General features: G+C 42.4%; 4 protein-coding genes and 1 long non-coding RNA gene across 10 annotated transcripts; 2 read left to right on the top strand and 3 right to left on the bottom strand.

Moving 5' to 3' along the window:
• Nucleotides 1-21,929: 21,929 nt before the first annotated feature.
• On the bottom strand, nucleotides 21,930-34,251 carry SPA17 (sperm autoantigenic protein 17). 2 transcript variants are annotated; one of them, XM_077893978.1, is made up of 5 exons: nucleotides 34,091-34,251; nucleotides 32,710-32,890; nucleotides 26,933-27,003; nucleotides 25,046-25,132; nucleotides 21,930-22,265 (listed from the first exon to the last, which is right to left on the bottom strand). In XM_077893978.1, exons 2-5 carry the CDS (start codon nucleotides 32,861-32,863, stop codon nucleotides 22,122-22,124), a joined length of 456 nt encoding a protein of 151 aa, XP_077750104.1. In that variant the 5' UTR covers nucleotides 32,864-32,890; nucleotides 34,091-34,251; the 3' UTR covers nucleotides 21,930-22,121. The 2 variants fall into 2 exon arrangements, with proteins under 2 accessions (XP_077750104.1, XP_077750105.1); XM_077893979.1 differs by lacking the exon at nucleotides 34,091-34,251 and adding an exon at nucleotides 33,522-33,676.
• On the top strand, nucleotides 22,034-73,533 carry SIAE (sialic acid acetylesterase). Of its 4 annotated transcripts, none has more exons than XM_077893969.1 (10): nucleotides 22,034-22,286; nucleotides 38,790-38,951; nucleotides 46,939-47,114; nucleotides 56,072-56,210; nucleotides 60,340-60,517; nucleotides 61,680-61,789; nucleotides 62,343-62,476; nucleotides 68,817-68,971; nucleotides 70,352-70,541; nucleotides 71,940-73,533. In XM_077893969.1, the coding sequence occupies exons 2-10, from the start codon at nucleotides 38,828-38,830 to the stop codon at nucleotides 72,156-72,158; spliced, it is 1,425 nt and encodes a 474-aa protein (XP_077750095.1). In that variant the 5' UTR covers nucleotides 22,034-22,286; nucleotides 38,790-38,827; the 3' UTR covers nucleotides 72,159-73,533. The 4 variants fall into 4 exon arrangements, with proteins under 4 accessions (XP_077750095.1, XP_077750096.1, XP_077750094.1 ...); XM_077893970.1 differs by lacking the exon at nucleotides 22,034-22,286 and adding an exon at nucleotides 33,653-33,855; XM_077893968.1 differs by lacking the exon at nucleotides 22,034-22,286 and adding an exon at nucleotides 34,339-34,481.
• Nucleotides 73,534-76,167: 2,634 nt separating this feature from the next.
• On the bottom strand, nucleotides 76,168-87,111 carry TBRG1 (transforming growth factor beta regulator 1). Of its 2 annotated transcripts, none has more exons than XM_077893972.1 (9): nucleotides 86,752-87,109; nucleotides 84,827-84,897; nucleotides 83,950-84,182; nucleotides 83,239-83,375; nucleotides 82,794-82,940; nucleotides 78,066-78,163; nucleotides 77,703-77,813; nucleotides 77,150-77,292; nucleotides 76,168-76,489 (listed from the first exon to the last, which is right to left on the bottom strand). In XM_077893972.1, the coding sequence occupies exons 1-9, from the start codon at nucleotides 86,899-86,901 to the stop codon at nucleotides 76,344-76,346; spliced, it is 1,236 nt and encodes a 411-aa protein (XP_077750098.1). In that variant the 5' UTR covers nucleotides 86,902-87,109; the 3' UTR covers nucleotides 76,168-76,343. The 2 variants fall into 2 exon arrangements, with proteins under 2 accessions (XP_077750098.1, XP_077750099.1); XM_077893973.1 differs by having other exon boundaries at nucleotides 76,477-76,615; nucleotides 86,752-87,111.
• On the top strand, nucleotides 86,547-97,665 carry LOC144311460 (uncharacterized). The gene is made up of 4 exons (XR_013377055.1): nucleotides 86,547-91,281; nucleotides 92,749-93,062; nucleotides 93,564-96,252; nucleotides 96,308-97,665. It is a non-coding gene; the product is annotated as an uncharacterized LOC144311460 (long non-coding RNA).
• Nucleotides 89,547-97,099, bottom strand: PANX3 (pannexin 3). The gene is made up of 4 exons (XM_077893980.1): nucleotides 96,802-97,099; nucleotides 95,498-95,640; nucleotides 92,894-93,108; nucleotides 89,547-91,369 (listed from the first exon to the last, which is right to left on the bottom strand). Exons 1-4 carry the CDS (start codon nucleotides 96,980-96,982, stop codon nucleotides 90,730-90,732), a joined length of 1,179 nt encoding a protein of 392 aa, XP_077750106.1. The 5' UTR covers nucleotides 96,983-97,099; the 3' UTR covers nucleotides 89,547-90,729.
• Nucleotides 97,666-127,886: the final 30,221 nt, after the last annotated feature.

Here is a 127,886-nt window from a genome sequence, read left to right as displayed (position 1 = left end):
CTTCTCTCAGGCCTTTCTGATATCTTAGGGCACATCTCACAAATGGATGCACAAAATAAACCAAAATAAAGCACAACTGCTTGCAGATGCAATTCAAAGCTCAGGTGGGCCCTTCTCGCTGTTGGGGGGAGCGGGTGCACACGCTGCCTTTTTGGGACAAACACACACCGAATACTATTTTCTTCTTTCACTTTTGTCACAAAAGTGAAATATCCTCTTTGGATTTCTTTCAGTTAGTGAAAACAGGTACTAGTACTGCACATCTTTTGTAAACGCCAAGTGGCATAAGGCGAACTTTCGGCAAGTGGAGGAAACCCGTGTGAGACGATTCCGCTTCCTAGGTAAGGAGATCAAAATCCGCAAACTGCAGAGGCCCTTAGACACACCTGGCTTGATCCCCTTCTGTTCTGAAGGAAGAAAGTGAGTTCTTTTTTTTTTTTTTAAGATTTTATTTATTTATTCATGAGACACACACACACAGAGACAGAGGCAGAGACAGAGGCAGAGGGAGAAGCAGGCTCCATGCAGGGAGCCCGACGTGGGACTCGATCCCAGGACTCCGAGATCACGCCCTGGGCGGAAGGCAGACTCTTAACCACTGAGCTACCCAGGTGTCCCAAGAAAGTGAGTTCTAGAGATGTGACTTTTCCAAGACAGAGATCTCATTAGTGATGGAAGTGGTTCTAGGAAACAGGTATCCCAGCTGAGACTCTTCCATCTGAAGCCGAAGCTGCCTGCTGCTGGCGTTCAGGGCTTGATAATTAGAAGCCACGATAACCTTACAGGGGACCCCGGGAGGTGGAGGAATCATCTTAGGTACATCAAATAAGTCTAAAGACATTTGAGAGACGAATGGGGGCCACCACCCCTGTGGGGTACCATGGAAAAGTTAGCACCTGAAGGTGAGAGGCACTGGCTGGGGCTTAGAAAGGGAAGGATGTCGCTCAGAGTGCCACACGGCTCACTGTGCTGCAGGCGTTCCTGGGGGCCTCTCCCTGGGAAAGCGGAGGAAGAGCATCCCTCCCGCATCAAGGTTACATGGGGGGAAACGGGAGCAGGTGTGGGTGATTTGCTCAGGGTGACAGGTCCCAGAGCCAGAGATCTTGGAACGGAACTCTGGGATCCTGGCTCCCTGACTCCCAGGGAGGTCCCTGCGGCCTAGACTGGGTGGCTTCCTATTACATAAGCAGCTCTTTCATTACTCAGGCTCTGGCTTCCTCCAGCCTGTCTCCAGCAGCATTTCCCCCAGAAAACACGGTGGAAGAAAAGGGTTCTTAGTTCCAGTTGTGTCTTGGTAACCCGAACACCCAGTCAGTCTCGGAGGATTGCAGGGTGGGTAGCAAGGCATGGGACAGGGACAAGCCACGGCGGGGAAAGTGGCTGGTATACTCACAGCCCGGTTTTGGCGTAGGAATAATCCATACATCTGCACCCTCTACCTCCCTGTGGCCCCGTGGCCTGCCCTGGGCAAAGCCCTGGAAAGGTACCTTCGATCCTCACCTTTCCAAGCTGCCCCACCTTCCTGGGCCAAAGCCCAAAGTCAGTTGGTGAACAGAAGAAGGAATGTGGGCCTTGGTGTCAATAGCCTGGGCTCAAATTCTAGCTTAGTCACCAGCTGTGTGACCTTAAGCAACTTCACTTAGCTTCTGAGAGTTGGATTCTTCATCTGTAAAATGAGAGCAATTGTGTCTGTCTCAGAGAGCCATATCTCATGGATATACGTAAAGTGCTAGCACAGCCAGACACACAGTCGGCACGCAACAGACACTGGTTTCTGCACTTCTTACTTATGGTTGCGGTTGCTCAGGGACCAGGTGGGAGTTTCAACTACTATTGCCAAGGCAAGGAATGCTATTTTCCAGGTAGCCCAAGATGGAGCTCAGAGTGTAATTCTTCTACACACAAAAATTAGCTTGCCTTTATTATCGATTGAATCGGTTTTTACGGATTGATCTGAGATGGGAACTCTATGTCCCCATTGTGTCCCCAGCACCTGGTAGAGTGGGTACTCGACAAACTAGTATTGGGTGAATGAACAAAGGTGGTGTTTATGTTAGGAAAGGCATTTTAAATGAAAGATAATCAGCTTGCAGGAGAATATTTGAAACCTAAGGAATTCATCAGTTTGATCTGCTTACAAAATCTCTTATAGGCCCAGAGAAGACAGGGCAGGGTCCAGGTTGGGCACGTAGTTTATGAAGCCATGACATATAGCTCCAGATAGCTCTGGACAGCTTCCTGGCTCAGCCAAGGCAACAAACTACAGTCACTCATGTAAATGGCTTTTGAGGGGGAGGGTCTTCCTAGTAGATCTCTGAGGGGCTGTTGGGGCCACTAAATGAATAGCCTTGGCCTTGACAACTCCATCCTCTCTGTCCATGCTCCCAGCAGATGAGGGGCATATTCAGCCGGGGTCTGCTCCAAGGAGTGGTTTATCTCTCTCTCTCTCCCTAGCCCCACCTGGCCATCTCATTCTCTCTCTGTCTCTCTCTGCATCTCTCTCTCTCTGGCTTTCTCTGTCTCCTCTCTCTGTCTCTGTCTCTCTCTCTCTCTCTCAAACACACACACATTATGTGTGTGTACATTCTGTGTATTATGTGTATATAATGTGTATATACACATATACAGATGCATCTGAGTTTGGATATTGATTTCACCATTTTAACTCCAAAAACTGTTTTTCAAGTGTGGATAGTTCTGGCTTATTCACTTATTCACTTATTGCTGGAGTTGTCATAAAAAATCAATTTCCCATTGCTGAAATGGTGGTTCCCCATGTTTCTTAGGGACTCAGCAAGGAAGATGGCCTCCCCATTGGACCTCCGGGAAATCACGGAGGCTGTTGGAGCTGTGCACTTAGCATGTGAGGTCCCAAGGGGATTATAATCCGCTCCCCCTGGGAAGAGTGCACCTGCTGAGTTTATTCCCAATCTCCTTGAGTCCCGCACTCCCTGAAGCGTTCGGATCCTCTTCTTTATGCTTCCTGCAAGGAACACACTGTAGACCTGCAAGAAGAATCAGAATTCCAGAACCCCTAAGTGACAGGCAGGGTGTCTGGCCTTAACTGTTTCCTTTCTAAAATAAGGATCTTTGCTCTCCGGAATCAGGCTACCTGGTATCATTATCTGTGAAACTGGTGGCGAGTAAGAAAATCGTATTCCTCTTCATGGGTGGGAAATCAGGTCATCCCTCTCCTAAGGTATAGAATACTCCCCCGGGCTGTGGAGAGCAGATTCTGGTTTTTACCCAGAAAAACTATAGAGGAAAACTGTGGCTGCCTACTACTGAGTATCAGGGGAAAAACGGAGATATTTTTAACATACGGAATATCAGTGAACAGAATGCTAAGGAACCAGAAAACTTATTCCAATAAATATGAAGCATATGCTCTGCCTAAAGCAAACCCAGCCTTTGCTATATACAAATTCCATGAAGAAAAAAAAAATGTCGGAAATTGCAGAAATATCTGGCTACAACCATTTGTTGCAGTAGACCTGGAAGGCGCGCAGGGGGCACGGCCAAGGTGAGTGGGTGGGCCTGGGGTGTTGGGGGGGGGGACTTGGCCATCTTGTGGTGCAGGCCTGGGGGCTTGTCCAGAGCCCCCTGGAGTCCTGGGAGCACAGGCTCCAGATGGACATTCCCACACACACAACCCCAGTTTGTAATGTCAGGGTGTGCGTCACCAACAATCAGAACATCATCTCCAGCTTCACTACCTCGGATCCTCAGACGGCGGCGGCGGGGAGAAACGCCTGTCTCGGGGGCTGAGATTCCTGCAAGGAAAAAACGCACTTAGGGTTTTCTGCGACAGGTTCTTCCTTTTGCAACCCGGAGAGGCAATTTGTATTCGTCTCATTAGCGAAGTTCTAGTAATTGCGGATATTAATTTCATTCCTAAACCTGACAAATATTTTACTCTCTCCTGGAGTGGGTAATTGCATTCCCACAGCCTCTCCTTTTGTGCTGCCAGATGGGAAGGATGTGTATTTGCCATTTTCGTTAATACAATTAGTACCTTAGCCTGGCGCCTGCCCCCCTCCCGGGCTGCAGGCTCCCGGGCCGGGGCCGGGGTGGGAGGGGGGCGCAGGAGGAGGGGGCGGGAGCCCGTCCCGGGGAGCTCTCTCCCCGGCTCCCCCGCCTGCACCCCCAGGTCCCGGCGTCTGCAGGAGGCAGGGCGGGCGGGCGGCCCGGGAGCCCCGGGAGCCCCGGGAGCAGGGCGAGCTCCGCCGGGGGAGGCGAGGCGCTGCCAGCGCTAAACCGCGGCAATGAAAACCCCACCGCCAGCAACCGTGTGCTGGAGGAGGAACGAGTCCCGAGGCTGCGTGGAGCTGCCCCGGCCTCGGCTGGGCCTCGAGCGGCCCCCCGCAGCCCCCGCGCCCCCCTCCGCCCGCCACGCTCCTCCCCTCCCGGCCCCCGGGGTGGGGGGGTTCCCGCCGAGCCTGTTGGGCTTCCCCGGGCGGGAGCGAGCACCCCTGCACGTTACCCTCGGGGCTTGCCGGGTGGAGGGCAGCTCGGGCCCTTTCTTTTTTTTTCTTTTTTCTTTTAAAAAACAGTTTATTTATGAGAGACAGAGAGAGAGAGAAACACAGGTACAGGGAGAAGCAGGCTCCATGCAAGGAGCCCCATGCGGGGCTCGATCCCCGGTCCCCAGGATCACGCCCTGGGTTGAGGCAGGTGCTTAACCGCTGAGCCACCTGGGCTGCCCTGATATTTTATTTATCTATTCACGAGAGACACAGAGAGAGGCAGAGACACAGGCAGAGGGAGAAGCAGGCTCCATGCAGGGAGCCCGACGCGGGACTCGATCTCAGGACCCCGGGATCACGCCCCGAGCCAACCGCAGGCGCTAAACCGCTGAGCCCCCCAGGCATCCCCGCTCGGGCCCTTTCGGCCACTCTCACCCACGAGCCCTTGGGCCGCGGGCTGCTCGCTGGAGCCCTGGGGTCCGCCGGGTTCCACCCTCGCCAGAGCCAGAGGGCACCCCGTCCCACCCTTCCCCCTTTCCTGGGGCCTCCGTGTCGATCTGGGGACCCTTAAGGATGAGTTCCAGAGAGAAACCAGCGCTGAGACAGCCACAGTCGGCTCCCAGGAAGGAGTCTATCCTTCCAGTTTTTGAAACCAAGCTAACTGGAAAGACACGAGCCCTTTGGCTGTTCCCACCCCCCCCCCCCATAGCAGTGGACTCAGGCTTCCTCTCCAACATCGACCCCACATCTCTTCTTCCCCCTCCCCGAGAAACCTTCCTTGACCAGGGCTGTGCAGAGGAATCCTCTGGGACAGTCCTCCACGTGCCCCATGCCCCTGTAGGCAACCTTGCCCTATATAATTGAAAGGGGAAGTACACCTTGCTCAGCAACCTGTTGCAAAGTCATCTCAAAACTGACAGCCTTGTAATGAGTTTCCTGGTGAATGAGTAGGAGAAACACACTCATACGTATTATTCGTTGCCTCTAAAACCCAGAGTCCTGCCAAGAGGACTCGTGCCTCTTTTTATGGGTAGATGTAACCAATCGTCTTTTTCCTTAGAGAGTACATCTGGATATGAACTAGACCATTAAATCCTTGGGAACTTGACTAATGAGGTAAACCCTTGAAATGTCTATCGTGGGAAGAGTGTAAGGGACTAGTATGATGCTCCATAAGACGTCAAGACGACAGGTTTCTCCAGACCATATCATGACAAAGAGCAGGAATGTTAACGCTGTCCCTGCCGCATGAAGTCAAATTGCTTCTGATTATTTTTGGTGGTAGGGATGGAGAGTAGGGGAGAATTTGTTAATTTAGTCTCTGCATACCAGCTTCCAAGGGCTCTGTTGTGTTGCTCCAACAGAGTAGCGGCAAGCAGAGTTGGCTGTAAATGGCACCATTGATTAAGTGTGTGTTAATGTATAGCTATTCTTCAGGACCATCTGGCTTTTCCAAGAGCCAGGAAGGAAGTTAAATGGAGATGTGATTGGAATCACACCTCTGCCTCTTTCAAGTTTTAATGGTGGCACTAACTCTGTAATTCAGAATGCTGGATTTGCTTTTGGATTACAAGTTTGGCAGGGGAGAATTGGTTGGGGTAGGACAGTTCTAGGACCTTCTACTTGGTTCTCCCTTCTGGCCATAATAGACCTCCCCCTATGGGTCAGGGAAGCAAAATGAAGTTTTTTCCAGTTACTAAGTGTATCCTATTCAAAATATACCTTCCAAGACCAAGAACCATGAAATTGATCCACGGTCCCACTGGACTTGAACAAAAACTCCATTTTTTACCTGACTTTCATAAACACACTCTGGTTAGTGATCCAAGAGAATATTTCAGGTTTTGGGATTCATTTAATTCAACTCGTTTCTTAACACCCTGAAGAATAGAGCATCCTCTGGGGCCTCCTGAGGGAATAGGGATAGCGGGTGGTTGAACAGGTGGCATATAACAGATCAATTTTAATGTTCTCATATCCTGTAGCATTTAGAATTCTTCCTCCATCTGTAGTATGCCAGAGAAGTTCTGACATTTTGATCTACTGGCTGTGACTTACTGTTGGGATTGGCCAACACACTTGTCTAGTCATGCCACTTCCCAGGTGCTCGAACCATAACATTAAATCCTAATCCCCAGTTAGTTGTGCATCCGTTTAGCTATCAAGTGTTAAGGTATGTCCTTCTTGGTCTAACAAACTTAGAATCCACTGAAATACATGCTCCCCAGAAACCTGTTGATACAGTTGATCAAGTCCTGCAACTCCTTCCGCAAATAGTCTTCTCTCCTTGACTCCCAGGCTTGGTACTTTATTCAGGCTGAACTATACTGCTCTTTAACTTTCCTTGAGGATCTGAAAGCCATGAGGGTAGTGGAGGGGAGTCCTGAGGGGAATTGAATTTCCTTGGTGCAGTCATTGAAAAGTTGTTATTCAGTGGGAAAAGGATTGCAGGATTTTCAGGGAGGCTTAGTAGGTTTTGAGTATTCACCTTCCCAGTCCCATCATGTCCACATAATTGTGTCCATCCCATTATCTTGGGGCCCCACTTCCTTCCCATCAGTACCCTCAGCTTATTCTAAGAGACTGAAATGGAAGGATTTGAGTATTTACTTGGGTTTGCAACTCTGTAACCATTAAACTTATTTTCTAGATTTGGTCTTCATCCATATCAATTCAGAGACTACAGGACATGGAGTCCTTTCGAGCTACCATAGGCACTTTCAGATCTTCTTGGTTCTGATTTGGGTATTAAGAGGCTCTCAATATGTCCTTTTCACTGTTTACTCTCTGGGGAGCCATCAGAAGCAGTCAGCCAACTCCACAGTCTTTATGCTCACGATTGTCACCATGGAGACTAAGTACCACAGTAACTTTATTTCCATTGTCCTCCACCTGCACTTCATTCCGTGCCACCTTTATAGGATAAGTTGAGTCACTGTGATGCCACTAAATGCCATTATTGGAATGGATTACCAGTATTCCATTTTCTCTGGTAAAGAGAAACCTCAGGTAAAGAGATTAGTTCTGTGCTTTTCAAATACAAGAGCAATAGAATATCAGAATCCTGTTTTGGGGGACTGTTTTCCAGGCCCTTACTGGTATCTATTCTTATATCAGTTAAGAGCCTAGAAGGCAACACGTGGCATACTCAAATAATGTCACTGAGGTGGGTTTAATAAAGTGGCTGTTTATAAAGGTCAGGGCAGGGAGGCTAGATTGAGTAGAGCTCAATTCTTCATCCCTATCTCTGTCTCTAACCTTTCATGTCCTCATTATGGTGGAGTGTACTTCCTTGCCTCAGGTCTTTGGATTTGCTCATGTGACTTTTTGGCCAATGACATGTGAGGGGAAGTGAGAGGATGCCAGCTCCAAGCTTAGGCCTTAAGAAGAATCACGTGAGTGTGTGTATGTGTGTGTGTGTGTGTTTTAAGATTTTATTTATTTATTAGAGGGAGAGGGAATGAGTGGGGGTGGGAGGAGGGATAGAGGGAGAGGGAGAAGCAGACTCCCTGTTGAGTCGGGAGTCTGATGTGGGCTCAATCCCAGGACCAAGAGATCATAACCTGAGTGGAAGGCAGATGCTTAACCGGCTGAGCCCCCCAGGCGCCCCCACAGGTTTTTGTGTGCTCTTATGAACCTCTGTAATCACCATGACAGAACGAAACACACTAGCCCAAGGAGGATGAGAGATGTATGGGACAGAGTTGGTCCAACTGTCCTAGAGACCTACAGTGAGAAGCAGCACAGCTGATCTAGCTGCCAGAGCATGACGTAAAGATGTCCAGCTGAGCCTGGCCTAAATCAGCCAAGTTCTAGCTGACCTGCAGGTTTATGAGGACAAATGGTCATTTTAGGACATTGAGCTTTGGAGAGGTGGGTATGTAGGTTAGTATAGCAATAGCGAGCTGACACACTAAGATAAATAAAAACCAGTACTGGTGGGTCAGAACCTCAGAGATGTTGATAGTAGGCTTGAAGGATGAAGGGGAGGAAGAACTTGCTAGAATCCAGAGAGAGTAGCTACAGGTTGGGATGTTTGACTAGAGCTGTGACCTTTGGTACAGGGACATAGACAATTCACAGAAATCAAAGAAGGAGGCAAAGGGAGTATGTATCATCCCTTTGCTCCTAACCTCTGACCTCCTGCTGGTGTCTCTTATCATCGAACCTAGAAGGCAAAGGAAACCATTGATGCAGGTCATTAAAAAATTCTCCTAATGCAGAAAGCAGGAAAACAGGGTAAGGGAAAATGGAAAATATCCAACACGCTTTGCATGTTTGAAAATGTCTCTGCTTTATCTTTATACTTGTATGATACTTTGGTGGGGTACAGAATAATTTATTTCAGAAATTCAAAAAAATTTCCAGTGCAGTATTAGCTCTTGAGAAACTTCTTTTTCTCTCTAAAGATTAGTAGAGTCTTTTTTTTTTTAAAAAAGATTTTATTTATTCATGAGACACACACAGAGAGAGGCAGAGACACAGGCAGAGGGAGGAGCAGTCTCCCCGTGGGGAGCCGGATGTGGGACTTGATCCTAGGACCCCAGGATCATGACCTGAGCCAAATGCAGAAGCTCAACCACTGAGCCACCCAGGTGCCCCCTCAAAATTAGTAGAGTCTTATTGTCCTTAAATATTCACAAATTTTTCTCCATGTGCTTTGCTGTGGATTTACTTTTATCCATTGTCTAGGTACTTCTAGGATCTTTTCAATCTCAAAACTGTGTCTTTTCTTATGGAAATGTTTCTAGAATTATCACACTAATAATTCTGTTTTCCTGCTCTCTTTTCCCCTAAATTTCTAATTTTCTCCTATTTTCCGTCTTTGTCTTTTTACTCTTATTTTTCTGGGAGATTTCCCCCACACTTTTCCTTCAAACCCCCTGTTGAATTTTTTAAAAGATTTTATTTATTTATTCATGAGAGACACACACACACACAGAGGCAGAGACACAGGCAGAGGGAGAAGAAGGCTCCCTGCAGGGAGCCTGATGGGGGACCAGTCCTGGGATCATGCCCTGAGCCAAAGGCAGACGCTTAACTGCTGAGCTACCCAGGTGTCCCTAAATTTTATTTTAATAGCATTTAAAATTGAGATATGCCTCACATAACATATGATTCACTACTTTAAAATGAATGCTTCAGTGATTTTTTTTAGTATATTCACTGTGTTGTAAAACCATCACCATTATCAAATTCTAGGACATTTCTAACATCCCAAGAAGATCAGGACATTTCTAATATCTCTATACCTCATGGCAGTTAATGCCAGTTCCCTCCTACTCCTAACCCCTGGAAATCATTAACCTATTTTCTGTTTTTTTTTTTTTAAGACTTTATTTATTCATGAGACACACACACACACACAGAGAGAGAGAGAGAGAGAGAGAGCGAGAGGCAGAGACACAGGCAGAGGAAGAAGTAGGCTCCCTGCTAGGAGCTGGATGTAGGACTTGATCTCAGGACTCCGGGATCATGCCCTGGGCCAAAGGCAGGCGCTAAACTGCTGAGCCACCCAGGGATCCCCCTCTTTTCTGTTTTTATGGATTTACCTATTCTGGACATTTCATTTAAATGGAATCATACATATGTGGCCTTTTGCATCTGGCTTCTTTCACTTAACATAGTTTCTTTTTTAAGGCTTATCCATGTTGTATTATGTAACAGAACTTCATTCCTTTTTGTTTTAAAGATTTATTTACTTATTTTCGAGAGGGGCGGGGGGAGAGAGAGAGAGAAAGAGTGAGTGGGAGGAGGAGTAGAGGGAGAAGGAGAGAATCTCAAGCACACCCCCCACCCCATGAAGAGCCTGACACGAGGCTTGATCCCTTGACCCCTGAGATCATGACCTGAGCTGAAATTAAAAGTCAGACACTTAAGTCACTGAGCCACCCAGGTGCTCCAAGACTTCATTCCTTTTTATGGCAGAATACTATTCTGTTGTATGGATATACTGCATCTTGCTTGCCCATCAACTGGTTGATGGACATTTGGGTTGTTTCCAGTATTGAGCTACTATGAATAATGCTGCTATGGACATTTATGTACAAGTTTTGGCATAAAAATATGTTTTCAATGGTTTTGGGCACATACCTAGAGATGGAATTGCTGCGTCATACAGCAATTCTATAACTTTTTGAGGAGCTGCCAAACTCCATTGAGTTTTGAAATTCTGCTATCAAGTTTGATATTTCTAAGAGCTCTTTTTTAACATTTTCTGAATGCTTCTTCTTTTTAAAAATGGAATGTAATATCTTCCTCCTCGAGAGTATCGATATATATGTATTTTTGAAATTTCTTCTCCCTGTATAGGCTGTCTCACAAAGTTAATTAAATTAATTAATTAATTAATTTTTAAAAAAGATTTTATTTGTTTATTCATGATACACACACACACACACACACACACACACACACAGGGGCAGAGACACAGGCAGAGGGAGAAGCAGGCTCCATGCAGGGAGTCCGACGCGGGACCAGATCCCAGGTCTCCAGGATCACGCCCTGGGCTGAAGGTGGGTGCTGAACAGCTGAGCCACCTGAGCTGCCTGGTTAATTTAATTTAATTTAAAAAATCGATTTCTATGTTAGAGGCTTTGCCCACCATCTATGTCTCATAATCCTTGGCTGATCAAGAATGGTTTTATTCAAGAATGAAGAATTGGTTGGATCATGTGCTCTATCTTGTGGGCAGTCTTGTTGGCTTTGAGTGTCAAAGTGATTTGATGGGCTATTTGTTGAGAATCCCTAATGTTAATTATTTCGATCAGATTCTTCAGAGGAGGACCTTCTAATCTCCCATGGAAGGTTAGGATCTTTCTATTTTCTGGGGGGTGACTGGGAAAGTAGGCTATAAGTCTCTGGATATTCACAGTTTAGTATGCACATGGTCACCTTATAGCCTTCTTTGGGCATGATGTGTCTGTTCTCAGACGGGCCTGGCAGCTCCCAGTCTGGAGGCTGTTCTATCCTCTCTGGATTGTAAACCTCCAGGTTTCTGCTAGGATGAGGGTGGGGGAAGGTTCCTAGTGGCATGGAGTGGGAAAATGAAGCTAAGGATCTAACTACTTCTTAAACTTTTTTTTTTTTAAGATTTTATTTGAGAGAGAGAGAAAATATGCATGAACAGGGAAAAGGTGGGGGGAACGTGGAGCGGCAGAGGGAGAAGCAGATTCATTGCTGAGCAGGGGGCCCAACATGGAACTCTGTCTCAGGACTCTGGGATCTAAGCCAAAGGTAGAGGCTTAACTGACTGAGCTACCCAGGCACCCCACTTCTTAACTAGTTTTTGCTCAGTTTTGCTTAGCCTCTTCCCTTTTCCCTCTAGATCCTGTGCTATCTGCTACTACCTGTATCTATGCTTTCTGGGAATTTTGTGCAAATTGTCTTCATTCTCAGCCTTCCTCACTTTGGGTTTGGTTCTTTTGGTTCTGCTGAATCTGGTTTCCAACTTCCAAAACTTGGTGATTTCGTCTCAGTTCTCACTTTGCCAATCACATTTTAGTTACAAAAAACATCATTTGCTGTTGCTTTGATGGAGTTTCAGGAGGATACGGAACGAATACATGTCTTCAGTCTTCTCTCTTAATCCAGAAGTCTCCAATCCACCATTCTAAGTGAAAAAAAAAATCCTGCTATTTCTCTTTCCATCTGAATTAGTCAGGATCTCATCAGGGGGTAAAACCCACTATACTTATTTTAACAGAATTTAATATAAAAAATTGTTAATCAGGTATAAAGAATTGTTGCCTAAAAAAGCCAGAATAGAAAACTCAGCTGTTCTGGAGATAGAAATTGCAGGCAGTAGCTACTGACTGCTCCTAGGTCTGCAGAATAAAGAGAGGTAGTTGGAAGGACTGAAAATTAGAAACTTAGTGAAAGGGCTTCACAGAACTGAAACGTAGGCCTCAGAGGAAGAACACTGCTGGGCTGGAGCTGTCCTCTCTGAGGCCTCTTACCAGGCCCTGAAAGCTAGATTCAGTTGCTTCTGAACTGCTGCGCTGGGGTGAGATGTCACTCAACTCAAAAGGCACAGAAAGCCAAAGAGAAGTTAAACAGAAAGGAGCATGTGCCAGGGTGCCTGGGTGGCTCACTCAGTGAAGCGTCTGCCTTTGGCTCAGGTCATGATCTTGGGGTCCTGGGATAGAGCCCCACAGCAGGTTCCTGCTCAGCAGGGAGCCTGCTTCTTCCTCTCCCTCTGCTGTTCCCCCCACTTGTGTGTGTGTGCGCGCTCTCTCTCAAATAAATAAATAAAATCTTGAAAAAGAAAAAAAAAAAACATAAAGGAGCATGTGCCATCCTCCTCCAGCCTCGAAGTCTCCTGAATGGCCCTTATTGTTAGAGCTTAAAAGAGACCCAGCTGGCAAAGGAGAAATGTGGTGTGCAGAGCCCGGTTCCAGCACCAAAATGCCAAATAGAAGGTGGAATTGAGGCTGAGGGACAATAGCTTTGAAACTGGTATAGTTTGCCCTTTCAGCTACTCGATTGCTATGCACCCTGGTAAGCCTGTTTGAACTTGCATACGACAACAAAATCAACTCTACGTTTCCACCTTCTTACAAAATCATTCTCCCTCTCTCCCCCTAAAGTGAGGAGAGACAAAGTCCAAATAGCAATTGTATCCAGATGTGGGAGACAGGCTTTCTATTTCTGAGCTGTATTAATTGCTGGTTGCAGTTCCAAGTGAATGTTCTGTTTCTAAACATTATCTTTTAATCCCAAATTTTCTCCTTTGTTTCCCTCATTTGGTTCAGCAGTTGGGTGGGGAAGATAGGGGGGATTATATACTGACCTCCTTAAACACTAACGAGTATGCTTATTGTCAACAAGTTTGCTTGCTAATGTGCCAATGTGCATGCATTCCCAAGAGCAGTACGAGTTCCAGTTGTTGTTCATCGTCTGCTTTTAAGTTTTGCCAATCTATGAATGAGAAATCATATCTCACCATTCTTTAATCTACATTTTTCTTATTGGGGAGAATTCACATCTTTTTTCCATATGTTTAGTGGACCTGGATTTCCTTTTGTGCTCACATATTTGCCCCTTTCCCGAATTCTTCTTCTTAATGGTCTGTAGGAATTCATAATTTTTTTTTTTTGGTAAAATGTATTTGAAACATATAGGTAAGAATAGAGGCGAATATATGGGGCACTTGGATGGCTCAGTTGTCAAGCATCTGCTTTCGGCTCAGGGAGTGATCCCAGGGTCCTGGGATCGAGTCCCACATCAGGCTCCCTGTCTGGAGCCTGCTTCTACCTCTGCCTATGTTCCTGCCTCTCTGTGTGTCTCTCATGAATTAAATGAATAAAATCTTTTTTAAAAAAAGAATAGAAGCTAATATAAAAACATGCATGTTCCTACCACCGAGCTTTATTAAAATGTCTTATTTGTATTCATTCAATGTCTTACTCTGGGCTTTTTTTTTTTTTTAAAGAAATAAAACATGTATATACTTGAGATCCTTTAGGCTTCCTTCTTCAATCCTATTCTCTTCCATTCTCCACAATAATCACTATCATGAATTTAGTGTACCATTCCCATGCAAAGTTTTTATACTGAGTGGAAGTTATATTCTGGATACTAACCCTTTGTTAATTTTATGCATTTTGAATTGCAAATATCTCCTCTCATTCTGTGCTGTGTTTTTCACTTTGCTTATGGTGTTTTTTGATATATGAAAGTTTAAATTTTAATGTGATCATATTTATCAGATGTTTCTTTTATGGTGTGTGCTTTTTGTGTTATATTTTAAATATCCTTTTTCAATCTTTCCTGTATTCTTTGTAGGTCTTATCTTTTTGATAAATCCCTATGTTCCCTTGAGGAAAGGATCATGATTTATATACTTTCATCCTCTACAATGTTAATTCTGGTAAATCCCAACCGGTGGGTCAAAAGCCCTAGCTGGTGGACAGCAGCATGTTGTCTCTCTTTGAATATCTAGCTCTAGCTGCTGATCCCTTCAGTCACTATCTTGTGCTCTTCCCTCTTGTTTCCTTTTTCTTGATGTCTGCATTTCTCCTTCTTATTCTTTTATGCAGGAGTGATGTGTTTAGAAGAATATCAGTTACAGCTGAAAACCATTAGAAATAAAGGAGATTACTAAAAAGTTAAAAAAAAAAAAGAGGATTAATAGGATCATACAAGTGGAAAGCCCTTGGACTTTAGAATGTGATTGAGTAGGTCATTGACCAGATACAGTGCCTTCCTTTTTGACTTGCTTTCTCGTGGGTCAGCTTATTTTAAAGCTTGTTTTCCCTTGCAGCTACAGGACATTTTAATACCTAATTCAGTAACATTTGGGCTAGAGAATTATTTGTCGGGGAGGTGTCTATCTTGAGCATTGTAGGCTGTTAAAAAGCATCTCTCGGTTCTACCTGTTAGATACCAGTACCATTCCTTTCCACCCTGGATTGGGACAAGGAAAAATGGCTCCAGACATTGTCAAACATCTGGGGGGTGAAATCACTCTGAGCTGAGAGCTTCTTACCTAATGAGATGGGCCTAAAATACATATCTGGTCTGAAACAATGATAGAAGGTGCTACTTGGCTTAAGCCAGTCTACACTTATCTCTAGAGCTGGTTCAACTTTTGGTCTGTGTTGGTGAAGTGTAGAAGTCAAAGGAAAGCTAGGTGCTGATGGGAAGGTGGAAGTGGTACCTGATAGTCAAGAAATGGCCACCCCCAGAAAAATCCTATATGAGGCTCTAAGTGGCAGTTAAGGGCCCATTGCCATGTTCTCCCATTATAATACCTTATAGTTAATCGATGTCCTCACCATTAGCTCTTCCATTATAATGAAAAGAAGGGGGAAGGGAAGAGAGAGAGAGAGAGAGAGAGAGAGAGAGAGAGAAAGATGTATCTCTGAGGTCTCTTCTTATTGGCCACTAATTTCACCATGAAGACCCTGCACTTGTTATTTTATCTAAACCTAAGTATCTCGCAAAGGCCCCATAACCAAACACGATCAGATTGAGGGTTAAGGCCTCAACATAGGAATTTTGGAGGAAACACAGTTTAGTATTAATGTTAGTATTTGGAATTTTGGTAATTATAATTCATTTAGAGAAGAAATAGACATGCGTATTTTTCTGTTGTAGATTAGCTCCTGATCAGCAGGTCTGCCCATTGTTCAATTCTAATACAGATGACGTTAAAAGAAGCAAAAAGTTTATACAGGCGTAGGTGTGTCAGAGACTTTCAAGTTAACTATCATAGGTCAGGTTCCTTGGAAATGATTTCTGAGACTGATGGTTTTGAGGGTTTGAGCAGAGATGATTTATTGAAGGATAGATGTAAGGATGGTAGGGAAGCAGGATTGGGTGGAGGAGGAAGTTGAACTGGGCTAATGTTGCAACAGTTGTCTCAATCTGAGGCAAGGGGCCATGCTCTTGTGCCGTTGTAGTCATTAGATGCAAGCTGTCTCCAGGGAGGGTGCAACCTAGGGGGAAGCAGCTCCCTCATGCTGAAGGCATTTTCCAGAATGGAAGCAGCATTCGGTCCTGAAAAAATAGAGTGGGCGGGGGGGCAGGTCTGGGCAGCAGACCACAGCCTTCATGACATGATTCGAACAATCTGAAAGCAGGTGACTCTAAAATCATTGTAGGGATAGCACTGCAGTTAGTTGATCTTGTTTCCCTTCTAAATTGCTTACGTCTCCAGGGAAGCATGTTTTCAATTGTCTCAAGGATTTCAAAAACAAGTCTTTCTGGCAGCTTCCAAAATCGGCGTGATGCCTAATTTATCCAACTGAGCTCTGCTTCTTAATAATATAATTTCAGTGGAATAAAATGCCTGAATTTTTGGTCAGAAGCCTCTGAGACAGGTACCTTCAGGGATAGAATGATGGCTGACTTTCATACCTTCCCCATTATATCTGACCCCCTTGGGATAGTATATTCCTTCCAGTGGTGATCTCTTGGTCTTGGAGTGCTGACAGTCCTATGGCAAGGTATTTGGTAATGAATGTGGTTGGTGGCTCTTGAGGTTTTAGTTACAATATCGGCAGATTTTAATATTTTGCCTCTATACAACAGAGATTGCATACTCCTAAGCACATTTTATTCAGAGAAGTGTTTTCATATTTTAAAGTATCACATTTTTCATGTCCACTATCTTTTGAGAGCTTCACAGATATAAGTAATTATCCATCCCAGTAGCTATGGTTATAAAAACCACTTCAGATTAGATATAAGTTTATCACCATCATAAATTCATACAAAATGGGCCATTATATGTATATTATAGATGTATGGCAGAGGGCAAATAGGCCTAAAAACAAAGAGCCAAAGACCTAGATTTATATTTTAACCTACTCTTTGGAAATATCCTCAGGCCAAAAGAACACCATGTAGAAAATTAGTATCTGGCTCTTATATAACCTCCCTTCCTTCACATAAAACAAGAACATGGGGATAATTTCACAGCACAAAACTCAGTTTGGAGAAAATATGATACCTGCTGAAATGTTTCCAAATATTAGAAAATTCAAGTTAGCTTGAGGTATAGAGAAACTACTGAGTTACTTTTATTGAGAAGTTAGGGAAGTCACTGTTGAGTTTGCTTTAAGATCAACCACACACACACACACACACACACACACACACAATTTAAAAAAAAAAGGATCAACCACAAAAGTGGATGATGTCGTGTTAAGAGACAGAATGGCAGCAACAATTCAGGTTCTTATCTTGGGCTCCTCTCTCACTCACAGACACTGAGCTCCATATCACAGTGCAACAGAGAGCCCATCCCTCCAGATTATGTTGGACTTATGTTTATTAGAAAGGACTGACTGATGATCTTGGAAAAAACCCTCCTTTTCTATAGGTACAGTGCTCTTAAGAATGTTTTATGAAAAACTCATGGTCACAAACTCTCATACTTAGCTTCCCACAGAACAAAATTATATTTTAAAAATAGTTTAAGTTCTTCTTTTCTCACAAGATTTTACATGTTTTCCTAGACTTCAAAGCTCTTTTCTTGGGAGATGCCCCTGTCTGCTTTGCACAACTCCAAGGAGTGTTAATAACATTGCAATTTCTGTGGCAGGCTACTCAGATCTCTCCATGTTTGTTAGCCTCATGTCTGTTGTTTTAAATTTTTCCTTTCTTTTTTGATACTTCTCTAGTGTTTGGTTTTGGCAAATAATTTAATAAACAGCACAGTGTAATGTGAAGCCATGTGGTGATTAAAGCATTGTGGTGGCTATTTGTTGGTTGTTTGCCCAGTATCCACTGTCCCTTCTTCCTGACAATATTACTCTGTTTCCTAGAAGGGACTTCAAACTTTCCTGAATTTCAACCAGGTTTTTGGGCGGAATTGACCCTCTGCTCCTAGGAGTGGGTTCTAATGGTGATAGGTATGAGCCAATTGGCATATTCTTTTCCCCTGATCTCAGTGATTTATTCAGGGATGGATGTATAATCCAATCAGCTAATTTGATGGAAGAAGATAAATATCTCTTCCCTCTTCTCCTCCCACTTCTGTATGAACCACTAGAAACATTTCACTCTTTTCTTCTGCATGTAATAGAGGCAACTAAGCAGTGGACAAAATAGCAAATCTCTATCCTTGTGGAACATACATTTTAGTAGGAGGAAGCGGTTAGTAAACAACACCATTCAGGAGATGGTGTTCAGAAACATGGAGAAAAAATGATAAGGGAAGGGAGTTAGGTAACAGGAGGCAAGATCTGCATAGAACAATTGTGGAGACTTTAGCTTTTACTCTGAGTGAAATGAGAAGCCATTGGAAATTTCAAGCAAAGGAGTGACAAGGTATGACTTGAACTATAATAGGACATTCTGACAGCTGTGTTGAAAAGGGAAAAGGGTGGAAATAGGGAGACTAGTTGTGACAGTTATGAGGCTTTAGTATATTGAAATATTGGTTCCAATTCTTCACTCCTTTTAATATAATTAAATCTAGAGAGAGAGGGGGAGGCATATCTTGAAAGAAATGATGGGTGCAGCTTTTGGCTCCTGAAGTTGACTAGAGTCAAACACAGAAAACTCACAAAAAGTTTTTAAGAAAAGTCTATTGGCAAAAGCATTCCTAACAACTAAAAGAGACTAAAGGTGTGCAAGATGTGAACAGAAATTTGGGCTCTCAGTTTTCTACAGGCAGGGATCAGGTTGAGAAATCCACTTATCCACCAAGAAAGACATATTTGCTAATGCCCTTTCCAAGTGACGAAGGGAGATGATGGAAAAAGAATAATTTTCCATACTGAAGAACCAAGAGTTTGGTGAATAGACTGGAAAGTGATTTTTAGAGATCAGAACCTGTGCCTAATCATGAAACATTATTCCCTTTTCTCAAATAGAGGAACTTGACAATCTTCACTTGGTGGGATTTCATAATTTTTATGGGCCAGTGATTCCTCTTTGCTTCCATTATTTTCTTTCTTGAATGAGAGTATTTTTTTTTTTTTTGTGGTTATATTATCCCTGCTCATCATTTGTTGCATGTAGGGTGTATAAGAAGAAGATACTTGCTTTTTAAATTCATAGGCTCAAGAATAGCCATATCTGGACCTGATATAGATCCGGGTTTTCAAGGATTTGATGGATCTTTTAGAGGTCTTGGGATAGGAGTGAATTATTTTGCATGTGAAAGGGATGTGAATAATTACAACCAAAAGAACAGACTGTGGTAGATTGAATTATTGGTTCTTCACAATTCTTCACTACCCCTTGTAGTACTATTATGCACACATGACTTTGCTATAGTTTCATGGTAAGCAGTGTATTTTCTCATTTCTTGACTTTGGGCTTGGTCAAGTGATTTCCTTTGGTCAATGGATGTCAGGAGAAGTCATATGGGCAAAATCTTAAAATATTCTTCTATGTTGGCTTTTCCTGTTTATGCTTATATGACTACCATGAGAAAAGCATGTCTTGGGTAGCATTTTCAGCATTGGCTCTGAATAGACACATGAAGCAGAAGGTACTACAGTGGACCCCTGCTCTCACAGCCTGAAGGAAACCAGTCAACCCACAAACCTTCAGCTTACAGCGATTCTGAACTTAATTTCGAGTCTGGAGTCTAGCCTACCTCAGCTAAAGTACTACTGATCCACAGACTAAATGAGAAAAAAGTAATGGTTTTAAATCTTTGACTTTGGGATGGATTATGTGGCATTAATGTGGTAATGACTGAGTAATAAGGAGAACGTTGCAATGATCCATGAGAGAGAGAATGGGAACTAGGACCAGGGTAGTCACAGTAGAAGTGATCAAATTCTGGGTATATTTTATAGATAGAATCCATAGGTTTAGCTGATGATTATTAATGGAGTATTAAAGAAAGAGAAGGGTTGAGGATGAATTCTAGATTTTTGGCTTGAGCAAACAGGAGAATGGAATGGTCATTTTCTGAGATGGGAAAAACTGCAGAGCAGTTGTCAGGAGCATTAATAGTAGTATTAGATGTGTTAAGTTTGAGTTGCCTATAGACATCCAAATAGGGAGGTTAAGCTGGTCATTGAATATATGTCTGGAGTTGGAGAAAGGCCCAATGTATACAGGTATACATCTGAGAGTAGTCTGTATACAGCTTCTAAAGCCATGACACTTGATAAGATCAACAAGTGTGATCACTTGAAAAATGGTCCAGTGACAAGTTGGGAGTACTTTAGAGTTTCATGGTTGGGGAGCTGAAGTTACCAGCAAAGAGACTGAGAACAATCAGGTAGGGAGATGAGGAAAACCAATTAATTGATAGTAAAATGTTATTAATATGTGTTGTTATGATATCCATTCTTCCTTACTCATTTCTCTTTCTTCACCAAGAATGTCAACTGCTAGATTTGTGTATGTGTGTACTATGTGGAAAGCACAGCATTAATCACTTTATATGCATAACAGAATTATTAAAAAGTTAAAAGGTATCTTTTTTCTTTTTTTCTTGCTATGTACTCACTAGGGGAAAAAATCTCCTTTTCCTTTTCTAGTCTTCTCTCTAGGACAGAGAAGCTAAGTCTTTGTATTAATTCTGGGTCCTCTTCATAATCCCCCAAGCAGGATGGCTTTGTTTGAGGAGCAAATGGATTGGAGGCTGGTGCTTTAAATGGAATAGGGGGATGAGCAGCTGGAGGAGAGTTGATTATTTTTTTTCCTCTCTAAGCCCGGGAGAGGGGGTTAAGGATGGGAAGAGAAAGTCCAGTGGATATTAGAGACTTGTGTTTAGCCAGCATGTAGCTCCCTAGTGGCAGTAAGACCTTGGAAGGGGGGATAGCTGTCTGGAGGTGAGTAGAGATTGGAGAATGAATGCCACAACCTTGAAATTGCTGGCATAAGTCATCTGATTTGAGTGGATAAGATCACTTGGGTGAACTTCTGTTGTAGAGCCTGAAAAAGGCTCAGGGATGGGAATGGGGGGAAATGGGGCACCTGAAATAAAACTGCTTTGCAGAAAGAGAATGTCTGAGCTTAAGACAAGGATCTAAGTGTTTGCGGGAGGACACTTGTTATGCATAACATGTGGCTGGTTTTAGAAGCTCCTTAAGACAGAGCCAGGAATGTTACTGAGCTTTGGGGGAACAATGGTTGTGTGACTGTGAGCTGAGAGATGTGTAATGTTAGAACCAAAGCTTGGACATCCAAGGTGTGCAGACAGGAATCCGAACCAGCCAGGACATTACCACGATGCTGCATCATCATGGTAGAAGGTTAACAGCATTAGTTAAACAAGATTCCACTTCTTCTCTATTTTGTTTTGGGAAAGGAACTGCTTCTTTTGGTCTAAGACATGAACCCCACAGTTTCTTAGATATTCAAGGGTGAGAAGGTCTCAAAAAGGAGAGACCAAACTTTCTAAAAATAAAGCACTCGGGGGGGGGGGGTGGCTTGAATGATTCACTGAAAAAAAAAGATGTAAGGCCTTTTGAGTTTATGATACAGGTATTTACCATTTGTGCATTGAGAAAAACTTGGGAAGTTTTAGTTGAGGAAGAATATTTATGATGTTATGATGATTTTTGTTTTTTTCAAATATGTATTCATCTTATTCTGTGTGGTTTTGGAGAGCATGACAATAAAAAAAACATCAGCTGGGTGTAGGAACAGATATTCACTACTAAATCCCAGCACATGTTTTGGGCTCAATACATTTTTCAATAAATGATTGCATGCCTGCATGACAAATGAAAACATATGGTTGAAACTTACAGGGAAGCAGGTTTTTGATTCAGCTTATCTTTTTAATAATTTGAATTATTCAAAAACTAAATGGACTATGCTTGAGAAGCAGTAAAATTCTCTACCCGGGCGTGAACCAGGAGCTGAAGGACTAGTTTTCAGGCATGTGATAGAGAATTTATTCATTAGATAATGGTTAGACCACATAACCACTGAGAGCCCTGAAAACTCAGACATGCCAGTTTTACAGCTTTAAATCCAGGGGTCTTTATACAGAGACTTGGGAGAAGTATAAATAAGACTCATGATCTCAGAGAAATCTTTAAGAGGCATGTGTTCAATGGCATGTTTATTAAACAAATGCTCATGACAGATTTTCACAACAGCAACAAATGTTATTTCACTACATCACATCTCCCTTACTAAGAAAAAAACAACAATCACAGCGAGGCTGATGGATCTGGATGATTTTTTCATGTTTTTCTGGGGAGCGGGGGAGTAAAACCAGTCTTCTCACTCATTTCCCTCTCTTTTCTCTCCTTCAGCATCACCTGACTTCATTTTCTTCACCTCCTCTCTGGCTAAGTGTCCCCGGAAGGCTGCTTGGATTTTGAGAGCAGCATCCTCCTCTCTTTGTTTTTCTTCTTCAGAAGATTCCTTCATGGAAAGGAGAAAAAAGTAAGACGCTTCTTAAATATCCAGTATTTTGATGCCATGAAAATAAATGCATAAATTTAACCAGTTTAGGGATGTAACAATTGAGATCTCTTGCTTCTTAAGGGAATTTTATACACTGTCACGTTGTATATATACTAAACGATGAGTGCCAAAATAGCAGGCATTTTGTTTTCTCATTCTTTAATATGTCTCTGCAATAAACGATCAGTGCCAACTTCCCCCTCAAAATAGCTCCTATTTAACAGTTTCCTGAGCAATAACATTTTTTTTTGAAACTAAGTAAGAATCCTTGAGGCATGGTAAAAATGTCAAGAATAGTAAATGTGCTGTTTCAAAATAATCATGATTATATGAAATTAATCTCTTAATTTTTCAATGATTAGCTAAGCAAAATCGTATATTTAAAGTGGACTGCCAAAGAGAAATCCTTTTAGTCCAATAAGATCAGGTTTTTTTTTTTAAAAAAAAAATTGATTTGATTAGCTGAGAGACAGAGAGAGAGACAGAGACAGTAGAGCAGGGGGAGGGGCAAAGAGAGAGGGAGAAGCAGACTCCCCACTGGGCAGGGAGCCCAACCACACAGGGATCCATCCGGGCAATTCAGGATCATGACCTGAGCTGAAGCAACTTGAGCTTGAGCTTGAGCAACTGAGCCACCCAGGTGCCCCCAATGGTGTCAGTTTTAACATGGTTGGCTGAACTTCTTTATATAGCTTCTTTTTTTTTTTTAAATTTAGGTGTAGAGGTATCTGGATTGCTCAGTTGGTTGAGAGTCTGCCTCTTGATTTCAGCTCAGGTCGTGGGATCGAGCCCTGTGTCAGGCTCCACACTCAGCATAGAATCTGCCTGTCCCTGTCTCTGCTCCTCCTGCCACTCTCTCTTGTTCTCTCTCAAATAAATAAATAAAATCTTAAAAAAATAAAATTTATATATAATTTACCAAAATATAGACAGTGAAACACACAGGTTCTAAGTGTCTAATTCAATAGATACATAGCTTTTAATATATCATTTTAAATTATAACAGTAGTACATGTACATTTAAAAACATAAATGTTCCTGGTAGTGAGTTTTCTCCCATTTTCCTAATCCTACTCCTAAGATGTAACCATTATTATGGGGTGAGTATATATATATATCCTTCCAAAGTTTCTCTGTATACAAAGTATTCATATGGGTATATACATGCCTTTTTATCTTAAAAATCAGATCATGCTAATTACAATGTTCACAACTATTTTTTCCATATAACTATGTATCTTGGTTCTCTTTTCTATATTACTATTCAGTATGTAATGCTGCCCATTCTTCCACTATTATATTACATTGTACTAATGCAACTTGATTAATTTACTCAGTCTCCTGTTGAAGGACCCTTGGGTTATTTATACACTCACCCCATTAAAAAGAAAAAAACAATGAAGCAAATCTAGCTCTTAAACTTTTAAATACCAACAGGATGGTATTAAATCCTCTGAGATGATGCCTCAGTATGAGCAAATGCATTACAGTGGAGTTGGAAATCAATAAAATCTCAACTCAGATTCATGAATGGGTAAGGGCAACTAGTAAAGATGTAAGGAAATGACACTGGCAAATGGCAATGTTAGGCTGATTGGGTTGTATTGATATAATTCTGGCATCATTTATAAAGGTTATAGGGAAAAGTTATGCCCCTAGCTGGGTAGGAGGTAAGGTATGTCTGCTTTGGGTGTCAGTTAACGGGTGACTAACTGGGACATTAAGGCATGAAAAGGAACTCAGAAATTTGGTCTTCAACATTGTAGAGAGTGAGCTCTTTCCCACTAGGCTTGGTTCTCTGAGTCTGGACTATGCATAATATAGGCAGTGATATGCTAGTAAATATTTATATATGGACTCTCCAAAAAAAAAAAAGTTTGATTTGTAGTATTGGCCATGATCTTCATACTCCTACCATGGCTGATTTTTGGTAAAGTAGACATTACTGATCATGGGTTGTATAGAGATGTGCACAGTTGTCTCTTGAGAGCTGGCTCTAGCACACTACTGAAAATAGGTATCTTTGAAGGTGGACCCTACTCAGGTCAGGTCTTTACTGCTTAGATGTAGGCTATCAGGCAGGAAGTCATTTTTTTAAAAGATTTTATTTATTTATTCATGAGAGACAGACACACAGAGACAGAGACAGAGAGAGAGGCAGAGACACAGGCAGAGGGAGAGGCAGGCTCCTGCGGGGAGCCCGATGTGGGACTTGATCCCGGGACTCCAGGATGACGCCCTGGGCCAAAGGCAGGCGCTAAACCGCTGAGCCACCCAGGGATCCCCAGGAAGTTATTTTGTAGACAGCAGTGCATGGAAGGTGAGTAAGACCTTTACACATTGCGGAAAGCCATTCTGTTTGGTGGTATGTGATTCTCTGCGAGTTTCCTTTTGTCATCTCTGACCCTTGCCACTGTGTGGTGGTGAGAGCATCGATTAGTGAAAAATTCTCAGAGTGGAAAGTGAATCTGAAGGATGAAGACTGAGATTCTCCCACCTATTGCCAATCTTGGAAAATAAGATTTTATTTTTAAGGGCAAGAAGGAGTTTTCCTTTATAATAGGCATAGCTACAAATGATCTACCAGTGAGTTTATCACTGATGCCAGTTATCTAAAGAGCAAAGTGATTATTTTAGCAATATGGATAATAGACTAGATTCATATTTGGAGTATAATTTTAATTTGAGGGATATGATTCTTTTTAGGAATCTAATAATATATGGAAAATATAACTTACAAAGGCTGTGACTGGTGTCTCATCCTCTTTCACAGATGGGTGAGATTTTTCTTTTTCTGACTCACAATTCTCAGGTGATTCTTGCTCCTGGAAGAGGGGTGAGAGGGTCAAACAGGCAACATTCCAAAACAGTAAAGTCTTGCATCAAACTGCTGAAAGTCACTAAATATTTCTGTATGTTATTGAGAAGTAGTAGGAATTAAGTACATGCTGATTAAAAAAAAAAAAAAAGAAAGTAGGTTGGAAAAAAAAGAAATAAATTAAAACTCTCAAGGGAATATGCATAAACAAATATGACCAAACAATTGGTGAAAAATGTTTGACATTTTTACTTTTGGAATGTGTGCAGCATTGTTTTTATATGAAAACAAAGCTATTGTCTTATACTAAAGTTGTTAAGATGCTGTAATGAATCTTGAACAAAGTGTAAAAAAGAAGTGCTGCTAGTTTTTAAAATAAGAACAAAATATGTGCCATTGTCCCCCATGATGTGAGATCAAGTGGACTTTTTAATGAAGTTTGAAGGTTAAAAATCATATCAAAGAAGTAAATTCTGCTATGGGGAGCCATTTAAATAAAAAAAAAAAAGGGGATATCAGCTATGCCTATTTTGACATGGTTATTGAAAACTTTCACCAAAATAGAGGCATTGCTAATTCACAACCTATGAGAAGAGTTTCTTGAATCCATAAAACAGAAATTTGAAGACATATAAGCTAATTAAGTAAAGCCTTTAGAATTCAAAAGAGATGGAAAAAAAACACCCTAAAATTGCTATGTGACACAAAGACTTAAAGCTTTTTGACACTATTCTTTTGATTGAAATAAAACATGAACACAGAGAATTAAGTTAAGTGGAAACAAACTCAACACTCCCATTATCTGGCAGGCACAAATGGATGGAACTTCACTTTTGAACTCATGGAAAAAGTGACAGGTATTTCCCCTGGAAATTCCCCAGTTCTACTGCGGAACACCATCAAAACCTGAACTTGGTTAATTCCTTTTAATTCTAATATCTGGCGGAGATTTGTGGCTAATGTATTATCTCAGTTGTCTAGAAGAGTGCTTCTCAGACACCAATGTACCTACAAATTACTTTGGGGAGCTTGTTAAAGTTCAGTTTCTGACTTGGCAGATCTGGAGTAGAGCCTGAGACAGAATTTCCATCAAGTTCCCAGTTAGTTGATGCCAATCACAAAGGGTCACACATAGCCCTTATCATCCAGTGTTCCTCTTCTGGACCACAGAACACAGAATGTTTTGAGGGACTATTCTATCAAGGATGGTACATAACTAGAATCATCCTGGATACAAAGGAAAGACATTGATTCTTTACATGCAATGAGTGCCTTTGGCTTAGGGCTTAATTATTTTGGGGAACCTTGGTTGAGAAAGGCTGGTTCAGAGAATGTTGCTAAAGAGAAGGCAGGTTCAGTCTTTGAACACATTAGTTTTGTAGAAGAAACTCCACCATGAGGTCAATGATGATGAAACAACTAGATAAATGGTGTTTTATTTTATGAAATGTCATTTGTTAATTCAACAAATATTTATTGAGGATCCGCTATTGCTAACCATCGTGATACCCAATACAATTTGAAGAATAAATTATAGTAGTTATTCTGTAACTTTTCAAGTACATTCTTTCTGTTGATCACCTTTCAATTTCAGCTAAATATCTGTTCACAATTCAGATACTTTATTTTTTTTCACAATTCAGATACTTTAGAAAAAAAATTCTCGTCAGAAAGAACAGCACAACTAAAAAGGTTTAATAAGATATATTTGCCTTTCATGATCGTGATTCTGGGGAGATTCTGCTATTATCTGTTTTGGAGACAAGGAGAAGAAATAACCAAATCCACGAGTTTCATAGGACCATACCTTGAATGCATGGTTGTTATAGAAGCGGTCGTCTACCTTAGCCCCCCATTCTGCTGGATCAAAGTTGGTTTCTAAATAATAAAAATATAATAATTTCAGACTTATTTTGAGTTCATTAAAGTAAATCCAGATTAGTAACACAAGATCTTTTTTTCAAACTACAGGGCTTTTTTTTTTTTTAAAGATTTTATTTTTTTATTTATTCATAGAGACAGAGAGAGGCAGAGACACAGGCAGAGGGAGAAGCAGGCATCATACAGAGAGCCTGATGTGGGACTCGATCCAGGGTCTCCAAGATCACGCCCTGGGCTGCAGGCAGCGCTAAACCGCTGAGCCACCGAGGCTGCCCAAGCTGGAAGTTCTTTATTGCTAGTTGAAAATCTTACTATGGGGACACCTGGGTGGCTCAGTGGTTGAGTGTCTGCCTGTGGCTCAGGGCGTGATCTTGGAGTCCTGGGATCGAGTTCCATATATGGCTCCCTGCAGGGAGCCTGCTTCTCCCTCTGCCTATGTCTCTGTCTCTGTTTCTGTGTCTCTCTTGAATAAATAAAATCTTAAAAAAAGGAAAATCTTATTATGTACATAGCTTAACACTGTAAACATAACCAGTGATAACAATATATGATGCTCCTCCTCCTGCTTGTGCTCTCTCTCTGTCAAATAAATAAAATCTTTAAAAAATAAAAATGAAGCATATTATGTAGTCAGTAAACAAAGACAGGAAGAAATATTTATATTTAAGCAGATTTTTTGAACTTTTCATTATGAACAATTTCTTTTTTTTTTTTTAAAGATTTTATTCATCTGACAGAGCCAGAGAGTACAAATTAGGGGAGTGGCAGAGGGAGAGGGAGAAGCAGGCTTCCAGCTTCCTGCTGAGCAGGGAGCCAATGACATGGAGCCCAATCCCAGGGCCCATTCCTAGGACCCTAGGATCATGACCTGAGCTGAAGGCAGACGCCCAACCGACTGAGCTACCCAGATGTCCCCATTATGAACAATTTCATTTTTTTAAAAATTATTTATGATAGTCACAGAGAGAGAGAGAGAGAGAGAGAGAGAGAGAGAGAGAGGCAGAGACACAGGCAGAGGGAGAAGCAAGCTCCATGCACCGGGAGCCCGACGTGGGATTTGATCCCGGGTCTCCAGGATCGCGCCCTGGGCCAAAGGCAGGCGCCAAACTGCTGCGCCACCCAGGGATCCCCTATGAACAATTTCAAACTTCAAAAGTAGAGAGAATAATATAACGTGTATATTACTCAGATTCAACAATTACAAACTCAGGATTTATCTTATTTTATCTGTAACTTCACTCAATTTCCCACCGTTTCTTGTGATTATTTTCAAGCCAGTTCCGGGCATCCTATTGTTTTATCTATAAATGTTTATTTCAGTGTGCATCTCTAAGATATAAAGCCACAATATCATGATCACATCTAAATACTAACAATAATGCCTTAATATTAGCTATCCAAATTTCTCCATGTTGCCTAGTATATTTTTTGTTGATTTTTTTACTGTTGATTTGTTCAAACAGAACCCAAACAATGGGCCCACACGGCCTTTCATTATGCCTTTTACATCTCTTTTAATTGGAAGAGATTTTCACCAATCTCCCAGCCCACATATTTTTTCCTTGCAATGTTTTTGTTGAGGAAATTGGATCATTTTTCCTTTGGAGTTTTCCACAGTTTAGATATTTCTGATTCCATTCTCATTATGACTTTTAACAAGTTCCTTTGCTTTTGAATTTCCTGTAGCTGATTCAGGATTTATTTATTTATTTAGCAAGAATACTTTAGAGATAATGCAGTGTAATTTTGTCAGGATACACATAATTTCTGGTTGTCTCTATTTTTATAATCTTTAATGGCCCATTGGTGATGATTGCTTAGATCATTTCTTTAGGGATTGCAAAATGGCAATGTTCTTATTTGATCATTATTTATTTCTGGAGTAATCAGTAAAGAAAAACTTTCCCATATCAACAGCTAACTGTTAGCTGACACACAGTTCATCCAGAAAAGGTAGGTTAAAGTTTTGATGCTTCCCCCTTATTGACCAGTTTTCAGAATAATCAGTTGGTTCCTTAGGATCCTCCTCTTAAGGAAGTTTTACTTGTTTTGAATAGTTAAGAAATTGGGTCAACTTCAATCCACTGCATTTATTATTCTTATTGATGCTCTCACTGTCCAAAATTGGCCAGTGGGAACTCATTCAGGTATTCAGGTGTTCCTGAGTCCTTTGGAAACAACTCTAGTAATCATTGATAGTTTCCTTTTTTTCTGGTATGGCAAGATGTTCAGGCTCAACTTGCATATTTGCTGACCAAATCACGGAATTAGCTAGTCTAGAAGCCTTGGTCTGTGGGAAATGGTAGCTAGATGTCACACTCTAGAGGCTGGGTGCTCATTGGTACTGGGTTGGTCATTGTTTTGTAGCCTTTTAAAAAATGTATACAGCTAGAGAACATCTCTTTCATTTTTGAAGAGAAAATATATCATTGAGGTCACACTGATATTTTTCTGTTCAAATTTAGGATTATAGGATTTTACTAACTTATTTTATTTTTATATCTATATGTCATTTTTCTTATACTAAAAATCTTATTCTAATAACAGTAGGATAGTTACTTGTTTGCTATGTCCTACAGTGAATAAAAACTGTAATTATACTATAATATTATTAACAATGATTACTGAAAACACTTTAAGACTTTTTTTTTTACTTCATTTTGTTTTTAGGGTATATCCACCAGAGATGTACACATTACTGTATGTATTATAAAGTCACTTGAAATAATTTTTCTGTGTGGTTATATCTACCCATTTTTAATACTAGTTAGGCTCCTTTGTTTCACTTCACTTCCAAACTTTAGAGATTGCTTAAAATTTTTAAAAATTTCTTTCTACTTTAAACTATGTTGAACATTTGTGATTTTGAATTCAAGATATATTCAGAGAAGTCCAGCTTTCTAGCTTCTATACTGTTCCCTCCACTCTGTTACTTTTCCTCCAGAGGTAAATGTAGACTTTTAAAAGACTTAGTCTTTCATTAAAAATATAAATGAATAGTTATATATTCGTATCAACATCCCTTTGTTAGGTAATTGGTAGTATACTAAACACTTTTTTTCCACCTTACTTTTTTCACTTAACATATCCTCAAGATCACTCTATAGCAACATATAGAGATCTTTCTCATTCTCTTTTTTAAGTAGTTATATATAATTAATTCCATTGTATGGATGTCCTCTAGTTTATTCAACAAATTCCCTATGATGGATGTTTCGATTGTTTCCTCAAAAAATGATGCAATGAAAAGGGAAGAAGTGGAGTTTCTCGGTCAAATTCTCTTCTTTGGGGTTATATCATTTTATATCTCCTCCAGCAATGTGTATGACTGTTTATTTCCCCTCTAGCTTTGTCTAGAATAAATTGGCAAACTTTGGCTGTTTTGCCAGTCTGATGGGGGGAGTTGGTAGTGGTATGTATCCCAGTGTAGTTTTGATCTGGCTTATGTTGTAATGGGTTAGTTTCAGTGTGTTCCCACATGTTAAGGGCAATTCGCATTTTTTGTGTGGTTTGCTCATATCTCTTGACCATCGTTTTATAAAAGGTCATTGCTTTTTCTTCCGTATCTTCACAAAACTTTATTAGGTTTATTAACCTGTTGGGTTATAAATTGCAAATGTTTTTCTTCAGTTTAGCATTTGTAAGTAGTTTCACTTTTCTTATGGTGATTTTGCCATGTAAAACTTTAGTTTTATGTTGCCAATCTTACCAGTCTTTTTTTCCCTAATTGCTTTTGGATTTTTAAGTAATTGTAACAACTTAGCTAGAAAAGCTTTTTCCTCTCTTATATTACAGAGAAATTCATCCATGTTCCTTATCTGTTTATATGATTTCATTTAAAAATTTAAATCTAAAAAAAAATTTAAATCTTTGATCAATTTGGAACTTACCCTGGTGTATGACGTAAGGAATAGATTCAATTTTATCTTTTTTCCATCTTTATCTCAACATTATTTAATAAAAGCCCACCTTTTCCCTAACGATTTGAGATACCACTTATATCAAATGCTAACATGTTTTCTGTCAGAAAAATCAAAGTTAAGACTAATAATTACCTATGAAGACTGCTGGAAGGGAATTCTTGCATTGTGAGAGACACTAGGCTAGAGGATTTTTTTCTTCCCTTTTGGATAGACTACATTCTGATACTTGCATCAGTTGGATAGTTCACCTTTGGTTTACATGAGTGGAATTGAGTATGGTGCTTTAAATTTTTTCAAGTAGTTTTATCTAGTTTTTTAGTTAGAGACTAGTAATCTGAGACTATTACTCTGAATCACCAATTGCTTTAATTATCATGATCCACTAACAATGACTCAAATGTTTTTGTAATGGGACATTTCTGAGATCTAAAATTAAATAAATGACTAAAGACATTTTACTCATGAGTTTGTAAAATTAATGTTATAATAACAAAATTAATGCCCATTATAATTCACCTCTTACTCTGAGTTCTTTTAATCGCTTTTTAGTAGCATGTAAGTTTTAAATTATACAACAGATATTCATACTGACTGGATATGGAAAAGACCAGCAACATTCAGGAAATTGGCAGAGATTCTGAGCTCTGCCGGGGTTGAGAAAAGAAGACAAGATGGTGGAGCAGTGCAGTGTGTATGGGAGTTGTTTCAATTCAAGCCTTGTGGTAGGTTTCCTTCTTCTGGAAAATGATTTGAAATCGAATGCTCACTTACTTGTAGTTATTTCTAGTCACTTTTACCACTCTGTTGGAATACTGCAGTCAAAAGTAATGATGGAAACAGCTCATACAAAATGTTTGTTCTAGTCAAGAATAGGTTTTTTTTTTTTTTTATAGAGATGCATAGCTGTAATAATTCCCATTTTGACTACTGGATCAGATTTTGATAGTTATGAGACTTCAAAGCTACGAATTTGGAAATTTTATTTCTGGAAGTGAAGAAACTTCTTTGGCTTTCAGCCAAAGAGTCACTGTTAGCATGAATCTTAGTCTCTGGGCAGGACAGGACCTTGGAAGAATAGAGAAAGGATATAAATTACTTCCCAAGCTGGGATTTCTTTTCTTTTCTTTTTTTTTTTTTTTTTAAGGAGGCTCCACACCCATGGAGCCCAACATGGGGCTTGAACTCATGACTCCGAAACCAAGACCTGAGCCTAAAATCAAGAGTCAGATACTTAATTGAGTGAGCCACCCAGACACCCCTGGAATTTTAGTTTTAAAAGCAGTATTACTCTGTGCTTTTTTGCAGACAGTTTCACATACCCCAGCAAATACCAATCTATTTAATGTAAGGAGCATAGAATTATTTTTTACAACAGTTATAATACTTTGAAGTAAGAAGAGTCAACATGTAAAGACAACCAAACTCTCTTCCCAGGAGGACTAGGCAGTCAGCTGCTTGGCATGCATTGGAACAGCCTATTGGGAGATGGAGGGATAGGCTGGATGATCTCTTGAGGTTCCCTTCCACCCAGTGTGTCCATGAAAAACACGACAAAGAAGGTCTGAGTAATCAACTGGTAATCTTCAATAATGTGAAATAATGTGATTTAAGAAAACTTATCATAAAGGCACATGTTTTCTATAGCAAGAACTGTTATTTGAAGCTACTTGCCTCATAAAGGCTTTCTGTGGAATGAGAATGGTCTTGACCCAGTTTCACCATAAACAAATGCTTAGTCTCTTACTTAAGAAAAAAAAAAAGCCTATTAAAAAAATCTTACTCTCTCGTTTCTCTAGAAGATTTTCAAAATATGCTGCTGCAAAAGCTGGTATATTTTCTGGTTGCTCCCTCAGAATCTCCCGTGTCAGTCCTTCAAGAAGATTGCCAAATCCTTGTGGAATTCGGTAGTGGGTGTTGGAGAATGGAATCGACATCTCCTTGGAAGGAACTGCCTATTGTACCTAGAGATTCGTTAGAGAGTATTGTCTGTAAGCTTGTCTGATTTTACTTATATAATCACAATTATGACGGCAAATTATTTCTGAGACCCAAATTTCCTGAACTTTCATTCTCCCCCCCCCCCAACACAACCCCAGTCCATCATTTCTCCATCATTTCTTCCAGAGTTTTGGACTCTCTATCATTAATTAGAATATTACAAATACAAACTCATTTACTAGGCCTAATCATTATTTTTTAAATTACAAAAATCGCAGATTTTTTTTCACTAGAACACTAAGGCTTTTTATTTCTGTCCCTTATATATATATTTTAATATACATTAAATATATAATATAATGAATAAATATATATAATATATAATAATATAATATATATTTTAAAACATATTAAAAAGATGAGGGTAATTTTTGTTATCCCACAGGAACTCAGAAGTACTGTTAAAAATTCATCAGAAATTACCAAGAAGACACTCTCAGGGGGTTTAAATTTTCAAAAAAATGAAGTAAGAGCCAATCTTGGTTCTAGAAATTACTCTAATTTGTTGAACGAAGAAGAGTAACACTTAATTAGTCTTGCCCCTTGCTTCCACTTCCGAAGCGTGACCCACAATGCCCGGAAAGGCCTACGTACCCCCCCAGAAAGGGGCAGCAGGGGCTCAGAGGGCGGAGGCAAGATCAAAGATTCTGCAAATCCAGGCTCCGAGATTTGGGGATTCTTGTGTTTTCCGGTTTTGTCCTGACCAGGTCTGATCTTCCGGTCTTGGAATACAGGACTGGACCGAGGACAGCTGCCAAGCAGCGGGTTGGGCGGCTGAGCGTGCAAACGACACCCTGGCCCTTTTCGGTGGAGGTGCCGATGCCGCACAGAGCGCCGGCCGGTGGGGGTCTAGGTGAGGGGCGAGACGGTGTCACGAGGCCCACGGCGTGCAGGATGCTTTTCGGTTTTCGAGGGCACGGGAGATGAGGTACCGAATCACTCCAGGGCAGGGCGAGACCCTGGACGGGTCTGGGGAGGGGAGGGCGCTCCGAGCGGGGACCGCGGCCCTCGAGCGACGTCGAGGATCGGGGATCGCAGGCTGCCTCGGCGCCCCGGGTGCCCTCGCGATCCCGGAATGTGTCGGGGATCCCGAGAGAACGCGAGAGGCCCAGGGGACGGGCGAGGTCTCGGGTCTGGAGAGGAAGTGGGGAAAACCGCCTCACCTCTCCGTTCTCGCAGAGCTGGTTGCCGATGGTTCCGGTTGTTATTTCTCGTTGCTGGGTAACCGTTTTTTTTTTTTTTTTGAACCCAACTACGGCGGCCGGGAAGGGGACAGGCCCGGCCTCGCCCGGCGGCCGCGGACGGCTTCGCGACCGAACGTCCTGGGAGGGGTGGAGCCAGATCTCCCGGCCCCGCCTACGGCCCCGCCCACGGCCCCGCCCACGGCCCCGCCCACGGCCCCGCCCACGGCCCCGCCCACGGCCCGGGCCCCGCCTGCAGAGGGCACCCGGAGTCCAGCACGCGGGCGGCGGATCCTCGCGAACATGGCAGCGCCGAGGGTTGTGTGTGGGCCGGTGCTGCTGCCTCTAGTCCTGCTGGCCGCCACGAGTGCAGGTGAGGCGGCGCACTCGGCCCGGCCCCTGCCGGCCGGCCTGCGCGGGCTCCGAGGTCCCGCGTCCTCCGCAGCTCCTGCCACCCCGGCGCCGCCCTCCGACCCGGGCTGGGCCGCAGGTGCCTGCTGGGCGGGGGTGCCCGCGGGTCCGCGTCCTCCCGCCGTCGTCACGATGCCCCTTGTGGGCCAGAGGGGAGGTTTGGGTGTCTGAGCCCGGAGGCCCGATCGCGCCAGACCGAGGCCCTCGGGGTCCCCGGATAACTGCAGGGGAACCCGCAGGGAAGGGGGCGAAGCGAGTTGGGTAATATTTGGAAACAGGTGACTGAGTCATCACCCACAGCGTTTCCCTGCTGCCCCCTCAGTGGTACCCTTGGGGAGGGTGTGCTTGGAGCTTGGTTCCTTGGGGGAATTACGTCTGACTACTTTAAGTGGTGATTAGGGCTAAGAAATACAACCCCCTCAGTAGCTCAGAGTATTTAAGGCCTAGCTTTGATCTCAGGCGCAGCTGACAGAGGGCGATGGTGAGGTTATATGCGTGATGTGGCGGAGTCCAAGTACTCACTTGGACTACTGTCCAGCTGGGATCCTGCCATTTGAGGGCCCCGGGCTGGACGCTGAGCCACAACCACGGAGAACCAGCAGGTGGGATCTGCCCACTAATTAATGCCTAGGAAAGTGCTCACGCTGCACCTGTTTTCTTCAAGCCATTCAAAGAGTGGATCCCAAAGATCCCTGCTAAGAAAGATAGGTTGAAGTGAGAGTGGGGACAGGGTGCAGAAAACTGGCAGTTACTTTACCTGAGAACCCAAAAGTACCCAGACTGAGACCAACTGTGGCCCATCAGGAGTTTCTCAGGCTTTAACACAAGTGTAAACCAGCAGCACTCTGCATAGCATTTTCTCTCTTTTTAATTTATTTATTCATGAGAGACGCACACAGAGAGGCAGAGACACAGGCAGGAGAAGCAGGCTCCAGTGGGGGAGCCTGATGCTGGACTCTATCCCAGGACCCCGGGATCACCCCCCAGGGCTGAAGGTGACGCTAGACCGCTGAGCGCCCCGGGGATCCCTTGCTGGCTCTCATCCCCACTCAGTGACCTTTGAGCCTAGCATATGGGAGGAGAGCAGGGCCATTCTTTTATTAGATCTTCTCTTAAAGGCTGTCAACTTTAATGCCAGTCCTGTATTCAGTCTTCACCTTTGGGTTTTATGGTTCCATTACCTTCATGACCGATGACTGTATTTTTTTTCATTAATGCTTTAAATTTTCTTTCCTTCTTATTCGGTGGCATATCCTCACATCTTTCCTTCAAATCATTCCCCCCTGTGCCCGTGTTGACTGCATAATAGTTTGAAGTGTACAAAAATATATGAGCAATGCAACAAGAAAATGAACACCCAAGGGTGCTGCACCCAACTTAAGATCTAGAACATTGCCAGTTTTATTGAGACTCCCTGGATGTTCCTCCCCAGTGCATCCCACAAGTTCCTCACCAGAGGTAACCTAACCGCTGTCCTAATTTTGTCAGTCTGCTTCTAATGACTACTTTTAATTTCCCCACAATGTTAATTTGTGTTTTCTACTCCAATGCCCAAACGATGGAAAAAATTAAAGACCTAAAAAAAAAAAAATTCAAATGCTAAGTGTCTTGTCTTTGACAAAAGGAATGACCAGTCCTGCCTCCTTTCTTGTTCTCCTATTTTGTCCATTGCTCAATTCCTTGGTAATGTTCCACTGTCTACTCTTATCTGGTTGGAATGTGAGCTTTATAAGGGCAGAAAGTATGACTTTTTTTTTTTTAATTTACCACCAGTATCTAACTGCAGCAGAGTGGAAATTGCAGTAGCTTTGGAATCAGGTGGCTTGGTTCCAAGTCCTGACATGAACTACCTACGTGATTTAAGGTCCGTCAAAGGGGTTTGCTACATGCAGCGTGCTTGTGCCTGCCAGAAATAAGCTCCCCAGTAGAATGGAACCTCCCTGTTGCTGGAGTTTTGTGTTTTTTTTCCCCTTTGCCTTCCTTTCTTTTTCTTTTTCTTTTTTTTTTTTTAAGATTTTATTTATTTATTCATGAGAGACACAGAGAGGCAGAGACACAGGCAGAGGGAGAAGCAGCCTCCATGCAGGAAGCCCAATGTAGGACTGGATCCCGGGACTCTGGGATCACGCCCTGAGCCAAAGGTAGATGTTCAACCGCTGACCACCCAGGCTCCCCTTTCTTTTTCTATTATATCCCCAGTGCTTAAAATGGTGTCTGGCACACAGTAGATATCAATAAATATTTGTCGAATTAATTAATTAATATACAAGCTATTAACCAAAATTACCCAATCTAGCCGGGGAGGGGAGGGGTCAGTGTTGATCAGTAAATAACAAGATTCTACCTCCGAGTGTGAAAGATCCTTTCTTTCTTTCTTTTTTTTTTTTTTAAGATTTTATTTATTTATTCATAGAGATGCAGAGAGAGTGAGAGGCAGAGACACAGGCAGAGGGAGAAGCAGGCTCCATGCAGAGAGCCTGACATGGGACTCGATCCAGGGTCTCCAGATCACGCCCTGGGCTGCAGGCGGCGCTAAACCACTGCACCACCGGGGCTGCCCCTTTCTTTCTTTGTTTTGAAAGATCCTTTCTATCTTTAAAATTCTTTAACACAGAATAGAGCCAGGCACAGTGAGGTCCAGTAAGTGTGTATTGGTGGAAACAGACGGAACTTAGAAAGATGTGCCCCAGCCTGTAAAACAGTGGCTGCACTCAGCCCTTCATTTGCACAGGCTCATGTGCAAGTGACAGCCAGTTCCGTTTCCCCCTACCCTCATCCTCTCTGCTTAGCTCTTAGCCCTTTGGTTTCCAGTTTTCGTTCCATATGAAGCACCTACCCAAGACTAGGCCCTCCCACACGTGTGCCTCTCCCCTTCCCTCCAGCATGCTGCCAACCTGCTTATGCAATTGTGGGGTGTTGGAGTCTCTTCTTAGAGCATTTTGCTTGTGGTAGCTGTGCATCTTGAGCCCATTATCCAGCCTTCTGGATGATCTTTGGTTGTCATGTCAGATTTATGATGGAACTAACGCTCATGAGAGAGAGCGAGCAGAAGATGTGTAGCAACTGGGCTGTTATTCGAAGCACAGGACAAATAGGCCACCCAGTCTGTGTAGGAGACCCCATTAGCTATGCTGCCCTGTTAAGTGTGGCCTAAGGGGCCATCATCATTTGTAGCTTCCAGGGAGAAAAATGTCAACCTTGTTAGTTCTCATTCTCTGTCCTGCCTATCATTTTTGTTTAAAACCCTTAAAAAAAAATCTTAACTTTGTTAATTATTTTCTTCTAGGGATTTTAGTCTGTTTTGTTCAGACAAAATGGGACATAACTTAAGTTTTTTTCCCCCCTTGTTAAGTTTTGATGAGGAACTCACTGAGATAATTTGGATAGATGCTTGTTATTAATAAAATACTTCAATATAGGCTGCATGTTAAAAATAGGAATGATCTCGTTAAAGTGAGTTCTTATTCAGTCTTGTTAGTGACTCTAGAATAGAATCTACAGTTTCAAGTGCTCTCTCTTGTTCTTTTTATATAATATAGCTTGTGAAATGGGTAAAATTGAGACGAAAGACCTCTGTTCTGACATTTTGACCTTCTGTTTCTCACCGACCTTATTTTTTCATCTTAGTTTATCTGAATTTACCTTGGAAGGAAGCAGACGTTGCAGATGTTCATAAATGCTTATTTAGAATTTTTAATGGATTGTAAAAAAAAAACACAGTAAGGGGAATTATTTGTCAGAAGTTGATACTGGTAGGATGGAAAGGGGGAAATAAAGGGTGGGGGGATAGATTCGGGAAGGCTGTGTTGGAGAGAGGCAGGTTTCTTTATTCTCAGCAACAAGGAGTGGGTGTGGTAATGGAAAGTAGGGAAAGGAAGTAGTTTATTTTTCTCATAAATACCATCTGTGGGGTGTATAAGAGGAGCATCTTAGCAATTTGTAGGTGAATGAAGTGTCAGGGCCAAGCCCAGGGCAAAGGCAGATCAAGAGCTCTGAGGGTGAGGAGGCTTGCGGTACATTGGTTGCCCTAGGTTCTTTGAGTTTTCCTTATTGGTCACCCTGTACTTTGATGCATATTGTTGGCAACTCTTCTTGTTGGGTTGCTTACCTAATTAGGAAGCATAAGATCTAGTTTTAGAAGATTAAAAGGACTGGATATATTCAAATTGGCCTGTATAAAGGCTTTATTATGTTCTTTGCTGTGTAACCAGATTCAGTTGGTGATGTATCTTCCAATGATGCTCTTCTAAGTGTTTGTTTTATATTTTAGATGTTGGTTTTCGCTTTGCCTCCTACATCAATAACTACATGGTGCTGCAGAAGGAGCCCGCAGGGGCAGTGATTTGGGGCTATGGCACATCGGGAGCCACAGTGACGGTGACTCTGTACCGAGATCAGGAAACCATCATGGAGAAAGTGACAAGTGTGAAAGGTAAGGGATCTCGCCCTCTGTTCAGCTTTTGTCTTCTTCCGCCACCTGGTGGATAATCTGAAAATGAACGCTAAGGTTCTGACTCAGGCTCTATCATCCATCCATGAAAGTTGGAGTATGTACTATGTGTGATGTCCTGAGGGTACAAAGAAACTCAACACAGAGTCAAAGTTCCTGCCCTCCAGTATCTCATGGAATAAGGGGAATGGACACCAAGTCATAAAGTGCAGTGTGATAAATACTATGATGAAAGTGTATGTAGGGTGTCATAGGATACGGAAGACAAATGTCTAATTCAGATTGGATGGTAAGATACGGTTTTCACAGAAGGTGCCTTTCGAACTGAATTATATTTGAAGGAGAGGCAGTATGGAGGAGTCCCGACAACCTAGGCTCTGGATCCACTGTCTGGGTCAGGTTGTGACTCTGTCATGTTATGACTATATAACCTCAGGCTGTGTTATTTTCTATCTCTGCGTCACAATGTCCTTATTTGTAAAGTGGAGACAATAATGATATTTAGGATTATTTCAAGGATTAAATGAATTAACACATGTAAAGTACTTAGGACAGTGCCAGGCACACAGTAAGCTGCCATCATCATCATCATTATTAATTTTATTAATAATATTAATATTATTAGCTGCCATTATTATTAATAATAATAATTTTATGTTTAGTCAGTCAAATATTTATCGAGTGCCAGTGTGCCAGATACTGTGCTAGGTACTGGTGAGACAGTGATTAGCAAGATAGATGTGGTCTCTCTCCTAAGGAAGCTTACAGGTTAGGGGAGGAGACAGAAAAATATTAAGCAATTACACATAAGTGTGTTAGGTGCCACAATGTAGAAGAGCAATGTGCCATGGAGTGCTTCGGAGAGATAATTCACTTAACCCAAGGTTTATCTTGAAAGATGAGTAGGGCAAACCAGGTAGGGGGAAGAGCCTGGAGGAAAGCCCAGAGGCACGAGTGAGCACAGGTTCTTGGAGAAAGGCGAGCAGGTTGGTTTGCTTGAACAGTGGGGTATGTGGCTACTGGCAGACGTTGGGAGAGAAGGTTTAAAATGTAGGAAGGCTTGTCTGTCACTGCTAAGGAGTGTATACTCTAGTTTGGACCGACTGTCGGATTTGTATTTTAGAAAGATTACTCTGGCAGCACTATGGAAAGTGGATTAGGGATCAGTAAGAGTAGAGGTGGTGAGAACTGTTAGCCAATTATTATGATATTCAGGCAAGAGACAATGAAGGCCTGACCTGAGGTAGTGGCTGTAGGCATGTTCAAGAAGGCTAGGACCAGAAGCCTCCAAGAGCAGACAGGTCCTACAAAGGATTCTCTGTCTAGAAGAGATTAAGCTGCATAACAGCATGTGGAGGAGCATAGCTGGAAATTACTGGATTAGGAGGCCACAGTCAGGGCTGGGTCAAGTGGAGACTGGATCAGATCTCCGTTAGAGGTAGTGGTAGAGTTATGGTGTGTTGAAGGTGAGAGGCAGGTCAGGAGGCTACTCTGGGGAGCAGTGGGGTGAATGTGGGAGTTGGTGGTTTAAGTAGTGACTTGGTTTTATATATATATATATATATATATATATATATATATATATATATATATATATATATATGAATGACCGGGAAGCCTGTGGAAGTGTTTTGGCCCTTGAAAACAAGGATTGCCTGATTAGTTCTGTCAATATCCAGTTCAGAGTGATCCAGATTCCGGTGCAGGCTCTTTGTAATTCATTTCCATTCAACAAACATTTTTAAATACTATGTACCAGCCTTAGATGCCAGGTGAGTGCCTCTAGTTCTTGGATTTCAACACTTTTTGAGGTAAGAATGTTATTGAGTGAAACTAAGAGAGTTAAAAGGAAAGCTTAAACTGATTGAGAAGTTGTTTGCCATTAGATTAAATGCTACTGGTGGCCTATAGGATAAACTGAAGATAGACTCAATTCGAGAGATGAGCAGTGCTCTCTTTTTGTGTCTATTTTAGAAATTAACAGCACAGAGAATAAATACTGGTAATCTCAGTAAATGATGTTGGTTTAGGAATCCAAAGAACCGCTGTAGTTTAAAAACAATAAATAGGATTTCCTTGGTGCTAATAATTAACATACCAATAAATATTTAGGAGACAGAGACTACATAGTACTGTAACGGTAGATACAGAAGATGTACATACATATATGCATATATATATACATATATACATATGTATGTGTGTATATATACACTTTATATATATTTGCTAGGCTCTCCACATTTGCTTAGTAGAAAAGAAAAGTATTTATTTTATGTAGATCCATAAATCTACTTATAGGGGCATCTTGCTCTGTTCTGCCCATATATATATAGCATTTCAGTTTTCTTTTAACGTTCTTATGCATTATTTTTAGTTTGTTCCCCCTTCATGGGGATTGTAGGACCAAGATTTGGAGTGGCCAGAGATGAGGCAAGAGGGTAGGTAGTGACAACAAGGTGTAAAAGGTAACAATTAAGGGATGAGCCTTTCTTTTCCTTCATGGTGATAGTGAACTTGCTCACTTATCTATAGATATCAGTTGAGGGCTTATTGTGTATAAAACACCAAAGCCCTGGAAAATACAAGGAAGAATACAAATTGTGCCCATCCTCCAGGAACTCACTTTCTTGCTATCCTTTCACGTTTGGTACTTTTGATTTAAGCAGTGCTTCAGTTGCCTCACTGCAAAGCGATGTGTCATTTGAAGTTAAAATATCCAGCAACAGCTTAAGGGAACCAAGTGATTCATGGATTGTTGATGGTAATTTCACGGGAAAAGGAGTGGTTGTTATTGGCGGTGGGGCTAGATCTATTTCTTAGTCTCTCCACATTTGCTAGGTAGAGAAGAAAGGTATTTATTTTACATAGATCCATAAACCTACCGATAGGGGCATCTTGCTCTGTTCTGCACATGACGCAAAATGGGTAAAGTGTTATTTGGAGTAAAGGAGGGAGACATGTAGGAAATTTTATAGGGCACCAAGAAAATGCTTCTCAAAGGAAACATTCCAGGGTATATTGGAGGGTTGATTTCTATTTCAATTTTGATGAGGACTCGGGGATTTTCAGCTAGACTATCTCAAATTGTCACTTTGTCTCTGTTAATATTTAACTTATTACCTATAATCAATCCCCTGGGTGCCCATAACAAAATGGAATTAACAGCAGGAAGGTTTTTGTCCAGGACGACTGGCAATTAAGCTTTAGGAAAATTAAAACTTGAGGGATGATTGAGAATATGGGCCAGGTACTGGGCCTATTCAAACCATATTAACAAACAAAAACAAAAACAAAAACAAAACAACAAAAAAAACCCCAACCATATTAACAAATGATGCATGATGATTCTTTCAGACACAAGGAATAAAATGGAGGAGGATAGGGTGTATCCTCTCACTCTGAGGTACCTGAGGGATGCTTGAGGGGGTGGTGGTGATGAAATGAGAGTGTGTCTCGATTTTTCATCATGATTGAGGTGAGTAGAGATATTTTCTCTAGCTTAGAAAATTAGAAAAAGCTTAAACCCCTTAGAGAAGCAAACAAAACAAAACAAAACAAAACAAAACAAAAAAAAAAACCCTCCTGGTTGCAGTGTCAGCATGCACTGTGCTACACAATAAAATACCAAAAAAACTTAGGTACTTAAAACAACACACTTTTATCGTGACACAGTTTCTAGAGATCTGAAGCCTGGGCCATCACTCAGCTGGGTTCTCTGATCAGGGTCTCACAAGACTGAAATTAAGTGTTGGCTGGGCCGTGTTCTCATCTGGAAGCTTGGTTAGGGAATGAGCCGCTTCAAGCTCCTGTGGGCTGCCGCAGATTCATTTCCTTATGCCTATAGCATTCATGGAAGCATCTCTGCTGTTTCAAATCTCTGATCTCTAGACCTTCTTTATTTTAAAGGGCTCATGTTATTAGGTCAGGCCCACCCAAGGAAATCTCCTTTTTTTATTAACTTAAAGTCACCTGGTTAGGAACTGTAATTCCCTCTGCAAAACCCCTTTATCTTTTCCGTATAATGTAACCTAATCACAAGAATGACATCTCCTCCCTTATGCCATTTTCTGTTGGTTGGAAGCAAGTTACAAGTTCTGCATGCATTTGAGGGGAGGGGATTATACGAGGCTGTGACTTATTGGGTGTCACCTGAGGGTGTGTCTGCCATGGGATGCTCTAACTTAACTTGCATAAACAGTTTTCTCGATAGAAAAAATTTGCAAGCTTTTTTTTTTCTTCTTTTTACATTCATGTTTAACGGTGGTGGAGATGCACTTTATACAGAATAAATGCAGGTTGTAACAGGGCAGTTTGGGCACTGAGACTTCCAAGTCACTTCTGCACATCATTGAACTGATTTGCAGCTGGTGAAGTGCCAGGATTTTTTTTTTTAATTTTTATTTATTTATGATAGTCACAGAGAGAGAGAGAGAGAGAGAGGCAGAGACACAGGCAGAGGGAGAAGCAGGCTCCATGCACCGGGAGCCCGATGTGGGATTCGATCCCGGGTCTCCAGGATCGCGCCCTGGGCCAAAGGCAGGCGCCAAACCGCTGCGCCACCCAGGGATCCCAGTGCCAGGATTTTTGTGGGGGAAGAAGTGAACAGGGCTGCTTCTTCCAGCTCTAGGCTTTTTCTTTTGGGAAGGGATAGGTCATGGATAATTTTCCTTTTCCTCTTCTTGGCATCTGAGATTTGGCACAATAACCTGAAAAATAATTAACATCTGATGTGAACAGCCAAAAGAAAAAAACACGAAAGCACTTTATGACTAATCACGTCTTCAGACAAATTCTTTTAATGTTTTTTCCCTTTGATGATTTGTTCCCTTGATTTTGAGCTGGGGGTTGGTCAGGGAGGTGGAGAGAAAATGGAGAGAATTCTTCACTTGTGCCCTTGGCCGGAGTATGAAGAGAAGAGGGACAGGAAGAAATAGGCCACCAGGTACACTCACCCTTGGACATGGAAAGACAAAAACCTAATCAGTTTGCATGGCTTTCCTGTTGGTGTAACTCAGGGCTGGGGTTTACTCTCTGTCATTTACTGATGGGAGTGCCTAGCACACGGTAAGCACTCTAAGAAACTATATAATGAAGGAAGAACATGAATCTTCCCTGGTGGGAGAAGAAAGAATGTGAGGAAGCAGAGATTTGAATGAAACAAAAATGAGAATTTACAGAAACCTGGGCCTGGATTGGAAGAGAGGTTATAAGAGAGCAGGTGATGAGGGCCCAGAAGAAGCTGTTGCTCAGAAGGCCCATCAGGACCAGCAGAAAGCCAGCTGGATGGATGGTGAGCTTCCAACTCTTCATAGTCAATGACTCAGTTTCATTATTTGGATTCAACCCAGTGGACTTGGTGGGTCAACACAATTTCTAAAAACCATAAGTGGATTTCATCATCCTGTGTCAAGCTGGGTAAACAGTTCTTTACCCAGCCAGCCCTGAACTGACAGTCAAAAACCAATGAGTTCTCCTTGGGAAACATGGTGACTTTTGCCTTTGTCAGCCTACCCTTGCCATTAGTTGGAGAAGCAGCCTTCACGGGGGGTTGCTCTCCTTCACATATACTTAACATGGGAGGGAATCCCCCTTGTTTTAAATGAACTGTTTCTGAGTTAGTTTGACCACTAGTTAGCTCTCTACGGTGGATCTGGTTTCCCCCATGTTCCCAGGCAATAACTCCACTTAACCCTCATTATTGTGCCACAGTTTAGTTTCCTTTTACTGAGGGGAGGGGAAAACTGCTTGAAACTCAGCAAACTTGAAGAGTAGGGCAGAGGAAGTTCTCCAAAGTCTTTGAGGGAGTTGATCATTCTCAGGAGGTAGTTCATGGGAATCAGGCTCAGGTCTGGATCCTGGCTTCTCTTAGACCCTTTAGGCGCTGGAGAGAGCTCACCCACCTGCTGTGGTAAGACCGTGTTGCCATCATCTCTTGCCCAAAGGTCCCTCCTTCCCCTCATTTGTCTTTTGGTTGGGGGGCAACACAAGCTTCCAGAAGCCCTGGCGAAGGCCATTTTCTTTGCTGGATTTCACGGGTTGAGGCCATGTGTAAGTATCAAATGAACGGCAGTGGCTAGTAGAGTGTACGGTAGTAGAGAGCTAAAAAAGTCCTGCCCGAGGTTCTTTGACCACCTTGTCAATAAATGAGTAATGTTGGTGGCAGAAGGACCGAGCTCCAGTAAGCTATGTCAGTGCAAGAAGCCTGGAAAGACCTTGGCAAGACTGTAGTTGGGCAGATTGGAGCGTCTGTCTGCTCAGAAGCACGAGCCATATGGAGCACATCGCACCTGTGCGACACAATCTGTACTCGCTGCCCACTGTTTCCAAAACAGTGATTTTTCTGCTTTAGGTGAATTATACATTTAATATGTTGATGTCTGGCTATTGGTGATATAAAAACAATAGTGAGCATTTGGTCCTGGCTTTAGTTGACCTCCAAGGGATGGATGGGAGTAGCAACCTCAGTCGATTGTATTTTTGAGAGGAGCAAGCACGCAAGCTTGCGTGGACGCCTCGAGGCTTTTGGACATTTCCCTCAAGGCTCTGAGCAATCCTGTATGGTTGGAGCTTTTACTAGTCTCCTGTTGTGCATCTGGACCTCTCAGCCTTCTGCTTGGCTTCTGCTGATTGGAGAGAACTTAGCACAGAATCTAGTACATAGTAGGCACTTGGATAGTATTTTTATAATTATCATTTTTTTTTACAGGTTGCTGTAAAAACTTTAGGGTGCTCCATTTCCAGTTCTTACCATTCTTTCCCTTTGAATTAACGTTGATCTGAACAAGGGGTAGTGGAACAAGGGGTGGGCAGGGGGTTGGGGTGACTGGGTGACAGGCACTGAGGGGGGCACTTGACGGATGAACATTGGGTGTTATGCTATATGTTGGCAAATTAAACTCCAATAAAAATATACATAACATAAAAATAAATAAAAAAGAATTAACGTTGATCTGATGGATGCAAATTAGAGATTATTTTGTATTCTTTGGCATTATGCCAAGAATATTTATTTTACAACGATCATTTCTCTATTTTATTTTTCTCACTCTCACGTCTTCAACTTTGTTCATGTTGTTTGGTTCTCTGTGGCATAATTTTGCCATTCTGGAGATATTTTCCCTAAGTTTCTGAGTATGATGTTGGCAGTGGTGGTGGTATGAGTGGGTGAGAGGTAGGAAGGTGGTAGGGGGGTGGTTCCTAAGGAATATGCTATGAATCTCTGAAATAGGGTCTTGGATAGCTTTTCATCTCCCTAATTGAGTCCGAAAACCTTGAGTCTGGTAAATAACTCTGTGAAAATAATTAATTGGGCACGTCTAAATGTCTTCTTCACAGAGAGATTAATTTATATGCTCCTACTGCTTCTTTATATGTCACTCTCTGCACTCACCTGTGAGTCTGGAGAACTCAGACCCACTGGTAGCGTTAATCCTTGGAAGCAACATGGGGTGTGGGTGGGTGATTGATGACAAGGATGATACCATCAAGTAAGGGGAAGTTCCAGATTATAAATGATTTTCTCTAACCTGTGTTCACCTTTGATTAGATAATTTCAAATTTGTTTGGGGCCCTGTGTAAATCTATTGGGTTATGATTCTATTAATATTGACAGTTGGTTAGTTTAATAGGAATTTCTACTTTGCGTTTTTTTTTTAAATTAAACTCCCTGAATTTTAATCTCGGTTTTTGTCTATTCTCATTTAGGATTATAGCTGGCTGATTTATTTTTCTTATAAATGCTTCAGTTACAAGGAAGGAGGGACTAGCACAGATTAAGCATAGAAATGCTGTTGCTTTTGTTATTTTGTATTTGCTTGTGTGAAATTTGGCCCATCTTCATATCTTTGAGTTCAGTCCATCACAATGACTGCGTTTAGCCACAAATGAGTGTGGTGCATGGCAGGACTGGACTTTAATTTCATTTTAATTGATTGATTAATTCCTTGGAGCCTTTCAATGATTTCAGCACACTCTAATAGCTGGATGGTGGTACTGGATCCTATGAAGCCTGGTGGACCTTATGAGGTGATGGCACAGCAGACATTTGGGAAAACGAACTTCACCCTGAGAGTTCATGATGTCTTATTTGGAGATGTCTGGCTTTGCAGTGGGCAGAGTAACATGCAGATGACGGTTTCACAGGTAATTTACAGAATCTCAGTGTTAATAAATAATGTTGATGATGAAGAAGAAGAAAAAGAAGGAGGAAGAAGGGGGCAAGAATTTTTTTTTTTTTAAACCATGGACTAAGGTCTTTTCTAAGTGTGTGGCATGTAATAATTAATTTAACTTAATGAGGTAAGTACGGTTGTTCATCTCACAGATGAGGACACTGGTCCTCATCTAACGGAGGTTAATTTACCTACTTAGGTCACACAGTTAATAGTGGTGCCAGATATGAACAGGCAATGTGACTCCAGAGCCTGCTTTCTTAATCACACCTAGTTCAGTGTAAGGGTGCAGGGCACTGTTTTCTCTCCTTTCTGAGCTAAAGGCAGAAGCTGAAGCATCTGACGGTCAGGCGGATTTCACATCAAATTGAAAGATAAAGTAGATTACTCTTCTTTTTGATAGGTTTTAGAAGATGAGCTTCTGGAGAGAGCCTCAGAAATCAAAACAATTAGATTTTGTGTTAAGCTATGCGTCTAATATAATACATGTCTTTTGTTGTCATGGAGATTTAACAAATTGAGACTGAATGTTGGCTTTGCCTTTTACCAGTTGTGTGACTTGGAGCAAATCACTTTGTATTTCTGAGACTTTGTTTTCAAAATGTGCTTTTTAAAAACAATTGTGGTTAAAATGAATATAGCATCATATTTATCATTTTAACCATTGCTAAGTATACAACTCAGTGGCATTAAATATATTCACAGTCCTATGTGTACCTATCACCACTATCTGTATGCAGAATTGTTTCTTCATCCCCAACATAAACTCTGTACCCCTTAAACAATAAGTCCTCCTTTTCCCCTTCTCCCAGCCCCCTGATAACTTCTTTTCTGCTTTCTCTCTATGAATTTGCCTCTTCTTAGTACCTCGGTTTTTGGTGTACCTCCTTGGCTGGATTTATTCATTCCTAAATATTCAATTCTTTTAGATGCTATTGTAAATGGAATCATGCAATCCTTGTCCTTCTGTGTCTGACTTATTTTACTAAGCATAATGTTTTCAGGGTCTATCCATGTTGTAGCATATATTGAAATTTTGTCCCTTTTTATGACTGAATTGTATTCCATTGTGTATGCCACATTTTGTTTATCCATTCTTCTGTTGATGGACGCTTGGGAGGTTTCTGTTTTTTGGCTATTGTGAATGATGCTGCTATGAGCATTGCTCTAGAGATATCTCTTCCAGTCCCTGCTTTCAATGTTTTTGGGTATATACCTATGAGTGAAATTGCTGGATCATCTGTTAGTTTTATATTTAACTTTTGAGGAACCACCAAACCATTTTTTCCACTGTGCCTGTACTATTTTACGTTCCTACCAGCTTTCTGCAAAGGTTTTGATTTCTTTAGCACATGTTACTTTCTGGCTTTTCTTAAATTAAAAAAATATTTTTATTATAGTCATGCTAGTAGATATGAAGTGGTATTTCATTGTGGCTTTGATTTGCATTTCCCTAATGTTTAATGATATTGAGTGTTACTTCATGTACTTATTGGTCATTTATATATCTTTGGAGAAATGTCTAAGTTCTTTGCCCCTTTTTTCAATTGGGTTGTTGTTGAATTGTAGGAATTATGTACATATTCTAGATATTAAACATTTTTCAGATCTTTGACTTGCAAATATTTTCCCATTCTGTAGGCTGTCATTTTTTTCACTTTCTCCTGTGTGTCCTTTGATACACAAAAGTTCGGTGAAGTCTAGTTTATTTTTTTTCTGTTGTCTGTGGTTTGGGTGTCATATTCATGAAATTGTTGCCAAATCCGGTGTCGCAATGTTGTCTTCTAAGAATTCTATAGTTCTAGGTCTTTGATCCATTTTTTTGAGTCGATTTTTATATATGGTATGAGGTGAAGGTCTAACTTCATTCTCTTGCAAATAGATATCCGGTTCTTCCAGAAGAACTTGTTGAAGACTGTCCTTGCCCCCATTGAACTCTTGGAACTCCCAACTGACCATATATGTGAGGGTTTATTTCTGGCTTCCTATTTTATTCTGTTGGTCTATATGTCTCTGCTTATGCCAGTACCATACTCTTTTTTTTTTTTTTTAAAGATTTTATTCATGAGACAGAGAGAGAGAGAGAGAGAGAGAGGCAGAGACACAGGCAGAGGGAGAGGCAGGTTCCATGCAGGGAGCCGATGTGGGACTTGATCCCGGGTCTCCAGGCCCAGGCCTTGGGCTGAAGGCAGTGCTAAACCACTGAGCCACCTGGGCTACCCCTTACTCTTTTAATTACTGTAGCTTTGTAGTAGGTTTCAAAGTTGGGAAGTATGAGTCTTCCAAATTTATTCTTCTTTTTCAAGATTGTTTTGGCTATTTAGGGTTGCTTGCAATTCCATATGAATGTGAGGATATACTTTTCCATTTCTGGGAAAAAAGGCTGTTGGAACTTTGTTAGTTATTATGTTGAATCTGTAGATTGCTTTGGGTGATGTTGACATTTTAATGGTGTTAAGCCTTCCTGATATGAAGGGATGTTTTCCCATTAATTTAGATCTTTACTTTTTTCAGCAATGTTTTACAGTTTTCAGTGTACACATCTTTTACCTCCATTGCTAGATTTATTCCTAAGTACTTAATTCTTTTTAATACAATTGTAAATAAAATTTCTTTCTTAGTTTCCTCTTAGCACTGCTCATTGCTGGTGTATAGAGACAAGTGATTTTTGCATGTTGATCTTGTACCCCGAAACTGCTGAATTAGTTTATTCTGGTAGCTTTCTTGTGGATTTTTTGGGTTTTCTAATATAAGAGCATATCATCTGTGGATAGAGATAGGTTTACCTATTTGAATGCCTTTTATTTCTTTTTTCTTATCTAATAGCTCTGGCTAATACTTCTAGTACAATATTGAATAGTAGTGATGAAAACAGACATCCATGTCTTGTCCTGGTTTTAGGAGGAAAGCTTTCACTCTTTTACCACTGAGTGTGATGTTACTTGTGGGTTTTCCCATAAATGCCTTTTATCATATTGAGGAGTTTTCCCTCTATAAAAACTGTTTTTTTTTTTATCATGAAGGTATGATGAATTTTGTTAAATGTCTTAGAATTAGTTTTCATGAGTATACTACAATAGTGATTATATCTGACCTAATTTACAGATTAAATTATTGTGTTTGTTTCTAAAAGGCCTTTATAAATTGAAAACTGCTGTTCAAATATAAGATATCACCATTAAAAAACTTTTTATTTTAAAAAGTTTCAAGCACACACAAAAGATATTTATATGCACCTATATACTCATCACTTAGATTGACAGGTGTTAATATTTTGCCATATTTGGTTTATCTATTTGTGTGTGTGTGTGTGTGTGTGTGTGTGTGAACTATCTCAAGGTAAGTGGTAGACCTCTTGATGCTTTAATTAGGCATCATATATGAAATTGATATATATTCATATGTCAAATGAATATGTTTATATATGATTTTTTCTTTCACAGAAATAAATAATAGGCTACTGATGACTCTTTTTGCTCACCTTTTTCATAACTTAGGATTTCTTTAGTTGGCATCCATTCTTCTTCTTCTTCTTCTTCTTTTCTTCTTCTTCTTCTTCTTCTTCTTCTTCTTCTTCTTCTTCTTCTTCTTTTTTTTTTTTGGCATCAATTCTTTTTTCTCTGTTTCAGTCATGGTCTTTGAAGGTGAACAGTTCTTAAATTTTGAGACCTCACATATTTTCTCCTTTATTATAACTATGTAGGGACTTCCCTAGGCTCTATGTACCCTGCTAGAATGTTGGGTGGAAGAGCACTGGGTAGGCTTCCAAGGGAGTACATGGAGAATTGAGTGGGATAGGACAGTGGAATGCTGACTTGCCAATATGGTGGTCAGCGATGAAAGTCACTTTGAAGAGTTCCTATCTTTGTTGCTATTAGAGAATGGGTCTCCTCTAATAGACTATGAGTGAGGTCTCTTCAGTAAAGCTGTATAAAAAAGGACACTCAAAAAGTTACTGAGGGAAGCACACCTCTTAGTTTGGTATTCTAGCAAGGCAGCAGTGGTAGAAAAAAAGCCTTGGTGCTATATGTCTTCAGCCCTCAGCTTTCTTTTTAAGATCAGCTCTACTTTCTCAAACACAAAAACTGTTTAGAATAAAGAGAGAGGATTTCTGGATAGGGTACCGTGGGATGAGTGCTTTGGGCCTCAGAATTGTCATTGTTTCATTTGTTTGGTGGGAGCTATCTGATTTAAAATAAAAGTAAGGGAGACCATTGTTGTTTCATTTAAATTGGAATCAGGGTTGGACAGTGGATTAGCAAGTTCATAGACATATTGAAACTCTGTCAGCTTAAAATATTGCTGAAAGAGGAGTAAAGATTTTTTTGTGCAATATCAGAACTTTAGAGATTTAAGTTCTTTGGCACATTTGAAATCGGGATTGATTTTCTTTGCTCATCTGTATGTTCTGATTTTTCTATAATGAGCATCAAATAACTATAATTTTTAAAAGCTATAAAAACAAGAAACTGATATTGACTTAACTAATCTCTTAAATATTTATCAAAGGCTCAGTTTACAATAAGGACTCAAGTTATAGAAACAAGAATCTTAGGAATAAATTATTTAATTTACATTATGGGTTGGCGCAGATATGTTCTGCATACTTTGATTTGTTTCCTTTAATAGGCTAAGAACTTGAAAAGATTATTATCTCTCCAGTTCTTCCTCTAAAACTTAATTTCTTCTCAAGTTGATTTTTATTTCCCTGACTTTCTCATATTATCTACTTCTCAATTTTTGAGAAATACATATGTTTGAGATTTAAAAATCTCTATGACACTATGATCTCAATTCATTTATCTTCAGATTATGAAATTGAATCCTTTCACTTACTTTATGATTTCTTGTTTTGCTTCTATTGCTTCTACCCGATTGCTTTTTTTCTTTTTCTTTTGTTAACCAATTACTAAATAATACTACTAAAAAGATCCTACTCTGGACATATCTACTTCATTTTTTTATTAGTTTTGTAATTCAGAATCTAAATTCTTGTGTTTATGGCTTCATAACTGATGTGTTATTTACTGTTGTTTCCTGCCCTGCTTAAATATATGGACAACTTTGAATTTAAATGTTTATTAAGGTGAACTTTAACTGTGTTCCCTTTTAGTGCTAGTGAATGGAAGCAAAATTGAAGTTTTGTATCTTGAGAGAAAGCATGGTTTTGTATAGAAGTGGGATTGCTGTTAACTCACTAAGGAAAACAGTACTTTCCTTAATGCTTTAATTGTAGTTTCCTGTTTGCACAGAAAGGCATGGACCAGATGTATTTGTATCTATACAGTCAGGTTCTCAATAGCAGTCTATGCCAGGGGATCGCATCCCATTTTCTGTCAAGCTAAATCAGATTTTGATATTGTTAAGAGTGAACACATTCTCTCTGACTAGAATTTACTCTTACGCATCTTGTGCATTAGACTAAGGATACAAGCTCTGAGATACAGGGAGATAGAAAAAAAGATTCCTTCTGACACAGCCAAGTGTTCATTTTTTATTTTTTTGTTTTAAATCATGCACTTAGTTTGTAAGACAGCATTTTAGGTGCTGACGGTATCCAAAGCCAAGTTTTCCAGTCTCTTAGCACTATGTAGAACTTTGTTTTTTGATCAAAAAGATGCTTTATATGACTCCTCTTTTATCCCTTTTGCTCCTTTTCCTCTAAAGACTCCCAGCACACAAGACACACACACATACACACATGTACACGCATGTGCACGCACACACACATGTACACACACATGGTGTCTCTCTCTTCTCTTTGCCCCCCTCCACATGACTTTTCTGAGGAGGTAAGATTTCTACTATAACCTACCACTCTTCACATTCAAATGAAGGAAATGGCAGATTGTATGCCCATCTTGTTGTTAGGGTAAAGTGGAATTTTAAGATTGAGTGTTATTTATAACGCTGAGTGAGATGTGTATAAATGGAGAAAAGTCTAAACGTTCATCTGTTGCCTCCTAAGTCAGGGTAGGTCTTAAGACTTGGATATTTCTAGCTAGGCTTAGAAGAAGATGGCCAGTGTTAGGAAACCCAGTTTTCAATATCGTGGCAATCCTGACATTCCTCCTTTACACGTAGAGAAGTCAAAATCCAGAAGCAAAGGGCTGGTACCATATTACAATAAAAGATTCATGGGAGTTATGATGGCTGGCTTGTTTATAGTTATTCCCTCTACTTTAAAACTGCTCAGTTATACTGTAGTAGGAGAAGGGACCGCAACGTACTGAATCCAGATTCTTTTAAGTAGAGCTCCCCGCGTGTCCCCGGCGCACACACACATACTCTCACACACATGCCTTGCTCCCTCATGCAGACCCCATGCCAAGATTCTCTGAGGAAAATAGATTCTTGACGTTTCTTCATTAATTCAAGAATGTGGCATAAAGGTTACAAAATGAACACCGGCGAGCAGCTGCTTTGATGGTGAACTGGGGGTCCCTGGAGAGGCAGTGGGTCTCCCTCTCAGCCGCAGCAGCCTTAATGACTTCAAATACCTTGGTATTCATTTACATCCTCATTTAAATACTTGGTAGAAAAATAATTACACTGAGGTGTTTGATGAGATGAAATTTGATCTCAGCAGATGGAGTAAGGCTTCCCCTTTGATCAGCCGGGGAAACCAAGTGTCATTTAAATGAAAATCTTCCTGAAATCTCTTTATTCCTAAATTCACTGCCAATATCCCCGAGGAAGCACTTCCAATCGAGAGGGCTTGGTGACACTGGGAAAGGACACCAATTTCAGAAAGAATTGTCATCAGGTAGAGCAAGAATCGCCCCCCACCCCAGCACCACCCTTTTTAACACTTGCTGTGGCTTTCGAGTTTGGGCTTGAAACAGTACGCAAATTTGAGTTTGAAAAAGGGACTTTTTCCCAGCCCGGGGTTGGGATCCGGTTCCATGTGCTGGTAACCTAGGACCGTGTCGGCCTTGCCCTGCTCCACGGGGCTAGCAGCGGGTCTCCGCGACCCGTCGCCGGTTGGTCCACACCGCCTGCCCACACTGGCATCTCACGGAGGCACTCGAGTTCCCAGTCGCTGCGGAAGCCCGTGTGGGTGGAGAGAAAGGAAGGCGGTTTCATCCCCCGTTTCCATGGCAGCAACGTAGGATCCTTAGCGCTCAGAGCAGAGCTGATTTCTAGGGAGGTGACATTTTACAGGTACTTGCTGCTGAAAAATAATTTTCCTGCCAGAATAGACTGTGGAGCTCTGTAGCCTGTTTTTACTCTTTTGCTGTTTGTTTTACAGTAGGCTTGCCAGGCAGGATTCTGAACAAACAGGTCTGGATTTCCTATGGAACTTTCCGGAGACCGTATATAATCTCTGTCCTGCTAGCAGGAAGGCCTGTAACCCTGACCGGCTAGAGCTGCTGTCACCCAGGGGGCATTTCAAGCTGTGGCTCCCTGGAGGACCCCCCACCCCAGACATTTCATTTGCAGCTGGCCCGGCTTATTGGCCGCAGCAGGCTCCGTGGCAAGTCAAAAAAGGTGGTGCAAGGGGCAGCCTCTTTCAATGAAATGCCCTGTGGGGGCCACCCTGGCTGCTCCAGGGTTTCTCTCCACCGTGGGCTGGAGGGCCAGCTGTATTCCCCGTGGTGGGTGGGAGGGAGATGGAGCCAGCTGCACACTCTGTGGCTAGAGGCCAATGGAAAGAATCCCAGCCTCCTGCGCCTCTCGCTGTGGCAGTTCTGTCAGCTGGAGCTCTTCTTGTTCCCTGAGGCCAATGATAACTGGGCTTCCTGATGCTCCTGTTAGCCCTTTGTTTTGGGAAAACCAGACGAGGCCAGGGGAGTAGAGAGAAGATGAGGAAACACACACACACACACACACACACACACACACAAATAACAAAACAAAACAATATATTTACAATACATTCTTTTTTTTTTTAAATTTTTATTTGTTTATGAAAGTCACAGAGAGAGAGAGAGAGAGGCAGAGACACAGGCAGAGGGAGAAGCAGGCTCCATGCACCGGGAGCCCAACGTGGGATTCGATCCAGGGTCTCCCAGATCGCGCCCTGGGCCAAAGGCAGGCGCCAAACCGCTGCGCCACCCAGGGATCCCTGCAATACATTCTTAAAGAAAAAACTAGCTGCAAAGTCAGGATGGGAGGAAATAGCACTTTTGAGTAAGCTCGTAGAAGAATGACTAACAAAGAAACCACTCAGTAGAGCTCATCCTCATCCAGAAAAGGTCCAAGCCATTGCTGTCATGCTCTTGGCAACTGGGGAGGTTTTGGGAAGGGATTTGGGAAAAAAGTGGTTTCTTTGGATGGATGCTTTTCTTTGTCTGGTTCCTTGGGCGTGCTCTCAGCAGTCACAGCGAACACCACCTTTCAAACTGCCATGCGTCCCGTGCTTTTCTTGGGTGATGTGCCAGGATGAGATGAGAATATAAGCATTTGAGACTTTTTGTATGTTTCAATCCTTCTACAGTTGTGTTTCTCAGGTGTGTTCCTTTGGAAGACACCTCTCTCATGTGCTGTGGATTACACAAATCTACCTCCCCCCTGGCCTTTTGGGCTCCATTTTGAAAAGAAGTTAATGCTAAGTTTATATCATCAGATACTTTTTCTGAAGTGAAGTATTTTAGTTTTTTTATTTTAGTTTTAAGATATCACAGTGGTCTAATTGGTAGTTGACCTTCAGCCTAGACCTCATCTAATTCAGACTTGCTCTTGGAGATCTCACATTTCACTGTATTCCTGCTTTCTTCGGGGATGTGGTTCATCATGGTCTTTGTTCATCAAGGTGGATCAAGCTGACTCAGACAAGCCCATCTCTGGTTTTGGTTATTTATTTGATTGATCTTGGTATATGAAGGCTCAGTAGGAGGTCAGAGGGTTGGCAGTGTTTATTAAGAGTAGGATAGTTGACCACCCACTAGGTGGGGGTAAGAAATGACATTGCTGTTTCTTTTCTAGATATTCAATGCCACCAGGGAGCTGGCTAACACCGCAGCCTATCAGTCTGTCCGTATATTCTCCGTGTCACTCATTCAGGCAGAGCAGGAGCTGGAGGATCTTGCTAAGGTTGACTTGCAGTGGGCTAAGCCCACCACAGGTAAGCGATCGCTGGAACATGAGCCATCTCTTACATGATGGATCAGTGCCCTGGGTGGAATCCGTAATCCCGGATTCGGTTCTGATCTATTTATCATGATCCCACCATCCTTTTCCTCATTCCTTGTTGACTGGCCACCCGATTCCTGACAGTAGCCATTTCACGTTCCCTCCCAAGATCCCACCAGTGACTCTTCCGTCTTGTTATGAGCAATGATGCTTCCTTGAGCTTCACTGAACACACTGAGGCCATGCAGCATGAGCTCCGCCAGCGTCTCTCCCCACTGCCTCAACACGCTTCTCCTTTCTCCCCCTTCCTTTGTTTCTGTGTCTGAACCCAACTGACTGGTGTCCTTTCAGGGCTGCTTTTGATGCGGGGGCCACCCCCTCCATGGCCTTTCTTTTACCCCTTGAGCTCTGGTCTTCCACGCCCCTGTCCATTCAGCATTGAATCTTTATTTCCTGCCTGTTCTGTGTCAGGCTTTGTGTTGGGCCCCAAGGATACAGCAGTGAGCAGGACAGGCACAGGCCCTGCTCTCAGATTTAGTCTTTCTTTTATTCTAATGAAACAAAGCAAAATGAAACTTAACAAACACCCTTCTCATGATGCCTCACCTCTTTCTGTCGCTTTGTTAAGCTTTCCTAGAACATCTTTTGTTCTCATTCTCTTCACTGCCTTTCCATGTGTTCTTTGTAATTTGGTTTCTGCTTCCATCTCAACAACTTGTTCACCTCAAGGCTACTGCTGCTCTTCCAATTATATACTGGATTCTCTGGCCCTTGACGCTGCTGACCACCGCTTTTAGAAACTGCATGTTCAAAAAAAAATAAAAATAAAAATAAAAATAAAAATAAAAATAAAAATAAAAATAAAAATAAAAATAAAAATAAAAATAAAGAAACTGCATGTTCCAGGGGCGCCTGGGCGGCTCAGTCAGTGGAATGTCTGACTTGATTTTGGCGCAAGTTGTGATCTCAGGGTCCTGGGATTGAGCCCCGTGGCTGGCTCTGTGCTCAGTTGGGAGTCTGTTTGGGATTCTCCCTCTCCCTCTGCCCTAATAGAAAGCACTGTTGCTTTCTTTCTCTCTGTCTCTAAAATAAAGTAAGCTAATAAATAAATAAATCAGTCTTAAAAAAGTAGAAACTGCACACTCTTCTTGGCTTGCATGGTCCTCTTCCTAATGCTTCTCCTCTGACTTCTCTCTCTCTCTCTCTCTCGTTTTTCTTTCTTCAGTCTCTTCCTCCAGATGTGGTCCCTTGTGCTTTTTCTTATCCCTTTTCTTTTTTTTGTCTGTACCTGCTTTACTTTGGTAATCTCTGCTCCCACATTTAAAAAAAATTTAAATTCAGTTAATTAACGTATAATGTATTATTGATTTCAGGGGGTAGAGGTCAGTGATTCATCAGTCTTATATAACACCCAGTGCTCATCACATCACACATCTTCCTTAATGTCCATCACCCAGTTACCCTGTCTCCCCCAACCCCTCCCCTCCAATGACCCTCAGTTTGTTTCCTGTGATTAAGAGTCTCTTATGGCTTGTCTCTGTCTCTGATTTCATCTTGTTTTATTTTTCCCTCCCTTCCCCTATGATCCTCTCTTTTGTTTCTTAAATTCCACATTTGAGTGAAATCATATAATTGTCTGTCTCTGATTGACTTATTTTGCTTAGCATAATATCCTCTAGTTCCATCCACGTTGTTGCAAATGGCAAGATTCCATTTTTTGATGGCTAATATTCCTCTATCCATTCATCTGTTGATGGACATCTGGGCTCTTTCCACAGTTTGGCTATTGTGAACATCGCTGCTATGAACATTGGAGTGCAGGTGCCCCTTTGGATCACTATGTTTGTATCTTGGGGTTAATACCTAGTAGTGTAATTGCTGGGTCATAGGGTAGTTCTCTTTTTAACTTTTTGAGGAACCTCCACACTGTTTTCTAGAGTGGCTGCACCAGCTCGCATTCCTATCAAAAGTGTAAAAGGGTTCCCCTTTCTCCTCATCCTCACCAACATCTGTCATTTCCTGTCTGCTCCCACATTTTCAAGTGTTAATTCATTCAACAAATGTTCAAGAGGCTGCTGTCTGCTAAGCACTGTTCTGAATGCTTGAGGAGGGATGGCAGTGAATAAGACAGGCAAGAACACTTGATCTCATGGAGCTTGCATTCTAGAGTGGAGGAATACAGGAAATGAATAATAAAATCAGTACATTATATACAAAGTGTCTGATACTACTCAGTATCACACTATCTGAATTCAGGCACTGATTCAATTTGGGTAAATTTTTAGATAAATCTTTTGGCCTATGAACTTTCCCTATATGTTACCCAAAACTCAGGAATCCATTAGATTTGTATAATACATTATACCTTGCTATCACCTCCCTTTCACTCTAAATTTAGAGACCAAATACATTGTTGAGTATCAAGGGATAGGGAAGATGGTGAGCAAGCTAATGAGACAAAAATACATAAATAAAATACATAAGGGAAGGGGGTACAGTAGGACTGTTGGGGCTGGGACAGGGTTGTGGTTTTCAGGGGGTAGAGGTCAGTGATACATCAGTCAGTTGAGAGTGGCCATGGAGGTCCCAATTGAGAAAGGTGAGGCATTGCAGGTATCTGAGGAAGAGCCTAGTAGATCATGGCGCTCTCATATTCTAAATTCCTGCTGCCTCTCCTACTATTGTCACATCTCTGACCCTGGCTGGGAAGGTTCTCTGATATTAAGGACTCGTGATTAGATGGGAGCCACCTGGATAATTCAGGACAATCAAGGTCCTCAACCCTGGTCACACCTACAAAGTCCCCATAGCCATGTAAAGTAACATTTCCACAGATGGCAGGCATTAGGGTGTGGACACTTTCTTTTTTTAACTTTAAAACATTTTTAAAAATTTATTTATTCATGAGAGACATAGAGCACGAGAGAGAAAGAGGCAGAGACACAGGCAGAGGGAGAAGCAGGCTCCATGCAGGGAGTCAGGCGTGGGACTCAATCCCAGGTCTCCAGGATCACAACCCGGGCTGAAGGTGGCGCTAAACCGCCGAGCCACCTGGGCTGCCTGGGTGTGGACACTTTGGATGGTGGGGCTGCCTTCCATGCATTCTCATTCCCAGGCATTTCCAAGTGGCTTTCTGGCTTTCTGCTTTCTTTCCTCCAAGATGTGACTCCCATCTTACCTTCTGCTGTTCTCCTTTTGTGGTCTAGGCGCCAAATACTTTCAATATTTTTCCTGCTCTGTATGCCTACTTACATTGTTTCTTCTGCCTGGAATGCCAGCTGTGTACCCCCACCCCCTATTTACCTTTTCCTTCTACCTACCCATCAGTAGATCCCTCTTGACACCAGCTACCTACAGCCACCCAACACCAGCCAACAGACATTTACTGAGGCTCCATCAGGTACTAGACATGGGGGAAGCAGAAGTAAATAAGATAAGGTTCCTGCCTTCGAGCAGCTAATAGTTTAGGGGGGTAAGGGAAACACTCTGCATAGAGTGTTATGGAAGCTCAGGGGAGGGGGTCAGTTTTATTAGGCTTTTTGTGATCTGCCTTTCATTCACTATCCTTTCTTTTGCTGTTAAAACCCCTTACTACTTGTTTGTACCCCTGGAAGCACTTAACCATATTTTGCCGTATATTTTATGCAAGTAAATGTCTATTTTTTAAAGAATTTATTTATTTATTCATGAGAGACCCACAGAGAGAGGCAGAGACACAGGCAGAGGGAGAAGCAGGCTCCCTGTGGGGAGCCCAATGTGGGACTCAATCCCAGGACCCTGGGATCACGCCCTGAGCCAAAGGTAGACACTCAACCACTGAGCCGCCCGGGTGTCCTGCAGGTAAATGTCTTATTCTGTAGAATGTCTGCTATGAGGAGAGCTTCCATGTCTCTCTCTATCTCTTTATTTACTGTATCTCAACCATCTAGAAGTGCCTGGCACCTAGAAGGTGCTCAGTCCATTTTATTTCATTCGAAATGGATTTGAATTCCCAGTATTACACTCTCAACTTTTTGAGTACCTGTATTGTTTGGATCTTTTGCAGTGCCAATCCAGTGACTTATATGTAGTTGTAGAACTACTATGTTTCTGACTCATTTTCTTTAACTTTTCCTGAACAGAGAACTTAGGCCATGGAATTTTCCAGTACATGTCAGCAGTGTGCTGGCTCTTTGGGCGTAACTTGTATGACACTCTGCAGTACCCCATTGGGCTGATCTCCTCCTCGTGGGGTGGGACACCCATTGAAGCCTGGTCATCTGAAAGGTCGCTGAAAGCCTGTGGCGTTCCTACACAAGGGTAAGAAAGTATCCTGCAGTCTGGGAAAAATATCTAGGAAGTTTTATAAGAGAGAAGGATCATGGTTTTTTTTGGGGAGTCAGGTATTTGTGGAGTGTCCAAATATGTACTGAATGTATATAACTTAGTCCTTGGACATGTGAGATGTTATTTCCACTGTCATTAGCACCACACTTATCTGAGAATATGTCAAGATGCAATTATGATCCTTTTCCTTAATATTAGTAATAGCTAATACTTACTGAAAGCTTCCTCTATGTTGGATACTGTTGTAATCATTTTATATGTATTAATTCACTTAGTACTCCCAACAACCTCTAGAAGTGTAGATACTATCAACATACTGTGGATAAAATCCCAACACTAACAGCAACACAGAGATTAAAGTATGGGAACTGCTTTCACAGATGCTGTTTCATTAAATCTGGGAAGACCCATGGGGGAGGATTGGGCTCTTGGTGTAGCTCTTGGTATAGACATACCTGTGGGAGAGGGAAGACGTTCGGCTTTGGAACTGAGAGAATGGCCTACATAGAGTGGGAGGGATCTAAAACCAGGCTTTCCAGATCTCTGAGGATGTCAAGGGATGCCACCAAGTGTGTGGGGAAGTGGGCATTCTCATATACAGCTGCCATGAGTATAAACTCACATATGTATCTTTCAGAGAAATTTAGGAATGTGTTCAAAGCCTTGAAAAAATGTGCCCTTTGACCCAGCAATTCCATTTCTGGGAATTTATCTTAAGAACATAATTAAGCCTATAGGCAGTGATTTTCGCTATAAGGAAGATAAGCAGAAAGCTTAAAAAACATCCAAGTGTCTATCCACTGAGTACCAGTTAAATAAATTTATTGTCTGCCTGAGACACAGATAATAAAACACTCCTCCTCTCTGGTTTTAGTGACCTCATCTGGAAACTGGGATGGCCCCCTCTGAACTCCTAGAAAGTTGACTGATACACTTATCCTGGAAGAACCAGGATAGATATGAAAGTTGGAGGCTGTTCACATATTTTTGTGTGAAACAGTGTTTCAATCTGATTCTGTGTTGCTTTCATCAGAATTTTATGCCAAGCAAAAGCTGGATAGATACCCAGTTTAGGGATTGTCACGTGATCAGTCACTAGCTCTCTCGTGACACTTGCACATCTTATCAATTGTAGGTTCACTCAATCTAATTCTGTGACTGGTCCCAGTAACCACTCTGTTCTCTGGAATGCCATGATCCACCCACTGCATAATATGACTCTGAAAGGGGTGATATGGTACCAGGGTGAGTGCTCATTTTGCTGTTTCTTCATTGTATCAGTTAGTTTTTGCTGCATAACAAACCACCCCAGAACTTAGTGACTTAAAAAAATAACAGTCTTATTCAGCTGACCATTTGGTGGATTATTAGGGTAGTTTTCCTGCATAGACTGCTTTAGTTAATTTCTGTTGGGATCTTTTATGTGCCTTTGGCCACCTGGCAGGTGTCTGGTGGCTAGACAACCTAGGATGGCCTCTCCCTTCTGTCTGTTGACTGCTGTGGCATCACAGTACTCAGGTGGCCTCCCAGCCTTGAGCAAATTGGTTTGACTTCTTTATCATTTATGTAGCAGTCTCAGGGATCCAGTGTATCAAGAGAGAGCAAAGTCCAAGGCTCTTCAAGCCTTTGCTTGCCTCCCATTTGCTGAGGCCCCCCTTGGCCAGAACAAGTCAGAAGCCCAGTCCAAAGAGACCGTAGGAAGGCCCACTCTCTAAGGATATGGATAGAGGTTGGGGAGCAATGTGTGGTTGTGTTTGCATCCCCCCCAAACTCCTCTCATGATCTGGACTGTTTTTAGGGGAGTCCAATATGAATTTTAACAGGGATCTGTACAACTGCACATTCCCTGCACTCATTGAAGACTGGCGCCAAACCTTTCACCATGGCTCCCAGGGGCAGACCGAGCGCTTCTTCCCATTTGGATTTGTCCAGGTATGTGTGGGGAGGGAGAAGGGTTGGTCCATTGGTGTGGGGGTATGTTGTGCAATCCATAGTCCCTTTTTTTGCCCTCATAGTCAGCTGGTTGAGAACTGAGCATAAGACTCATCTCAGTTCACTGATGGGGCAAGTACATCTGCAAAAAAAGGTTCAAAAGTGGCTGATGCTTCTAATTAAAAAAGGAATACGTGTTCATTAAAGATATTTAAAAGACAAGCAAAACGAAGCTGAAACGATTCTAATTCCTCAATCCTGAAGTAAGCAGACCTCTTCTGCTCATGTGTTTTTTGTAGGGGGATCCATACCATGGCACTGTACCATATCTTGCTTTTGCTCTTAATGTCATATTGCGAGCAGTTTTGCATGCCAATAAATATTAATCTTGAGCACAACTTATAATATTGGTTGTTTTCTAATTTATTTAACTAGCTCTCAATAAATGGGCTCTAAGATTGCTTTACACATCTTGCTTTTCTAAGCAGTGGCATAAGTTTATTTTCTTTGTGGCTAAATCATTGTATGCATGCTTAATTCTTCCCATAGGATAAATTCCCAGAAGTGAAATTCCAAGGTCAGACTGAATGCTGTTTAAGGGATTGAACCTGTCCTCAAGTTCCTCTGTAGACATTTATGAATTTGGATAAACTGTGTACTCTTAGCAGCTATGTGCGAGAATGTTCACCTCCCCACGCCCTCCGTAACTCGGTGGTGCTTCTTCCAGCCCCTACAGTGAAGCTTGCTCTCTCTCCCAGCCCCCTGCACGTGCTCTTTGCCTGGAGCATCCTTTGTCTCCCACACTTTCCTGGCCAACTTCATCCTTTAGACCCCAGCCAGGATAGCAGGTTAGGAAGCCTTCTGTGAGTATTCAGCATCTGGGGTAGGTACCTCCTTTCCCCAGACGGGAAAGGAGCACCCTGTCCTTCCCCATTTTACTTGCATGTTGGTTGCACCCATGACCATGTTTTCCTGGATCACACTTATGTCCCAGTATCTAACTGGTCAGCAGTCATTAAATATGGCCTAACACGTGAATGAAAAGAAAATATCGAGGGAAATCATACTTTGAATTAGCGGCAACTAGTCAGAAAGATTCTGCTCTCTAAAAGGAATAAATGTATTTAACCAAGTTCATAATGGTGTGACCTTACCTGTTCATATGGCCCTTCCAATACCTGGACTTCTTAGCAGGGTGGTAGTTCTGACTTCCCTGCAATCTAGGAAATAAAACAAGTAAGGTGTTAGAAAAATGGGGCCCAACTCATGGCATAATAATGGAATAGGCTTTAATATTTGAATTGGACACACATACTTCCAGATGTCTGGCTCCGCACCCACAGATCCCTCCTGCTCACCATCCTCACGTCTCTTCCACCCTGTCCTATTTCACCGTACCTTTTTTTGGATAAAGATTTTTTTATAGACCTCCTTTCCACTTATAATTATGTTACAACCATGTTCTTTCGCCTTTCTCACATTTGTTTTGACTTTGAAACAGGATGATTCTACTCATTATTATCAAAATAGCAAGCCCTGTCATCAGTTCTGTGTTTCTGTTGGTGGAAACTCCATTTGGACTTTTGAGGTTCTTTTTTTGTCTTTGCTGTGTAGATGGTGATTTGAATGTGACTCCAGCCAATTCTAACTATGTGTCGTATGCTTATTATATGCCATGAACTGTGTGAGGTGCTAGAAATAGAGCGTGAATCAGAGACCTGGTCCTTGCACTTATTGCCTTACCGTTTTGTGAGACTAAGTCCCTTAGTCTCAGGGCTTTCACTGGCCATCATCGACAAAATCATGTTGGTTGCTTGTGGAAAACTGGGAATACAAATGTATACCTTCAAAGAGAAATACCAAATATGACATAATAATGGTTCAGTGCATGGATCTAGAGCTAGCCTGCCTAGATTCAAATCCAGCTTTGACACCTCTCTGGCTGTGTGATTTTGAGCCAGTTATTGAATAGGAGGATTATTATTTGAAGTATTATTTTTTCATTATTATCTTCCTTATTATAATTATTATGTGTGTTAATCCACATAAAGCATGGCATATGCCAGGTGATGTTAGTGTTTCTTGTTGTCAATGAGAGAAGTCAGCAAATCTGGAGGGATAGTTGATCTGCAAGGAAGGATGAACTGGTACTAGTACTGAAGCATGGGAAGGAAACCAGAGCAGGAGACTAGGGGATCCTGAGGAGTATGCCTGTGTACAAAGGGTTTGGAGGAACGGCGGAGCGGAGTGCAAGGATGCTGTTGTAAAGTCCTCTGAATATGGCCACTTTTATATTCTTTGGCTATCATATGCTTTCATTAGGGGCAGTATTTCTATTAAGCCCTGTGGGAGGCTGAACAGCACCCTAGTAGATCTCAGATGGGGGGGGGCGGGAACAAGAATTTCATTTGGGTGTGGAGTATGCTGGTGCCTCTGCGTGGCCACTCTGGGGTAGTGCAAGCAATGAAGCTGGCGAATTGCTGCACGAATTCTTCTCAAACTGCCATTTTGAAAACAGCTTCCTTGGCTGGAGTGGCTGTGTTTAGCATTTCTGCCTCTTGGGCTTCAGGCTAGTACATACCCTAGACTCTTTCCGGTAGCTCTGTTGCTGCGATTCTCATCATGACACTGGCTGCTGAGCGTGGCTCTTCTGGGTGTTGTGTGAGAAGAAGAAGGGTCACTCACTGGGCCTTTTGGTGGAGTTCCTTTGGGAAGCTTTAGCACCTTTGAGCATTTCATATGTTAAAGCAGACTTGCCTAAGTAAGAGAACTGGGAATGTCCCCTTAGTTCCAGATCGTATCCTTTCTACTACTAGTGCACCCTCTCCGGTGTTTTCCCGCGGATTTTCTAGTCTTTCTGGAAGAGGCCAAGAAGCAGAAAACTTCCTGAATTCAAAGCTTCATTTGGCTACGTTTGTGGGGGATGACCTCAGGTGTTTACTGGCTCTGGGAGTGAGAAGGCCAAGGGGTAGCAGTCTCTTCAAAACATAGCTCCTCTGATGGGGACAGATGTTTTCAAATGGAGTCCAAGACTGTGGTTTGCTCACCTAGACTGTTTCCCAGCTTGTGGTCTGACTTACTCTTAGATCCTGGTTTGTGAGAGGGGGATAACAGGTTGATGCCTCTCCTTGGCTGGACTGGGGCTAAGAATAAGGCGCAGTCTAAATCAGAGAGCAAGGTGATATAAATATCAGAGAAAAAAGGAAGGAAGTGTGGGGCCGCGTGCGTCACAGTAATATTAAGGAATTTTCCTCGGAGCCTCTGCCCTTTGCAGGAGTAGGAGTCTGTCAGTTCTAAGTCTAGATGGAAGTGTTTACTCAGGATGTTGCAGAGCCAGCCAGCCTCTTATTGCCTTCAGCGCTCCTGCGCCAGTCTGAGGCATCATCACCTCTTCCTTGAAGTATTATTGCCTCTTCACTGGTCTTCCTGCTTTTCCCTTTTCTTCCCCTTTAGGATATTCTCAACATTTCAGTTAAAGTGAGCCTTTGAATGTAAGCCATGTCGGAAGGCTCCAGGGGTGCCTGGGTGGCTCAGTATGTTGAGTGTCCAACCCTTGGTTTTAGCTTAGGTCATGATCTCAGGGTCATGGGATGGAGCCTCGAGGTGGGCTCCACACTCAGCGTGGAGTCTGCTTGGGGATTCTCTCCCTCTGCGCTTTCTCTCTCTCTCTCTCAAATAAATCTTTAAAAAAACCTCCAGTGGTTCCTCCATATGAGTGAGGTCAACAAAGCGATATGTGGTCTGCCCCTGCCACCAGTGCCTCTCTGACATCACTTCCTGATTTTCTTTGCCTTACTTGTTCCACTTCAGCTACTCTGGCTGCCTTTCTGTCTTTAAGCACGCTAGGCATACTCTGTCCTAGGGCCTGCCATTTTCCTTTCCTTCTGCCTGCAAAGTTCTATCCCTGGCATATTAGTCTTCTATTCCTGCATTAAAACATTATGGCATATATAGCAGCTTAAAACAATGCTATACGCATTGAGCGAGGAGCCTGCCGTGCATGGCTTAGCTGAGTCCTCCACTCAGGGCTGCAGAGAAGGTGTTGGACAGAGCCGGGGCCTCAGCTAAGCCTTGGGGTTACCTTCCAAGCTCAGGTGGCTGTTGGTAGAATTTGTTTCCTTGAAGCTGTAGAACCCATGGCAGCTGGCTTCCTGAAGGTCAGCAGGGAGAGTCTCTGACTTCTCTACCCTCTTTTAAAGGCTTACCTGACTGAGTTGGGCTCCCTTCCTACTCTTCCTTTGGTTAGCTTGAAGTCAGTGGTAAAGGACCTTACCTACATCTGTGGAATCCCATGCAGAGATCAGATGTCCAGATTCAGAGTGATGGATACTGTCCTTTCTCTGTGTCCCATCCCCTATCCAGGTGGTTGCCTGCTTCTGTCATTTGTCTTTGAAGTTGTCTTATTCCTGCACATCCCTTTCCTGCTGCTGTCTTAGGGCAGGCTTTTCTCTTATGTGTCTAGAATGTTCTGGTAGTTTTTGAACCATCACTCTCTCTGCTTTTCGGCTCTTTTCTACACAGAATCATTTGCACAATCACTAGGTTAATCCTTTGAAATAGTCCTTTTATCATGTCAATAATTTCAGTGGCTCTCTACATTGAGGGTGAAATTCACATAATAATTTAATTAATCATTTTAAAGTGTTCAGTTCAAGGGCATTAATTAGTATATTCACCATGTTCTGCAACCATCACCTCTGTAGCTTATGGGTAAAGTATAAACTATCCAGATACTTGCCTCACTGTCTTTGCAACATTGTTTTTCCTACATAAACCCTCCAGTTCAGCTCCATTTCTGATCTCTCTCTCTCTCTCTCTCTCAAAATTACCTTTCTCCTTCCTACCTTTGCATATTATAAGGTTCTAATATGTCCTGTTTGTAGTGATTGCTCATATTTTCTGGGCCCAGCCATTTTTCTTCTTACACATTCCGAGACCATGTTGTATTATAATAATAAACTTTGTTCTACTGCAGAGTACTTGCTCTCTATGCCTCTGATACAGCATTTAATCCATGCTATTTTATACTATTGATTATTAACATTTCTTATGGACAGGGCTGTCCCCACAACGAGCTGTGAAGTACTTGTACCAGGTGGCCACTGCTATGTAACAAATCGCCTCAAAACTCCATGGCTTAAACTAACATTTATTATGGCTCTCGTGTGGGTAGCTGGGGGCTGGTTGATGTTGGGGGAGCTCCACCGAGCTCTTTCAGATCTCTATGGGTCAGTGGCAGGGGTGGGGCGGGGTAGGGTTGGGGCTCTGCTCTCACCTAGCCTTGGCTGGAGTGGGTTAGACAAGGGAGCTCTGTTCCACAGCTCTCATCCTTCTCCAGAGGGCTGCAGGCTGGCCCAGGTGTGTCATTCTCATGGTGACAGCAGAAATGTGAAAGAGTGGGGGAACCACACAGGTTTCTTGAAGCCTAGGTTAGGAACTGACACACCGTAACTTCTGTTTCAGTCTGTTGACCAAAGCAAACCACATAGCTTAGCTTAGGGAGTGGTGGGGGAAATGTACTCTTTCTCTTAATGGGAGAAACCACAAAGCCAAATGGTAGGAAGGTGTGGATATAGGAAGGTGTGAAGAATTGGGGTCTTTGATGCAGTCTACCACAGGCTCATGGGCAGATTCCCTGTAGCACCCAAACATGTTATAGATAGGTGTATCAGTTACCTGTTGCTTTGTAACAAACTACCCCCAAACTAGTGGCCTTAAAACATGAGCCATTGCATTTGCTTATGATTCTATGGGTCGGCTGCGCAGGGCTCAACTGGGACGGCTCAGCTCTGCTCTGTGTGATGTCAGCCAGGCTTGCTCGTGTGGCTGCGAGTTGAATTGAAGGCTTGAGCATTCACCTGACTGGCCTCTCGGCTGAGCCTGCTGAGACATTAACCCCTCTCTCTCCTAAGGGTCTTCTGATTTCCCAGGCCTCCCCCCCCCACCCACCCCCCGCCCACACACACTTCCATGTCATTTCTCCAGCAGGGTAGCTGGACTTTTTTTTACATGGCCATCTTCAGGTTGCAAGAGAAGGCAAAGGCGCTCCGGGCAATGACTCAAAAGCTGCACGTCACTTCCACCGCATTCTGTTGGTTGGAGAACATGACAGGCTTAGCCCAGATTCAGTGGGAAAAGAAACAGACTACACCTCTTGACGAGAGGGGCGACACAGACACACTGTGGTGTGTGTGGGGAGGGACATTCAGCCACAACAGTAAGAAGCACACTAAATACCTGTTGAATGAGCATTTTGAATGAATGAATGAAGCAGAAGCAGGGTCTGCTTATGAAGAAGACTCTACGATAGGATTCTGATGCAGCACTCTCTACTTTCTAGTTATCTTCCTATTTGTCTGCACCCTCGGATGATACATTTCCCCAGATCCGTTGGCATCAAACAGCAGACTTTGGCTATGTCCCCAACCTGAGGATGCCCAACACTTTCATGGCGGTAGCAATGGATCTCTGCGATAGGAAGTCACCTTTTGGCAGGTATGGGGGTGCTTCTTGGGCTTTGCTTGAACAATACTATATGTTCTTTGTCTGTGGCCTTCACTCTGACGTTCACTTGTGAGGGGCACAGAGTGCTCTAAGGATTGGACTTTAGGAGTGTTCTCTATTAATCATTTACACCGGCCCGTGCTGCAGTAACTAAACACCCCAACATAGCAGTGCCTTGATGGAACATTTCTTGTTCACATGTCCAAAGAAGGTCAGTAGAGAGGCTTTGCTCATTATAGTTGCTCACAGATCCAGAGTGACGGAGATTCCAAGTTGATCTGTGCTTCCAGTCACCTTCAAGGCTCACACTGGTGATTAAGGTAACTTCTGCTCACATTGCATTGGCCAGAGCAGGCCATGCGGCTGTGCCTGGCTTCAGTGAACTCAGACAGGGAGTAATGTGATACAGGTGAGTGGCTCCGATGACTCCCACACGCCAGCTGTGGGATACAAGGGGATTTGAAATGAAACGAGGCCCAACACTTAGTGTCTGGTTTATAGTAGGAACTTTAACAAATATTTATTTATTTTTTATTTTTTTATTTTTAATTATTTTTATTTTTTTAAAACTTTTTATTTATTTATGATAGTCACACACAGAGAGAGAGGCAGAGACATAGGCAGAGGGAGAAGCAGGCTCCATGCACCAGGAGCCCGATGTGGGATTCGATCCTGGGTCTCCAGGATCGCGCCCTGGGCCAAAGGCAGGCGCCAAACCGCTGCGCCACCCAGGGATCCCAAATATTTATTTTTGAACAAAGAAGATTGATTGATTAATTAGATGAATAAAACCAGGAGGAGACCAAGTAATGAACAATGGATTCAGAGGATTTCAGTGGTTAGAATAACTTTGAGTTAGCTCTGCTCTGGTGCCTTTCCTCCCTCCCTCAGGGACATTTATTCCTTCCTTCCAAGTCCTCTACTTTTTCAAGGGTTGTAACCCATGGGGGGCTCAGAGCCTCGTTTATGATTATTATCATTCACCCATGTCTCTTAAGCTGTTGAGCCACTGATCCCTGTTAGATTTAGTCAACTTTATTCTTTTTTTTTTTTAATTTTATTTATTTATTTGAGAGAGCAAGAGAGAGCACAAGCAGGGAGAGAGAAGCAGACTCCCCGCTGAGCAGGGAGCCTGATGCAGCGTTCGACCCCAGAAACCTGGGATCATTTCGACCCCAGAAACCTGGGATCATAACCTGAGCTGAAGGCAGATGCTTAACTGACTGAGCCACCCAGGGGTCCTCCCCACCCCCCGCCGAGGCATCTTTATTCTTACCTATCTAAAGGGTGCTTTGTATAATGCTTAAAAAAAAATGTATGGTTACCGTTGAGCTCAAACCTGAAGTTCTCTCCCTGTTGTTTATCCTATAGCATCCACCCTCGAGACAAGCAGACTGTGGCCTACCGGCTGCACTTGGGGGCCCGTGCAGTGGCTTATGGGGAGAAGGTGATCTTTCAAGGACCACTGCCTGAGAAGATGGAACTCTTGGCCGACAAGGGGCTGCTCAACCTCATGTATTCGCAGGAGATCCAGGTGCAGAGGCAGGACAAGATATTTGAGGTGAGAATAGTTGAAACAACAGGGGTTCGTCCTGTGTTGGGAGTCAGGATTTTCTCCACACTGAAGCCCATCTCTTTAATTGTAACATTTCTGTGGGCAGAGCTTGGTTTCTTTTGGCAGGGCGGAGTTTATCCCAGAGGGGTGACTGAGTAGCTATTAATTCTTTCACTTAGAGGCAATTTTGCTAGGACAGTCAAGGAAAGGAAAATGAATCCACATTAAAATACTCCTTTTGTATTTTGCTCCCAGAGCATTCATCTTTGCTCTGGCAAGGCCTGTGGCTTTATTTGTAGGTTACCAATTGGAAGATTCCTCACTCGGGGTTATTTCCCTCATCCTTGGATGTCTTTTTTATGTCACACTCTCCCAAATTCTGAGACTGAGTTTAGTGTCTTCTTTGAGAGGCTTAGCTTGGGGATTTGTAAGTCGGTGCGAATTAATGTAATGGAACTACTTTCTTCTCGTACCTTGCGAGGGTCATTCTACTGTGGAAGTAGAGCTAATAATTACAGAGCTTATGTAGGGGTCTTCCAAAGTTGAGGTGCAGCTGGAGGCATTACTCATGGAACATGCAGATGACTGTCTCTGGGGACCATGAGGCCATCAGGCTGCAGGGGGAGTTGGGGGCGGGGGGAGGAAAGAGGTCACCGGAAGGAATGAATGAATATTGAAGACACGCTTTAATTGTACATGAGTTTACCTAGGGTGCTCCTCCTCTGGAGTCCCAGCTACAATATCCACTGGCCTCAGGTGCTTGGGCAGCACTTACCCCATTGAGCTTAGGACACCGGGTTTTAGGTCATTCCAGCTCCCCAGAAGTATACATACTGAGCTCATTCTCTGTAGTCAGCTGCTGGCCATCTGCCCGTCATCTGGACTTAGAATCAGAGTTGGGAGCAGGATAGAATTTAACCTGTGGGTACTGGATAATTTATGTCCCCTTCAGTGGATTGCTTTCTGTTTGGAGAAAGGTGAATTATCCAAGGTTCCTTTGTGCCCCTTCCTCATTGCCTGGCTCCCTTGGGAGTGCCAGGGTGGTAGCAGCAGCTGGATGGCTCCACTGGCTCAGGTCCTACCTGCTTTGCCAACTGGTCAGAAGGATCACAGCAAGGTTGTTCAGGGGAACCTTCTCTAAATGCTCTATGTGATTATGGTTCCTTGTCTCCCTCAGTAATTCAGTGTTTTATTAATTTATTTTATCACACGAACATTTATCATCACACTATGGCTATGTTGACCAAACCCAACCTGGACTCAGGTTTGTTCTGGTTATTGTAGGAAATGGATCCATGACTAAGAGTGGCTCCTTCTCTCCCTTCTAGTCTGTCTAATGGGCAGTTCCCAATCTCTTGGAATTATCCTGACTTAACCATCCTGACTTTATGATTCTCTCTTTAGATCTCATGTTGCAGCGATCATCAGTGCAAGTGGCTCCCGGCTCCCATGGATGCTTTCTCGGCTCAGACTCTGACTCTGAGTACCGGTTCTTGTCATGGCACTCTGGCTGCTGTTCGCTATGCCTGGGCCACATGGCCTTGTGAATATAAGCAGTGCCCCATCTACCATCCCAGCAGCACCCTGCCAGCGCCTCCCTTCATTGCTTTCATGACCAACTAGTCCTGGAGAGCACAGCAAGCTTGCTAATTGACTTAGTGGCATATGATCATATATATGTATTTTTTAAATTTATTTTTTATTGGTGTTCAATTTACCAACATACAGAATAACCCCCAGTGCCCATCACCCATTCACTCCCACCCCCCCCCCCCGCCCTCCTCCCCTTCTACCATCCCTAGTTCGTTTCCCAGAATTAGGAATCTTTATGTTCTGTCTCCCTTTCTGATATTTCCCACACATTTCTTCTCCCTTCCCTTATATTCCCTTCCACTATTATTTATATTCTCCAAATGAATAAGAACATATAATGTTTGTCCTTCTCCGACTGACTGACTTCACTCAGCTGATCATATATTGAACTTAAGTGTGGGTCCTTTAGATTTGGATTTTTGGTGTTGAAGTGATGACTGTTGCTTTTAAAGGCAACTAAGAGAAAAGCACTGGGCAGCTCCCTGCTAGCAAATGGCTGTTTCTGTATTCTGATTATGAGATGAGCCAGTACTGGCAGGCAAACGAGATGCTTGCCTTTTGTCCCCTAATCAGCCTAGTGTCTTACTGGACTAATTCCCAGCTACAAACAAATGGAACCTGTGTCATTCACTTCCCTGTGGGGAGTGTGACCTGTCACACAGTTGCCCCCTTATGTCCAGAATTGTGGAAACTCATGGTTGGAAGGAACTTCAAGGCCACGTGGGCCAGCTCATACTAATGTGTTCTTTACGAAACCTGGCAAGTGGTTACTGAATCTCTGTATGAAGTTTCTAAACTTCCTAAGTTTTTCCTTATGTGGAACTGAAATCTTTCTAGCCTTACTTGTGTTCTCTCTCCAGCCAAAAACAGTTCTTGAGTGTTTGAAACCAGCCAGCACTGCACACAGGCATTTGGTGAGGTGCATAGGGGCTGCCTAAAGGGGTCAGGAGAAAGAGGGACGTACTGGCTCTGGACAACGTGAAAACAGAGGTCATGGAGGGGCAAGTAGGCTCAGTAGAAATCTGAGGTAAGAGGTTTACCTATAAAAAGGATAACCCAGGGCAACCCTGGTGGCTTAGCGGTTTAGCGCCACTTGCAGCCCGGGGTGTGATCCTGGATACCTGGGATCGAGTCCCACGTCGGGCTCCCTGCATGGAGCCTGCTTCTCCCTCTGCCTGTGTCTCTGCGCCCCCCTCTTTCTGTGTCTCTATGAATAAATAAATAAAATCTTAAAAAAAAAAAAAAGGATAACCCAGATAGAAGAAAAAAGAGGCTGAAAATAAAGCTACACGATAAGCATTTAGAAAAATAATCCAGATGGGACAAATGTGAAAGTGGGCTCTGTGTGTGTACTGTTACTCATACTGCTGTTTATTGGTTGATTAAAAACGCTAACTGCACCTGATATTTGTGTCATCTATTGGAATTTGGAAATAAAAGTATCATCATTAGTGGCATGTATACATTTATGGCCCATCAAAACTGGGTTAGGAACAGGTTTGTAAATTGTTCTTTGAAGCCGGAGTAGCTTCCACTCCCTTAATGGGAGAAAAGAACGAAAGCAATAAGCACGCACCTGACCCCAAAGGGCCCAAGTGTAGCTCTGAGCATCAGGACCAGCTCTGTCAGTGCCAGGATTTATCTAGTAAAACACCAGCACAAATATACAGTCTGCAAGGAACTTTGGCTCCTCTGAGGACTTCCTAGTGTACAACTAACTCCCAACACCCATTCTTTGACCTCATATGCATCTGACCTGAGGGGAACCACGAACCTAGGAACGAACTCCTGAGAAAAAGTAAATCTACCCTCCTCTCTGCCGACACACATGCACACATGGGCTGTTCTAATTTTCAGGTGGCTCGGCATGGTCAGGAACCCAATGCCCAGGCTCCTTTCACCCCCAGTAACCTGTGCAACAAGGGGAAAAATTAGCTTTAGGTAGTAGGTAAATTAAAAGTCATGTGAAACTTCATTTTTAATGGCTGAATAATTTAACTTTTTAGCATTCAAAAAATGAATTTACAATTATTGTAGATTTGGACACTAACAAAAAGTATAAACAAGTAAAAATCACCCCAAAATTCACCATTTGGCAAAAAACATTTAATATTTTGGTAAACATTCACTTGATTTGCTTGGGTTATATTTACACACTACACGTTGTATCATTTTATAATCGGTTTTTTACTTACTCAAGCAAAATAATTTTCCTACGTAAACTGAATATTATTCAGTTAGATTAAGTGTTTCAGTTTGCGGGAGCCCCATACTTTAACCAATTTTCCATTAGTTGACATAGAGATTTTTTTTCCAATTTTTCCCTGCTAAAATGAATACTGTGATGAATGTTACAGGCAAACATCATAGTCTGCTTACCTCCTCAGGATCCTTAATGTGGAGTAACAGTTTTAAGGATAAATACGTTTAACATTTTGATAACTGCAGCTTAACTCTCCTGAAGGGTCCAATGGTTTACAGACCCACTAAGCTATGGTGCCATTTAGCCTCAATCCCACTGACACTGGATATTGTCAGATTTGAATCTCTAACAATCCAAGAGATGAAAAGATGTGTTAAGTATACTGGGGGGAGGGTTCAAGTTTTTTAAAATGACCTGTAGAAAAAAGGTTTTACATTTATTTCATGTACCCCCTTCATATGGATGCATGTGATTTTTTAATGTAAATACACATACACATACAAGTTTCAACATTTTGGCATGTGATGCATTCTACTAAGTTCTAAGTGTTTTATTTAATTGAAAAAATAGAGGTCTTAACTCCCTGTTTAGGAAAAACCAATGGGTTGGGATCTCTAGTTTGAAAACCACTCTTCTAGGAAAGCTAAAAAGTAAATACTCTTATCAAAGCAAACAGCACAATAACTTATTTAAAAATTTTTTAAATGTCTTTCTTAAAAGGAGGCTCACCTTTATGTGTCTTACTCAGACTGTATGTAATACAGTATATCTGCTGTATGGTAAAAGCAGCAGGTATCCATTCTGTGGAAGTGCACGTGTCTAGCCAACATACACAGCAAACAAAGGAAAACATGGAAGCATTAACAGCTTTGAGTAATCCCTTTTATACCCCAGGTTTGCTGTTATCCAAATTTTATTTACTTTTTTGTACTGTAAAAGCTACACAAACTTATAAAAAGTCTATAGTTAAGAGTCAGAAAGTTAATAGCAGTTACTTTCGTTTCTGGTATTTCCGTGGCCAGTGTGGCTGTCTGCCCCCTCCCTCCGCTGATGCACCTACTCCTAGGAAACAAGAACCCCCTTGTTGTCCCCAGTCAGCAGTTAGGAACTGCAGCGCAGTGACAACTGTCACCACTCTTTCCCCGTTCTTCCCCCTCTGGGGGGGGGGGTCCTTCCGTTGCTTCCTTCCATCTGGCCCTGGTACCTGGTAGGACGGACAGCGAGGGCAGCCCACAGCCCACGTGGTACTGCCAGTGGTCCGGGTCAGGCGAGGTGGTAAGCCTCTCCCTCAGTGCCCTAAGCAGGGCCAGCACATTCGGTTGCATAGAACACCAGTCATGTTACTGCCCGGCTAGTGAAGTGACCGGGCGAGTCTGCCCTGCAGGATGGGAGCCGCCCCCCCCCCCCATCACGCTGGATCTGGTATTGTGTGGACTCAAGGTATTCGGCTACAAGCATGTTCTCAGATAAGGAATGGCAAAGGGGAGAGACAGGATTACAGAGGACTTTCTGATTCCCTTGAAGGATGACGTGTGATGATAAAGATGAACGGTGTGCCTTGGCCGGGCCTCTCCAGCTTGGGGATAAGCAGCACTGGACTGGGATCGTACGGACGTGAAAATAAAGCAGGTGCTTGGGTGGCAGGGGCTGGGCCGTCGTTCCTGGAGCTAGGGTCAGAATCCGGGTGGAGGGCTGTTAGACTCCCGCCTCTCCCTTCTGAGTCCGCAGCCTTCTCGCACTCTGGCTTATAGAACACTTAAGTTTACTCTACCTCAGGCAGAGCTAAGCAAAAAAAAAAAAAAAAATCCCGATTATAAGAAGATGAAAATAAGCAGATTTGTAAAGAGAAATTTATTGCTAAAAATAAAGCAGCTGCAGTTTTTCCCGGGGAATACTGTCGGCACAGGAATGTCCATGACAATGTGTTAATTGTCTCCTTCATTCCCGAACTGCTGTCTTCTTCCACATTTGGAGTCTTAAGTTAAATGATGTGGGACATGACCCCTTCCTGGTCAGTCTGAAGACTGCGTTGGGCTACACTGTGACAGAGAGTTCAGGTGCTGTAGGTGAGTGTCCGCCAGGGGTTCGTGTGCCAGGAACATGGGCTGGTAAGAGGACACGAAGGGTGTGGGCTGAAGCTCTGGAAGGTCCAAGGATCCTGGAGAAGAACATTCCTTCAGTTCCACTGCTGCCTGGGAATCTCAGGGGACTGATCAGACGCATGTAGTACGTCCTTACAATTCCTAAGACCCTTACAAATCTGCCAGCTGAATTTTGCCCTCGTCTGTTAAGACAGGACAGAACTTTGTAAGAAAATCGTGGCCAAAACAGAGTAAGTGACTTGGCTAGGGTTATATGTTAGAGAGTGAGAATTTTAATTCTATTATTTCCAGTCCAGGACTCTCCCTTTATGACTCAGTGCCAGACTCCCTGATCATTCCACGCTTCTGTGGCCGGGAATCCACTGACCATAGGTGGGACCAAGGCCATGACCTGGTCCCCTTCACTTCATTTGAAATTTTAGTCCTGCACCGTGAACGCTCCCCTGGAGCTCCATGTGGTCGTATTTAGGTTAGAAAATGAGAAAGCTGAACTTCTCCGGGGGCCCTGCCTTAGCCTGATGGCAGCTGCTCCCTGTGACTGCCGCCAGCACTGCTGGAGAGCTTGGTGGGGCAGCCCATCCTTGAGCCTGGGACTCTGCCGTTGGGGCGGTGGAAGTTTCTATCACTTACTGGCCAGCTATCTGGATTAGTCAACTCTGGAGAGCAGGGGGCGGCCTAAAAACAATTTTCAAGCCGGAAAGGTAAAATGAAGCTACCTTGCAGGATGGGATCAACATGATCTTCACCAAATGCCTGTCTGTGAAAGGCTTCGAAGCTTATAGTTGGATCATCCTCTGGCAGTCCTTGGGGCGGCAGCCCATCTCCAGGTCTCCACACATCAAATTTCACCCACTGGTAACTGCGAGATCAAAGGGTATCGTTATCAAGAGCTGTCTGTTAGTTGTAACGACCTGTTCTTACTTCCAGATCAGGTATTTCCTCCCGTAGATATATCTAAAAATCATATTAACAAAGAAACTTAGAGAAGACAGGTGCCTTTAGGGACATGTCATTCTGCAAGACATCCCAACCCTTCTGCTCTCATGGTACTCACAGAAAATGGTAATTCAAGTACAGTGGGGTACTGGCTCCTGTTCACTTGAGGCCAAGGGGACTAATACTGAGGTGCGCCGGCTGGGAGCAAGCATGCTTTGCACATAGAAGCAGCTCAGTAAGTGTAAGAATAAGCAACGCAGTAACTGTCAGCTTAGGTCCCTGACCCACTCATCACAGGACTTCTCTCAAGGGAATGGATTTGACCACACTTACTTGATGCATTTTCGAGCTCCTGGACAACTCTGGATCAAGTTGTGAATAGTTGGATGAGAAAACCCAAAAAAGTCAGCTCCAGATGGAAGCAGGTTGGGCATTAGTTTTCCCCTAAAAAGGAAAGGGAGGATTTGTAGTTTAAAAGTTTAGAGGGAGATGAGAAAGGTTCAGGAATGGAATGTGGGTATGAGTGCAGAGAACAAACTTTCTTGACTTGGATACTCTGGAGAAATCCAAAGGATTTCTGGTAAGAAATCTAAAGGATACAGGAGAGCGCTCTATAAATATAGGATTTCCGTACATTTAAAACAAAGTCTCACTCTACAAGTGATCTATTCAGACTGTCTTCGAGTTTCAACTTACATAGCAGCACTTATGGTCTTGAGCAGTTCTGCGTGACAGGCATCTGCAGAAGACGTGACAATGGCATTCTGAGGGTCATCTTCAGGAACAATTTCAAACTGAGAAAGACCAAAGGGCAATGAGATCAACCATGAAGGAGGAAATAGTAGAAAGACCTATTACTCCTACAACTACTACTTCACTCTAGATCTTGAAGCTGATGTATATGATACTAGAAGGTGGGCACAATTTCCTAGAGGGCTGTTAAAAATTCAGTCCAAGAAAACAAAGTCCTTTGATTGTTTTGGTGCAATACACCTTACTTGACTGCTCTCCACAAGTCAACACTTAATTTGTTACTACCTTTCCTATCCACTTACTTATATCTGTAAGTACAAATGATTTTTATTTTTTATTTTTTAAAAAAGACATTATTTGACAGACAGAGAGAGAACACAAGCAGGGAAGTAGGAGGCAGAGGGAGAGGGAGAAGCAGGCTCCCCACGAGCATGCAGCCCGATGCGAGGCTCAATCTCAGGACCTGAGATCATGACCTGAGCAGAAGGCAGACACTAAGTGACTGAGCCAGCCAGGCCCCCCTACTTTTTTATTTTTAAAGGTTTATTAGAGAGAGAAAGAATCAGTGGGGGGAGAGGCAGAAGGAGAGAGAGAAAGAGAAGCAGACTCCTTGCTGAGGGGGAGCCTGACTCAGGGCTCCATCTCATGACCCTGAGATCATGACCTGAGCCAAAATCAACAGTTGGATGCTCAACTGACTGAGCCACCCAGATGCCCCACAAATGGTATTTTAGAAATATATGAGATCAAATAACATCATGTAATCTTAGGTTAACTCTAATGTTTAGGAGGAACACAGGCCATTTTTTCTTGCAACCATCATTTATTTTTTGAATTGCAAAATTCCTTGAGAGTGTGTGTGTGTGTGTGTGTGTGTGTGTGTGTGTATATATATATATACACACACACACATAATTTTTATATATATATATAAATACACACAAATATATATAAACCCTTTAATCAAAACTATACTAATACTGAGGAATTTCTGCCAAGGAAGTATTTTTATAACATATATTTTCTAGCCATCTTAACTCCTTGACCAGTTTTCTACAAGTTTTATGAATTTTTGTGAAGAAAATATTTCTGTAACAAGTTCTTAGCCAATTAAGTTCCTTGACTAGTGATCTATAAAGTTTGGTTAAACAGTATCCATTTTCCCAAAGAAAAATACAGATGGCTAACAGACATGAAAAGATGCTCAATATCACTCATCATTTAGGGACATACAAGTCAAAACTACAATAAGATATCACTTTACACCCGTCAGAATAGCTTTTAAAATTAACAACACAGGAAACAACAGAAAACAGTACAGAGTTTCTTCAAAAAGTTAAAAAAAAAAAAAAAAAAAAAGAACTACCCTGTGACCCAGCAATTACACTACTAGGTATTCACGCAAAGGATACAAAACATAGTGATTTAAAGGTATAAATACACTGATATTTATAGCAGCATTATCAACAATAGCCAAATTATGGAAAGAGCCTAAATGTCCAGAGACTGATGGATAAAGAAAAAGAATAAACTCTTGCCATTTGCAATTACACGGACAGAGCTACAATGTATCATACTAAGTGAAAGAAGTCAGAGAAAGACAAATAACATGATTTCACTCATACCTGGAATTTAAGAAATAGAACAGATGAACACAGGGTGAAATAAAGAAAGGCAAATCATAGAACCGACTCTTAACTAGAGGGAACAAAGAGGGCTGCTAGAGGGATGCAGGCAAGGGGTGGGCTAGATGGGGGATGGGGAGTCAGAGGGGCACTTGTGAGGAGCACTGGGTACTTCATGGAACTGATGAATCACTACATTCTACTCCTGAAACTAACATCACAGTGTATGTTAACTGAAATTTAAATTAAAACTTAAGAAAAACCAAAGGAAAACCAAAACAGTACCTAGTTTTTAAAAAATGTTTACTTTAACCAAATTATTCCAAACAGAATTAATTTCTTTTCTGTATATTTTCAAACTATCATGTGCATTATTAATCATTTTTTAGAATCCCAAATCTAGTCTCCTGAGTATGGTTTTTGCGGCTGTTAGTTTTCTTCTGCAGTTTTCACTTCAATTTTACTGTGTCAAATCTTAGAGCTCTTTCTTTCTTTTTTTAAGATTTTATTTATTTATTCATGAGAGACACACAGAGAGAATTGCAGAGACACAGGCAGAGGGAGAAGCAGGCTCCCATGGGGAGCCTGAAGCAGGACTCGATCCCAGGACCTCGGGATCATGCCCTGAGCCAAAGGCAGACACTCAACCACTGAGCCACCTGGGTGTCCCTTTAGAGCTCTTTCAGTTTTGTCAATAATCATTATCTTGTGAGTTTTAGTCAGCAGTTTTGTTACTTCAACCAATGACCTACCCTGCAAACTGAAGACACTTAATGGTTTGTGTCTACTTCTCAGCCATGCATGAAAAAAACACAGACAGTTTTCTTTGGTTATTCCAGGGCTGCTCTCTTGTTTGGTATTGGTCACTTTGATGCCAATCTTTTATACTGTATGCACTATACTATTTTGGACAAAGAGCAAATAAAAGTCCACAATCTACTATTTTGGTCTTGGAGAGCTTTCCCTGTTTGTATGTATAACTCTACTTCATTCTTTTAACTGCTACATAATATACACGAGGTGGATAAATCTTAATTTTTATCTATTCTCCTACTGATGCATATTTCAGCTATTCCTATTTTCTTGCCATTGCATACATGCCATTATGTACAGTTAAGTTATATAACATATATTAACTCTTTTACTAGCATTTGCACATTTCTCTAGGAAATACTTGAATACTTAGCAGTATTCTGGGTCAAAGGACACACATATTAAATTTGTCAGTATAGCCTTCCAAAAGACTGAAAATTTTCACTTGTACTAATGCATACTTGTTTTCCTATATCCTGGCCAACACTAAATATTATGAATCTCTCTCTTGTTTGCCTAGGAGAAAAATAGAACCTTTAAAAAAAAAAAAGATTTTATTTATTTACTCATGAGAGACACAGAGAGAGAGGCAGAGACATAGGCAGAGGGAGAAGCAGGCCTCATGCAAAGAGCCTGATATGGGACTCGATCGCAGGACTCTGGGATCACACCCTGAGCCAAACGCGGAGGCTCAACTGCTAAGCCACCCAGGCGTCCCCAAATAGGGCCTTTTTATTTATATTTCCCTAATTGTTAATGAGGTCTGTTCTTACCAACCCAACCATCTGCACTGTTTCTATGAAATACCTGTTCTGATTGCTTTTTGCATTTTACCAGAGGAACACTTTATCTGGATATTAATCCACAGTTATATATTTTCTTCCTGTTTTTTTGCTTGAGTTTTAATTTAACTTATCAGGTCTTTTGTCATTCATTATATTTTTAATGGTCAAATATGTTACTATTTTCCTTTATGACGTCTACATTTCATGCCCTACTAAAGAAAAGCTTTCACTTCACTTTAAGATTATAAAAATATTTTTCTATATTTCTGTTAACATATAGTATGAAACATTCTATAAAGCTAAAGTAATTAAAAGTCCTGTTAGCATTTACAGAGATGAAAAAGAATCATCTGGAAGCATACTGAAATATTATATGCATTATATGCACACTAGAGATTACTTCATGTTAGTTGGAAAAAGAAAGAACTAAATTTCATGATGTACCTGAAAATAATGTCTAGAGAGGTTAATAAGCTTTAAAAATAAAAGGGGGGGGGAATACTTAAAATCCTACAAACTTTTCTTTTCAGAAATATTTCAGCAGTTTGTCTTTGAGGAAATTAAGAATCAGCTTGTCAATATCCATTACAATCTTATTAGAATTTTGATTACATTTGCAGTGAATTTATAAATTTGTTATAAATATGGGCTATTGCTACAAGGAGTCTTTCTGTTAGAATACTTTCTAAACAGAACTCCTGCAGTGGCCAGGTCATCTAAACAGTCACCTGTATCTAACAACGCTCTAACCAGGAGAGGCGCGCTGCAGTATTATCCACATGCATCAGGCTGACTCTCAGCTTCTGCTCAAAGGTTCCCCTCCTTGCCTTTACTTCCTTCCATCCAACTTTCTGGTGATCTGTAACATCAGACATTGAAGCCTGGAGCTTTGAAAATGGTCTATTTTTTTCCTAATGATCAGAGGTGATGGGTGGGGAAAATCAGCTGCCTTGAATTGGTAGCAGTGGGAAGGATGAACAAAGGTATTTACAAAACTAAGGTTCACATCTTCCAGGTCCTTAAGAGCGTGTGCAACCAGAAACTAATAGGTACACCCCCATCTTTGCTACCCTCATCCTGGTCCTCTGAAATGGCAGAGTATCAAATTAGTCTTTCCTGTATATAGGCTTGTTTAGCCTCACACAGTTACCATAGCAACAGTACAAGCAGCAGGGTTCAAAGGAAAGGTCGTCACTATGAGAGCCAGACAGATATAGATCCGAATACCAGCTCAAGCACTTATTAGCAAATGTCTGATTTAGAGCTAATCGCTTTTCTGCATCTTGGGGTTACTCAAATGGTGACTGTACGGTATGTGCTTAAGTGTCAAAACAGGTAATACCCATAAGTGGCTGTCACAGAGAAGGTTCTCAAAAAAAAAAAAAAAAAACCCAAAAAAACATAAAAACAAAGAAAAGAAAAACAGCGGTCATAAGGAGAGTGGGTACCTGAGGCTGCATGCCACCATCCTTGATCTGACAGGTATACAGACACTTTTGGTCTGGGCACTTCACGCTGGCATATATCCGAGTACTGCAGTAGCCCACAGGGTAGATGGCACTCTCATCATGGAAGCCAGGTCGGTCGGTGATGATCTAGAAGAGAGATTCCCCGAATCTGCGACTAAGGTCGCTGGAGAATTCAGAAGTCCAGTGTACTGTGTGTAGTAGCCCTTGAGACCATTTTGGGGTTGCAAAGAATGACTTGAATCACAGAGAGAAAGTGTGTAGGCTGGGCAGTAGACAAAACTGACCTGGTTTCCTAGGGACTGGAGGTTTTCTGGGGTTGGTCTGGATCAGCAAGGGACTCCGGCTAATGGGAACGGGGAGGGAAGGCTCAACCCCATTCCCGTATTTCTGATTCTCCTCTCTATGTATCGCTGGTCTCACTCACCTCCCCCAGGCTATATACTGTTAGACCCCCCAGTCCGATGGGGAACACAGGCCGTCCTGAGGGATCCAGGGCAATGGGCTGAACCAGCTTGCGAGCACCTCCCTCCATTTTCTTTTTCTTGGATGTTTTCTTCAGAACTGAAACGCAAATCTGGGGTCACCCACTTTAGGTCCCTCCCAATGCTCAGGGGAAGGGAAAAATTGACACGTGAATGCTAAGAGCCATAAGCCAATCCTGGTTCTATATACTCCCTGAATGGGCACAGGGGGCTTTTCCCCAAAAGCCCAGAGTATCTTTCTAACCCACCCACCTGGCAGTGGCTAATTTTAACATTAGTGCTGAGGACCTAAAAGGCTGGGACTTTTTAAGGCCTCTTACTTTATTTAACAGATCAGAAATTTCCCAAGCCATCCGTGTGCTCAAGAGGCCACCTAGCCCATTTCCCTGCCTCTAGGAAAGACTGAAGGCATCCCAGAGACCTGGAAGTGTGGGAGCAGGGGGGAGGCCCTTAGCCTGCTCTCTTCATATTTAGCCAGGTCTGTCTAGAATTCCTTCACCCAAAGTAGCTCTGATATACTTGCTTTCTGAGGGCTAGGAGAGCTGCTTAAGGACCAGATGAGAGTTTGAGTATATCTGTGGTCATGTTAGTACCAGTTCTTTGTCAACAGTCATTGGGCCACTGGGGCAACTGATATCCTCTCCCCAAGGTACCTTCCAGTTTGTTGTTCTCTTTGCCTTTTTCTTTTTTCTCCTTCTTGGATTTCTTCCCAAATGGTTCCTCAGCCCCAGTGCTGGGCCCAGAAATGGACCCAGTTCCCTGTATAGTTCCCACAGTGCTGGCCACACCATAAGTCAGGGGCAAACTGGAGCTGTGGGAAGGAGCTGCAGCCTGTACTTCCCCTTCAGTTAGAGCCTGAAGCTGGAGGAGCTTCTTTAGCAAATACCTGAGTTTGGGAAGGAAAAGGAGCAGAGGTATGAACTTCTGTTTGATATCAGTTCAATATTTTACTCAAGTGCTGGAAAAGCCAGAATTATACACAAAGATTATCACACTCATAAAAATAAAGTTCTTCTTGGACCCAGGGAATAATGAAGCTCCAGAGGACAATATGTCAAGGAGCCATACAGAGGACTGTAGCTTATCTCTATTGCATCTAGAGTGTTCCTCTACCTGGATGTTGAAAGGTGTTATGCTTCCAAAAGGCACATACCATGACCTGCTTATGTATATATTTTATATACAGACTGTGGTCTGCATAGAGTAGTACATACTGAGTATTTATGGAATGAGAAGCAGTTTCTTTTATCCCTTCTCTTTTATAATTGAAGAGTTATAAGAAGATAGCTTATTAGATATGGCAAGAGGATCATGTCAGAAAGATGAACAGAGGAGCTGTCTCATCCCCAGGGTCCAACATGACTTGGGTAAATGGGAACCAGTACCAGCGGTTGTGAGTTTCTCTGTACTTGATCAGTAGTCAATGGGTCGTATAATGCACAAAAATTCTACTGGAAAAAATTCCCAAAACAGTAACACTGTATCAATCACTGAAAATGTGATTTTGAACACAAAATGAAGGCAGCTCACCGTCTTTCTTCTTTTGCTTTAAGAAATTTTTCCTCAAGACGAGCAATTTCATCACAAATAGCAGCATTTTCCTTTAAGAAAAATTTTTGCATAAAATCACATAAAAAGAATAAAAGATCAAAGTATTATGCTAGGAAGAGGAGCTGTATTTCTTTTCTTTTTCTTTTTTTTTTGAGAGCTCAAACGAGATCGGGGGGGGGGGGGGTGTGGGGAAAGGGGCTGCGAGAGAGGGAAAGAGCAGAGAATCCTAAGCAGGCTCCATGCCCAGTGAGGAGTCCGATACTGAGCTCAATCTCACCACCCTGAGCTCAAGAGTCAGATGCTTAACCAACTGAGCCACCCAGGCACGCCAAGAGGAGCTATAATTCAAATCAAAATAGTCTATATTGCTGGGTGAGCTACTCTACCTTGCAGACAAACTTTTAAAAAAATGTACAGCTTTTAAAAACTTTAAAAAGTTTTTTAAAGGTAGAGTCAAGTTCCACTATGGGCAGGGTAATTATATAACTTACTAAAACTGGGACATGTCTGAATGAAAAGGGGATGCTGGTAATTATTTTGCCAGTACAGTGTGGTAGAACTAGGGTTGCCCCAGGCAAACCAAGATATATGATCACCCTAATTAGGGTAGCCTTTGGCAGAGAAAAGGGCATACGGCTTAAGTTTAATCCTTCCAAATACGAGAAATGTCCATTCCCAAGTGCCTTGATTCTTGGGGAGCTCACAAAACCAATGTAACCCAAAGCATCTCATGCTACATGAACCCTAAAGAGTAGACCTGGGTAGAACAAAATCAACTGTAATATGCAAAATTCTTAAACTTCGTAATCTACTCATGGGTACTCAAGAATAATCTGTCTTTCTGATGCAATCTGTTTGCCAAGCATGAGCTGTAAAGGACACACTCTCCTCTGGATGTTCCCCAGGGGAGACCTCGCACTCTGAATGTTCAAAGCGGCACCCCCTTCTCTCCACAAAGCCTGCTTCCAGTACTGGATGGAACCAACCTCCTTCTGGTAACCTAGACCTTAGGTACCGCTGACATGTAGGGAGGGCATAAAAGAAAGGGAATGGCCAATGAAGTATCAAGTCCTCTTCATTCTACTTCCTTCATTTCTCTCCAGAGCGCACAGCAAGTGCTAAGTGATTGCTTCTGGAAAGAATGTTTAACTTCCAAACCTTCCCTTAGGCTTCCCCCAAAAAGCTGAGAGAATGTTGGAGCTTTTGGTGGAGAGGAGACGGTAAGGTGGGGGATTCAGACGTGGGAAGCGCGACTGAGGACTCGGTTCCCGACTTCCCAGCCCGGAGGCAGGCCTGGGCGAGCCGGGATAAACCGTAACACGGACCGGGGCCTGCAGGCCAGCTCGGTCGGTCGGTAGACTCAGTGCCTCTACAACAGAAGAACAAGCAGAGACACTAGAGAGGCTCAAGGTATTAAAAGGGGGCGGGGGTGGGGGTAAATGACTGGAAAGCTTCCCGGGCCTGCTTGGGGCAGGGGTCAGTTGTGTGTATTCAGGGTGCCTGGGAATAAGCTCTGTAGTGGAAGTGGTAGAGAAACCGGGGCCAGTGATCGGGGCAAATCATCTCTTTGGGTTTCAGTGCCTCCCTCTAGGGTCCTCTTGAGAATCCAACGCCTTTCCCAGAGCGTTGAGGCCAGAGGGGCAAGGACCGCCAAGTCCCCGGCACGTCCTCGGGGTGCCGAGCACTCCACCTTCCTCACTTCAATCTTCACCAACTCCGAAAGGCAGGCAGCGGGCTCGGAAACGACCTAAGGCGTCCGGGGTCGCCCGGCGGGCGGGCCTAGCGGGTGTGCGCAAGCCGACACCGCGGTGCCCGCCGCCCCGCCCGGGGAGCGCCGTGCGGAGACGCGTCGCGAGGGAGAGGAGTGTCGAGGCGGACAAGCGCCGAGCGGCGGTCAGACTCACAAACACGGTGGCTTTGGCCGCTTTGCGCAGCCGCAGGTACTTGAGCCGGTACTTCTCGTTCTGGCTCTTCTTCGGGAGCTTTTTCATCCTGGCCTTGCTGGACGGCAGCGGGGCGCGCGGCGAGGAGGCCGGGCCGCCCAGCAGGCTCATGGTCCGGCCCCGCTACGGGGCCTCCCGGGCGCGGCCGGCATCGGCTCCCAGGCCGAGGAGCGCCGGCTTCGTCTCGTCGGGGCTGCCGGGACCCGGCCTTCCAGGATCTAGCCTTCCAGAACGTTCCCGAGGCGGACGGCGGCGCCAAAGCTCCGTCCGCCGCCCTCGGCCCCGGGGCCTCCCCGCACTTCCGCGTCGGGGAGGAAGTGAGCCCTGCCCGGAAGTGATGTAAGGGCGCCGCGGATAACTTCCGGGGCGGCGAGCCTGGGTTGGGCGCGGCTGCGAACGTCTCGGCGGCGGGGCGGCTGTGTGCCTTCCCGGCCCGGGTGTGTGTGTGGAGGGGGCGCCGCGAACCCCGCGGTCTCCCCGGCGCGGGCCTCTCACGCGCTCCGTCCCCGCAAGGGCCACACCCGGACCGCGGGGCTTCCCGGTGCAGTCCGCTCCTGAAAGGTTTCCTGAGAGCCGATTAGGCCGTGGTTTTTACCAGAATGGAAAAAAAAAAAAGGCTTCTGCTCCTTCAGGTCAGACGCTAATAGGAAAGACAAGGTCTAACCACACAGTTGCTTTTTAAAAGATTTTATTTATTCGTGAGAAAAGGAGAGGCAGGCTCCACGCGGGGAGCCGGAAGTGGGACTCGATCCCGGGACCCCAGGGTCACGCCCCAGGGTCACGTGCTCCACCGCCGAGCCCCGCCCCCCCGTGTCCCGCTAAACGTGCAGTTTTAAGAACACGAGCACCAAGTGTAGGCACTCTGGATGTTTCCCTGACGAAACCGAAAATAGGTTTCTGCACCTATAACCTGTGTTTATTTAGGGCTAACTTGGTAACGAAGGGGTATCCAAAGTCATCACATAAGGGGTGTAGACAATCGTATGGGAAGCAGTATTGACCTATTGATCGGTAAAGGCTCAGGTCTGCAAGGCAAAGAGGCTTGTAGTCGTGCTTATTCCAGCGATGCCGCCGAGGAGCTCGCGGGTTTTCCCGTTTAACGCTCTGTACTGCTCGGAATAATGGGAGCCCGTGAGGGTTGTGAGCTGGGAGGTGTTCTGACTGATGTAAAATAGGATTTCGGTTATGGGTTCAAGATGTAGACCTCTAGAGTTGTATGTGGAGTTAAAGGGAAATATGGACCTAGTTAAAACAAGTTCCACGGATTACAGGGGTGGGTTGGGGGGGGAATGTAATGCTAATGGGTATAAGTAACTTAAAGTCAGAGTTCAAAAAAAAAAAAAAAGAGGTTTTGAATGGGTAATCCAGGTATTTCATTTCTCATAACTGTAAAAATAATGACAGGGTCTGACCAAGTGGTTTTAACACAGAGAAGCCTTATGAAAGTTCTTTTTTGTCCCTCCGTATTGAAAGCTGCCCCTGTTGGACTTAGCAGGGTCTTAATAGAGCAACTCCTCGGGGAGCCAGTGTATTTTCACAAACATACTCGAGAATTATTTTTCGAAACTGCCAGGCATATGTAAGCCTACAAAATGTACACAATATCCTATCTTTGCTAGTATAGACTGGTTCTTGGAACCTGAGAAAAGATAAATTGAGTGATAGGAAGAGATTGTCGTCCCCCCCCCCCCCCAATCTATTTGCCAATTGCATGATTTGTTTGCTGTCCAGCTGTATTTTGTCCTTGCAGGCTTTGTGATCTGACTTTATTTTCACCATTCCCCTTCATATACCCGTATCCTACCTTGTGGAAGGGAAAGCATGACCATTGCTTTAGTTTTCGAGCTGCTCTGGCCAATGGATTTCAGTGGAATTTGCGTTAAGATATTATTTTTTTCTTCATTAGAAACCTTTCCTTTCAATTTGTGAAATGTGTACAAGTTTTAGACATTTAAGAAATACAGTAGGAAGAAGAATTTTAAAAATCCATAATGTTGCAACTTTTAATGTGGGACTATGTGTATTTAATACTTTCATGCATTTTTATGTATTTTAGATAATACAATGTTGCCTTTTTAAAAAAGATTTTATTTATTTGTGAGACACACAGAGAGGAAGGCAGAGACACAGGCAGAGGGAGAAGCAGGCTCCCTTCAGGGAGCCCGATGTGGGACTCGATCCCAGGACCCCGGGATCACAACGTGAGCCAAAGGCACACACTCAACCACTCAGCCACGCGGGCATCCCCAATGTTTCCTTTTTGTTCACTTACCATTATTATATTATTTGTTATATATATGTTATGTATATATTATATTTGTTCGCTTACCATTGTTATACCATTATTATTGTCATTTTGTGGTGTTATTATGACTGCTTTATAAGCATAATTTCCAACAGATGCTTAATATTCCAATAATGGCATAATTTTACACAATTCCTTCCATGTTGTTTGGCTTTTTGGTCATCAGTTGTTGTGAAGTGCATGTTTGTGCAGAAAGCTTTTCTTACACAAGATTACTTAGGGGCTGGGTCTGTGTACTCTAAACAATGTAACATTGTCAAGCAAGGTTCAGTCATTATTCAGAAGAATGTTAATTTAGTGCCCACTATGATGCAACTTTTAGGAAACTGATTAAAGGGGATAAAGATAGGCACATAAATGGACGGTATTAATAAAGTGTAATAGCTTTTATCTCAGAGGTAGGTATTCAATATGGCAGCACATAATTAGAGAACAGGGGAGGAGACAGGGAAGCCTTCTTGAAGAAAATATGGCTGGGCAGACTCTGAAGGAGAGCTAGTGGCCGGCCAGTGAAGAACGGAGGAGGGCATCTTGGGCAGCCAAGACAGCATATTCAAAGGCTCAGCATCATGAGAAGCATGGGAGCAATGCAATATTTCTACTTACCTATATAAGGAAGTCTATAAAAGGCCTGAAAATACAAAATTCTCTGAAGAAGTATGCGGTCCTAAAAAGAAATATCAAATACCCACATGGTATTGTGGGCTGAGCAGGGCCATTGAAGTCAGATCGAGGTTCCATTAGGTCCAGACACAGGGATGGAAGTTAGAAGCTAAGATTGGGTAATGAGACAGAGAAGAGAGGGCAGGGGCTCAACAGCACTCAGTGTTCAGTGACTGGCTGTTCAGTGATTGACTGGCTGTTCAGTGATTGGCTGTAAGTGGAAGGGGTATAGCATCCCCTGGAGTATTAGAAGCACACCTGGGCCCATTAGGAGTTGTGAAGGAGACCACAACCCATAATCCCAGCCCTTGGCGAAGTGGGTCCCTGGTTTAGATGATGAAAACCACCTTAGCTCCACCCACAGCTGATGCATGGCCTTGTCCTTGTCCTATGCTGTCCTAACCCCCAAGAACAGATAACCAGTCCCTGCATCGTTATCTTCTGGCCTACTCTGCAGGCCACACAGGGTCTAGGCAAGGTAAATGACTTCCACAAAGCAAGCTGGCAAGTTCTTAGGATTTAGGCCACACCACAGGATCTCTGGGGATTTCACATTTTTATTCACTTGGCAGATTGCCCCACATGCTCTTTGGGTTAAGCTGAGTATGATCCTAGAAGGGCCATGCAGTAAATATACCGAGGAGAACCTGCCTCCATACGTAGCCGTTAGAACTTTCGTTCCTCGAAGAATATCTAGACTTTTAGTTTAGTTTTAGTTTTGCTTTTCTATCTTCAAAGAATGCTCTAGACCTAATTTTTTAGTTTGACTCTTCAGCTCTAACTTTCAGATTTGTTTTCATGCGTTGATTTTATCTTCTCACCTTTAGCAAAACATAATCCAGGATGTATGATTCAGCTGAATCCACACTTAGCTTTTCTAAAGTGGATATTTTTGTACATTAGTGTGTGAGGCTTGTGAAGAAGAGATTTTTTTTACTTTCCATAAAATTTCTTGCTCAGTGGTTTCTTAACTATGGGTTTTCATCACATACTTGGTGGGTGAGATGTTTAGGTTTTGAGGGTTCTAAGCCAGCCAACAATGTCATGAAATCAACCACTGTGTCAATGTTGTGCTTCTGGGTGGTCGTGTCCTTCAAAGCACATAAGACGCTCAACCAGCTGAAAGAGATGAGCTCAGAGATATTGGCTCGGAGGAAAAGAAGGATCACGTTGAGGTCATTGATGGGGCATCCCAGCATCTTTCTGCTGAGAAGATCAAAAGCGGGGAGCATCTCGTAGATGGATAGGAGTCGTTTGTCCCACCGACATAGTCGGGTGAGGTTGTATATTATCACTGGCACCAAGAGGGTGTATATTGTTATACTGGAGAGACTAACAATTTGCAGAACTGACAGAGAGGTCAGCCTGCATGTGATCAGTTGGGGCATGTGGGTCTCATCACTTAGCAGCCCTGTCTTGACGGAGCAGCTGAATTCCTCTTGGAAGAAGACATCCAGGTGGAAGTGGCCAAGGTACAGGTAGATGGCTGAGGTAAAGAGGAGCAAGAGGGAGTTCCTCAGGAGGTAGGTAGCCACTAGGGAATGTGAGCGCTGCTTACATGCCAGGTACCGCTCTAGCAAGGGGAATTCAAAGTATCGTTCCTTCCGAGCCCTGGGCAGGGGAAGAAAGGAGGCAGGGTTAGGAGAGACCCATTTAGAACCACATCTGGAGAGAGCCACGTGGGGAAAGTAATGGAATTTGTGCATCCAACGTGGCGTTCTTGGCTCACACGAAAATCTGCCTTCCCTGAGCATAACCACTCCTCTCCCTAAAGAGGTGTGTGAGTATACTTAATTCTGCAACTGTTGAGTGCAAGGTGGTCAGCCCAGTGAATGACCAGTGAATAACAAATGGTCACACTGGCTTTCTGCCCAGCAAAGCAGACTAAACCTTGAAGCTGAAACAGAATCCTTTGGAAGCAATAGGTTTATTAAATTAGCACTGAATTGGGAAGTCTAGATAACCACATTCTGGTTCTCGGTCTGTATACTCTGTGTATGATTTGTAGGCCACTCCATTTTATAAAAAATTAATATGCTAAAAACAAATATGCCTAATAAATAATAGGCATTGGTTGGGAGCTGTGGTGTTCAGGCACATGTAAGCCAGCCTCTGCTCCGAAGAAGTTTACCATCTGGCCTGTGGGGAAGATGGCAGATAAGATATGCAAATAGGCAATAAAAATTGTGCTTGATTTGTGGCTAAATTGATGGGTACACACCACGGTGTTGTAGAAGTTAGGAGAGAGGTGACTCATGGGCCGGAGTGTTCAGAAACCTTTACAGAGAGTATAAGAGTTGGTTTTCAAGAGGTTGAGTTCAGAAAGATAGACAGGAGAGGAGCTCTTTTCAGAGGAAAAATTATGTGCCCAAACACGAGAGACGGAATAGTGTCAGGTCTCAGCTCAGCGCTCCTCTTGATGGGGCCTCCCTTGGCCGCCCTATTTAAAGCTGCCCCACTCCACAGCTTCCCAGCTTTCCTGACCCCCTCACCTGGCTTTACTTTCCTTTCATACCCCTCATCTTCTGCCGTATAATTTGCTTATGTGTTGTGTTTACCTGTTGTCCGTTTCCCCTCAATAGAATGTGAGCCCCCTAAGGGTAGGTGTAGCTTGGTCTCCTCCCCACCCCCGCCCCCAACACACACAGCGCACACTGATGGATCCCAGGCACCCAGAACGGCACCTGCGATGCCAGTAAATGATGCATGAATGCTTAAGCGAACGAATGGTTAGTCAGGAGAAGAGGAGACTGCCTGGGTGGAGCGGGAGGTCACTGGGTGGTCAGAGGTGTGAAAAAAGTGGTTGGTGACAGTGTGTAGAGGGCCTTGGAGAAATACTTGGGAGAATTTGGGTCTTTTTTAGTAGGCATGGGGGGAGGTTCTGAGCAGGGGAATGGTATGTGGCAGTGGTACATTAGAGAGATTAGCCCCTTTGGGACTCAGGGTGTTCATCTGTAAACTGAGGAAGAGTCCTTGTTCTCCCTGTACAGAAATAATGGAGAGTTAGTGAGATGCTGTGTAAATACTTTGGATTCCTGAGAAGGATGGTACAGAGAATGGTTCAAAGATGACCCTGCAATGATACCATGTTAACGCTCAGCTGAGCCCTTCAGAAAGGGGTGGGAGACAACTCACTTCTCCAGCTCATCCCAGAAAACATGGGGGTCTGAGCTCTTCTGCTGGATCTTCAACATGTGCTGCACCAGGCGGATGGAGCGATTATAGGATTTGTCCAGTTCACTGATGATGAACAGCAGATCTGAGCTGAGGGCTGGTGCAGCTGCATACTGCCACAGCAGAACTGGTAGGTACATGGCCACAGCCAGGGCCAGCAGGGAGTAGGGGAGGGCCTGTGGAGCGAGAGTGAGCTGAGGAGGGAGGCCCAGGGTGCAGGGGCCTTGTAGAGAGGGCTCTGAGTGAGGGGCTCTCATCCCTGCTTCCTGCCTCAGAAAGGGGAGGCAGCATGGGGAATGAGCCGCCACAGGCCCAGGCTGTGAAGTCCAGAGGAGCAGGGATGGTTGATCTCTATTCCCCAGCTCCACTCCTCAGATCCGGGGTCTGTGTAGATGTGTAGTACCCCAGGGAGAACAGAAAGAGGGAGATGGACGGGAGGAGGGAGAGAGAAGGGGAGAGGGGGACACACACACAGAGAACACAGGAGCCCCACTATTCCCCCACAAATGTTAGCCTGGGTCGCCAACCAGAGATCAGAGATCACAGCCAGCAGTGGTCACAGCGTCACATCCTGGGGGAGAGTGTCTTCATTCTCAGTCTTCATTCTTAATCAACCTCTCTTTGCTCCAAGTTCTTATCACCAGACATCTGGAGTCTGTTTGCTTTCCAAGCCCAGCCAGGCATCCCACCATTGCTGAGATGAGGAGGTCCAATCCCGCATCGTCTATGCGGCCTCCCCTCCTGTGCAGTGGTCTTTTCATCTCTGCATTTGTGGTCACATCACGACACCAGCAGGCACCGTCTTGGGATCCTTTGGGGGCTACCTCTGTTATGTATGTATACAAGCTGACATTGAGGTGTGTCCTCAACTATACAACTTGCTGCTGAGATAAGCCACTATCTTGCCCACAGTAAAAACTCTACTTGTGATGGGCGTTTTGAACCTACATTTGTGTTAGGTGCTTCACATGCGTATTTCATTTGATCTTCAGGAGGATGCTGGCAGGCAGGCGCTATTAACATCTGTCTTACAAGGAGATGGAAACATGAGAAGGTTAGGTGACCTGTACGGGGTTACACATCTCGTGGGTGGGTGAGCAGGATCGGGAAGTAGGCAGTCTGTAGTAGTAAGGAAGGAAGTAAGTAGTCCTTAAGCTTATTCCCTTAAGGACTACTTGACTATAGCTTCTCCTGAAGCAGGGATGCTTTTTGTTTTAGAGGAGGGTTTGAAAAAGAGTTTGGCTGCATATTTGGTTGCAGCTAGGTAGAAGAAAACGGGGTGTTGTGTGTTTTTTTTCTAAACTAAACACCAGAGACAGGTTAGGAAAACTATGCCAGTCCACTAGAGAAAATCACTTTTAATTTCAAGAGATAGCATTTCTTGAAAATAAACTTGACCCCCAGAGAGTCTGTTTGAATAGTTTGAAGTGGAGGCAGAGAATCAGTTTAAAGAGCGCTTAGGCGATACAGTCAGACAGTTTGACTCTTTTCTGACATTTGAATCTCGTCTGCAATATCTTGACCTTGTTGCCATCTGGATCCCGCTTGAAGACTTCCAGTGACAGAGACCCCCATGAACTCTTTCCATTAAGTCTCTGGTTTTGTCTGGGTCCCAGACCCATGTGGCCTTTGGAGGCCTTGTAAATTGTCATAACTGGTAAATGTCAGGAGTGACTTCCAATTCAACATTGTGAATTGGACACACACATGACTTCTGCTCCCTCACAAAGCCCCAAGAGAATGACAATAAAGGGATTAAAAAAAAAAAAAAAAGACCTTATTCTATAAGGACAAGGAAAACAGGAGACAAGAGCCATAAAATGTTGCAAGCCAGAAAGCAGTAGCATGCTAGGAAATAGCAGCCCGTGGCAGGATGGGGAGTTGAGGCAGGCCAGGCAAGCTGTTTTTGTGCCACAGAGCCAGAAAGACTCAGGAATTGCAGATATGAGGTACATCTGAAAATGAGGGGGCAGGTGGGGCTGCAAACAGGGATATTGACAAAACAGACACACAGATCTTCTCTGTAACATGCACTTATCGAGCGACTGCCCTTTCCATCCCCTGGCGGAAGGCCTGTGGTTCACCCCTTGGAAACATTAAAGAGCTTCTTCACTGGGGTCCATTAGGGGCAGAGGAACAACAATGAGAACCGAGGAAATTGAGTGAATACTGAGTGCTGAGACCCTGGAGGGTTGGCAGCGGAGCTTAGTACTGACTGCACCCTGCCTCCCCCCTGCACAGATTAAGGAACCAGTGATTCTTCTTGGAACCGGCGCAAGAGAAAGGATTACACATTCCAATACTTGAGGTTTTCCTAGTGAACTGGCCCAGAGGGTTCACTGTAAACAGAAGGCTGGTCAGCCAGCCTCACTCATAGGTATGAAGCTTCCAATTGGACAAAAGTGAGCCGCCAAAGCTCACCAGACACTTGAAGAAACATGAGAGTCAAAGATGAAAATGAAAAAGCAGGGGTGCAGGGTGGCGAAGGGGCCAGAGAGAAAAGGATGTGGCTCTGGGCAGCTCCAGGCGCCACCCCGCAGCTGGATGGAGCCCGGCCCACTTTACCTTGTGAGGCCACAGGGACTTCATGTGGTGCTGGCCAAGCTCATCGTGTTGGTGGTGAACGAGCGAGTCCCAGCAGGAGCTGTCCACGTAGGCAGCCTGCCGGGCGCTGAAGTTACTGGGAGAGAAGCAGCGGATGGGAGGCCCTGGAATGGGAACACAGCTTGGAGGCGGCCTGGATTTGGAGCAGAGGAACGGGGGCCCCGGGGACAGCCAGCCCTGGGCTTTCCAGGGGTTGGCTCCATGGCTCTGCCAATTTCTATATCTGGCAGGTCCTTTCTCCTTGCCATGGCCCGGTTTCGGGGGGCTGCGCTGCCCGAGTCAGCACAGGTCTGTTTGGCTCAGGCCTGTCCATGTGCTCACTGACTGGCCTCAGACGTGGTCTCTTTCCCCTCAGAGCCCCCCCTGGACCCCCAGACATGGGGGGCCCCCCTCACTCCTGGTGGGAGGGGGGTGTGGTGAGGTCTCTGAGCAGGCTGTGCTGAAAGGAAAGTGGGCTTGGAGGGAGAGATTGGTTTTGCCATCATTCTCTAGAGAGAGGCAGAAAGGGGGAACCAGTTGTCCTCTCCATCTTGGGGGTGACCCAAGAGGCAGTGCGAGGTTGACTGGCTCCTTGGGAAATAGTAAGCTAATTGCACAGCCAGAAAAGAAAGCCAGAAATCCCAATTCTCAGGAAGTCCCCCTTTAATAGAGGTGGGAAATTTGCTGAGTCCATCTAGGGCCTGGAACACCAGATATGTGTGTGTGTGTGTGTGTGTGTGTGTGTGTGTGTGTGTGTGTTCATGTTTGCGTGTGTGGCCACGGTCTGTGGAGAAGGAATGGATTTGTTTAGCATCTCTGAGGTGTCAGGCTCTAAACGTAAGTCCTCAAACCCGGAAGCCCTAGAGGGGGAGGGTAGGTGAAGGCCGAGACCATGAGAGGCTTGTCTAAAGCATGGCTAAGGCCATTAGTGGTCCTACATTCTGAAAAGATCACGGAGCCCCAATCTCTCTCGTCCACGTGAAAATCTAAATAAAAGCTTAATTTATTGCAAAGATGCATAAATGCATCTTTATGCAATATATGTAACATATGAATACTGAGATCAAAACTAAATATTTTTATTACAAAAGCTGGGAAATGATTTTCAAGCTTTTGGCGCCTCTGCTCTGCTGGTGCCCTACACTCATGCATCGTCTGCCTCTTGGGTGATGCTCAGGCCAAAGTTGCGAAAGCTGGACAGTGTGGGGGCTGCCTCATTTCAGAGCCTATGCAAAGAGTGAAAAGCAAAGTGGGGTCTCGTGCCCTGGGCCTGGGAAGCCACTTACCGGAGGAGAACTCCTGGGCGAATGCCAGGGACATGAGCAACAGGGGGAAGCCCACGGTTATGAACTTGATCATGCGGTCCAGTGGCAGTTCCAGGCGCAGTCCTTGGAGGCGGGAGCCTCGGCGGTCGGGCAGCAGGGCATCGGACAGCATGTACTCCGCGGCTGTGTGTGCGAGCGACATGGTGCCGCGGACCTTCGGGGGGCAGAGGCGGCAGGAAGGGGCCCCGCACAGTGGTGTGTGGGGGGAGATGGAGATGGCAGCTTCAGGCAGCTGGGTTGAGTGGACAGCGCCTGCAGCCCCAGCCCTGCAGAGATCTGTGCTAGGAGCAGGCCCTGGTTCTCTAAATAACCAGCCAGGCCCTGAGCCAGGCATCTGGTAATTAGAGGGAGGCAGAGATTAGTGGGTCCTCACTGGAGGAGGGTCGGGTGTCAGCTGGGGCTGGTGCCAGGCTGCTCGCTCTGGATTGCCCCCGAGCAGATGCAGTCCTGTGGCTTTATGCTGTCCTCTCATTAATAAAGTATTTTTGGTGGGGTGGTGGAGAGAAGGAGGGTTGTAGAGCCAGGCCCCCCGTGTAATTGGTGTGGAATTTGGGTGGAGATTGCTTAAACGTGTTGAAGGCCCTCATCTTGTGGTTAGGGTGGGAGTGGAGCCCCCAAGACCCAGCTAGGACTGTTGCTCCATAGTATTCTTTGTCTCTGTGATGATTTTTGCCTCGGGCCCAGGCTCTTTCCCAGAAACTATATTTGCTGTTCAATTTTTTCCCCTGCCTCTGGTCTTCTCCCACAATGTTTCAGCCACGTATTTACAATTTCCATATATTTTTCTTTAAAAAAAAAAAAAAGCCTCCATCAGTCCTCTAGAAAGCTGGGGGATGGGTGGCAGTATTGAATAGTGGAAAAGAATGTGATCTTTCAAATTTATTTATTTATTTATTTATTTATTTATTTATTTATTTATTTATTTGATCTTTCAAATTTAAAGGGAAAAGTCTCCCACTGGAGACCTAGCAGTATTCTTTTTTTTTTTTTTTTTTTAATTGCATGACTTCAGGCAAGTCACTTTTGGCTCAGTGTTCTCATCTATCAAATGGTATCATGTTGTGGGCACCTGTGTGGCTCAGTGGATGAGTGTCTGCCTTTGGCTCAGGGTGTGATTCTGGGGTCTTGGGATCAAGTCCTGCATCAGGCTCCCTGAGAAGAGCCTGCTTCTCCTTCTGCCTACATCTCTGCCTCTTTCTCGAATAAACAAAAATCTTTAAAAAAAAAGAAATAAAATCTTAGTGCTTCTTCCTAAGTATCATTTCTCAAAGGGTAATCGTGATAACTTCTAATAACATACATTACTGTTGTCTTCTTTATACTTTATAGAAACCGAATCATATGTATATACTCTTTTGTGTCTGGCTTCTTTGTTCTGCATTATATTCTTGTTTTTTTGGTGGGTTCAGTTTGTTAAAATTTGGTTCAAGATTTTGCATTTATATTTACCAAAAAGAGCAAGCTTGATTTAACTTTCCTTTCTTGTAAGGACTCTGGCACATTATGCTGGCCTCACTAAAAGAATTAGAAAATATTTCTTGGGGATCTCTGAGTGGCTCAGTGGTTTAGCACGTGCCTTTGGCTCAGGGTGTGATCCTGGAGTCCCAGGGATCGAGTCCCACATTGGGCTCCCTGCGTGGGGCCTGCTTCTCCCTCTGCCTGTGTCTCTGCCTCTCTCTCTCTCTCTCTCTGTGGGTTTCTCATGAATACATAAATAAAATCTTAAAAAAAAAGAAAATATTTTTTATCTTTAACTTTTTTTTTTTGTTGTTCTCTGGAAACACTTGTGCAAGATTGGTGTCAATTCTCTTCACTAAATATATGGAAGAATTTATAGGTGAAGCCATCTAGGCATGGGGTTTTCTTTGTGGGAAAGTTTTAGCTAATGGATGCAGTTTACTTAATAAACATTCGACTATTCAAATTTTCTGGTCTCTGTTCTATCAGCTTAAATGCACTAGTTTTCTATTGCTGCGTAAAAACTATTAAAAGCGAGGGCTTAAAACAAGCATATATTCATTTTACCTCCTCGTTTGCCTGTTGATGAACACTCATTTTCCTTGTACTCCTTGTGCTACAGAAAATGTGCATTTCCCCTTGTGGTCCTTAGAAAATTCAGTTGAGGGATCCCTAGGTGGCGCAGCGGTTTGGCGCCTGCCTTTGGCCCAGGGCGCAATCCTGGAGACCCGGGATCGAATCCCACGTCGGGCTCCCGGTGCATGGAGCCTGCTTCTCCCTCTGCCTGTGTCTCTGCCTCTCTCTCTCTCTCTCTTTCTCTGTGTAACTATCATAAATAAATAAAATTAAAAAAAAAAAAAAAGAAAATTCAGTTGAGATATACATCGAGGACCTAGAAGTTTTAGGTCATAGGTCAGCATATGTCTTAAGTAATATCATATCGCTCTCTAGAATGGCTCTGATGCATAAAGTTCATCTCAAAGAGTGTAGATCAGAAATTTAAGAGCAGCTTAACTGGGTTGTTCTGACTCAAGGTTCTCTCATGAAATTATAGTCAAGATGTTGACTGGGGTTATGGACAACCAAAGGCTTCAGTGGGACTGGAGGATCCAAATCCAAGCTCATCCAGTGATTATTGGCTGGAGTCTCAGTTCCTCATTGGGTGTTGGCAGGAGGCCTCTCTTTCTTACCCAGTGGGCCTCTCCGTGAGGCAACACGGCAGCTGGTTTTCTCAGAGCAAATGCTCCAACAGAGAACAAACAGGAAACTGTAGTGCCTTTCAGGACCTCACCCCTGACATTGCAGTGGCTGTTTCTGTTGTTTTCCTATTCAATGGAAGGTAGCCATGAAATCCAGCCCATGTTCAAGGGGAGGGGAATTAGGCTCCACATTAAAAAAAAATTTTTTTTCTTTATTCATGAAAGACAGAGAGGCAGAGACACAGGCAGAGGGAGAAGCAGGCTCCCTGCAGAGAGCCCAGTGGGAGACTCGATCCCAGGACCCCAGGATCATGACCTGAGCCAAAGGCAGGTGCTCAACCACTGAGCCACCAAGGTGTCCGGAAATTAGGCTCCACATTTTGAAGGAAATGTAAAAAAATACGTGGAATGTTTGAAAACACTACAGGTAACTAGTTAAATTGAGGAAATTGTCTATTTTTCATCCAATTGTCAAATTTATTTTGCATATCAGTATTTATAAAATCCTCTTATTATAGCAGTATTTTATCGTGAAAACATTAAATATAAAGCAAAGTTGAAAACTTTTACAGGGCAACCTGGGTGGCTCAGCAGTTTAGCGCCACCTTCAGCCTAGGGCGTGATTCTGGAGTCCTGGGATCGAGTCCCGGGTCGGGCTCCCTGCGTGGAGCCTGCTTCTCCCTCATCCTGTGTCTCTGCCTCTCTCTCTCTCTCTTTCTCTGTTTTTCATGAATAAATAAATAAAATCTTTAAAAAACGAAAAGAAAGGGATCCCTGGGTGGCGCAGTGGTTTGGCGCCTGCCTTTGGCCCAGGGCGCGATCCTGGAGACCCGGGATCGAATCCCACGTTGGGCTCCCGGTGCATGGAGCCTGCTTCTCCCTCTGCCTGTGTCTCTGCCTCTCTCTCTCTCTGTGTGTGACTATCATTAAAAAAAAAAAAAAAAAAGAAAGAAAAGAAAGCTTATACAGTGAACATCTGTAATACTCCTACCTTTAGCATATTTTACTCTGCTTGATTTTTTACACATCTATCTTTCCCTCTTCCTACCCATCAATCTATGTTATTTTTCTGGGTACATGTCAAAGTAAATGGCAAATATTCACATGCTTCTCCCTAAATACTTCAGCATGCATATCACTAATTGTGCTTCAATATTTGTTTACAGTTTGTTTATTTTAAGGTAAAATTTACATACACTGATGCACAAAGCTTAAGTGTGCCCACAGGGCTTGACAAATGCATACACTGGCGTATAATCCACACCTATTCAAGATTAGAATGTTATCATCACTCCAGAAAATTCCATTTTATTCTTTTTTAAGGATCCTTGTTTTCTGGTGAAAATCTCCACACTTTCATGTAATTCATCCATCCTCTATTTTCTTGATCCTATTAATCAGAATTGTTTTTAAAATCTTTGTTGCCAACTCCAGAATTGGGGTGATCTGAAGATCTGCTTCTACTGTCTCCTTTTTACAAATGGTCTTACATCCTTGTCATTTTGTACTGTATGCTGAACATTGTGGATAAAAGAACTGATTCTAAGAACCAGAGATGCTCTAGATGATGCTGTCTTTTGCCAGAGATGTTTTCCCCTTTCTTTTGGTAGGCACACAGAGTGAGATGCTGATTACTGAATCTGATCGGGGACTGAGCCTAGTTAGGTCCTTGCTGGAGTTCTAGTAAGATTCATTTCACACTTAGTTTTTTTTTCTAATCTTAGAGATTGACCTTTCCAGGTTTTGGATTGGGAGTCTGTTGGGTCTCTGTCTCTTAATCTCTGAAGGTCTGTGAGAGGTTCTATTAATCCTCGTTAGAGGGTTTCAGCTTAATTCTTTAGCCTCCCATTGCATGTAGTTAGTTTTACAATGTGGCCCATGTATTGGGTGAGTTTGTGTCAGTGACTTTAATGCAGGTTCCCTTGCTGAGCAGTATCTTTGTTTCCTAATTACCACAGAGTGTAAGGGATTTCACTGTTGGCCTAGCCCACCAGTACTCCGTAAATGTCCTATGGGGAGGACTGGACATGTGTTTAAAGTCCCTCAAATTTCTAGTTGTCACTCCACCCTAGCCACAACTGCTTAGAGCTCCGATAGTCCATTTTAACCCCAACAGAGGCCCTTTGCTTGGACCAAGACCAACAGTGAGTTGGCACCCACAAGCAGAAAGTTCCTCCAGCATAAAAATCCCTGGAAATCATCTTCTTGCCTCAAAATCGATTTGTCCCCTCTGGAAGTTTAATTAATCTTGTCCTCATTTCTTCCATAGCTTCCTAATATCCTGATAACAAAACATAATTTATACCTAATATAGCCTTTCCTGTTTGTTGTTGCAGAAATGTTTCCCTGATGACATGTGACACTTTACCCAAAAGTCTATATACTCTAATTTTAATATTCATAAGTGATTTTGTGTTTTGTATCTCATTGTGTTTCTTTCTTTTTTTTTTACTCAGCCCTGCAGCTCTAAAGTTGATCCATGTTGTTATGTTCACAGCTTAATGTTGTTTCTACTGCTGCAAAATATTTCATTTTACCTCCTCATTTGCCTGTTCATGAACACTCATCTTGCTTGTACTCCTTGTTTCAAAGAAAGTGTACATTTCCCCCTTGTAGTCCTTCAGGAGAATTCAATTTGGATATATATCAAGGACCTAGAAGTTTTAGGTCATAGGGCAGCATATAGGTACCTTGTCTTAAGAAGAATCATATTGTTCACTAGAATGGTTGTGGTGCATAAAGTTTCTAATATTCCCACATCTTCACCATTTAGCACCATTAAACTTTAAAATTTTTATCAGTCTGTTGAATGTAAAGCAGAGGTTCTCAAAAGATGGTCCAGGAACCCCCGAGAGTACCTGAGAAGCTTTTAAGGGGTTCACAAGGTCAAAATTATTTTCAAACTAATATTAGGACACTATTTGGTCTTTTAACTCCCATTCTTACGAACAATATAGTGGTGTTTTCCAAAGGCTGCATTATATGTGATATTTCAGTGGACTGATTGTCAAGGCAGATATGATTCCTTCTATCTTTTATTTATTTGTTTGAGAGAGAGTGTGTGCATGCATGCACATGAGTAGGGGGAGAAGCAGATAGGGAGGGAGAAGGAGAAAGAGAGAGAGAGAATCTCAAGCAGACTCTGCACTGAGTGTGGAGCCCCATGTGGGGCTCAATCCTGAGACCCTGAGATCATGACATGGATCTGAACCAAGAGTCAGATGCTCAGCCAACTGGTAGCCATCCAGGTGCCACCCCCTTCCATCTTCTATTAAACCAGATATTCAGAGATTTGTAAAACTGTAAAACAAGGTCACTTTTCTCACTAAATTTTTATTTTATTTTGGAAAATATAGTTATTTTTTCACAAAAATATTTGTGTTAACATATAATGGGTTTATGATTTTATTTTAAAATACATGAATAAATAAATATTTAAAGATTTCCAGTTTTCATTTCTAACAAGGTAAATATAAATTGATACAACTCATATTTACAAAAGTTCTTTGGGATCCTTGATATTTTTTATGAGGGCAACGGGATCTTGAGATTAAAATGAGCTGATGGTATAAAGTGATATCTCATTATTTTAATTTGCATTTCTCTTGATACATTAACAAGTTGAGTATCTCTTCATAGGTGCATTAATTATTTCTGTGTAACAAATAAAGGTTTATTATCTCTTAGTTTCTATAGGTCGAGAGTTTGGTAGCAGCTTAACTGGGCTGCTCTGGCTCAAGGTCTCCCACAAGGTAAAGTCAACAGTTTGGCTGGGGCTCTTGTCATCTGAAGGTCTGACTGGGGTTGGATGATTCACACTCCAGATGGCTCTGTCACATGGCTGTTGACAGATGGCCTCAGTGTGTCAGGCAGCCTCACTTCCCCATAGGGCCAATTGAGTGTTCTCACTACCTGGCTTCTCCTATAGCAAGCAATTTGAGAGAGAACAAGAGAGAAGCATGAATGCATCAGACCCATAGAAAAATCTCAGGGCTCTTGCTGAAGGCTTTGGATTTGCCCACTGTGATACTGATGTGGAAGATGCTGGAGAGAAAAGGCTTAGGAAACAAAGATTGTTAATAGTGACTATCATATTGAGTTAAGCCAAAAAGAAAATGGTCAATATCATACATGTTAGTATATGAGAGAAGTAATGACTGATGGATAACTCACAAAAGGACAGTTTTAATACCAGGCACAATGTCTACTGTTGAACCAATCAACCCCATTACAAATACTACAGCTGCCAGCAGGGAACTGCCTTGATGAGATCTGATGACAAAATGCCTTGGTCAGCATATAACCCTCAGCCATGACAAACACAAGCTAGGAATAGAGCTCAAATTGGGTCTCTGACACAAAATTCATCAGTACCTTAGAGGTAGTAATAGAGCAGTTGCTGAGATTCACAAATTATGAATTTCTGATGAAGCAGTATATGAGAATGTGAAGCTGTGAAGTAAGAAATAGTGGAGCAATCAAGACCAGGCTCCCCACTGTGGTGCTCCCTAGAAGAGGAGGAGCTGGAGGCCTGGCTGCCTTGTGGAATCCCTGAGAATGAACTCTGTCACTGTAGAGAGATGTTCTGCAGCAGCTCTCTTCCAGGTGGGAGGCCAGGTAGGAACTGCCCCCACTGAACTGTTGCCTCTGTTGTGCTCATCTCACTACCCTTACTGTTTGTTAGGAGTCAGATGAGCCGGGCAGTTTCAGAGATCAGCATGGTTAGGGGAAATGGCCAAGGCCTGGAGTCTTTACTGCCTACAGTCTTTTCAGACATTTAGAGATAAAACTTTTTGTGTTGCATTTCTTGGGTCTGGATGTGTATTTTGCTTCAAAAATTTAATCTCCTTTTTCATATAGGCAATCCCAAAATATTCACCAGAACATGATAATGTAAAGCTGACATTATCCTAAATCCAGGGAGTACAGCGTGGTGTGGTTATAGTTATACCATGCACTGAATGACAATCCTGTCCTTATCTACAAAGTGAAAAGTCAAAATATCAACTCTTAAGGTGTTCTTTAAACCCCAAACGGGATAACACATATGGAAATATTTTTTTCAAATGCTCAGTAGCTATAGAAATGGGAATTGCCATCAGGCAGCTGGAAATTGACTTTATATTTTTCCTGGACCTGAAGCTCTATGATCCAATACAGCAGGAGAGGTTGGTTACCACCAGCTAAATCAGAGGGCAGTAGTTGGGGTGACAGCACCGTGTGGTCATTCCTGAGAAACCTTTCAAAAAGGGGTACAGTCTGTACCCTGACAGGCCATGCATATCAGTACTAATGGAGATTGACTCATTGAATTTTAGTGCAAACAGATGTAGAAGTTAGAAGACCATGAAGAAACTGTTTTACATGCCTGCATGTGGGATATGCATGATGCAGCCAAAGGTGAAAGAAAGAACAAGAAATTGTATATATCCACAAAAAGATATGTTATCACAGTTATTTACCTGTGAAAAATTATGTATGCTTGTGAGTGTATGTATTGAAAAATTTTAAAAAGCAGAAAAGAAGTAGGATATAGTACTTTGTGTATTGATGCCAATAATTAGGTTTTCTTTGCACATGAAGCTGAATCTACCAAAATGGCAGTTGGGTTAAGCCCTATGATGCTGGAAAGTCCAGATCTATGACTCTGTACAGTGTTCTATTAAAGAAAGATTAGATTATATCAACTGAGAATTTTATAGCTTGAAAAATTTAGGACAGAATAATTTTACAGCTGAAAAGTTGGGTAGATTAGGCTTGGAATGTAGTTTATCTTGAATAAAATAAGGGAACTAAGAAAAAAAGATGAGATCTATTGGTATTTCTGTACTCAAAGGAGCTCAGGGTTAAGTCAGGGTTAGGTGAAACTAGAAATAGAACATAATATTTTCACATCAAAAGAAAAATGATTTCAGTGGGGAATCAGATCCCCCTCCTCTGCGTATCCTTTACATCGAGGTCCCAATAAGTCTGTCTGTCCTTAAATTCTCATCTCATGTCGTATCCACTCCTGAAAGCGGAGTATATGAAGAAGAGGCACATAGAAAGTCGTGGGGACAGCATTCACTCTGGAAAAAAGAAAATAGAACCAGTAAAGAAACATACAGTTCAGTAAACATTAGGTGTTGAGAAATTCAAGCTGTGATATACCTATGTTTGGGCTATAAGAGAGAAGAATTGGGGGTTCAGTGGGTGTAAGAGAAGTAAATGCAAATCAGATCTAATTGGCAGTAATTCCCTTAGCAAATATTTCATAATAACTCTAATAAGTTAGAGACTATTCTGGGCTCTGAATGAATAATGTCTAAGTGAAGTGAGTTAACAAATAGCATCATAAACACAATATTTAGAAACTCTGTTTTTCTGAACTTGACTGTGTGACCCTGAGCATGTTATGCCTAGAAGTCGAAGTTCCCTCAGCTATGGCTTGGCAATTATAGTAGCTACTTCTTAGGATCGTGGGGTTTAAATCACCACAGGACCTGGTAAATAGCAAGTGTTCAAAAATTTTTAACTCTCGTGTTGTTTATCATTGTTATTTACATGTTCACATCATGGTATTGAACCAAAGGGCTATTATCTCCACAGTGGCAAAGTACTCAAATCTTAGACATGTTTTCTAGAAGCGTGCATCTTCATTGTTGGGGATCTAAACTGACAGACATCTGTGTCTAAGATATATTTCCTAAAATAAAAATAATTTAAATTCTAGTTACTTTAGTTGCCTTACTTATATAATTAATGCCATTTGCATAATTCAGTAGAGTTTATGCATTCCTTTCACACATTTAAATCATTTAATCCTCATAAAAATCTTGGGGGCAGATGGTACTTATTAGCAGGAATTGTAATATGTTTTTTATCGGTGAAGAAACTCAGGAGCAGATAGACTAAGAGATTTGCCCAAGGTCACAGAACTAAGAGAGATGACTTGGAACTTGATCCCAAAGAACTTGTTTTCTTCTTACCACTAGTACAGTGGTTCCTAACATGTGGTTCCCAGACCAGCATTATCAGCATCCCCTGGGAATTTGTAACCTAAACCTTGGGACCCACCCAGATCTGTCAAAATTCTGGAGATGAGGCCAGCAATCTGAGTATTAACAACTTTTCTGATTCTGATGTGCATGAACATTTGAGAGTCCCTGTTCTAGGTTGGTAGCCTTTTAAATATGTACACCGGTGTCTCTCAGGCACTTTTCTCTTGAAGTCTTGCTAATATATTGCACAGCATAGAGAAAAAGGGGAATACTGCATTTATTATGATAATTTTTTTCATCTTCCAGGAAACTGAAGCTCAAAAAGTTAACTCAAATTACCAGGTAGCTAATAAGAGACAGAATTAGGCCTGGGATCCAGGATTTCTGGCCATCAGCCCATCTCATAACACACTGTTTTGCTGTAACTGACTTTTGTGTAGGGCTTTATTTTTTATTTTTAAAAAATTCTATTTATTTATTTATTTATTTATTTATTTATTTATTTATTTATTTATTTATTTGACAGAGAATGAGAGAGAGAGAGAAAGAGCAGCTGAGCAGGGAGCCTGATGCAGGGCTCGATCCCAGGACCCTGAGATCATGACCTGAGCCAGATACTTAACCGACTGCCACCAAGACACTCTAGGACTTTATTTTTTTTTTAAGTAAAACTGATTTAGTGGATTTCTGGAGATAAACAGGAGAGGGACCTCATTACTGTATTTCAAAGCATTTTTTAAAAAATTTCAGAAGTACATGAAAAAATAAGAAAATACAAGTAGGTAAGAAAAAAATGAGAAACTAAAGCATATTTCTTCTAATGATAACCATTCTTAATTACTTAATGTCTACCCTTCCAGCTATTTTGTATAGATACATATGCTTTTTTCCCCCTGAAATGAGCCCATATTATATATACTGTATATATACTTACTTTTTTGTGCTGCATTTTAAAATATATGGTTTCATATGATTCCCTCCACTTCTCTCCATTAGCAATACCTGCCTTAAGCATGTTGCTTTAGACTTAGCTTTATTTTTTTTTAGCTTTTATTTATTTATTCATGAGAGACACAGAGAGGCAGAGACATAGGCAGAGGGAGAAGAAGCAGTTCCCTGTGGGGATCCCAATGTGGGACTCGATCCCAGGACCCTGGGATCACTCCCTGAGCCAAAGGCAGATGCTCAACCCCTGAACCACCCAGGGGCCCCCTAGACTTGGCTAAAGATTTCAGTAGTAAAGACAGGGAAACCCACATTTTACCATAAGCTTTGGATCTTAAATTATGGTGCTCTGCCGAAGTGGCACCATTTATTCATAAATATAACTCTTTGAGTTGTGGTGATTATCCCATTTTAAGATAAGGGATTTGAAAGTCAGAGAGAAGTTAATCAACTTTGCCACTGCCATTCAGCTAAGAAGTGAGAGAGGCAGAATTTGTACTGAGATCAGACTGGTTCCAAGGTGTATGGTCTGGATAATTAGCAAGGCCATATAATTTCTCGCTGAACTAGGATATATCTGAGAGGGAGAAGGATGATTCTAGAGTGATGTCCACAGAAATGGCAGAGTAGGGAGCTCCCAAAAAGTATGTGCATACCCAACAACAATACACAACTGACATAAGACTTTTGAAATTAAAATTTTTTTTTTTTTTTGAAATTAACTTTCTTGGAACTCTGAAAACGAATCAAAAGCTTGCAGCAGGGGGGCCTGGTAGCTCAGTGGGTTGAGCACCTGCCTTCAACCCAGGTCATAATCCTGGGTTCCTGGAATGAAGCCCCGCATTGAGCTTCATGCTTAGTGGGGACTCTGCTTCTCCCTCTCCCTTTGCCTGCCACTCCCCCTGCTTATTGCTCTCTCTCTCTCAAGTAAATAAATAAAATACTTTTTAAAAAGCTTGCAGCAACCAGAGACACACAATTAAGGGGAAAAAAAGCTAAATCATAGTAGTAGGACAGCTTTGTGGCATTTTAATTTATCCTGGATGCATCTCTTGCTCCCAGCTGGGTGTTGGCCTTAAGGACGACAGCCTGCATTCCTGCTATAAATACCAGTCCTGGAGAGAGCACAACAGACCTTATTTCCCCAGAATTGTGGTGATTTGCTTTGACCTCTCTGGTGGTTCTCTGAAAGGCCAGCTCAGAGGGCTCGCCTCTACTTCACCTAACCTGGACTTCTCCCAGGGCTGAGGTGGCCACAGGGGTAGGAGGACGTGGGTGAAAAATGTTTAAAGGCAGATGCATTAGTCACTGCAAAGATAAGAGTTGGGGCAAACAATAGATAAGCCATAAGCTTTGGGGAGAAAGACTAGGGGATGAGATGTTTTGGGAAATGAGGGCTTTGAAAAGCTCCCACATATTCCTGAGAATCTAGACAGCTATGAGTATGCCCAGCACAGGCCACATGCTCAGAACGGATCTGAGAAGACCTAAGTTCTCTCCTCTGTCTGACCTTCAGAAGCGTTATTTATTTTTTTTAAAGATTTATTTATTCATTTATTCAGAGAGAGAGAGAGAGAGGCAGAGACACAGGCAGAGGAAGAACCAGGCTCCATGCAGGAAGCCAGATGTGGGACTCGATCCCGGGTCTCCAGGATCACACCCCAGGCTGCAGGCGGTGCTAAACCACTGCGCCACCAGGGCTGCCCAGAAGCATTATTTATAAAGTGGGAATAACCCAAATGTCCATCAAGAGATGCACAGACAAATGAAATGTAGTACATCCATACAGTGGAATATTACTCAGCCATGAAAAGGTTGAAATATTGACACATGCTACAACATGGATGAGCCTTGAAAACATTACACTGCATGAAAGAAAACAGACACAAAAGGGCCACATTTATACCGCTCCATTTATATGAAACGACCAAATTATCATTAGGGACAGAAAGCCAATTAGTGGCTGCCAGGGGCTGAGGGTAGGCAGGACTGGAGAGTGAGACTGCTTATGGTTGCACAGCATTGCAAATGTACTAAAAAACTGTAGTGTATACAACTTAAGATGCTTAAAATGGTTAATTTTACCTCAATAAAAAGTAAAAATAAAATAAAACAGAAAACAAAAAAGCAGGTGGACCTAATACTTGGAAAATGATGCCTCCATGGCAACAGTCTCTGAAGAGACATCAAGTCAGAGAAATTTCCCCTGGGGTCATGTCATTCATGCAAGAGCCCTCAAAGGTTTGTAGAGAAAACTCAACTTTTAATGAACCCCTGTGGTTTTATTTGTGCTCAAGTCCCAGGGAGAGTCTGCCTTATGGGGCATAGGTTAAGTTTGTGATAATGAATTGTTTTTCTCTGTTTGTAAATTTTGTGCAGTGGGATTGAGGAGATAGCTTGGGATTTATTAATGATATTGAAAGACATGGAAAAATTCTAAGCAAAAATCTATAAATAAGGTACCAATTGACACTGCTGAAGCCTGGTTGAACATGGGCCACAAAGGAAAATAAACATTGTATTGATCACTGCTTATCATATATATATACTCATCAACAAAAACAGGCCTTGAAGATGGGTTTTGGTGTTTGTGCTATAATTTCATGATTTCTCCAAGGGGACTCTAGCCCTTAACTCTGATCAAAAATATATCTAACTCATCAACTTACTGAGACTTGAATTTCTTTGAATTGAGATTTATTGGCTAAAAAGTCTGTCCTCATTTAAGAAAAATGTATCTAATAAGGAATGTAGAATACAGATGGTCACATACCAATTATATTAGTCCTTAAAGTAAGGGGTTTCTCAGATCTCTTCCTAAAACCAATTACAAAATGAATGGAGTTTAGAGCATCCAGGGCTGGGAGTTGAAGAACAGAATTGGGTGTATATAGGTACTTTCATTAGATGACTTGTGATTTCTTCAAGTGCCCAGAAAGGCCTATTGCTTCTCTAAACTCTATGTCTCTATGTAAAATTTTCTCCCTAAAGCCAGTGCTTTAGATTAAGGTATGGTTACTAAATTGCATGATAAAAATGTACTGCCTGGGAGGGATATTTCATTGAGCTACATTTACCCAACAGGACATTAAAGTGGCGGATATCGCCAAACACAATTCCAGCCATGTCTTTTTTAAGTACTTGTACAATTATCACCTTCACAATATGGCCTAACCTTACCGTCTTACTTAAAATTGCAGCCCATTTCCCTTCCTTTCTGCCGTCATTCCTTGCTTTATTTTTAAGGATATAAAAAATTGAGAAAGATATCTTTTATATTTATCCACATACTTACAATTTTAAGTGCTCCCCAAGCTTACATTTATATTATATATAAAAGATTACTTTTTACAATTTCAGGGGTTCTCCAAATTTTCTTTGTCTTTCTGCCTAGAGAAATTCCCCTAACTTTTAGTGCAGTCAGCTGACAACAAAATCTCTGAGCTTTTGTTTATATGAAAAAAATCTTGATTTCACTTTCCATTTTTAAATTTTAAAAATTTTTTTCACTTTCCATTTTTTAAAAGATTTTATTTATTCATAAGAGACACAGAGAGAGGCAGAGACATAGGCAGAGGGGAAAGCAGACTCCCTGTGGGGAGCCCGATGTAGGACGCAATCCCAGGACCCCGGGATCATGACTTGAGCTGAAGGCAGACACTCAACCACTGAGCTACCCAGGTGCCCCTCACCTTCAATTTTGAAAGACCCTTCCACTGAATACAGAGTTCTAGATTGCCAGTAGTTTTCTTTCTGCACTTTAAAGCTCTCATTCCATTATCTTCTTGCTTGCATTGTTTCTGATGAGAAATCTGCAGTAATTCTTATCTTTGTTCCTCTGTATAACGCGCTTTCCTTCTTTGGGTACTTTTAAAATGTTCTTTTTATGATTGTTATTCAGCAATTTGATGCTGGTATAACTTTGTGTGGATTTATTTGTGTTAATTCTGCTTGTAGATTAAGTGAGCCTCTTGTTAGTTTTCATCTAATATGGAAAAATTTCAGCCATTATTTTAAAAAAAATTCCTTTCCCCCCTTTCTCTTGCTAGGACTCAAACTACATCTATGCTAGATTGCTTGCTATTGTTCCAGAGATTACTGAGGTCCTATTAATTTTTGTCAGTCTTTCTTTTCTCTATTTAGTTTCTATTGCAGTATCTTCAAGTATATTGATATTTTCTTCTGTAGCATCTAATCTGATGTTAATACAATCAAGTGATTTTCTTTTCCTCTCCAGATGTTATGTATTTTTAAGTTTCTAGATGTTCCATTTGTTTTGTCTTGTACATTCAATTTCTTTAAGCATCATGTTCATTTTTTCCTTTAAATTATTGAGTATATGGAGCATATTTATAACAGGTAATTGTAAAGTCCTTATTTGCCAATTCCATCATCTCTGTCACTTCCAGCTGTTTCTACTGACTTATTTTCCTCCTGGTTGTAGATCATATTTTTGTGCTTCTTCCTTATCTAGTAATTTTTGATTGCATGTAAAATTACAGATTTTATGTTGTTAAGTGCTGAATTTTATTGTATTTTAAAGTGTATTAGGCTCTCTTTTGACAGGATTTCTTTTAAAATTTGTCTTTAAGCTTTTCTAGGTACATCTAGAATAGCCTAGGGTTTGCCCCATGTATTTATTGAAATCTCTTCACTCTGTCTGGCAGGAATTTGAATGATTCCAGGCTGCATGAGCTCTGGGAATTATTCTGCTTAATACTCTCTGATAATTGGTTTTGTCCAAGAACCATTCCCCTCTCCCTCCTTAAACCTGGCCTCATGGAATTTAACTGTATTCAGATTTGGTATTGAACCAAAGTCTCAAGTAGACTCTCTGCAGGTTTCTGGAACTCCCCTTTGCAACCTCCCTCTGCTCCAGTATTCCATTCCACAGATTCTAGCTGCTTTGAGCTCCTCAACTGCCAGCATCTGTCTCCTCAGTTCAGTATGACTACCAGGCTGTGTTTGCTTTGCTTTCCCTGCACTCCTGTTTGGAAATTGCCTCTAGGAAGAAAGTCAGGGTGATCACACTTATTTCTTCCCCTGCTTGTTTCCCTGGAATTAGATTCTTCTGCTTTTTTGTCAACATCTGAAAACAATTGTTTCATATATTCTATTTTTTAAAAATATTTAATTTATTTATTCATGAGATACACACAGAGAGAGGCAGAGACACAGGCAGAAGGAAAAACAGACTCTCTGCAGGGAGCCCAGTGGGGGACTCGATTCTGGAGCCCTGGGATCACACCCTGAGTCAAAGGGAGATGCTCAACCATTGAGTCACCCAGGCATCCCTCACATATTCTATTTTTCTAGTTTAAGGCAAACGGCAAGTCTGAGCCCTATTACTCCCTCATTGTTGGAAAAGGAGGTTGAAACCCCACTTTTTCTTTAAGTATCATTTATGTATACTTTTAATGACAATTTCTTATATAAGAAAAGTTGAGTATCTTTTTTTGTGTATATGTTTTTAAAAGATATAATTTATTTATTTATTCAGGAGAGACACAGAGACATAGGCAGAGGGAGAAGCAGGCTCCTCGCAGGGAGCCTGATGTGGGATTCGATCCTGGACCCAGGATCACGCCCTGAGCTAAAGGCAGACACTCAACCACTGAGCCACCCAGGTGTACCTTTTCATGTGTTTAAAAGCAACTAATATTTCTGTTTTCTTTGAAATCTCTATTCATGTCTTTTGTCCATTTTCTCTTAGGTTGTAGGTCTTTTTATTCTCAATTTTTAGAAGCTTTTTATATTACAGACTTTAGCTTTTTGTCTGAGATATAAATATATACATTTGAAATTTCCACTGTTTATGGTGTGAGAAATGGATCTAATTTTATTATTGTTCATATGGCTATCCAGTTGTACCATCACTATTTAAAAAAAAGGAAACTCATCTTTTTCCTACTGACTTGAGATGCTACCTTCATCAAATATTAAATTTCTACTTGTTCTCAAGTCCATATGCAAGCTTTATATTCAATTCCAACCATTTACCATTCTCTTCATCTGCTATTATAGAAGCTTTATAATGTCTCCATGCCTGTTAGGGTTAGCTTTTACACCTTATGCATTTCCCATCCTCCGCACCTCCCCCTCCCAGGATTTTCTATGCTATTCTTGTTTATTTATTCTTTCTTATGAGCTTTATAATCAGTTTGCATTCTCCAGAAAAAAACTGAGGCTATGTTTATTGAGATCATGTTATATTTATAAACATACTTAGAATTGATTTATTTTGGTTGAGTCTTCCAATCCAAGAACTTGGAACGTCTTCCCATTTGTTAGATCTTGTTTGTGTCCTAAGTGTGTTTATGTCTTTAGCCATATAGGTTTTATAAAGTTCTTGTTGGATTTTTACCTAGGAATTTTATTTTACTTTTCTATTATAATGAGATCTATTATTATATGTTCTAACAGGTTACTATTTGTATAGGAAATATATTGATTTTTATTTTTTTCCTACAATTTTACTGGTATTATTTTTAGTGTATTTTCATTAATTCTTTTGATGTTTTCAGATATATAATAATGTCATCTGCACATACAAATGGTTTTACTTCTTCCTTTCTGATTCTTTTGCCTCTAATTCTGTTCTCTTGCCCAATGGCGTTTTCTCTTCCCTGTTATACAATATTAAGCATAATGGGCATCCTCTTCTCGTTTAGGTTTTAATGGGAATGCATTAGTTTGCTAGAGATGCTATAACAAATACTGTTGACTGTGTGGTATAAACAACAGAAATTTGTTTTGTCACAGTTTTGGAGGCTAGAAATCAAGATCAGGATATCAGCAGATTTGGTTTCTCCTGAGGCCTCTCTACTTGGCTTGTAGATGGCTGTGCCCTCACATAGTTGTCCTGTGTGCACACAAACCTGGTGTCTCTCTTGATGTCCAAGTTTCCTCATTTTATAAGGACACCAGTCAGATTAGGAGTGGATTAGGACCCACAGTAACGGTCTCATTGTAACTTAATTACCTATTTATTTATTTAAAAGATTTTATTTATTTATTCATGAGAGATACATAGAGAGAGGTAGAAACATAGGCAGAGGGAGAAGCAGGGTCCCTGCAGGGAACCTGATGTGGGACTCAATCCCAGGACCCTGGGATCATGACCTGAGCTGAAGGCAGATGCTCAGCCACTGAGCCATCCAGGGACCCCTTAATTACCTATTAAAGCCTTTTCCCAATGCAGTCATATTAGGGCTTCAACATATGAGTTTGGAGGGGACACGATTCAGCCTATCACAGCAATGAGTATTTTTACACTAAGAATGTTTTCAATTCATCTGAAGAGCTACCTATCAATTTCTGTTTATCTAATATTTAGATGTAATGGATGGGTATTGAATTTTGTAAAATGCCTTTCCATGTGCTCTTGGTGCCACCTCATCTCATCCTCTAAGGTATTTCAAATCCTGAAAGTTCCATTTTCTTCCTTGTTCTTTCAATATTCTCTTCCCTACTATTTTTCTCAGTGTACACATATAAGCATATTGTCATTATACTAAAAATGTTCCTCCCAGTACTCTTCCCATCTCTTTTTCTTTTATTGTAAAAAATTTAAACAGTGATATATACTTATACTTCCCATTTCTGTCTACATTAAAGGGCTGGTGTTCATTCTTAAATGTTATGTCATTCCTTGCCCATCTCTCTCCCAATACCCAGTGCTCCTTCTGTGCAGTTGTACCTGTAAATCAAAATCTGGGTTTCCTATGCGTGGGATAGAGGGAGCTCCTGAGCACGATCTTTGATTTCTGTACTTGAATTTTAGGCATGCTGCCACCAGGTGGCAGTAGCTAAAGGAATCATCCAGGCTGAACTGATACTGAAGATGTTTAGGCCTTTGTTGATTTTTAAACATTTTCTAACTCTTTTTAAAGATAATGTAAAAACAAAATGTATATAAAATCTATATATAAATTTATTTATATATGTATAAATGTACATATTTATATAGATATATGTAAATATACGTATTTATATAGATAAATATATATTATATAGATATATGTAAATATACATATTTATATAGATAACATATACATATTTATGTAGATAATTATACATATTTACATTTTATATATACACATATACATATATAATTTATTTAGTAGGGAAAAATGTTTACATATACATAGTAAAATAGTATACATATATTTATATATTATATATACATTATATATATTTACTTTAAAAAGTAAAATAAAAGCAAGCACTAAAGTTTGTCATGTGGAAAATATTACAACCCTGTCCAATTTCCACATCTATAAATTGTATTACTAAATTTTGGCCATCTTTGAAGAGAGCCAGTTTGGGGATTCCCGTGTAGCATCCACCCTGGGCCCCAAGACCAAACGGGAGAGGGGACAGAGTAGACACCTATCTCCATTGTTTTTGAGGTAAGCAGTGGCAGGGTTGAAGTGAAATTGTGCTTGGTAGTGGTAAAAGTGTGTTTCACGTATGATCTCAAAGGCCATGATTTCTTGTTTTCTATAGAATCTAGGAGAGTCTTCAAGGGACCCACCTCTTGATTACTACTTAGGCCTCCAGTTTATCTACATGTAAAATAAAACTCTTCCAAATATCATCTTATGGTCACAGTGATACAGACAAAGGATATTTATTTTCTTCCTTCATTTGGAGAGGAGCCTCTGGGCACAGCCTTAATTAGAAATCATGGTCTTTAGCTCAGAATTCCTGCCAGATTAACTTAGAAAGAAAGGGACTAGTATCTTCTTGTCCTGGAATAGCAGGGAGAAGAAGGATCTAGGTTTAGAACTGTTCCCTCCTCTATTATCTGAGCATTTTCCCTTATAGGAGCAGGAGAGAAGGGGCTCTAATGACACCACTGGGAGAATGGCTGCATTCCATGTCTCTTGGTATCCTTCCCAACCTAGAGGACCATACTGGAATGTTTCGGGTGGAGATACTGGTTTGGATTTGTTCCCTCTTCTTGTTTGGACCTGGGGTGGTAGGGGGAGAGTGAATCAAGAAAGGAGGTCTTTTGAGCTCTCAATCTTTGAGCTTGGTTCAAGGCCAAATTCTGAGTAGCCTGCGAAACTACTCAATCTCTCTAAGATGCTGTCAGTACTGGATTCTGGCACATGGCCTAGTGCACCCCACTTGGACTAGAGATATGCCCTGGGGGTTGAGGACCTCTGGACACTTCCCACCTGCAGATGAATTTATATGGGAAGAGCACACTTAACTGTGGAAAAGGACAAGAAGGGATAGCTATTACTACCTCGCTTCTCTTCCTTTGCATGATTTGGAGATAGAAATTCTCATTCTGAAGGTGAGGAATTGGCCCTATCTTTAATAAGGTTCTTCTTTTCTAAACCAAGAGATCGTTGTCCGGAAGAGGATGGCTTATCCATGATTGCTAGATTCCTGCTGAGTTCATACAGAGACCAGAGCTGCAGGCCATTCACTTCTTGATCTTAGGGAAGTGATATCTCACTCAATAGCCCTTTTTCTTTTTTTCCTTATCTTTAGCTTATCCTTCATAGATCTTTTTTATTCATTTTTCAATTCATCCCAAATAATTGAACTTATTAATCATTATCACCTATGTGAACTTCAAGACTTAGATCTTTTTATTCGTTTTTGTGTCATCAGTGACCACTGTTTTGTTACTAGTGGCTTATGGTCACTGTGAAGGCTGTGATTCTTTCTTGTTCATGCTTGGTTCCCATATTACAATGTTTTCTAACGCCATGGCTTGACCAGGAGGCCTGGTCAAGATACAAATTCTGACTAGTGGAGAGAAATGGAAAGGAAAAGAAAATCGTTTGTATCTTCAGATTTCTTGACCATGTTTTATGATGACAACAGCAACAACTCTTACAGGTATGTTGTAGCCCCTTACTCCAGCTCCTGTGTCATGGATGATGGGTTTTGTAGTCGTGGGCACTAACTTTGTAGTTGCCAGGCTCAGTATCTTTATTTCATGTTTTCATTCACTTTATCTCTGTAGGTATCAACTCTGAAGGGGGCAGGTCCAAAGTTTTACTATCTACAGATTCTGTTTAAAACTGGTCACTCTCTCTTCCTCTTCTTTCCTTTCATCCATCCCCATTTCTTTGGCATTCATGCCTTTTTTTTTTTTGAGATTTATTTCTTTATTTGAGAGGGAGGGAGAGAGAGAGAGAGAAAGAGAGAGAGAGAGAGACGGAGAAAGAGGAGAGAGAGAGAGAGAGAGCACATGCAAGAGCAAGGGGGGGCAGAAGGAGAGGGAGAGAATCTCAAGCAGACTCCACACTGAGTGCTGAGCCTGATGCGGGGCTCAATCCTACAACCCTGAGATCATGGCCTGAGCTGAAATCAAGAGTTGGACACTTAAGTGACTGAGCCACCTTGGTGCCCCAGTATTGATGTTCTCCATAAATTCCCTTGGAACTTGAGTGTAGGGTAAACCATCCATTTTGAGTGTGGTGTTTTCTACTGGGACTCTGAATGACATTGTCTTGGTTTTCTGGACAAGCCCTCAATTTCCTTGACTTAGACTCTAACCTTGCCTCCTACTAGTCCCTTCTCTGGAAACTATTTTATTTCCCACCATCCACTGATTGTGGCCCAACTATGCATGTAAAGATCACCAAGAAGCAGGAAAATGATTCCTGCCTATCTTCAAGTATTCCTTCCTGTCTTTGCTTTTCTAGCTCTTATGCCTTATTCACCCATGGTTAGGACTCTATTCTTCCTGCCTCACAAAAACCAGATTTGCTCTGCCCTATGGATCCCTCACACTAAATCAGGTCGTGTATACATGCCTGCCTCTGCAGCCCACAGGACAAAGAAGGACAGGACATGGGGAAACCAAAGATAAAGACATCATGATAGGTGCACATCTCTCTGTTCTCTCTCCCCCACAAAAAGCTCCTCTCCCAGAAGAGCTCCCAAATTGGGTTGGGAGTTCTCTGGATTGTTCTTGACTTGAGACACACTTTGTATATTTACCCCTAATTACACATGGGTTCCCAGAAACAGATAAAAACTCTGACCAGTGGAGACAAATGGCTAGGCTAGAAGGAAAATTGTCTTTTAAAGAGGTTGTATCTTAAGATTTCTTAATTATTTCTTGGCAGCAGTTTAAAAATTAAGGTATGTTTCAGTAGTATCATAGTATTTTTTAAAAAAGATTTATCTATTCATTTGAGAAAGACAGAGTGTGAGTGTGTGAGTGTGGGGAGGGGCAGAGGAAGAAGGAGAGAATCTCAAGCAGACTCCCCACTGAGCATGCAGCCTGATGCTCATGCAGCATGCAGTCCTGCCAGTCTCAGGACCCCAAGATCATGACCTGAGCTTAAATTAAGAGTCAAACACTCAACTGATTGAGCCACCCAGGTGCCCCAGTAATACCACAGTATTCAACTGTACTTAGTGGAACTTTATTAGGGAGTCTTTAGGATATGACAAGAAGGGAATATGCTGTGCAAGTGACCACCCCATATGTAAATGGGCCATTGACTTTGGCCAAAAGCAGATGAATCCTGTATAACTGGGTATGTATTCCTTCTGTGCCCCAGGATGGTAAAAAAGGGGAGGAATCCTTTCTCTTTGTCCACATTCTCTCCTGACTCATCCCCAAGAGAAAATAGTGAGTCCTGAGTGTTGGAGCTAGGAGTAGTATTGGTGAAATATAACCCCACCCCCCAGACGTTCTCTTTTTAGGACAGGCCTGACTTCAGGAGTTTCCTCCTCTTCAGAGAGCCCTCCCTTTTGCAGGAAGACTACTACTGGCAACTGCATTGGTTTGTAAAATTAATCTGGGGAAGCAGGAAGGGAATTAGAGAGTCTTTTTATGGTTACAGCTCTAAGGTGTTTAGTTTATATTTGTAAAATAGAGCTCTTTTCTATGACCCGGCAATTGCACTACTAGGGATTTACCCCAAAGATACAAATGTGATATGAAGAGGCACCTGCACCCTAATGTTTATAGCAGCAATGTCCACAACAGCTAGACTATGGAAAGAGCCCGGCTGTCCATCCACAGATGAATGGATAAAGATGTGGTACACACACACACACACACACACACACACACACACACACATATGCATGGAAATACTACTCAGCCATCAAAAAAATTGAAATCTTGCCATTCTGTAATGACGTGGATGGAACTAGAAGGTATTATGCTAAGTGAAATAAGTCGGTCAGGGAAAGACAGTTATATAATCTCACTCATATGTAGAATTTAAGGAACAAAACAGAGGGTCATAGGGGAAGAGAGGAAAAAATAAAACAAGACAAAATCAGAGAGGAAGACAAATCATAGGAAACAAACTGAGGGTTGCTGGAAGGGAAGACTGGATACTATGGCCTAGCCAAGCTGACATATAAAATCAGCTGTCACAGTCCACCCATTGTCAATCTGACACCAAGCGTATCTCCTTGACCCATACTTAATCTCCATATAAAGACCATAACAAAGCCATACTTCTACCTAACATGATATTGCCAAAATGACACATAAGATCAAGAATCACACCACTCTTACCTAAAGCTCTCTTGTTTTACTCTTCAGTGCACTCACTGATTTAGCCATATCACTCACCTTTTCCTAAATATACTAGTATTTCCTGTACCTCCATCTCTTTTTTTTTTTTTATATTGCGTTCCCTACCTGGCAAATCCTTCTCCCATCCTCTGCTAGTCGCCTTCTACTTATCACTTGGGACTCTGAGCAAAGAGTTCTTAGCACATTGTAAAACTTAATCATGTATTTCCATAATGACGATGTTAAGAAATAGGACATGGTTTCTGACTGAAGATTGAATATAAAATAAATAGAGGTATGGCCAATTACCTGTCGTAAAAGTAAAGACACACCCTATGTTATAAATTATAATAATTTAAAACATAAAATCATACAATAAATTGTATAAAATAGGAAATGTATTGATTATGTAAGGCACCTCAACAGACAATAGAGTGTGTACGTGCATGTGTGTGCATGTGTGTGTCACATAAAAGATTGCTACTATAAACGGTGCTCATTTAAAATATAAATTTTAACTATGCCACATGTTAGCCATGTAAACAATAGTGATGTCATTAGCCTTATTTAAGCTTGAAAATAATTTGGGGGATGTATTAAATTATTTTAAGAAGGTTCCCAGTAAATTTTGAGCAGATACATAAATAGATATCTAGGTTGCAAGCAAACGTGTTTAGAGTTGTTGTGCTTATATTAGAACATTAGTTTATCTTTTTAAAATATAGCTCTTGTGAGACACATAGCCTACAGACTTCCCCTACCTTCTTCCTCAAAGATATTACTCTCTGAAAGAACAATCATCTCTGGAATCTAGATGTTTGTACTTTTTTTTGGTTTACTACACCAAATAAAAAAGAGCCTGGAAGGGATAAAGAAGTATAAATACATATGGAGTATTGTGTGGAAGCAAGAGGGAAGGGCTGTTTTCACCCCACCAGGAAGATGGTGGAGGGGCTAATGACCAGTCACAGGATGTGAAAGCTGTTTTCCAGCCTGGAATGTTCTCTTCTCGACTCCCTTCTCTTGGGTGCTATAATTGGTTAGCTTCTGTTATAGCCGGGGATGGTTCTTAGCTGCAAGAAACAAGCTGACTCAGTTAACTTCAGCATGAAATAAATGTATTGGAAAGATAGGGGGAAATTCACAAAACTGTACAGAACCTGGGGAACTAAGTTTAGGAAATAATTAGAAACCACGGGAAGCCTGGGGGCTAGAGTCACAGTTATGGCACCAACTAACAATGGTCATGGCCATTACCACTGGTCCATTACAAATGTATCATGGCTGGTTGCAAGAGATTATCATCTTTGTCTTTCCATTACGGATTCAAAATTCTCCTTGCTTCTTCCTAACACTTGCTCTGGAAGCAAATCCTAAGTGAGGGAATATGATTGGCTGAGGTCTCTCTGTACCTTTTAGAGATCTGGGGAGCATTGTCTGGCCTTCCTAGCTGCCAACTGGGGAGAATTCAACAATCACACCAGAGCAGGCTTCCAGGGTGTTCTGGTGCTGGAGAGCCCAATATCTACTACATCCTATCCTTTAGGTGTCTGAATTTCACTTCCTCAGGGCAACTCTCTCTGACCTTGGAGATTCAGTTGAATTCCCCCATTTAATGCTTTCACCCAACCCCGTACTTTCCCATGGAGCATTACCACACTTCTAATTCAATCTAATAACATCTAGGGCCTCTTTCTGATAAAGTTTGGTGTGAGGATTTACAACTGCTAGAGCAGGTGTGAATTATAGGTCCACACACATGCAAGTGCAGGTGTGGTAGGGTTCTCAGCAGAGAGGGTTTTCCTTTTTCCCCTGCTCCCTCCGGAGCCAAGGCCGAACCCAGCCTCTCTCCTTGCTCGCTGCCTGTCTGGGGGCATTTTTTCCCCCTAGTTCATTCACTCAGGTCTCACTTTCTTTGAACATGGGTTTATGAGTATGGTGGGAGGTAGATGGCCTTGAATCCCACTCTGCATCATGCCAGGGCCACCAGCTTTATCTCTTGCCCCTCATGTGTGAAAATCCAGGTTCTTGGCCCAAGGACACCTGCAGGTCAACCCTGGCTCCAGCTTCATTTATACTATCAGATTCCTGCTTTCTAAGTTTCTTTTTTTTCCCCCTCGCAGCAACTTCTCTTACTTTCCCACAAACCATACCATATAATAAAAGGTCACCTTAATATTGCTTATCCACTATTTTTATGTGTCTCTAGTGATAGGTCTTTCCCCCCTGCTTATATAGCCAGAAATATTTATAGTTTCAATAAATATTTTTCAATTTAATGAATGGATGCTTTAATAATTATTTTAATAAACAGACATATTTATTTCTCTTTCATGTGTCTCTTGGCCACTGCTGTGTACTTGGTGAATCTTCCATTAAAAAAAAGCCATTTTTCCTAAAATAAACTCAGAACATTCAAATTTGGAACTGAGACTGCCTCTCAGGGTGGGGAGAGGTGATTGCACTAACTGACTCAGACCCTGTCCTACAGATTTTTCTGTCCCTTCTCTCTGTGTCTACCCACCAGCATTCAGGCCACAGAGGGCCACTGCTTCTTCAACACCAGACAAATGACCACAACCTTGCTGCCCTGTGGTACCTCTAGAGACAAGGCCAGAGGCTTCCAATATGACTGTCCTAAAGCCTAGGGGATGACAGAAGGGAAAGAAATGTGAGGCAGGTGAGCAGAGTACATCTTATGAGATATTGTTTAATCATGATCAGCTTTGGGATTCCCACGGAGATGTCTGTGTCCCGGCTCCTGTGGCAGAGGCCACCCATTACCCTCACTATGCAAGATCACATTGGACCTTTCTACTTCTCAAAGTCCAAACTGAGAAAGGGATGCCAGGTCCTCTCTCTTTTTCCATCTAGGCTCCTCTCCTTACAATGTTGGATGAGAATCCACTTATCTCTTAGGCGATTGGCATGTGCAGCACCCTTTCTCTGTAGGAAAAGAATCCAGTGGGGCACCTTTTGTTTGACAGTAAATGAAGGCATCAGAATTTACACTCAGGTTATCCTGATAACAGAACCCATGCAGTTTGCACTGTATGATGTGCCCACAAGGTTTGCATTTCTCTGAGCATCTAGGTGATAATGACCATTTTGAGCCCATGAATTTCCAATTTTAACATAAATAAGGACACGGTGTCTTAAAAAAGAGCATGATCTTTTAAGATATACTTTTGACATGTGCACTTGCACGTTTGCTCTGTTTCCTACTGACTCCTGAGCTGGGACTAATTATTTCACTTTTGTTAACCTCAGTTTACTTTACCTGTAAAATGGAAATAGTATAGATAAGTTCTCAGCCCTCGCCCCAGAGCTAGTAAATCAGAAGTTCTGGGGTGCAGCCCAGCATGCTGTCTTCCTAAGCCTCCTCGGTCATTCTGATGCAGGCTAACGTTTGAGACCCACTCCTCCATCAGTCAATGACATTTCAATTACACTGGGGCCTCAGGCCATGAAACCATTACAGTGCCCATTCTCCCTCAGCCACATGAAATTCAAAATATAATTTGAATATTTGAAATGAAACAAAAATTACATCTATTCTGACATTAAAATAGTTACTGGATTTTTTTAAACTGGGAAATTGTGGAGATGTTTTCCAAAATCTTTTTGGTGTCTTGATTTACCGGTGCTTAAGCACTTGCTTTATTTGCTTGTCTCAGTACTTTCAGCCCAGCTCAAAGTAATGAAACTTGGTCAACGTATGCTTCACACTTGGAGCTGTCTTACTCTAAATTCCATGCAAAGACAGGAATAAGGTGGTGGAGAGACTCCCTCTGCATTATGTAGTGGCCGCAGCATGCTGGAGGGGAACTCTTGGGCCAGGGACACCAGTGGCAGGAGGCATCCCAAGGCTATGAACATGACTCTGTTGGCCACCAGGATTTCAGAGAGCATGTGCCCTGAAGCTCTGTGTATGGGCAACTAGATACTGATGAGCGCTGGGATGGAGTAGGGGAGGGGATGGGGAGGCAGAGACAGCAGGAGGGATCCCAGGACAGGCAGGGTGAGGACAGGACAGCTTGGGGCAGCTGGCTCTGAGCAGTTATCTATGCTAGGGAGCAGGAGATGCTTCTCTGATGGTCTGGGCCTCGGATAGTTAGAGGGAGGCTTGGCCTTGGAGAGAGTCTTTGCTGGAAGAGGATCCAACTTCAGCTGGGCCTGGTGCCAGACTCCTTACCCTCAGCTGTCCCTGAGGTGGAGCTCCACTGCTTTGTGCTAAGCCCGCCAAAGGAATTTGCAGCTGGTGATCAGGAAAGGGAGGCTATGGGCCAGCAACCCTCCATAACTGGTGTGGGATTTAGCAAAATTTTCTTACATGTGTTGAAGATTCTTATTTTGGAGTTCAGAATGAGAATGGAACCCCACGACTCTGCTTGGGATTATTACAACTGCATTTTATTCTTTTTCCTAATGAAGATTTTAGCCCTGGATTGTGGTTCCTATTTCAGAACTGCTGTGCATTTGATGCTAAAGACCATCCTTCCCACACCCTTGCCCTGGACTTTTTCCAAGCTGTTTCAACTACATTAGATTCTTCTGAAAAGCTCAGGAATGCACAGCAGCATACAGAAGTGCAAAAGGCATGAACTCTGAGAGCTGCAGTCAAAAGACCAGGGATGGAAGTATCAGTTTTTCACTGTGTAACTTTTGAGGAGCTGAATATACAAACACATAATGGCCACACCTTGTGTAAAAATAGGATTCTTACCCACAACCTCTGCAGCAACCAGCCTGTGAAGCCAAACCACAGCCTCTGCAATAATTAGCCCAGAATGGTCAGGATTCAGTTGTTGGCTGTCAGCTTTGTTGATTTCTGCCCTCAGTTCCAACTCTGGACCAGAGTAAGCAAATATGTTCCCCCCAACCAATCACTTAGGGAGCCCCACCTCTAATCAGCCTGCTTCCAGCTTCCTCATGACAACTACCTCCAATTAGAGCATGACTAAAGCCTCTCCCTTTTTTTCTCACTACCTGCCCTTCTTATGAGTCTCTCTACCAAAGGCAAGAAACAATGACTGGCTCCTTGTCATGGCAAGCTCTGAATAAATAGCCTTTGCTTATTCTCATTTGGTGGTCTTTGTTTTTTCCACACTTTGGACAACTCACTTAGCTTTATTTTTCTTGGTTTTTTTTTTTTTTTTTTTTTTAAGATTTATTTATTTATTTGAAAGACAGCATATGTGTGTGTGAGTCGGAGGAGGGGCAGAGGGAGAGGGAGCTGACTCCCTGCTGAGCGTGGAGTCCCATGATCCCCAGCCGAAATCAAGAGTTGGAGACCCAACCAACTGAGCCACCCAGGCACCCCCTATTTTTCTTATTTTTAAACAGTATATCAGATGATCTCACAAGATGGTAAGTATTGATTTCTATTGAACATTAAGATCCTATTTATTTATTTATTTATTTATTTATTTATTTATTTATTTCTGATAGACACAGAGAGAGAGAGAGAATGAGGCAGAGACACGGAAGGAGGGAGAAGCAGGCTCCACGCCGGGAGCCCGACGTGGGACTCGATCCCGGGACCCCAGGATCGCGCCCCAGGCCACAGGCAGGCGCCAAACCGCTGAGCCACCCAGGGATCCCTAAGATCCCATTTAAAAGAAAAAACACTTTGAGGTGTGATTGACATACAGAATGCTGTACGTATTTAATGTATACAACTTGATGAGCTTCTGGATCCATGAAAACCATCACCACACTCAATACCATGAACACATGCATCGCCTCCAAAAGTTTCCAAAAGTTTGTCTTCTGTTAAGTTTTTTTTTTTGTGACAAGAACACAACGTAAGATTTACCATCTTAGCAAATTTTTTAGTATATAGTACCGTATTGTTAACTAGAGGCAAAAAAGAAAGAGACCCTTTGAGTGTACTTCTCAGAGGACACATGAGAGAGGATGTTCCACGTGTACACACTTGTTTTATCTCTAATGGTATGAAAAACGAGTAAGAAGCTTATGCACTCACATGGCCCTCCTCTCTTTTTAAGAAAACTCTAAGCCACACCCATAATAAGTCGAAAAAGATCCCGAGAAAGCTAAAATTAAAGTTTATCTCAAACTTAATATGCTTTCTCATAAAGAAGCATATAAATTTGAATTCACTCTAAAAAAAAGAAGATGCTTTGCAAAGCGTAATATGAATGACAAACTTACCTCAACCATAGGACTTGCCAGTTAGGGAGAGAAGCAGCTACGGGCATACAGCTATGGTCAAAGATCACCTCCCTCCACAACAGCCTTCTTAGACCTGGTGAGAGGTCTTCCATCCTTGGCCCTTCTCTGGCTGTGCCCCTCCCCACAGGATGATCTAAGGGGATGTGCCCAGCAAAGAACCTCTGTACCTCATTCTGGTCTTGCTTTCAATGTTGGGATCCCAGAATTTCCTGCCCAAATACCTTTTACCTGCTTATAACACTCTTCCCAAGGTCTGTCCCCTAAAAGTAGACCCCATAGCTGGTTGTTCACCCCTTGGCCAAAGGGAAAACCAGCGGATGGCTGTGTACAGGGGATATGGGTGGAGCTTGGACACCAGGGTATCCGTAAATGTGTCTGTGTGAGGCCCCTTGTGTAGAGGGACAGATCTCGTTGGTGGGAAGTGGAGGCACCAAGCTGTGGCTACGGCAGGGGGCTGGAACCAGGTGGAGCCTTCCTTTAATATCACATGCTGGTGCAGAACTCTTAGCGTTCTGAGGTTTCTAAATTTGAACCTGGCATTTTCGCTTGTTATGAAGGTATATTTGTCAAGGTAGGAAGAAGAAAATATTTAACATTTTGTTAGCTTGATTTTTAATTTCCAAATATTTAAAGACTCTTTCTCCGGGCCTCACCAATATTAATGTCTCCCCATTCAGCAATTCAGTGGCCAGCTCAGATCCAGGGCTTCTTGGGCATGTGGATTGGTATGAATCTGGGAGCTGCGTCTAGAAAAAGGAACTTTTATTTCTGTTTCTCTTTTTCCCTCTCCCTACTTCCATGCGTCTTATCTCTCTGGGTAACCATTCTAACCTACTTAATGTATGTTTTATGTTATTTTTTTCTTTCTAAATGTGTTTTTTTCCCCTGGTTTGTGTGCATGTAATTTTATATACATAAGTAATGTGTTTTATATCTTGCACAGCCCTGGAGCTCTAGAGCTCTATCACCCATGGCTAATCCTCTGCTTCTAATTGCTGCCAAGTCTCTGCCACAGCCTGTCCTTTTAGGTACCCAGTCGTGGGTGTAAAGAGAGATCTCATTGTTTTAATTTGCACTGCTCTGATTAGTAATTGGCTTAAGCATCTCTTCACATGCTTGGCAGCACTTCAGGAGGTAAAGTGTTTGTTGTATATACCTTGCCCATCTTTCTGTTGATGATTTGCTTCCTGTTGGCTTCTTCTTGTGTTTCTAATATATGCCAGTTAGATATCATCTTCCATTCTATTTCTATTAACTCTATCTCCCAGGTCCTTTGCTGAACAAATATCCTAATTTTTGATATATTGAAATTCACCAATTAATTTGGCTTTATGGTTTCTCACTTTCAGCTAACAAATATTTTCCTACATTTTTTTTTCCTAACTAGTGGGCCTCTATAATGGTAGTGATCTTATCTCTGGAGAAATGTCAGGAAAAAATGGGTATGGCTCTTTCAATACCCATTCTACCTTCCTTCTGGTCAGGTTAAAAACTAAAAACTAATTAGCCAAATGCCCTGGTAGCTGGAGCCCTGGGATGTGAATTAATTGCCACTGAAACGGTGGTGCAGGGGGTTCCGACACTTCATTGTGTCTCAGAATCACCTGAAGGTTTATTAAAGCACAGATTGTGACTAATTATGTAGGCCTGGAGCCTACAGAGGACCTAAAAATGTGTATTTCTGACAAGTTTCCAGTTGATTCTCATCCTAGTTTCCACTAGTCATGAGAGTGAGAGGTAATTTTCATGGGG

This window comes from Canis aureus, chromosome 3 (assembly GCF_053574225.1).
Source record: "Canis aureus isolate CA01 chromosome 3, VMU_Caureus_v.1.0, whole genome shotgun sequence".
Taxonomy (NCBI): Eukaryota; Metazoa; Chordata; class Mammalia; order Carnivora; family Canidae; genus Canis; species Canis aureus.
The sequence above is the reverse complement of the archived record's forward strand: the minus strand, read 5'-3'. Positions and strand labels throughout refer to the sequence as shown.

Coding starts and splice junctions, on each gene's coding strand:
- PANX3 (XM_077893980.1), bottom strand. CDS start 96,982: ATGTCGCTCGCACACACAGCCGCGGAGTACATGCTGTCCGATGCCCTG. Junction 95,641..96,801: donor CGCCCAGGAGTTCTCCTCCG/GTAAGTGGCTTC, acceptor TTCCCATTCCAG/GGCCTCCCATCCGCTGCTTC. Junction 93,109..95,497: donor AGTCCCTGTGGCCTCACAAG/GTAAAGTGGGCC, acceptor CTCGCTCCACAG/GCCCTCCCCTACTCCCTGCT.
- TBRG1 (XM_077893972.1), bottom strand. CDS start 86,901: ATGAGCCTGCTGGGCGGCCCGGCCTCCTCGCCGCGCGCCCCGCTGCCG. Junction 83,376..83,949: donor AGAGAACAACAAACTGGAAG/GTACCTTGGGGA, acceptor TTTGCGTTTCAG/TTCTGAAGAAAACATCCAAG. Junction 76,490..77,149: donor TGTTGATCCCATCCTGCAAG/GTAGCTTCATTT, acceptor GTTCTTCTCCAG/GATCCTTGGACCTTCCAGAG.
- SIAE (XM_077893968.1), top strand. CDS start 34,412: ATGGCAGCGCCGAGGGTTGTGTGTGGGCCGGTGCTGCTGCCTCTAGTC. Junction 34,482..38,789: donor GCTGGCCGCCACGAGTGCAG/GTGAGGCGGCGC, acceptor TTTATATTTTAG/ATGTTGGTTTTCGCTTTGCC. Junction 60,518..61,679: donor TGTGGCGTTCCTACACAAGG/GTAAGAAAGTAT, acceptor TATCAATTGTAG/GTTCACTCAATCTAATTCTG.
- SPA17 (XM_077893978.1), bottom strand. CDS start 32,863: ATGTCGATTCCATTCTCCAACACCCACTACCGAATTCCACAAGGATTT. Junction 27,004..32,709: donor TCTTCTAGAGAAACGAGAGA/GTAAGATTTTTT, acceptor TTTATTATTTAG/AAACCAACTTTGATCCAGCA. Junction 25,133..26,932: donor ATAACAACCATGCATTCAAG/GTATGGTCCTAT, acceptor CCCCTCTTCCAG/GAGCAAGAATCACCTGAGAA.